The sequence below is a fragment of the Agelaius phoeniceus genome, chromosome 9, assembly GCF_051311805.1.
Source record: "Agelaius phoeniceus isolate bAgePho1 chromosome 9, bAgePho1.hap1, whole genome shotgun sequence".
NCBI classification, from domain to species: domain Eukaryota; kingdom Metazoa; phylum Chordata; class Aves; order Passeriformes; family Icteridae; genus Agelaius; species Agelaius phoeniceus.
In genome coordinates, this window is record NC_135273.1 from 946,182 (window position 1) to 1,087,916 (window position 141,735).

Genomic DNA, 141,735 nt, shown 5'->3' on the forward strand with positions numbered 1-141,735 from the left:
GATGTGGGAAAAGTCTCTGCTTCAGCCCCTGCGTCTGAAGAACGAGCTCTTCAGTTTCCAGTCTTAAAGTTGTTTATTAATTCTTATCTTTAAAATATTTTCTCCTGCCCAGCCAAGATCTGCTCAGCAGGGCAGCCACAGGCACTCTGACCACCCCTGGGGTGGTGTTGTCCTTTTATACAGCAAACTATGTATAACATATTTACACTGAATACCAATACCTATCACCCATGTTAGACAGTGCACTTCTACTCTAAATATAACATATTTACACTTAATTCCAATACCTATCACCTGTGTTAGACAGTGCACTTCTACTCTACATATAACATATTTACACTGAATTCCCAATACCTATCACCTGTGTTAGTGCACTTCTACTCTAAATATAACATATTGACACTGAATTCCAATACCTATCACCCATGTTAGTGCACTTCTACTCTACATATAACATATTGACACTTAATTCCAATACCTATCACCTGTGTTAGACTGTGCACTTCTACTCTACATATAACATATTGACACTTAATTCCAATACCTATCACCCATGTTAGACAGTGCACTTCTACTCTACATATAACATATTTACACTTAATTCCCAATACCTATCACCCGTGTTAGACAGTGCACTTCTACTCTAAACCAGTCCCAAAGTGCCAACACCACTGCAGAAAATGGAGACAAGAAGAAGAAGAAGAAGGACTGGACATGCCCAAGTTCCTCCATCTTGTCCCCAAAACCCCCATTCCAAAAATCCCAAAATCTACCTTTTCACCCAGTGATCATTTTATTATTACACTATTTAAACTTCTGTGACCTTCATGTCCTCATACAAAGCTGGTAACTCGCTCCAGGGCTCACAATCAAACCCCCAGGTGCTCTGGGCTGTGTGCCAGGGTCTCTGAGCCCCTGGTGGGGTCCCAGCAGCTCTGGACACCCAGAGGGATGCACTGAGTACCCCAGGAGCTGGCTCCAGTGGGGCTGTGCTATCAGCACTGATAAACTCCCTGCTCAGTGATGCACATCTCCTGCCCCAGCCTGGCCTGGGGAAGCAAAGGTGTGATTCCTTCCCCCAGACACCCCCTGAGCTCACTGCTGCTGGTCCTGATTGCAATCAGCCCTGGCCACAGCTCTGAGGTGAGGGCTCTGTGCTCCTGCAAACAGAGATGGGAGCACACATTTCTGCCAGCTGCCCAATGAATATTAATCTGCTCAGAATAAACTGGCTCATAAATAATTCCAGCTTCACAAAGTGAGGGAGTTTAAGATACTGCAAAGTTAAATGAACCATTAGTGATGTGTCTCTTTGAAGTTCCACCAGTGGTTGGATGTTGTTTCAGAGTTTTCCATCATGTACTTTTATTCATTTATGAACATGTGACAAAGAGCCCTTAGCTTTTGTTCCTTATCTGTCTTCTTATTGTTTCTGTTGAGAGGTGAGATGGATTTATTTGGATTACAGTGGTTGTGGCCCATTTCTAAGAATGAAAAGGCTGCAATGCTACCTTTTCAGTAGCATTGAGGAATGGCAAAGGAGGTGGCAGAGCAGCTCCATGAAACGAGGGCTAAGGATGTCAGAGCTGAGAGCTTTGAATCTGAAATTCCCTGCCTTGGCCAGGACAACACCTGCAGCCATCCTGAGTCCCCCATATGATAAACCAAGGATGCCATTCCCTATTTTGTGGGAGAAATCCTTTCTTGATGAGAATTCCTGGGCGGACCTGCCCTTTCTGCACGAGTGTGGGAGAACTCAGGGGAGGAAGCTCTGTTGGCGTGATTTTGTTAATACCAAAAAATTGGCCAAGTTTAATCCAATTCAGCTTACATAAGTAAAAAATGAAATAAAAGCTAGAATGGTTTGTGTTAGAAGGGACCCTCAGGACCATCTCATCCACCCCTGCCATGGCAGGGTCTCCTCCCTCTGTCCCAGGCTGCTCCAAGCCCCAATGTCCAACCTTGGGCACCTCCAGGGATCCAGCCCTGCCCTGGACAGCCCTTTCCATGAGGAACCTTTCCCTATTCTCCCCATGCTCCCATTGTTCTCTTATTTTGAAGTAGAACACGTTGTTTAGGTGAGCGTCGGGTGGGTGAGCTGAAGATTTGCCTTTGAAATCACAGAAATAGTCAAACCACATGAGCTTAATTATCAATCACTGAAACTGCAGAGAAAAATTTGTGGAACTGCCTCCTCCAAAATAAAAGGTCTAATAAACTGTGGAAGAAGCAATTTTAAGGGAAATGTTTATCGTAGTGAGATGATTTATTCCCTGGGAACCACTCTCAGCTTGACTTTTCTGAATCTCTCAGTACTGAACAATAAATTGCCACTTTGAGCCATGAAAAATTTGGAAGTAGACAAAGTCACAGTGACAGTGGCCAACTTTATTCTGCCATTTGGAGCTAATTAAAAGCTCCCCTGTTTGTGGGTGTGGGTTGGAATGCTGTTGGCATGTCTGGTTGTAGGAATGCCTCCAGGGAGGAGGGGATCTGGGATCTCCCCTCTGCCGTGTGGGGAAGGAAAGGCTCTGGGTTCTGTTTGCAGCTCTGCCCCTGGCGCGGGGAGAGTGAGCAGGAGCAGGGAGGTGCTGTGCCAGAGCCTGGCTCTGCTCTCTCACACCTGCAGGGCTGATGCTGTGCAGGGTTCACCCAACCAGCAGCTGAAAGCCTGCCCCGATGGGGAGGCAGCTGCACGGTGGCCATCAATCCATTCCCTCTGGGAAACCAGGTGGGACACAGAGCGCTGGGCTCCCAGACTGAGAGCGGTTAAGGAATGCAGTTATTTATAAAAACATGCAAGCTGTACCGAGGGAGATAAGCCTTGCTTATGAATAACATTAGCCTAAAGTGCTCAGCTGAGCTCTCAGCCCTTGCCTGCCACTGCTCTCCCTGCAGATTGGAGAGGGGATAAGGGCCATCTGTGGGCCATGGGGAAGGGCTGCTGTAAGCTATTCCCCCATTCCAGCTCGGCTTTTCTCTTCCCCTTGGTGTTGCTTTGGACCTGGCCTCTTCCATCACTCCTGGCGAGGTGCCCAGCTCTTGGTGCCACCTGCCCAGGAGCCTCGGGGTGCCACACCTGGGGGTGCCACACCTGGGGGTGCCACGTGTCCAGGGGTGACCCCTGGGGAGCCTGGGCAGGAGCAGCAGGGTCAGGGTCAGTCCCTGTGTCCAGAGGATTGGAACTTTATCCCCATTATTCCAACCTGGCACAGGTGCCCAGAGCAGCTGGGGCTGCCCCTGGATCCCTGGCAGTGCCCAAGGCCAGGCTGGACACTGGGGCTGGGAGCACCTGGGACAGTGGGAGGTGTCCCTGCCATGGCAGGGCTGGCACTGGGGGGGATCTGGGGTCCCTTCCCACCCAAACCATTCCAAGACTGAGCTTGGATGGTGCTGGTGCTGGGCCTGGAGAAAGAACAGGTCACAGTTCCACAAACTCTGCCCAGCCCCAGCCCCTGGAGCCCAGCCCTGGCACCTGCCCTGCCCTGGGCTGTCTGTCCATCCTCCCTGCCAGCCATGGGAATGTGGGGCAGCAGCAGCAGCAAAGATGGAGCTGGTTTCTGGAGGTGATTTTTCAGCTTTGTTCTCTCACAGAAAATTAATTAGGCCATTATCAGGGCTCAGCAGCAGCAGGTTGCCATGTGGCTCTCGGGTGTGTGGGTGGAGTCCTGGAGGTTTTCTGAGTCTTTTAATTACCAGCCATGAGTGTGGCAGAGCTGGAGGAGCCGTGTGCCCGTGGAGGGAAGCATTAACTCTGTCTGCACGGGGGGCTCTGGGAATGTCTCAGTGCCCACAGCCAAACCTGCTCCAAACAGGCCTGGGGAGAAATGAACCCAGAAAGAACAATTCCAGGGCTTTGAATCATCGGGGCAGAGGCACTGGGGATATGTACATTCTGTTTTAATTTTAACAATCCTATCAAATCTGCCTTCCACACAGGGGGTTCGCGGGGCCTTTAGCATTGCCAATATTTCTCCTCCACTAAAAGCAAACTTTTATGTGTTCCCTCCTGGAAAACAAACCCAAACCCTTCCTGTTTTCACTTGGCTCATCTGATTTCTTGTACAGATTTCTAAAGTTTATTGCTTAAAAACAGACGCCCCTCAGCCACACACAAGGTGGGTGTCATTCCTCAGCTGTCCCTGGCAAAGGAAAACCTTTTAATTCCTGTTTCCATGGGAGGATGCTGCACCCACCACCCAGGGCAGACTGGGAGACTCCTCAGCAGCTGGGAGTGAGGTCTGGGACAGGGTGAGAAATGAAGGGTCTGGTCTATAACCTAAATAACCTTTATTTATATGTTTATATATTTATATATTTATATATTTACAATTTATATATTTATATATTTATATTTTTATATATTTTATATATTTATATTTCTATATAAATATATAAATATATAAATATATGTTTATATTTATATATTAGTATTTTCTATAATTTTATATATTTATATTTATAGGGTCATATATTATTTATTTATTTATTTATTTATTCATATATTTCTTTGTACGTATAATATATACACATTTCTACGTAATATATAACTATTTAATACATACATTTATATATTTATATACTTGGTTATCTCTATATTTCTATATAAAGTAAGCCCCCACAAACCCAAGCAGATTTCATGGGTGGCTTCCTGGGGCACAGATCCATTGGATGGGCAAATGCAGCATCTCCTGGACCTTGGGACACCAAAGAACCCTGCATTAAAGGCTTGGGGCTTCTCTTTCTCTAATAACCTGGCTGTCTGAGCAGTGAGATATTGCTGCTGCCCAGGAGCCCCTCGCTGTCATTCCAGGCTGCCCAAAGCTGATTGTACACAGCACAGGGGAGGGAGAGGGGACATGGGCACTGGCAGCCTGAGGTGCTCAGCCCCTTCCCATGGGGTGAAAAAGGGGGAAAATGGGAACCCCAGTGCACAGAAATGCATGGATTTGGGACCTTTCCTTATTGGGAGAAAATTCCAGCACATAATTCTGCCCTGAGGTGGAGAAACACCAAAGCATTGAGTGTTTGGGCTGTAGCTTTGAACAACAACAACAACAACAACGTTTCTGAGGGATTGTGGATTCCCCTGGAGTGTCCCAGGCCAGGCTGGACAGGGCTGGGAGCACCTGGGACAGGGGAAGGTGTCCCTGCCATGGCAGGGGTGGCACTGGGTGGGTTTGGGGGCCCTCCCAGCCCAGACCAGGCTGGGGTTCCATGGCTGTCCCCTGTGTGCTCCCTGTGCTGCTGTGCAGCCTCTGGCAACTCTGGAATGCCACAAGGGCTGTTGAAGCTGGAGAATTTGAGCAGCATTTGCTGCCCTGCAAACCCCAGCAAGTCTTTTTGTTCCATGGCAATCTCTGGATCATCCCCGTGCAATTGTGGAGACATATTGATGCATATAATTTTCATTCTGAGGACAGGCATTAGTTAACAAAAGAACTGAAAAAACCCGTCTAATAGCCTGTAATAACTCATAATGTCAAGCCCTAAATTGTGTTTCTGTGGCATTGAGATTGGCATTGAGATTACACAAAGGTTTTCCTCCACCAGAGGCTCTGGGAGACCTTGAATATTCCATTTGTTGATGAAGACAAATCCTCGCCGTGCTCAGCTGGGGTAGGTTAATGTCTGAGCGTGTTTCCTCTGCAATATGATGATAAATTAAAGGGCTGGTGCTGCCCACACGTGTGCAGCTGATCAGGGCCAGGATCTGGGCTCACACAGGCCCCATCCAGCTGGAAATGTGTTCTGTGTTCAAGGGCTGCTGCCATCCCCTCTGCTGCCTCTCCTCTCTGAGTCCAGCTGGTCCTGGAGCTGCTCCAGAGCTGCCTTTGCCAGGAGCTGGGCTCCATCCTCTGGGTCCTTCAAACTCAGAGCTGCCTTTGCTGGGCTCCATCCATCCCTGCCTTCAAACCCAGAGCTGCCCTTGCCCAGGGCTGAGCTCCATCCATACCTGCCTTCAAACCCAGAGCTGCCTTTGCCCAGGGCTGAGCTCCATCCATCCCTGCCTTCAAACCCAGAGCTGCCTTTGCTGGGCTCCATCCTCTGGGTCCTTCAAACCCAGAGCTGCCCTTGCCCAGGGCTGGGCTCCATCCATCCCTGCCTTCAAACTCAGAGCTGCCTTTGCTGGGCTCCATCCTCTGGGTCCTTCAAACTCAGAGCTGCCTTTGCTGGGCTCCATCCATCCCTGCCTTCAAACCCAGAGCTGCCCTTGCCCAGGGCTGAGCTCCATCCATCCCTGCCTTCAAACCCAGAGCTGCCCTTGCCCAGGGCTGAGCTCCATCCATCCCTGCCTTCAAACTCAGAGCTGCCTTTGCTGGGCTCCATCCTCTGGGTCCTTCAAACTCAGAGCTGCCTTTGCTGGGCTCCATCCATCCCTGCCTTCAAACCCAGAGCTGCCCTTGCCCAGGGCTGGGCTCCATCCATCCCTGCCTTCAAACCCAGAGCTGCCCTTGCCCAGGGCTGGGCTCCATCCTCTGGGTCCCTCAAACTCAGCTCCTCTGTGACCTGGAACTCACCTCTGCTGGGTACAGCTCAGCTGATATGGGAAATTCCTCTGCTTCTGTCCAGCCTGGGTTCCTCATGTAAGGAATGTTCATCTGTCACATGGTTTAAAACATGTTTTCCTTTTAATTGAGTTTCCTCATTCTCTTTGTGTCACTCTGATTTTTTAAGTTTTTCCAAGCCTTCTGATGTTGACATTCTTGTAAGGAACTTTCTCACACACTTTCTGTAAATAACTCATTGTTTTGCATTCTTTTATGGAGGAGGAGAAATTTGATGGGCTGTTGGTTTGTGCAGTGTCATTGGAGAGGTGGCACTGTCACCCTGCAATCCAGGGTCACTTCTGGAAATCTAGAAATGTTGGAGTCAGAAAATAAACTTCCCTTTTTTCTTCACCTTGAGAGCAGCAGTGTGTGCTTGTGTTCTTTGGTGTCCTATAGTGTCCTTTGTTTCATTATTTTCCTTCCATCACCTCTTCTCACGTGTTTTATCCATTACTCTGCCTCTCCCCTGTTTTATTTACCCTTCTTGGTTTCTTCCCCCTCTTGCTGACAGGACAAGACACAGGTGATTTGCTCTAATGAAAGAGGGTGGGACAAGATTGGATTTTAGGAGGAAATCTGTCCCTGGCAGGGTGGGCAGCCCTGGCACAGGTGCCCAGAGCAGCTGGGGCTGCCCCTGGATCCCTGGCAGTGCCCAAGGCCAGGCTGGACCCTGGGGCTGGGAGCACCTGGGACAGTGGGAGGTGTCCCTGCCATGGCAGGGCTGGCACTGGGGGGGATTTGGGGTCCCTTCCACCCCAAACCATTCTGGAATCTTCCATCAGCCCCCTCTCTCTGCCTTTTCCTGTCATGGCTCTCTCTGCATCTCCTTCTGACATCCTTTCCCAGCTCTCCTCTCTGGATGCACAGCTGGAGCAGCTGGGAGTGCCAGGGCAGAGAGAAGCCCTGGGAACGAGGATTCCTCCCCTCCCTGTTCTCCATCCCAGCAAAAATCCAGTTTCAGCCTGGGAGCCAGCTGTGCCCTCCAGAGCTGTCAGAGCCAGGCAGGGTTTGGGCTCAGAGCTGAGCCCTGGTGGCAGTGGGGTCACATCCCTGCCCTCGGGCTCCTGGGGCAGGAAGGGTGGCCCTGGAGCTGCTCCTCTGCACCAGTCAGGTATTCATGGAATAATTCCCCTAATGGCACCTCCTGCTTCTGTAGTGCCATCAAAAGGAAGGAGAGAGGGAGAAGAAAGTGATTCAGAATGGGTTTGACTCAAGAGAATGCTGCTCCTGCCTCAAACACAGCCTGGCCATCTATGGAAGAATTATGATCTATTTAGTTTAATATTTCAGCCTTCTTCACTTCCAGCAAGTGCAGCAGTAATGAGTCACTGACCCTGGAAAAATATCACTGATTTGATTAATTAGCACTTAAAAAGGACTCCTCAGAAAGGCAACTTTCAAAGGTTGGCAATAATGCTGGTATTTTATTTGTCCTTTCATTAGCTGGAGCACTAAGACATTCTGACAGGAGCTTTATGTGATTACTTTCCAGTTGGTTCAGTGCAACCTCTGAAATATTCCTACACAGAGATCAGAAGGAAAATTCAAAGGGAAAAAAGGTTGAATTTCTCTTTAAACTCAACTTTTCAAAATGAGGAAATGGGATTATTCAGGGTGGGGAATGAGCACTTTTCTGCTCTGCTGTCCCACCAGAGCTGGGGGTTTGGAGTGTTATGGACAGGTTTGGGTGGGGAGGGACATTGAAGATCCCCCAGTGCCAGAGCTGCCATGGCAGGGACACCTCCCACTGTCCCAGGTGCTCCCAGCCCCAGTGCCCAGCCTGGCCTGGGCCCAGTTTCCTTTGGGGACTGGGGGCTGGGGCTGGTGAGAGGCTCCAGACAAATTCCTGGGTGGGATAAGAGCTGAGGTGCTGCAGGGGTGGCAGGGGTGGGGATGGTGGCTGTGCTGGGGAGCTGGGCACCCTTGGGACTCGGCTCAGGTGGGGCCATCCATGAGGGGAGGATGAAGCAGGGGTGGATGAAGCAGGGATGGATGAAGCAGGGGTGGATGAAGCAGGGATGGATGAAGCAGGGATGGATGAAGCAGGGGTGGATGAAGCAGGGATGGATGAAGCAGGGATGGATGAAGCAGGGATGGATGAAGCAGGGGTGGATGAAGCAGGGGTGGATGAAGCAGCATGGCCAGGCCAGAAGCAGCCCTGGGGAGGACTCTCCTGGCCAGTTCCAAGCACTGGCATCAATGATCAATGAATCAATGATTCAAGATGCCCACAGCCCTGGATTAATCAACAGCTCTGGATTTCACAGAGTCCACGGCTGCACCTGCTGAATTCTGATTGCCAGGCTGGGCTGCTCAGAGGGCAAGGGGAGAGGGGAGAGCAGCTCTGCCTCTGGTTCCATCCAGGGCTGCCTGGGCTCTGCAGTCATTGGGGCTTTTGTCACAGACACATTTCATGAAAAATCCTTTCCTTAGGAGTTTTGCTCCTGAGAAGCTGAGAGGCCTCAGGAACAAAATGTACCCAATGGTTATCTGCTGCTGTGGGATGCAACAGGTGCAGCTGGGATTGGGCTCATGGGCTTGTTTCTAATTCATGGCCAATCACAGCCCAACTATCCGGACTGTCTCAGTCAGTCACAAACCTTTATCATCATCCTTTTCTATTCCTAGCTTAGCCAGCCTTCTGATGAAATCCTTTCTTCTATTCTTTTAGTATAGTTTTATATATATATATAATATATATAAAACTATATATTATATATTATTATATAATAATATTATTATATATAATAATATTATATAATAATATATTAATATATATTATAATATATGTATTATATATATAATAAAAATTTTAAAAATATAATATAATATAATATAATATAATATAATATAATATAATATTATATTATATTATATTATATTATATTATATTATATTATATTATATTATATTATATTATATATCAAGCCTTCTGAGACATGGAGTCAACATTCTCATCTCTTCCCTCGTCCTGAGACCCCTGTGATCAGCAGCACCACAGGGTTTAATCTGGACAGGGGTTGCAGCTCCCATGGCTGATGGCAGTCATTGCCTGCTCATGAATTCACTGCAATGGCTCCCTGGTGATTAGCCAGTGGCACTGGGGCACAGGGGCTGGGGGTCACACACGTCCTGCAGAGCCCCACCTTGGGCTGCTGTGAGCAGGAGCAGCCCTGGCATTTGCTGTGCTGAACTTTAGCCGAGCCCCCCGTGCCTCTGGGGCCTCCTGTGATCCGTGCTGTTTGTGTGTGATTGGATTAAAGCTGCTTTCATAACTGCACGCAGCCCTGCCTGGATTAGGGAGAGAAATTATTGCTGCAGGAAGGAAATAATGAGGGTGATCCCACGGCTCGTGCCTCTGCTGCAGCCTTCTCACACAGACACGGGCTGGGCAGGGGGCTGGGGGGCTTGGGGGGCTCCCTCAGAGGGGCTGGAGTTGGGGGGATCCCTCAGAGGGGCTGGGGCTGGGGGGATCCCTCAGAGGGGCTGGGGGGCTTGGGGGGCTCCCTCAGAGGGGCTGGAGTTGGGGGGATCCCTCAGAGGGGCTGGGGGGATCCCTCAGAGGGGCTGGAGTTGGGGGGATCCCTCAGAGGGCCTGGGGCTGGGGGGATCCCTCAGAGGGGCTGGGGCTGGGGGGCTCCCTCAGAGGGGCTGGGGTTGGGGGGCTCCCTCAGAGGGGCTGGGGCTGCACTCAGAGCTCCTGGGAGCTGAACAGCTCCTGGATGCCGAAGCTGGGCAGGTCCCACAGGGTCCCAGCTGAAGCACAATGAGGTGTTGGGGTGCTTGGTGGGGCTCTCTGAGCCCTGTGAGTTGGTCACTTCTCCTTGGGGCACGGGGCAGGGCAGGGCCTCAGCCTGGCTGGGCAGCTGGGCCCTCACCCAGCGTGGCTCTGGGTCTGGGACAGCCCTGCCTGGAGCTCCTGGGACACCCAGGACACATCTTCCACCCTGTGTGCTGTGAGAGTGGAGTTCAGCTGCCAGGAGCAGCTCCAGGGAGAGCTCAGAGCCCCTGGCAGGGCCTGAAGGGGCTCCAGGAGAGCTGCAGAGGGACTGGGGACAAGGATGGAGGGACAGGACCGAGGGAATGGCTGCCAGTGCCAGAGGGCAGGGCTGGATGGGAGATTGGGAATTGGGAATTGTTCCCTGGCAGGGTGGGCAGCCCTGGCACAGGTGCCCAGAGCAGCTGGGGCTGCCCCTGCATCCCTGGCAGTGCCCAAGGCCAGGCTGGGCACTGGGGCTGGGAGCCCCTGGGACAGTGGGAGGTGTCCCTGCCATGGCTGGGGTGGCACAGGGGGGGTTTGGGGTCCCTCCCAGCCCACCCCATGGTTCTGAAGGTCTGCAGGATCAGAGTGAACTCTGTGAAGCCCAGGGCTGGTCTGGGATGCTCCATCCCAGCTCCATCAGGATCAGCTGCCCCAGGGACACACAGGAGCAGCCCTGGGGCTCAGGGAACTGCTGGGAGATCAATCCCCATCCCATGGGACAGGAAAAGTCCCCCATGTCCCCTGTGCTGGCCCAGCACGGCACATCTGCTGCTGCAGCAGCTGTGGGAAGTTGTTTTTTTAAAGCTTTTATTGGTATTCAACAAACAATAATAATGTAATCAGAGCCATCAAATCCTCAAGCACTGTCAAATTATTTCTGGGAGATGAAGGCAATGAAATGTTCTGTGCTCCTGGCAGTTTGTGCTGCAGAACCTGAGCAAACTGGGGAGCTTGGGAATGCAGAATGGCGCTGGTTTGGGGAGGAGCTGCCTGAAATGCCCCATTTCCCTGCCACAGGGGCACTGGGGGGGCTCTCCTGTCCTTTGATGTGTGGGGGCTGTCCCTGCTGTGTCTGACCAGCACTGCCAGCCCTGGCACACAGCCCTGCAGGGCAGCAGCACCTCCTGCCCCTGCCTGGGGCAGGCTGAGCCTCACCACACCTGGGCAGGTACAGGAACGGCCCCTCAGGGTGACACTGGGGGATATGGGTGACACTGAGGGACCTGGGTGACACTGAGGGGCCTGGGTGACAGGAACTGCCCTCAGGGTGACACTGAGGGGCCTGGGTGACACTGAGGGGCCTGGGTGACACTGAGGGACCTGAGTGACAGGAACTGCCCCACAGGGTGACACTGGGGGGCCTGGGTGACACTGAGGGGCCTGGGTGACAGGAACTGCCCCTCATGGTGACACTGAGGGGCCTGGGTGACACTGAGGGGCCTGGGTGACAGGAACTGCCCTCAGGGTGACACTGAGAGATCTGAGTGCGGAAACTGCCCCTCAGGGTGACACTGGGGGACCTGGGTGACACTGAGGGACCTGGGTGACAGGAACTGCCCCTCAGGGTGACACTGGGGGACCTGGGTGACACTGAGGGACCTGGGTGACAGGAACTGCTCCTCAGGGTGACACTGGGGGATATGGGTGACACTGGGGGTCTGGGTGACACTGAGGGGCCTGGGTGACAGGAACTGCCCTCAGGGTGACACTGGGGGACCTGGGCAGGTACAGGAACTGCCCTCAGGGTGACACTGGGAGACCTGAGTGCTGAAACTGCCCCTCAGGGTGATACTGGGGGACCTGGGTGACACTGAGGGACGTGGGTGACACTGAGGGGCCTGGGTGACAGGAACTCCCCTCAGGATGACACTGGGGGGCCTGGGTGACAGGAACTGCCCCTCATGGTGACACTGAGGGGCCTGGGTGACAGGAACTGCCCTCAGGGTGACACCTCAGAGATTTGGGGAACTAAACCCCTCTGTGGTTAAATGTTTGGGTATTTTTTACATTGAGTTTTCTCTGGAAAAAAACCCATGAAAAACCTTAAAGAAACCAAGAAACAGCCCAAGCCCAAAAGAGCCCACAAAGGCTGAGGTACCTCAGGGACCTTCCCCTCACTTTCTGCAGGGACACAGGAAGAGACCCAGAAGTTCATTACCAAGGAGAATTCCCGTGGCAGATGGAATTGTCATTGCCAGCAGGACCCTCTGGATTGATTCCCTTCTCCCTTTAGGACTTTGCTTGTCGATTGAGCTCTGCCTGCATTCAAACGCTTCCTTTTTCTTCCCATTTTCATCTGCTCAAAAATATCCTGAAAAGAAACTGAGTTGGTTTTTTTCCTCTCCAGTAGAACGGCACTACCAGCAGCTGCTCAGGGTATTTTTAAATGAAACAGAGCAGAGGAATTTCCTAATGGGAAGGGAGGATTTCAGTGGTTATTAGTCCTCCTTACAGCCCAAGCCCAGAGCAGCAGATCCCCATCCCCAGCTGTTCCCTTTGCAGAGGGAAGGAACAATTCTGTCAGCCAGGCGTGGGGCTGGATTGGGCTTTGGTTTTTGGTTGTAAGGCTTCTGTCTCAAATTTGCAGTGTTCAAGTCTAGGGAATGCAATGCTTGAGGTCAATCAGGAGTCCTTGCTGAGCAGTGATTGTGACTCTTTCAGTGGCTTTGAGGGCATTTCCTCAAAAAAAAAAATTAAAAAAAAAAGAAAAAAGCAGTGATTTTTTTTTTTTTTTTTGAAAAATCACAGAATCAGAGAATGGTTTGGGCTGGAATGGACCTTAAACATCATCACATTCCAGCCCCTTAAAATCCCCCCCAGTGTCACCCCAGCCATGGCAGGGACACCTCCCACTATCCCAGGTGCTCCCAGCCCCAGTGTCCAGCCTGGCCCTGGGCACTGCCAGGGATCCAGGGGCAGCCCCAGCTGCTCTGGGCACCTGTGCCAGGGCTGCCCACCCTGCCAGGGAACAATTCCCAATTCCCAATCTCCCATCCAGCCCTGCCCTCTGGCACTGGCAGCCATTCCCTGGCTCCTGTCCCTCCATCCTTGTCCCCAATCCCTCTGCAGCTCTCCTGGAGCCCCTTCAGGCCCTGGCAGGGGCTCTGAGCTCTCCCTGGAGCTGCTCCTGTCCAGGTGAGCACCCCCAGCTTTGTCCCAGCCCATCTCAGCTCTGGCTGTGCAGCCATTCTGTGCCTTTAGTGCTGGGGAAATGCAATGGGAAGGGCTCCAGATGGAATAATTGCTTCTTGGTAGCTCGTTCTGCATCCTGGCACTGCCACTGGCACCCTGGGCTCCTGCAGGAAGTGTGCTGGGGGATCTGGGGCTCTGTCTCCAGCCCTGAACCCGCAGTAATGCTGATGTTACTTAAGAGCAATAATCTGGGAAGGGAAATAATTAGGAAACAAAAGTGTATTAAAGTTACTGCAAAGAGGATAAAGCCCATAAAACTGTAATTGCTCGGCTGATAAAGTGAAGTTTAAAACTTGCAATCAGCTTTGACATAATTGCGTTAATGCGGGGAGGTAAAACCACCTAATTAAGGAGCCAAAGCCATGTGTTCTTCCTTGGGATAACGAATGAAATGCAGGGGTGGGGACAATTTCCCCCTGTGAGACACCAGGGCCCGGAATCCTCCCCCTGCACTCATGAATTGCACTCCTGAGGATAGGTCTGGCATCCTGGGGCAGCTCTGGAGAGCCCTGGAGGGGCTGGAGGGTGGCCAGGACAGGGAATGGAGCTGGGCAGGGGCTGCAGAATCCCTGAGGGAGCCGGGCAGGGGCTGCAGAATCCCTGAGGGAGCTGGGCAGGGGCTGAGCCTGGAGCAAAGGAGGCTCAGGGGCCCTTGTGGCTCTGCACAGCTCCTGCCAGGAGGGCACAGCCGGGGGGGTCGGGCTCTGCTCCAGGGCACAGGGACAGGAGCAGAGGGAACGGCCTCAGGCTGGGCCAGGGCAGCTCAGGGTGGGCACAGCAGGAATTTCCCCATGCAAAGGGGGCTCAGGAACTGCCCAGGGAGGGTTGCAGTGCCCATCCCTGCAGGTGGCACCTGGGGGTGGCACTCAGGGCTGGGGACAAGGTAGGGACTGGTCACTTGGTGACCCTGGAGGGCTTTTCCAGCCCCAGTGGTTCCAGAACTGTGATAACTTGAGCATCCCTCAAGGACCTGCAGTCCCTGTCCATGCTGGGAACAGCAGGATGTCTGGAGCTCCTCACACAAGTGTTCTGCTGGAACTCATGAAAGAGTTAATTTCCAGATGAGTTATTTGGAGTGGACTCATTGATCTGGCTCCACCGAGAAGCTGCAACACTCAGAATTTCTTCCTTAGCTCCCTGAGGTTCCTGGAATGCTTATGAGATGAGTGGTGGTGCAAGGACCAGCTCTCCAGGCTGGCAGGGACGGCTGAGGAATGGGAATGAGGGAAGCACCCCTGGAACCAGCCGGGGCTGAGGCAGCTGCAGAGCTTCTCCTGCAGCCCTTGGTGCCACGCCTGTGTCTTGGAGGGCTCAAAGGTGCAGCCTGAGAACGCTGTGTGTCTGCAGTGTCTCCTTGGAGACCCACAGAGCCCTCCAGCCAGCCTGCAGCCTCTGGGGAGGGCAGGAAGGAGGGAATCTGTCTGTCCTGCTGTGGTCAGCAGCGCCTGCCAGGACAGACTGCCATGGACAGGAGAAGGGCTGGCCCTGGGGCCCTTCTGGAGCAGCCCCAGGGCAGCAGATCCACGGAATGAGGGAGCCCCAGCCTGGTTTGGGGTGTGAGGGACCCCAAATCCCCCCCAGTGCCAGCCCTGCCATGGCAGGGACACCTCCCACCACCAGGTGCTCCCAGCCCCAGTGTCCAGCCTGGCCTTGGGCACTGCCAGGGATGCAGGGGCAGCCACAGCTGCTCTGGACACCTGTGCCAGCAGTGCCAGGGTTTGAGGGAGGCCCCCACCTCCCTGGCATCTCCCCCCTGGTGTATTTTGTGAATTTGGAGCTCCATTGAGGCTGGGTTGAGCCATCCTCCCCCTTTTCCTGGATGTAGAGAGGAGCTGAGTTGCCGCATCTGCCGACTGCTCAGCCCCCAGTTGAGCATGGAAAGTTCTTTGGAGGCTTTTGAATGGATGCTGGATCCAAGAGAGCCGTGTGTGCTCTCAGGAGAGCTCTGGCACAAAGGGGGGCAGAGGCAGATATCTTTATCCTGCTTTTCTTTTATCTTTCTGCTGCTGTGCAGTGGCACAGGGGCTGCCTCCCCAGAAGGGTTAAATCCCTGCACTGGAGATGGATTCCAAGGAGCTGGTACAAAGCAAACCCTCCCCATTGACTGTGCTCTTTATTCTCCAATTCACAAAGAGAATGTTTCCAGCCTCTCCTCTCATGCACACACAAAAGATGCCTTTTTCTTTTTTTTTTTTTTGTATTTCTCTTGGTTTGAATGTTTTCTGTTTCTTCTCACAGCTACCCAAAGTGATCCTTCTGTGTGCAAACCCTGCCAAGCCTTACCCTGCACCTGGGCTGGTGTTAAAGATGAAAAGTGATTCAACTTCTGCATCCAACAGGATTAGAGGAAACTGAGGATCTGAGGGAATGGACTCAGGTGTTACCCAAAGAGGCTGGGGCTGCCCCTGGATCCCTGGAATGTCCAAGGCCAGGCTGGACATTGGGGCTGGGAGCACCTGGGACAGGGCAAGGTGTTTCTGGTGGGATTTGGGGTCCCTCCACCCCAAACCAATCTGGGATTCTGTATTTGCCTGTGCCCTCCTGCCCTGCTTTCAGCTGCCCAGGAACTGAAGGGCAGTGAGCCCTCGTTTGTTTTTCCTTCCTAAATTACCCGAGTTTGAAGTTTTGGTGCCGATAATTCCGACTTTGGATAAAACCAGCTTGTGAATATTGTATAAATACCAGAAAACAAATGGATTGAGTGCAGTCGAAGGGAAGCTGCTGCTCTGCAGAGGGGATTTTGCAGGAGGAATGCTGCTGAATCCTCTTCCAGCCAGGCTGCAGAGGTCACCTCCTGCTGGAGAGCTGGGGGAGCCTCCCGAGGAGCCCGGGGCCATCGCCACCATCCCAGAGAGTGAGAAAGGCTCCTGGGGAGGCCCAGTCCTGCACACACAGGTGCTCCTGCCGGGGTTTTCATTGCTCTGGAGCTACGCCTCATTTACCTCCTCTTTATTTGATACCTCTTAATGGGGCTGTAACAAGGCTCATGGAAATCGATGGAATTCAGCAAAAATCCCATCAGAGAGCAGGGATTTCACACACCAGGAGCCAAAACAAGGGGTCATTTTCTGTCAGTCTTTGATTTGATGTGTTTGCCTGGGGCTCTGCTCAGTGGGAGCTGGACGTGTGCTCAGAGCAGCAGTGGGAGCTGCTGCAGCACCCAGCACAGGCACCCTCGGGAGCCCCGAAATGCCACGGGAACCCTGAAATGCCATGGGAGCCCCAAAATCCCATGGGAGCCCTGAAATGCCATGGGTGCCCCGAAATCCCATGGGAACCCTGAAATGCCATGGGTGCCCCGAAATCCCATGGGAACCCTGAAATGCCCTGGGAATCCCGAAATCCCATGGGAACCCCAAAATCCCACAGGAGCCTCGAGATCCCATGGGAATCCCGAAATCCCATGGCAACCCCAAAATCCCATGGGAGCCCCGAAATCCCATGGGAACCCCAAAATCCCACAGGAGCCCTGAAATGCCACGGGAGCCCCGAAATGCCATGGGAACCCTGCAATCCCATGGGAACCCTGCAATCCCATGGGTAGCTGCTGCAGTTTGGGATATGGGGGTTGATCCCCAAACCCAAAAGAGGGACTCGATCCAAGGCTCCGAGGAGCTGTGCAGGAGGGCAGGAGCAGTGCTGGGATGGAAGCCGTGGGCGCAGGGAGTTCCCGTTGTTCCCAGAGCAGTCCCGGCGGGCTGGGCTCGCTGCCCTGGCTGTCCCGCACCGCTGGAGCAGCGTGGGTCGCTTTGCTCCCTCCGGGGTCTCGCTCCTCAGCGCTGCCGGGAGCCAAGGGGCGGGCAGGGATCGGGGTTAGGCCGGGACTGGGCTGGAGCTGCCCGCGGTGATGCCCTCGGTGCCCCGCAGGGTCACTCGGGCGGCCGGGGCTGTGCCAGCGCTGCCCGGCAGGACCGGGGCTCCGCACACGGCTGGGATAATGGGATGATGGGATGGAATGGGATAAGGGGATGGGATGGATCAGGGGGAATCAGGGTGTGCTCACCCTTCCTCTGTCCCGCAGCATCAGCCGAGGACATTCCCGGCCCCTGATGCTGCCCCGGGACTCAGAGCGCACAAACAGGCAGGGATTGATTCATCAGGAATGGGCAGGGGTGTAATTTATTCACTGGGATTGGGCAGGGATTTGTTCACTGGGAATTGACAAGGATCTACACACTGGGAATGGGCAGGGGTTTATTCATTCACTGGGATCGGGCAGGGGTTTATTCACTGGGATTGGGCAGGGGTTTATTCATTCACTGGGATTGGGCAGGGATGTATTCACTGGGAATTGACAAGGATTTATTGACTGGGAATGGGCAGGGGTTTGTTCACTGGGAATGGGCAGGGATTTATTCACCGGGAATGGGCAGGGATTGATTCACCGGGAATGGGCAGGGATTTATTCACCGGGAATTGACAAGGATTTATTGACTGGGAATGGGCAGGGATTTATTGGCTGGGAATGGGCAGGGATCTGTTCACTGGGACTTGGCTGAGCGCGGATTGTGCCAGGATTCCGGGCGCTGTTGGCACCTCCAGAGGCTGAAACAGGCGCCGCAGGTGCGGCTGCACTCAGGACTCCCCGGGACGCCTCAGGCTGTGCTGCGGGACCCGGGCTGTCCGTGGCCAGCGCTCCAAATGAAAGGGATTCCCGGCGATGCTGCTGATCCACAGCGCCCCTTCCTTGAGTCATTGGTGCATCGGCACCAGAGGGTTTGGTCTTCACCCGACGCTGTCTCACCAGACAGCCCCGGCAGGAGGAGAAGTGGTGAAGAATGCCCTCAGGGAGAGAAATCCATAATGTAGATATTAACAAAAGGCATGTCTCTTTGGAGTGCTCAGACTCATTTTTCAGACTTAAAAATGAAGATGATGGGTCTAAACCTTTTATTTCAGCACTAAATTGGCTTTTTGGCTGCCTGCAGTGCTCTTTGCAGTGTTCAGGGGCCAAGGTGTGCACTGAGGTGACACTGATCAGCTATCTCAGGTGCCTTTCCCCCACTGCATCCAAGCGCAGCTCCTCGAGCACCACTGCATTTCACAGGGAACAGCCCTTTTTCTGTTTGTTGTTTTTTTTGCTGTTGATTTTGTCATTGTGTTTCCGTTCCTCTGCTCAGTCCCAATTACCGGGATGTGGTTTTGAGTTTTACAAACAGCCACACACTGAAACATTTAGCAGTGATCCTCTGTTCATCTGATTTCTGTCGTTTTGTGCATTACTCCAATCTCCATCTCCCAGTGTCTCTCAGGGTAATTAGAACCAATGCATTTCCCTGATCTCCTGCTCAGCCACAGATGATCATCATCTGATTCCAAAACTTCTAGGATATTACCTTTATTAAGGTTATTTGCTGCCATGGGAATCAAACTCCTCTGCAATGATCTTAAACCGTGAAGCTGAAACATTTGTGTGTTGTGTGAATTCAGGCTTGGCCCATTTTGCCGTTATTCATTCCTTTAATTTTTTGCTGGAGCTGCTGGAAGCTGTGATGCCGTCAGCAGAGGCTCGCTCAGCTCCTTCATTTCACAGCAGGGAGGAGATGGCAGGAGAAACAAACCCACAGGTTTGTGAGGGACAAACCCACAGGTTTGTGAGGGACAAACCCAGGGGTTGTGAGGGACAAACCCAGGGGTTGTGAGGGACAAACCCAGGGGTTGTGAGGGACAAACCCACGGGTTGTGAGGGACAAACCCACAGGTTTGTGAGGGACAAACCCAGGGGTTGTGAGGGACAAACATATAGATTTGTGAGGGACAAACCAGGGGTTGTGAGGGACAAACCCACAGGTTTGTGAGGGACAAACCCAGGGGTTGTGAGGGACAAACACACAGGTTTGTGAGGGACAAACCCAGGGGTTGTGAGGGACAAACATACAGATTTGTGAGGGACAAACATACAGATTTGTGAGGGACAGACCCAGAGGTTGTGAGGGATAAACCCAGGGGTTGTGAGGGACAAACATACAGATTTGTGAGGGACAAACCCACAGGGTTGTGAGGGACAAACCCAGAGGTTGTGAGGGATAAACCCAGGGACTGGAAGGGACAAAACCCACAGGTTGTGAGGGACAAACCCATGGGTTGTAAGGGACAAACATACAGATTTGTGAGGGACAGACCCAGAGGTTGTGAGGGACAAACACAGAGGTTTGTAAGAGAAAAACCCCTTGGCTGTAAGGGACAAACCCACAGCTTTGTAAGGGACAAACACAGGGGCTGGGTGGGAAAAAGCCCCAGGTTTATAAGGGACAAACCCACTGGTTTGTAAGGGAACGCTGATGGCCCCGGGGGGCTCAGCCTGGAATCACCTGGGCTGGGCTGGACAAGGGAGCTGCCCTCGGGCAGCAGCAGCGGCACCAGGCTCCTCTCCGCTTGTCTGCCATGAAATTCATAGGATCCCAGACTGCTCTGGGTTGGAAGGGACATTAAAGCCCATCCAGGGATCCATTCCCACCCGTGCCATGGCAGGGACACCTCCCACTATCCCAGGTGCTCCCAAACCCCAGTGTCCAGCCTGGCCTTGTGCACTGCCAGGGATGCAGGGGCAGCCCCAGCTGCTCTGGGCACCTGTGCCCCTGCTCCCAGGGAAGAATTTCCTCCCGCTATCCCACCCAAGCCCGTCCTCTGGCAGTTTCATTCCATGCTGTTTTCCCTGCCGCCGGAAGGGTCTCGGCTGAGGGGCAGCCGTGGGACACCTGAACTCGCTGATGCCGCGGCACTCGCATGGCCTGGGGAAGGGGGAGATCGGGGCTCTCGGGCAGGTTTGGGGGCTTCTGGGGATGGCCAGCAGCTTGAGGACCCCCGGAGGTCGGAGGTGTTGGGGGGTCTGGGGGGTTTTAGTGGCGAGGGGTCTCCGTGAACCTGGGGGTGCCGGCGCAGCGCAGCCTCCTCTGCCATCCCCCGCGGGCAGGGGCTCCCTCCGCACCTGCGGCCACCGGGGATCGCCCGAGAATCCCCCTTGCCCGAGAATCCCCCTTGGCCGAGAATCCCCCTTGCTCCTGCACCGAACGCGGCACGGCCGCGCTCCCAGCGGGGGCTGCACCGGGGCGGCGCCCCCTCCCTCCTTCTCCCCTTCCCTCCGTCCGTCCGTCCGTGGGTCCGTCGGTCCCTCCCGCGTCCCTGCCCCTCCCCGGGGCGGCCCCGCTCTGCCCGCCCCGCTCTCCCCGCGCCGGGCGGAGCCTGTCCGCGCTGCCGCGGGCTCGGAGTTGCGCCGGGCGGCGGAGGCGAGCGGAGCGCGGCGCTCGCAGCCCGCTCCATCCCGGGCCATGCAGGATGCTCCCGGCCGCCGCCCCGCGCCCGCCGCCGCTGCTGTGGCCGCCGCCCGCCGAGCCCCCCGCCCCGCCCTGGGCCTGGGTGCTGCCCGCGGCCGCGGGGCTGCTCCGGGTGGGCGCTGCCGCCGCCGGGGCCCCCCCTCCGCCGCCTCCTCCTCCTCCTCCTCCTCCTCCTCCTGGGCCGCCGCTGCTGCTGCCGCCCCCCGCGCTGGTGCGGCCCGGGCCGGGCTGGCGCGGCCCCGCCGAGCCCCCGCTGCTGCCGCTGCTGCCCGCGGCCGCCGAGCCGCTCCTGCACGGCCAGGTAAGGGCGGAGCCGCCGTGCGGGGACACAACTTTCCCGGAGCCGCTGCCCGGCGCCGGCACCGAGACCCCCGCCCGCGGGCTGCGGGGAGGCGGCGGGGGCTGCCCGGGCTCTGCATCCTCCGCCTCCCGAGCTCTGCATCCCCCCTTCCCCGGGCGCTGCATCCCCCTTTCCCCGGCTTCTACAGCTGCCTTCCCGGGGCTCTACACCACCCCCTTCCCTGGGCTCTGCATCCCCCTCCCTCGGGGCGCTGCATCCCCTCCTTCCCACGCTCTGCATTCCCCTTTTCCCGGGTTCCACATCCCCCCCTTCCCGATGCTCTGCACCCCCTTCCCCAGCTCTGCATTCCCCCTTCCCCAGCTCTGCATTCCCCCTTCCCCAGCTCTACATCCCCCATTCCCTGGGTTCCACATCCCTTTCCCCAGCTCTGCATTCCCCCTTTCCCCATCCCTGCACCCCTTCCCGACGCTCCGTGCCCCGTGTGTCTGTCGGACCGGCGCTTCCCGCGGCTCTGGGAGCGTGCGGCGGGCGTTTCTCCGGGGGCAGAGGGGCTGCCAGGGGCGCTGCGGGTCCCTCCGGCGGGGCTGGGCTCCCCACTGGCTGCAGGATGCGCTCTCCGCAGCTGCGGCCGCAACGGGAGCGATGCTCCCGGCGCGCTCCGGCAGCCGGGGCAGCACCGCCGCCGAGCGTTCTGTGAATATTTATAAAGACGAAAGTTTTGAGCCGTGTCACTGGAACCAGCGTGTCGCGCCAGTGCTTTCACTGATGAATATTTCAATTATTAATTGCTGCCGTGAGGCTGCTCGCGGTAGCGGAGCCCTCAGCCGCGTGTTCGCCCCTCTCCGCGGAGGGCTCGGAGCCGTGCGCGCAGTTTTGCCTCGGCTTTATGGTTTTGGGTAGACAGAAGTAAAAATAAACGCGAGCCGCGAGCGCTGTGGCGTCCGCTCGATTCCGTGTGATGATTTCCAGCCTTTTCGAGCTCGAGCGTCTCTTGTGGTTCGGGAGAAAACAGTCGGTGCTGCTCTAATGAAACGGGAACATCAATTATTCCCCAGCGGGAGACCGCTCGACGAACCTGCAGAGGTGGTTTTGCTGTGGGAACCCGTTTGCCGGGCGAATTTGAGTTGAGAAAAAAATACATTCCTGCGTTTCCTTTGGCTCTCCCGACGCATTTTCAGGCTCCTGCTGGCGCTGTACGGTTCAGTGTGAGCAGGGAAGCCCCGGCTGCCGGTGTGCCCTGCTCCAGGCTGTGCTTTGGGCTTCCCGAACCGCTCCGAGCTCTCACCCTGCCGAGCCCAGCGAAACACAAACCCTGGGCGGGCTGAAGGGACATCCCTGACATTTTCTGTCGCGTAATTAGGAGATCATGGAAAGCATCGGTTACTCGGGGTAAAATCTTTTTGTTGACCCTTCCTCTTGTGTTTGTTTGGTTTTTTTGTCCCCTCCGAAGTGGATATTTGGAGCTCATTCGCCGGTTGTGGGATTCTCCCCTTCTTCCAGCGTGGAATTCGTCCCGGTGCTCCCGCCCGTGTACAGCGCCGCGGTGCCGCCGCACGCCGGCAAGGGCTGGATGGAGAAAAGGCTGCCCAGCTGCAAAGTAAGTGCGAGCCTGGCCTTCCCGGGGGCTTTCGGGGCTGTTTTTATGGAGTACATCAAGTACATGAGCTGCAGAGTGCTGTGGGTTCAGGGGTGTGAGAGCTCGGTGTTTGTCAGGAGAGCCCTGCGGAGGAGGAATGTTGGGATGCTGGAAGGGGCAGGTGATGGAGCAGCAGTTGCAGCTTCGCTGCTCCCAAGTTTTAATAGGACTAAAATGTCGCTAATATTTATTCCTTTGGGTAGAACGTCCTCATTTTCCTGCCAGATGTGATTATGGGGGTTTTCCGTCTTCCCTTTCTCCCTGGTTTTCCCACTGTCTGTCCCAAAAGGCTGCCACACTCAGGGGCTGGCAGAGCGGTGTCACCATGGGTGCTGCCACATCCCTGGTGCCAGGGTGGCCCTCGGGGTCCCATGTCCCCATCCCACCTCTGGTCCCCACATCTGCCCCTCTGCCAGCTGAGTGCTGAACATCTGGCGTTGTGCTGCTGTCCCTCAGCTGGTTCTGTGCCCTGTCCTCCCTGTCCCTCAGATGGTTTTGTGCCTTTGTCCCTGCTGTCCCTCAGCTGGTTCTGTGTCTTTGTCCCTGCTGTCCCTCAGCTGGTTCTGTGCCCTGTTCCCCTGTCCCTCAGCTGGTTCTGTGCCCTGTCCCTGCTGTCCCTCACTGGTTCTGTGCTCTGTCCCCCTGTCCCTCACTGGTTCTGTGCCCTGTCCCCGTTGTCCCTCAGCTGGTTCTGTGCCCTGTCCCCCTGTCCCTCACTGGTTCTGTCCCCCTGTCCCTCACTGGTTCTGTGCTCTGTCCCCCTGTCCCTCACTGGTTCTGTGCCCTGTCCCCCTGTCCCTCAGCTGGTTCTGTGCCCTGTCCCCCTGTCCCTCACTGGTTCTGTGCCCTGTCCCCCTGTCCCTCAGATGGTTCTGTGCCCTGTCCCTCACTGGTTCTGTGCCCTGTCCCCCTGTCCCCTGTCCCTCACTGGTTCTGTGCCCTGTCCCCCTGTCCCTCACTGGTTCTGTGCCCTGTCCCCCTGTTCCCCTGTCCCTCGCCCCTGTGTCCCCAGGCTGGGGAGGTGGCTGCTGTCCCCGGTGCTGATGGGGTCACTCGGGGTGGCTGTGTCAGGACCAGGAGTGGCCGTGTCAGGACAGCTCTGCCTCCAGGCATCCCTGGCCTCCCATGCAGCTGCAGCAGCTGATCTGTCCTGTCAAAGCCAGTTAATTTTTTAGTGGTCACTTCACTTCAGCCTCAGCACTGAGGGACCCTGGCTTGGGCAGTTTGTCCCCAGCTGAGGCTCTGCCTGCTGAAATACCGAGTTAAAGATGCTTTGTTCTCACTTGCATTTCTGAGTTTGGGATCTCAGACTGTAACATTTTCCTTTCTTTCTGTTGGACAGATCTACCTGAACAATGCCTTTGCCCTGGATGCGGCCTGGGTGCAGCCTGAGGAGTCCAGGCTGTTCCAGGGGGCTGAGAAGCCTCTGCTGCTGAGCAATCAAGTGGCCATGGCTGTAGCCAGGCCAGCTGCTGCCTCCAGGCCACTGCCCACGCTCGTCCTGGCCCCTCAGCTGATCCCAGGTCAGGAAATGAACGCATCAATAATTGAGTGTTGCCTGTTTCTCGGTGGTTTTCCCTTAGTGCATCCCCCAGGGAGGCAGGGCTGCTCTCTAAAGCAGAGCTTCCCTTCCACTCAGCTGCAATCCCTTCCCTGAGCAGAGCCCTGATGGCCAAGTGCAGCTCAGCCTCTGGATGACTCTGAGAGGAAGAAAGGGCCCGGTGTAATTACAGCAGATTGTGCCATGCTGTTCTGGAGCTGCTTGGTGACCCCTGCCAGGAAGGGACCAGCACTCCCCACCTGCTGAGTTTATTTTTCAAACAGAAATCACTGTCAGCCTCAGTGGTTCTGTGGTTCCATGTAGGATTCTGCTGGCTGCTCATTTGCAGAGTTTGGTGGGCTCTGCACAGAGAGCCAGCAGGAGAGGAGCAGTGGATCCATCATCTCATTAAGGCTCAGTCATTTGTGAAATCAATTCCATTAATCTGCATAACTGAACAGAAGAACTAAAAGTTATAAATATTTACTGTGTAAATATTCTGTGATGCTTTAGGTAAGCGAGATTTACACCTGGTAAAAAGCATTTATCCTTGCACAAGAGCAGACCATGCATTCCAGGGCTGCATCTCTGTTTTGTGGCTGCAGGAGTAAATTAAAATAGCAGTTCTATACAGAAGGCTGAGGAGAAAAGTGCCACTGATGTTTCAGCCTCTAAATACACTCCTGAACTGGGAATTGGAATTACTGCCTTGCTGCCAGCTGTTCCTGCCTTCCTCAGAGCAAAGGTGCTGTCCCTGGTGCTGAGAGCAGAGCCCCCCTTTCTGCAGGCTCTCCCCAAAAGCAGTTTGCATTTCAGAGCTGTGCAGCACCCAGGACGTGGTGTTTGCCATCAGTGCTGAGGTTCAGAATGTGAGGAGGAGATCCTGGCTCCTGGGCTCGTTACCAGCCTCGTTAATTAGCAGGGAGTGCCCTGGCACGTGTTGGCCCCTTCACCTGGGTCTGTGTTTTGGTGTTTGAGCAGAGCTGGGGCTCAGCCTCCTCTCCTCTCCTCTGCCAGCCCTGCCCAGGGCTCAGCTGGAGGAGTCAGTGCTGTGGGGAAACCCTGGTATGAATTCATTTCTGTTTATTAGAGGATTTATTGGTATTTATTACACACAAATGCAGCTGCACACCCAGGCTGCCTGGGGAATCACAGGATGGGTGTGCTGCTGAGGGGGGGGTCTGGGCAGGGGAGCCACAGCCCCTCCTGTTCCTGCACCTTTTAGAGACTTCAATGTTTTAAAATAGTTCAGTATTTTAAACGTGCACAAGCCTATTTGATCACATGCAGAGTGGCAGATATGAGGCAGGAGCATTCCTGCCAGCAGCTGAGGGGCAGTGCCAGGCAGAGCAGGGACAGTGCCAGCCTGGTGCCACCTCATGTGCCCGTGCCCATGGCTGTCTGCTCAGGAGCCCTGCTCTGGCCCCTGCTCCTCCTGCAGCAGCTGGCTCTGTGCTGGCTGCCAGCTGAGCTCCCTCGGGTGGGAGAGGGGCAGGGAGGAGCTCAAATCCCCCAACCATCTCTGTAAATAATGAGATCACAGAATGAATCCTGGAGTGGTTTGGGTTGGGAGGGACCCCAAATCCCCCCCAGTGCCAGCCCTGCCATGGCAGGGACACCTCCCACTGTCCCAGGTGCTCCCAGCCCCAGTGTCCAGCCTGGCCTTGGCACTGCCAGGGATCCAGGGGCAGCCCCAGCTGCCAGGGCCAGTCAGGAATTCCTTCCCATCCTTGTTGAGCTGATGGTGCCAGTCCATCCCATCCCAGGCTGTTTGGGGCTCCAGAGCTCGTCAGGGACCTGTGGCCATTCCTGCAGGGTGGCCCCATCCCTGTCCTGCAGGCAGAGCAGGAGCTGCTTCCCCATGGCAGTGCTGGAAGTGCTCCCTGTGCAGTATCTGCCCTCAGTGGGAGCAGTGGTGAGGATCCTGGAGCAGGCTCTCAGTTAGGTGGGACAAGGGCAGTTAATCAGGTTTCTGTGCAGCATTCACTCCAGAGCCGTTGTGGCAGCAGCAGCTCTGCCTTCCCCAGCCATCAACAATGATATAATTGTTTTCTCAATGGAGCTGCAGCCTTCCTGAGCTCCAGGAGTGAGCACGGAGCCTGGCAAGGCTAATGTGCATAATTGAACAGCTGCAGCCCCAGCCACTCCAAGGTGCTATTTGCTGTGAGGAGCAGCAGTTATTGTTCTCTGCTGAAGTGCACACCATGAATTACGTGCTCTGTGTTGTGTGTTTCTGAGGAGCAGGGTGCCCTGTGCCCCTGGCAATGACGCCTGGCTCATGGCTTGGCAGTGGGATATCCCTGTGTCTGTTCCCTGTGCAGTGGGATATCCCTGTGTCTGTTCCATTGCAGGGATATCCCTGTGTCTGTTCCCTTTGCAGGGATATCCCTGTGTCTGTTCCCTGTGCAGTGGGATATCCCTGTGTCTGTTCCCTGTGCAGTGGGATATCCCTGTGTCTGTTCCCTGTGCAGGGATATCCCTGTGTCTGTTCCCTGTGCAGGGATATCCCTGTGTCTGTTCCATTGCAGGGATATCCCTGTGTCTGTTCCCTGTGCAGGGATATCCCTGTGTCTGTTCCATTGCAGGGATATCCCTGTGTCTGTTCCCTGTGCAGTGGGATATCCCTGTGTCTGTTCCCTGTGCAGTGGGATATCCCTGTGTCTGTTCCCTGTGCAGGGATATCCCTGTGTCTGTTCCCTGTGCAGGGATATCCCTGTGTCTGTTCCATTGCAGGGATATCCCTGTGTCTGTTCCCTGTGCAGGGATATCCCTGTGTCTGTTCCCTGTGCAGGGATATCCCTGTGTCTGTTCCCATTCCAGGGATATTCCTGTGTCTGTTCCCTGTGCAGGGATATCCCTGTGTCTGTTCCCTGTGCAGGGATATCCCTGTGTCTGTTCCATTGCAGGGATATCCCTGTGTCTGTTCCCTGTGCAGGGATATCCCTGTGTCTGTTCCCTGTGCAGGGATATCCCTGTGTCTGTTCCCTGTGCAGGGATATTCCTGTGTCTGTTCCCTGTGCAGTGGGATATCCCTGTGTCTGTTCCCTGTGCAGTGGGATATCCCTGTGTCTGTTCCCTCTGCTGGGATATCCCTGTGTCTGTTCCCTCTGCTGGGATATCCCTGTGTCTGTTCCATTGCAGGGATATCCCTGTGTCTGTTCCCTGTGCAGTGGGATATCCCTGTGTCTGTTCCCTCTGCTGGGATACCCCTGTGTCTGTTCCATTGCAGGGATATCCCTGTGTCTGTTCCATTGCAGGGATATCCCTGTGTCTGTTCCATTGCAGTGGGATATCCCTGTGTCTGTTCCATTGCAGGGATATCCCTGTGTCTGTTCCATTGCAGTGGGATATCCCTGTGTCTGTTCCCTGTGCAGTGGGATATCCCTGTGTCTGTTCCCTTTGCAGTGGGATATCCCTGTGTCTGTTCCTCCTCTGGGGAGGAAGGCACCATTTCATGTTTCTGCAGAGACAGCCCTGGTGTTTCTGGGAGGGAAGGATTCGCGTTTCTGTCTCCTGCACTGTGTGGGTGAGGCCAAGGCTGGCCAGGTGCCCTGTGCCACTGTGCCTGTGCCAGCTGGGTGTCCTGCACATCCCTGTGTGCTCAGAGGCTGCTGCATGGGGTGAGGGAGCGCTGGCAGGGCCCCGTGGTGGGATTCCAACGCCCCAGGGTGGAACCCAGGGCCCTGTGGCACAGGACATTCACCGGTGTCACTGGCAGCTGTGCTGGGGTCGTTTGGCACTCCTGGACCATGCCACCAGTGCTCCCTGCCCGAGGGGATGTTCTGATGCTGTATCTGGGGAGGTTTTATGGAATTGTGGAAAGGTTTGGGCTGGAATGGACCTTAAAGCTCATTGGGTTCCACGTGTCTCCTGCATGGAGATGAGGTTGTCGGGTGGGGCATCCCAAGGAAATTACATTTTGATCCCTCTCATTCATGTCTCTTTGTCCTGATGGCAGTACCCTTTACAGAATCAAGACAGTGTCAGCACTGACGTGCAGATACACATCCAAACATGGGCCCCGCTTGCTAGGTAATTCCATTGACAGATTATGAATGAAATAGGGCTGCTCGCTGTTGAATTTGGGTTCTGTTTTCTCATGAAATACACCACCCAGGACCTCTGACCTCCTGTATCTCCTAAGCACAGCTCTGTGTATGAAGAACATCTCCATTTATAAGCACTCGGGTTTTGGCTTCCCAAATTGGATTATCTGGTATTTAAGTGCGTGTGCTGGGGCTCCCTGTTTGGGGACAGAGAATAGCACAGCAGGACCCCATTCATGTCCCTGAAAAGCCATCAAACCTCTCTTTGTTTGTGGAGCATTCAAGCACTGCCAGCCAAGTGCTTTATTAGGTCTGGGAATGCTTGGCTTTAACCACAGCTTTCACGAAGTTTTTGTTTTGCTCATTAAGCTTATGGTTTTTTGGTGCTTTTCCCGTTATCTCCTCAAATCAAGAGAAACTTAGAGCGAAGTTTGTTTTCCCACTTCAATGACAGCAATAACCCCAGGAGCAATGTGTTTATGGGCAAGGCCGCTGTTCTGCCCTTTCCATAGCATCATCCCTCCTGACCCCGGGAGCTCCGTGTGAATAAATGCAGCTCTCGGTGCCTGCAGGGCAGGGCTGTCTGGGAACAGCCAGGGATTTCTATTTACTGCACACGAGCAGCAAAGTGAGCAGGGCTGCTTCTGGCAGTCACTGAGTGGCTTACAGTGCCAGCTGCTGATTTCCCCCTTGGAAAGCTGAGATATCAGGAAAGAAGGGAGATCAGGAAAGCAGAGAGATCAGGAAAGCAGGGACATCGCTGCCTTTGTTTGTTTCCTTTGCAGGGCTATTGGTGTGTTTGTTTGTGTTTGCAGGGCTATTGGTGTGTTTGTTTCCCTTTACAGGAATATCCCTGTTCCCTTTGCAGGGACATCCCTGCCTTTGTTTGTTTCCTTTGCAGGGATATCCCTGTGTCTGTTCCATTGGAGGGATATCCCTGTGTCTGTTCCCTGTGCAGGGATATCCCTGTGTCTGTTCCCTGTGCAGGGATATCCCTGTGTCTGTTCCCTGTGCAGGGATATCCCTGTGTCTGTTCCCTGTGCAGGGATATCCCTGTGTCTGTTCCATTGCAGGGATATCCCTGTGTCTGTTCCCTGTGCAGTGGGATATCCCTGTGTCTGTTCCCTTTGCAGGGATATCCCTGTGTCTGTTCCATTGCAGTGGGATATCCCTGTGTCTGTTCCCATTGCAGGGATATCCCTGTGTCTGTTCCCTGTGCAGTGGGATATCCCTGTGTCTGTTCCCTGTGTAGGGATATCCCTGTGTCTGTTCCCATTGCAGGGATATCCCTGTGTCTGTTCCCTGTGCAGTGGGATATCCCTGTGTCTGTTCCCTGTGCAGGGATATCCCTGTGTCTGTTCCCATTGCAGGGATATCCCTGTGTCTGTTCCCTTTGCAGTGGGATATCCCTGTGTCTGTTCCCTGTGCAGTGGGATATCCCTGTGTCTGTTCCATTGCAGTGGGATATCCCTGTGTCTGTTCCCTGTGCAGGGATATCCCTGTGTCTGTTCCCATTGCAGGGATATCCCTGTGTCTGTTCCCTTTGCAGTGGGATATCCCTGTGTCTGTTCCCTGTGCAGTGGGATATCCCTGTGTCTGTTCCATTGCAGGGATATCCCTGTGTCTGTTCCATTGCAGGGATATCCCTGTGTCTGTTCCATTGTAGGGATATCCCTGTATCTGTTCCCTGTGCAGTGGGATATCCCTGTGTCTGTTCCCTGTGCAGGGATATCCCTGTGTCTGTTCCCTGTGCAGGGCTATCCCTGTGTCTGTTCCCTTTGCAGTGGGATATCCCTGTGTCTGTTCCATTGCAGGGATATCCCTGTGTCTGTTCCCTTTGCAGTGGGATATCCCTGTGTCTGTTCCCTGTGCAGGGATATCCCTGTGTCTGTTCCCTTTGCAGTGGGATATCCCTGTGTCTGTTCCCTGTGCAGGGATATCCCTGTGTCTGTTCCATTGCAGTGGGATATCCCTGTGTCTGTTCCCTGTGCAGGGCTATCCCTGTGTCTGTTCCATTGCAGGGATATCCCTGTGTCTGTTCCCTGTGCAGTGGGATATCCCTGTGTCTGTTCCCTTTGCAGGGATATCCCTGTGTCTGTTCCCTGTGCAGGGATATCCCTGTGTCTGTTCCCTTTGCAGTGGGATATCCCTGTGTCTGTTCCATTGCAGGGATATCCCTGTGTCTGTTCCCTGTGCAGGGATATCCCTGTGTCTGTTCCCTGTGCAGGGATATCCCTGTGTCTGTTCCCATTGTAGGGATATCCCTGTGTCTGTTCCCTGTGCAGTGGGATATCCCTGTGTCTGTTCCCTTTGCAGTGGGATATCCCTGTGTCTGTTCCCTTTGCAATGGGATATCCCTGTGTCTGTTCCCTTTGCAGTGGGATATCCCTGTGTCTGTTCCATTGCAGGGCTATCCCTGTGTCTGTTCCATTGCAGGGATATCCCTGTGTCTGTTCCCATTGTAGGGATATCCCTGTGTCTGTTCCCATTGTAGGGATATCCCTGTGTCTGTTCCCTTTGCAGCACCCTAACCCTAACCCTAACCCTAACCCACACTCCTCCTGTCTCAGTCACATTTTCACATCACCTCCCTGCTGCAGAATCCATCCACCTCACCCGTGTCCCTGCGCCTGCCTGGGCCCTTTTGGGGTCTCTGGTGTCTGTGGGGAGGTGCCCCTCTCTCAGCTCAGGTTCAGCTCAGGCTGCAGAAGCCCGGCTCGGTGCCAGGAGGAGGTGCCAGGACATTGCCCTGCAGGCTGTAGTGCCCAGGAGCTTTCAGCACACTGAGCAGCACCTGTCTGACACACCTGGGAACATCTCTGCTCTCAGAGGGTGACAGTGGCACCATCGGGCTCCATCTGCAGCTGAGGTCAAAGGAAGGGACACTGAATTCTGCCCGAAGCCCTGGAGATAAAAATGCAGAGAATCCAACCTAAAAATAGTGAAAATTCTTCTTAGAGACATCGGCTGGGCTGGATGCAGGCACAGCAGGGGGAGGATGGTGATGGGAACAGGATGGTGTTGAGGATGGCTTTGGGAACAGGAACACTGCATGTGCCCAGGAAGGTTTGGAGTGCCCATCCCTGGAGGTGTCCAGGGAATTCCTGGAGGTGGCACTCAGGGCTCTGGGCTGGGGACAATGGGGCACAGCTGGGACTCTGATCCTGGAGGGCTTTTCCAGCCCCAGTGGCTCTGGGATTCAGAGGAGAAGTTGGCACCTCACTGCCAGAGTGCACCATGACCTGGGGAAAACACCATGGCTGGAAAGAGTCCTGCATGTTCCCCTCATTGCAATATCAGTGATGGCGATATCAGTGATGGTGATATCAGTGATGGCGATATCAGTGATGGTGATATCAGTGATGGTGATATCAGTGATGATATCAGTGATGGCGATATCAGTGATGATATCAGTGATGGCGATATCAGTGATGGTGATATCAGTGATGGCGATATCAGTGATGGTGATATCAGTGATGGTGATATCAGTGATGGCGATATCAGTGATGGTGATATCAGTGATGGCGATATCAGTGATGGTGATATCAGTGATGGTGATATCAGTGATGGCGATATCAATGATGATATCAGTGATGGTGATATCAGTGATGGCGATATCAGTGATGGCGATATCAGTGATGGTGATATCAATGATGATATCAGTGATGGCGATATCAGTGATGGCGATATCAGTGATGGCGATATCAGTGATGATATCAGTGATGGCGATATCAGTGATGGTGAAATCAGTGATGATATCAGTGATGGCGATATCAGTGATGGCGATATCAGTGATGGTGATATCAGTGATGATATCAGTGATGATGATATCAGTGATGGCGATATCAGTGATGATATCAGTGATGATGATATCAGTGATGGCGATATCAGTGATGGTGATATCAGTGATGGCGATATCAGTGATGGCGATATCAGTGATGGTGATATCAGTGATGATATCAGTGATGATGATATCAGTGATGATATCAGTGATGGCGATATCAGTGATGGCGATATCAGTGATGGTGATATCAGTGATGGCGATATCAGTGATGATATCAGTGATGATATCAGTGATGGTGATATCAGTGATGGTGATATCAGTGATGGCGATATCAGTGATGGCGATATCAGTGATGGTGATATCAGTGATGGTGATATCAGTGATGGCAATATCAGTGATGGTGATATCAGTGATGATATCAGTGATGATATCAGTGATGATATCAGTGATGGCGATATCAGTGATGGTGATATCAGTGATGATATCAGTGATGGCGATATCAGTGATGGTGATATCAGTGATGGTGAAATCAGTGATGATATCAGTGATGGTGATATCAGTGATGGTGATATCAGTGATGGTGATATCAGTGATGATATCAGTGATGGCGATATCAGTGATGGTGATATCAGTGATGGTGATATCAGTGATGGTCTTTGACTCCTCTTTTCATGGCGTGTGACTTTCAGAATTCCCCCTGTGGGTGCTGGGTGATTGATGGTAGCTCTGAAACCCTTTCAAGGCCTTTTTGGGCAGAACCCACAGCACGGTCGGGTTTGTTTGTGAGGGGAATCTCTCAGGTGGGTGCCCCCAGCGCTGGGGGAGCCTGGCCCAGCTGGCAGTGCCTTGGGCAGAGCTGGGCTGTGTTTGGGGATGCTGCCCGTGCTCTCCCAGCTCTGAGCCCCCAGGGATGGCCCTTCCTCCCTGGAGTTATGCACCAGCAGAGACAGAGTGAGAGCTCCATCAAAGGAGGGGAAACCACCCAAACTTCTCTTTCAGCTGAGCAATGAAACTTTGATGAGGGCATTGATGCAAGTTTAATGAGCAGCTCAGCTCAGCTCGGCGCAGGCTGTGCCTGCCCAGCTCACATCACTCTCCTGTTCTCCTGCCCTCTTTGGGGAAATCACATCCTCCTCTCCAGAAGAAAAGAATCAAATGAGAAGTAAACAACCTTCCTGCTCATGTGCCCTGCAGGAAGGCACAGCAGAGTCGTGTTTGCAGACAGCATTAGCTTTCACAGGAGGTGCTTTGTGGGTTTCTCCCAGCAGCAGACAGCTGGAATTGGGAATGAGCACAGGCTCTTGGAGGGCAGGTGTTTGACCCCACTGAAGGATTGTTCCACTCCCCAGGTGAATGAACAATGAGCTTCTGTTTAACACTTGGATTGGTTGGACACTGATGTTTTTTTTATTTTTTGTTTGTTTTTTAATTTCTGCCAGTTGGTCTGGCAGAAAAATCTGTTTTCATTTATCCATTGCTAAATGATCAAAACTTAAATATTTGTGGGGTTTGTTTGGCCTGTTACTTAGTGCATCTGCAGGTGCTCCTTGGCATGGAGGAATAATGACTGTGGAAATAATGGGCTTTTTATGGTGACACTGAAAACACTAAAACTTCTGCTTTACTAATGCAGAGTGTATTTTGTTGGGAAATAATTGTTTGTAAAGGGCTGGGACAAAGCTGGGGGGGCTCGCCTGGAGAGGAGCAGCTCCAGGGAGAGCTCAGAGCCCCTGGCAGGGCCTGAAGGGGCTCCAGGAGAGCTGCAGAGGGACTGGGGACAAGGGATAGAGGGACAGGAGCCAGGGAATGGCTGCCAGTGCCAGAGGGCAGGGCTGGATGGGAGATTGGGAATTGGGAATTGTTCCCTGGCAGGGTGGGCAGCCCTGGCACAGGTGCCCAGAGCAGCTGGGGCTGCCCCTGGATCCCTGGCAGTGCCCAAGGCCAGGCTGGACACTGGGGCTGGGAGCCCCTGGGACAGTGGGAGGTGTCCCTGCCAGGGCAGGGCTGGCACTGGGGGTTTGGGGTCCCTCCCAGCCCATCCCCGATGCTGTGATCTCAGCCCAGGTCCCTGCTGGGATTCTCCTGCCTGGAGCTGTGCAGGGGCTGCATCCCCCACCCGCTGCCTCCCTCCCCAGCACCCACTCCCTGCTTTCCTGGGGTGCACATGGAAAGGGCCCCTCGGGTGAGGGAGGGGCTGCAGTGGGATCAGCTGGGGGTTCCTGCAGCCTCAGCTGCCTCCCAGCGCCTGCAGGGTTTGCACCGGGCTGGGCTTTGCTGGATGCCACAAGAAGCTGATGATTGCTTCATTCCTGAATGCCGAGCTCGGTGGAGGGAGGAACAGCTGCTGTTTGTCAGATTTGCTCTGCTCCTCAAGAGTTTTGCACTGCTGTTCTTGTTTATTTAACTTAATTAGCCGAGATTGAGCTCTGAAGGTCTTCCCTGCCACTGTCAGGCTGGGGACAGAATGGTGCAGGGGCTGCAGGGTGTTTGAGCTTTGGTTTGGGACATTCCTGGGGCTGCCCAGGGAGGGTTGGGGTGCCCATCCCTGGAGGTGTCACCTGGGGGTGGCACCCAGAGCTCTGGGCTGGGGACAATGGGGCACAGCTGGGACTCCATGGGCTGGGAGGGCTTTTCCAGCTTCAGGGATTCCATGAAGCGTCCTGCTGTGGTTTTGGGATGAAGGAGATGAGATGTGGAGCTTGTCAAACTCAGGGATTTGTGTGCAGGACACAGCTGAGCAGCCAGGCAGGCCAGGGAGCAGTGGGTGCCTAATATAGCAAGGAATAAATTCAGATTTGCCATCAGACAGTTACACTTTGGAAAGTTGAGAATGACTGTGTTCCCTGTGTTCAAATATTTGCCTTTTTTATTAAGTTTTTTCATTTAAATGTAATAACTCTGCACAGTTTGAGTGTGAGTCACTGCTGCCTTGTCCCTGTGGGTGATGTGCTCACATCTGTGGGGTTCCATGGCAGGAAATGCTCCAGCCACCAGCTGGGCATGGAATCACCATCACCAGAGGGGCTCTGGGTCCTTTGGAGTCACCATCACCAGAGGGGCTCTGGGTCCTTTGGAGTCACCATCACCAAAGGGGCTCTGGGTCCTTTGGAATCACCATCACCAGAGGGGCTCTGGGTCCTTTGGAATCACCATCTCCAGAGGGGCTCTGGGTCCTTTGGAATCACCATCACCAGAGGGGCTCTGGGTCCCTCAGGAATGGCTCTGGCACAGCTGGGCTTGGGGCACCTCTGGGATCAGCCCAGCCCTGCCCAGGCAGGGCCACCTGCAGCAGGGACACAGGAACGCGGCCAGCAGGGTTTGTAATGGCTCTGCAGACTCAGGAAATTTTTCTGGCTGCTCTGAAGGGTTCGAGCCCCTGCCCAGTGGGCTCAGAGACTTTGGCACAGAGCTCAAAACTCTTGTGCTTTTGATTTAGCTTTTGGAAATAAACAATTACTAACTTTATGTGAAGAATTATAAGCTATGAAAGTTTAAGTAGAATGATAGTGAATTTACCACAGGATGGAAAATAGATTTTTGAGGTTTTTAGCATGGGGGTTTAGGGGGCAAGATGGAGGAATCTGGGCATGTCCAGCCTTTCTCCTTCTTCTTGGCCTCCATCTTCTGCTGTGATGTTGGCACTTTTGGATTGGTTTAGAGTAGAAGCTCACTGTCTAACATAGGTGATAGGTATTGGGAAGTTATTGTAAATATTGTACACGTAGTTTTTAGGATAAAAAATTAACACCAGCCTGGGGGCAGGCAGAGTGCCTCTGTCTGTCCTGCTGAGTGGACCTTGGCTGGACAGGAGAAAGAATTTTATAGATAAGACACAATAAACAACCTTGAGACCGAGAAATGAAGAGCTCTGACTCCTTCTTCAAACGCCGGGCTGGGAAAAGAGACTTTCTGACATATCTTGGGGTCACTGTGAGCAGCAGAGACCCCGAGATCTCACCCCTCTCTCTCTCTCTCTCCCACAGGTGGGTGCCAGAGCAGCCTTAAAGCCGTGGGTGGCACACAGAGCCTGGCGCTGGTGGCCCTGGAGCCCGAGGCCCCGCAGGCCGCGCCGGGCCTGCAGCCCTGCCAGCTCCTCACCCTGTCCCCCATCAAAGTGCCCCTGCTGGCCTCGCCCTTCCCAGGTAAGGCTCCTGTGGGGCTGGGGACAGTCTGGGCAGCTCAGGGGCTCTGGGGTGTGCTGGGTGCTGGGCACTGCCGGGGTTAAACTGGGGGCTCTGGAGCCGTGTGGAGCTGTGCTCTGGGCTGGCTGTCAGGAGTGGGTTCAGAGCTCCAGGGATGTTTGTCATGGATGTGGCCCTGGGACATTTAGGGCCAGCTGAGTTCGTTCCTGCCTCCTCTGAGGGGGTTCTGTGGGCAAACCTGTGAGCCCCCCAGCCCACCCTCAGGTTATGGTTGTGTGGTCACAGCTGAGCTGGAACGTTCATGTCCTCAGCTGGAATGTTCATGTCCTCAGCTGGAACGTTCATGTTCTCAGCTGGAACGTTCATGTTCTCAGCTGGAACGTTCACTTTCTCAGCTGGAACGTCCATGTCCTCAGCTGGAACATCCATGTCCTCAGCTGGAATGTTCCTGTCCTCAGCTGGAACGTTCATGTTCTCAGCTGGAACGTTCACTTTCTCAGCTGGAACGTCCATGTCCTCAGCTGGAACGTTCCTGTCCTCAGCTGGAACGTTCATGTCCTCAGCTGGAACGTTCATGTTCTCAACTGGAACGTGCATGTTCTCAGCTGAAATGTTCATATCCTCAACTGGAACGTGCATGTTCTCAGCTGAAATGTTCATATCCTCAGCTGGAACGTTCATGTTCTCAGGTGGAACGTTCATGTCCTCAGCTGGAATGTTCATGTCCTCAGCTGGAACGTTCGTGTCCTCAACTGGAGCGTTCATGTTCTCAACTGGAGCGTTCATGTTCTCAGCTGGAACGTTCATGTCCTCAGCTGGAATGTTCATGTTCTCAACTGGAATGTTCACGTTCTCAGCTGGAACATTCATGTCCTCAGCTGGAACGTTCTCCCTCTGAGCTGGAACGTTCATGTTCTCAACTGGAACGTTCATGTCCTCAGCTGGAATGTTCATGTCCTCAGCTGGAACATTCGTGTTCTCAGTTGGAACATCCACTTTCTCAGCTGAAAGGGCCCTCACGAGGTGCCTGCACACCGTGGTACAACACTTTATGAAGTCCCCAGCAGATTGTCTGGGTGTTTTCAGTTCCAAACGTGCTGGGAGAGCTCAGCCCGGGTCCTTTCCCAGCGCTGAGGTGTGGCTGGTGCCTGCAGAAATGGCTTTTCTCTGGGTGCTGAGTGGAACCTTTCTGAAGGTGGCAGCTGAGGGGGCATCCCTGCCTGGCTGGGCAGGCCTGGGTGGTCACAGCCTTTGGGCAATGTTTGTGACTGCACCTGGGGTGCCTGGGGCTGTTTTTAGAACAGTTGTCTGCCAATTAAGTGAAAAATGTAAATGAGTGAAAAATGTAAATGAGGGTGCATCTTCCATCCTTTTGGTAATTGAGGTGTGGCACAGCAAGGCACAGGGAGACTGAATTCTGCAGAAGGTGCAGCTCTGCTTTGGTGTTGCTGGGGAGCTCTGCTTTGGTGTTTGGTGTTTAATGAGAGCTGCATCCCAGGGATTCTCCTTTCTGCCAGAGCAGGGCTGTGGGACCAGGGCTGGGAGCAGCAAAGGAGGCTCAGGGGGCCCCTGTGGCTCTGCACAGCTCCTGCCAGGAGGGCACAGGGACAGGAGCAGAGGGAACAGCCTCAGGCTGGGCCAGGGCAGCTCAGGGTGGGCACAGCAGGAATTTCCCCATGGAAAGGGGGCTCAGGAAGTGCCCAGGGAGGGTTGCAGTGCCCATCCCTGCAGGTGGCACCTGGGGTGGCACTCAGAGCTGGGGACAGGGTGGGGATGGGGCACAGGCTGCGTTTGTCAGATCCACATCTCACCTAAAAACTGACCCTGGGGTTAATGAGCTGTGACCCTGGGGTTAATGAGCTGTGACCCTGGGGTTAATGACCTTCCCACACTGCCCTTGTCTAAAGTTTATGAAAGGCCACGGGCACACAGTAGCAATGAACTTGAATACCCCAAAATGACATGAGTTCCAGCTTCAATCTCCATGTTTATTGGTGCCTGGAAGGCTGAACACTGTGTGTTTGGTTAGCCCAATAAATTGATTATCCCCTGTTAATTGATTCTATTAGAGAGCAGTGTCCTGTTCCTGCCTTGTGTGGTCCTATGTCTCCAATCACAGGCATTTGCTCAATTTGATCAATAGTCTTAGGAGTGAATATTTATCTTTTAAGCCTTTGATTGTGGTTAGTTTTGCAGTCTTGCAGTTAACTCCTGGCAGCCTAATTAATACCTTTGGGAATAGCAGGGTGTTCACATGAGGTGGGAGGTGTGGGAAGGGCACAGGGCAGGTGGAGACCCAGGCTCTGCTGCTTTTCCATCCTCACAGAGGAAATTCCTTAGAATCCCCTCAAAGCAAAACACCAGGAATTTAGGGGAACTGTGAGTGTGCACAATGCAGCGTGGTCATTTTTAAAAATTCCCTCTTAATACAATTTATTTTACATTTTGGGAAGGAAAATCAGAAGCAAAGCTATGAGAGAGCAGAGGATATTTGGGGAATTTAAAGGCAGCCTTTTCCTGCAGGAGGCTGTGAAGGATCCCAGCTGGGTCCCTGGCACTGGGGCTGAGCACACAGGGCTGGGAGGCGCTGGCTGCTGCAGGTTGCTGTGCCTCGCCTCTGCAGCCAGTGGTGCTCTTGGGGATTGTTTTGTCACTGTGCTGAGCCTAGAAAAACTTGTAATGATGAAATAAACGTGTGGGAGAGAAGCAGCATAAAAGTCCTGGGTTTAATAGCAACATAAAATGCTGTTTTATATGGAATAAAATATTGAAGCTTGAGGAAGCTGTCCATGGAGTGATCTGTGGCTGGAGAGGCTCCAGCTCAGGCTCTGTGCAGTGAGAGGGGCCCTGGCCCCACATTGCTGTGCTCTCTGCTCCCACACCAGTGAGGTGAGCAGAGAAGGTTCCAGCAATGCAATTGCAGCCCCATTTTGGGTTAGTATTGCTTTTATTTCCCTTCTTCATTTTGCAACTACTGGTGGTGCTGCTTGTGCATCTCCCAGGCAAATGTTCCCTTAAATATTTCATGGCAGCCTGGCTGTGAGTGTGGATTTTGTGCCAGGTTTAACAGAAAGACTAAACAGGAGCTTGTGGAGATGCAGCTCCTCGCTGTGCTGCATCTTCCTGGGCCCTGCTGGGGGAGGAAACTGCATTTCCCAGCACTGCCACGCAGGGCTCTGAAATCTGCCTCAAAGAAACCCTAAATGCATTACATTTGCAAGCACCAGCACTTACCTGCAGTAATTAAAGAATGGGGTGTCTGGTAATCTCTAATACCCCTCTGCAGCTCCTGCATAAAGGAGTGGGTGTTTATTTTCCTCACATGCAGGTTTTTAATGGTAGCAGTGAAGAAGGTAAGAGATGAGCCTGTGCTTACGGACTCTGTAAATTAGCAGAGAGCACAAATATTAAAAAAGGCACCATCTGCCATAGAATCCATTTGCCACCTGTTCCCTGGCTCTCAGCATTATTTAAGGGTTTAAATGTGGTGGTTTAGGCTGCCACGGAGCAGCTGGGAAGTGACTGAGCCTTTTCCTCTCAGCACCTTAATGCTGAGTGCCAAGGGCAGCCTGGTGCCAGCTCTGTGCCCGAGCTCTGTCCGTGTCTGTCAGTCTGTCCGTGTCTGTCAGTCTGTCCGTGTCTGTCAGTCCCTCCTCGGCAGGGACTGCTCACTGAGCCAGGCTCACTCTGTGTCTGTCAGTCTGTCCGTGTCTGTCACTCTGTCCGTGTCTGTCAGTCTGTCCGTGTCTGTCAGCCCCTCCTTGGCAGGGACTGCTCACTGGGCCGGGCTCACTCTGTGTCTGTCACTCTGTCCATGTCTGTCAGTCTGTCCGTGTCTGTCAGTCCCTCCTCGGCAGGGACTGCTCACTGAGCCAGGCTCACTCTGTCTGTGTCTGTCAGTCTGTCCGTGTCTGTCACTCTGTCCATGTCTGTCACTCTGTCCGTGTCTGTCACTCTGTCCGTGTCTGTCAGTCTGTCCGTGTCTGTCAGTCTGTCCATGTCTGTCAGTCTGTCCGTGTCTGTCAGTTTGTCCATGTCTGTCAGTCTGTCCATGTCTGTCAGTCCCTCCTCGGCAGGGACTGACTGAGCCAGGCTCACTCTGTCCATGTCTGTCAGTCTGTCCATGTCTGTCAGTCTGTCCGTGTCTGTCAGTCCCTCCTCGGCAGGGACTGACTGAGCCAGGCTCACTCTGTCCATGTCTGTCAGTCTGTCCATGTCTGTCAGTCTGTCCGTGTCTGTCAGTCTGTCCGTGTCTGTCACTCTGTCCGTGTCTGTCACTCTGTGTCTGTCAGTCTGTCCATGTCTGTCAGTCTGTTCGTGTCTGTCAGTCTGTCCATGTCTGTCAGTCTGTCCGTATCTGTCACTCTGTGTCTGTCAGTCTGTCCGTGTCTGTCACTCTGTCCCTGTCTGTCAGTCTGTCCGTGTCTGTCAGCCCCTCCTCGGCAGGGGCTGCTCACTGAGCCCGGCTCAGAGCACACTCAGAGCTGGCTCATGGGCTGGAGGGGCCCTGCTGCTCGTCCCAGCAGAGGCACAGACTGTCCCAGCACGGCCTGGGAAGGGCTCAGGGCTGGGGAGGGCAATGGGGTGAGTCCCACTGAAGCCCTGAGCTCAGCCTAAGGTGCCCAGGGCATCAGCATGGACTGGTTTGGAGGGACCTCAGAGCCCTCCCAGTGCCAGCCCTGCCATGGCAGGGACACCTCCCACTTCCCAGCTGCTCCCAGCCCCAGTGTCCAGCCTGGCCATGATGTTCCAGCATTTTCCAGATGTTTCCTAGCCAACCTCCTCCCTCCCAGTTCCTTACTGGGAGGGCTGGGCTGAGCCATGTGTCCAAACCTCTGTGCACACTTTTTCCTTCCTTGTGTTACTGAGATTAATTAGCAGCTGCACTCCAGTGGGTCAGAGCCTGGGAAGCCCCTGCTGGGTCTGTGCTGGGTCTGTGCTGGGCTCACTGCCCCCCTTTGGCATCCTCCCTGTGGGAATTCTGAATTCTCAGTTCACCTCAGCCCAGCCTCCCCTGCACAGGAATTGCACAGCATCAGGTGAGCACAAATGAACGAATTTGGGGGAGCAGCCAAAGTTCCAGGCAGGAATGTGGGGCTCACTGTGATGGTGTTCACAGGGGTCCCAGGATGAGGGGAGAGACCAGGATCTGACTCCATGTTTCACAAGGCTGATTTATTATTTTATGATATATATTATATTAAAACTATACTAAAAGAATAGAAGAAAGGATTTCATCAGAAGGCTGGCTAAGAATAGAAAAAGAAAGATAACAAAGGTTTGTGACTGACTGAGACAGTCTGGACAGCTGGGCTGTGATTGGCCATGAATTAGAAACAAGCACATGAGCCCAATCCCAGCTGCACCTGTTGCATCCCACAGCAGCAGATAACCATTGGGGACATTTTGTTCCTGAGGCCTCTCAGCTTCTCAGGAGGAGAAACCCTAAGGAAAGGATTTCTCATGAAATACCATGGCCACAGCTCCTCCCCTGGGGAAGCCTCCCCTGGCCTTGCTGGGTGTGCCCCTTGCCTGGCACTGCCACTGGCACAGGCTGGCTGGGAGTGCTGGGTGGCACAGGCTGTGCTTTATGAGCTGCCTGTAAATGCTGTGCCCAGCTCTAATGCTGGCTAACGAAGCAGGCAAATGAATGTTGATAGTTATTAGAGTGATAACTTCCTGCCTGGGCTGACGTTCAGCACAAAATCACGTTTTGGTTCCCTGTCTGTGCTGGCACACCAGAGGGAAGGTGGGCTGGCACAGGGGCTCAGATAATGCCCAGAGCCCACTGAAATGGTACCAGTTCCCTCCTCCTGCCCAGTGAGCCCCTGCTGGAGCTGGAGCTGCCACTCAGGAGCCTGTGATCCTGGGGTGATGGCTTTCAGTGTGAAAATTCAGCTTGTTTGGGTTACCCAGGCAAAATGCAGGAGGAGGACGGGCAGGGTGAGGTCAGGCACAGCTCTGTGGAATTGCACATTTTTTGCACCATCCAAAGCCAATCACGGGGAGTTTCTTGCTGCAAATCCATGGTGGGTTTATGGATCACAGTGCACTCGGTACCAACAGGGGTTCCCAAGGCTTTGGGATGTCTGGGGAGCAGGAGCTTGACCTGAGGGTCAGGCTGGACATCAAGAAAAGGCCCCACCTCAGTCCTGCTTAGGCCAGGCTCATGGTTAGGCAGCTGCTCCCATGGTGTGCTCCAGGAGAGGCTCTCAGTGCCTGGGATGTAATAGCAAGGTATTGACAAAAGGAAAAATATCAATACTGCAGTGGCAGTCACAAAAGACAAACAACCCAAATCCTCTCAGTCGTGCCCAGCTTTTGGTAAATGTCATGGAAGTCAGAGTTAATTTACTGTGTCTGTAAGTGCTTGTTAAAGCACTGAGCTGGGCTGTGCTGTGGGAAGTGCAGTGCTGGGCACTGTTTCCATCAGGTTTCCCTCCCAGGAGCAGCAGCTCCTCTGCTCAGAGCCCTGCCAGGTGGGGTTTTGTCGCACACATCTTTTCATGGAAAATCCTTTCCTTAGGATTTCTCCTCCTGAGAAGCTGAGAGGCCTCAGGAACAAAATGTACCCAGTGGTTATCTGCTGCTGTGGGATGCAACAGGTGCAGCTGGGATTGGGCTCATGTGCTTGTTTCTAATTCATGGCCAATCACAGCCCAGCTGGCTTGGATACAGAGTCCAAGTCACAAACCTTTGTTATCATTCTTTGTTTTTCTATTTTTAGCCAACCTTCTGATGAAAGCTTTTCTTCTATTCTTATAATATAGTTTTAATGTAATATATATCATAAAATAATAAATCAGCCTTGTGAAACATGGAGTCAGATCCTGGTCTCTTCCCCCATCCTGGGACCCCTGTGAACACCGCCACAGGTTTTCCCCATCCAGGTGTTTTGCAGAGATAATCAAAACCCCACAACTTTTGTGGAAGTTGTAAAGCTGGTGTGTTTATTACAGTGCTGGATGCATGTGGGAATCATTCTCCTAAAATGAGGTCCCTTTTTATCCCCCTCTCAAATACACATGCACACAATTTCACAATAGGTTCATACACATTCATTTTAATTAATTTCGCCTGAGTTTGCCGCTGGTTCTTCTTTATCAGAAAGCATTCCCAGGTCAGGCTGACCTGCTCTCACAGCCTTCTCTGTCTCTCTGTGTCCCTCTGTGTCCCCCCTTATCTCTGTCCTTCACTGAAGCAGTTTCTCTGAGCCCAGGCTTTTGCAGTCAGGCTAAATAGCTCTGTTTTCTAACCACAATTCAACTCAAAAATGTACATTTCACCTAAATCAAAATGGATTTCTGCCCTGGAAAATTTCCACTCTGCTCCACAGGTCCGGCTGGGGCTCGGGGGTTACACACTGACACAGGAGTTTGTCCTTTTCCTGGTCCCTCTCAGGAGCCTGGCCTGCATGGGGCAGGCTGGGCTCTTTTTCTTTCTCTTGGAGGCTCAAATTAACTGAGATTTGTGTCATGTTAAAAGCCCTCACTAAACGGGATATATTTCTTGTAAGTGGAGCAGAAGTCTTAGAAGGAAAACCCAAACTGAGTGAAAGAAAGGAATGAGCCTTGGAAGGACAGTGGGAGCCCCTGCTTGTCCCTCTCCAGAAGAAGATGAATGGATGAGAATTCCTGTGAGAATCCCTGAGAGTTTTAAATCAGGGCTGAGGGAACACCTTGTTGTGGTGGCTGCTGCATCCTGATATTTATTTATGCAGTTAAAGCATTAGGAGCTCTGCAGGGGTGGCCAAGGCTTGGTGGAATGGTGCTGGGATGCAAAACAATCCCCAGGGGATGTTCAGGCCCAGCTTTTGTGCTTTTGGGGTGCCCAGCAGGAATACTGGGGGACCTGGAGAGGGGACCAGGGCAGCAAATCCTCTGAGGCCCCTGTAAAAGATGGGAGTGGTGTTGCTTTGTGTGCTTTTGTCTTGTTTATTAGGGAGGGGGGAAAAAAAGGCATTTTTAGACCTTATTTTTTAGGTATTCAATTTTATTATTCAGCTGTTTGGGGACTGGTTTTGATGCTGTAAAATGAAGCCACAGAGTGGATTTCAACTAATATATTCCCAATGTTTGGCCTGAATCAGGGCTGGATGTGGGGTGAACTCAGTACAAAGCTAAACCTGATGGAGGAGGAAGTTCCACAATCCCAGTGGATTAATCTCCAATTTTAGGATTTGCATCTGCAGGGCCTTGTCCCTCCGGGTGCAATTCCCAGCATGGTGTGTTGGGCAAGGGGACAACCTCAGCATTCCCTGGAACAGGAGGGGACCCTGCAATGCTCCAGACACTCTGCCCAGTGGGACTGGGAGCTGAGCAAACCCTGTGCCACAAACCATCCCGTGAATCACTCAAACTGCTGCTGTGCTTCATCTTGGAAACTCAAATTAATGTATAAATACCTGATTGGGAGTTCATTATGGGGGAACAGAAATTCCAGGGCACCATGATGTGATGTGGGGGGTCTGAGAGCTCAGGGTTTGTATTATTATTATTATTATTATTATCATCATCATCATTATTATTATTATTATTGTTGTTGTTGTTGTTGTTGTTGTTGTTGTTGTTGCTCCTCCAATCAAAAAGGCATTCCTGTTCAGCCCCCTGGATGGTGGAAGCCAAATCCTCAGGGATTTTCCTGGTGTTTGCTCCCAGCTTTGCTTTGTAGCTGTGGATGTTTCCTGGTGCCTGCCCCGTTCCTCAGTCAGGCCCCACTAAAGTGTACAGAAATGTAACGAGGTAAAACGAATCTTCCTTCTTGGCCAGAATATAAATAAGGCAACTTAATTACATTTCTCGATTTTAAGTGTGCCACAGGAGCTTCCCCAGGGCACTGAATGGAGTTTCATGGATTTTCTTGCCCTTGCAGCTCTGTTGGCACATGCAGGACGTGGGGATGGTGGAAGGGGAAAGGGACAAGGACCTGGGGACACTGGAGGGTCCCTGCCCTTGGCAGGGGTGCCATGGGATGGGCTCTAAGGTCCTTCCAGCACAAACCAGGCTGGGATTCTGTCACCTCCTGCCAGCCCCTGTTCCACACCGAGCTCCCTCTGTGGTGTCAAGAACCTGGGACCTTCAACCTGACTCAGAAACCACCAAAAAATGGAGCACAAGGGTCACAGTCCTGGTTTCTGCCTGGCTGGGCTCAAATTTCCAAATCTAATTTCTGACTCAAAGCCTCCCAGAAATGAGTGCTTGAAGATTTCACTCCAAAACACAAAGGATTGGTTCAGGCAGAAATAATTACAGTGCTGTGACAGGAGCAAGGGGAGGTTCTGGGGGTCTGATGCTGCATAATTCAGTGTTTTCTCTCACAATTACATCCTGTCCAGAGAGGAGATGGAAATTTGCTGCTGGGGTTTGCGTGAGGCTGGAAAAGAATCAGAAAAGTTTGGGAAATGGGACTGGGCAGAGCGGTGAGAGGGGCTGTGGGAGATGAAGGCTGTGGGGTGCCCATCACCATCACCATCCTCACCGCCCCCTTCTCTCCTGCTGAGGGCAGAGGCTCCTGGGCTGCAGGGTGGTCCCCCCTCCCCTCCCTGTGCTTGCAGAAGCTCTGTCCCAGCCCAGAGAGCCCCAGTCCCTGCAGCCAGGCTCAGCACAGATCCTGCTGTGCCCTCGGGCCCCTCCAGCCTTATTTCCCAATTTTCTGATTTCTCAGTCACTGGTGGCTCCATGAATAATTCAGGAGGCGCCTTTGGTCCGGGCTGGCTGCCACCTGCCCTGCTGGGAGGGCAGGGAGGTCACCGGGTCAGGAGCTGCTGCTTCACAAACTGCCCAAAAATCCAATCGAGCTTTTTCCCCCAGTTTGGAGGCTCCATGAAGGTGTGCAATGCAGCAGGAGGGCAGAAGGTGTACAAATAATACCAGCAGGCCTGGGCAGATCTCAGTGCAGTTCTACACCTTGGAACCAGGCTGGCACCATCTGCAGTCCCTGCTGGCGTGGGCTGTGCCCTGGCTGGGTGTCCTGGGAGGGAGGGGATGCCAAGGGAATGCCACAGCTGTGTCCTGGGCTAACAGGAACTGGGATCCCCTCAGTGAGCTGCCAGAAAAGTTCAGATTGTTGAGGCTTTCTTAATCATTAATAATGGTTTGTGTTGCTCTGCTCCCTGGGGCAGGGATGGGACCCAGGGAGAGGCTGGAGCTGGGCAAGGGGGTTTGGGTGGATTTTAGGGAAAGGTTCATCCCAGAGGGTGCTGGCTCTGCCCAGGGAATGGGCACAGCCCCGAGGCTGCCAGAGCTCCAGGAGAGCTTGGACAGCACTGCCAGGGATGCCCAGGTGGGATTGGGGGTGTCTGGGCAGGGACAGGGGCTGCACTGGGTGATCCCTGGGTCCCAGCCCTGGATATTGCATGATCCCACAGGATTTCAAACAAAGCCCAGGAGAGGATCAGAGCTCTGAGGCTGCAGGATGAACAATCCTGGGGTTTTTCCCTCAGTGAGCAGCAGAGCTTTGGGACCGTGGTCACAGGGGTTTTCAGGATGAAGAAGAGATGAGAATGTTGACTCTATGATCAGAAGGCTTGATTTATTATTTTATGATATACGTTACATTAAGACTATACTAAAATAAATAGAAAGGAAAAGGTTTCTTCAGAAGCTAGCTAAGCTAAGAATAGACAAGAATGAATAACAAAGATCTGTGTCTCAGACAGAGCAAGAGCCAGCTCTGCCATGAGTGGTCAGTGAATCCAAACACCCACATGAGACCAATCACGGCTCTACCTGTTGCATTCCACAGCAGCTGATAACCATTGTTTACTTTTGGTTGCTGAAACTGCAGCTTCTCACAGGGAAAAATCCTGAGAAAGGATTGTTCATGAAAGATGTCTGCGACAGAGCTTGGCTTGGCTTCACCCGGTGCTCATGGGGATGGCAAATCCAGGGCATGGTGGAATTCCATGGGCTCTGCAAGCCCCACAGCCTGGGGCACTCCCCTGGGCAGGAGGAGGCTCTCCCTGATCCCAGATACAGCTCCTGGGTGCCCATGCCTGGCAGCAGCGCTCGTTTGCAGAGATGGGGAGTGGAGAACAGCTGGTTTGGGTTCTGCTCTCTGAATTCCCCCAGGATTTGGGTTCTGCTCTCTGAATTCCCCAGGGTTTGGGTTCTGGTCTCTGAATTCCCCAGGGTTTGGGTTCTGCTCTCTGAATTCCCCCAGGGTTTGGGTTGTGGTCTCTGAATTCCCCAGGGTTTGGGTTCTGGTCTCTGAATTCCCCAGGGTTTGGGTTCTGCTCTCTGAATTCCCCAGGGTTTGGGTTGGGGTCTCTGAATTCCCCCAGGGTTTGGGTTCTGCTCTCTGAATTCCCCAGGGTTTGGGTTCTGCTCTCTGAATTCCCCAGGGTTTGGGTTGTGGTCTCTGAATTCCCCAGGGTTTGGGTTCTGCTCTCTGAATTCCCCAGGGTTTGGGTTCTGGTCTCTGAATTCCCCCAGGGTTTGGGTTCTGCTCTCTGAATTCCCCAGGGTTTGGGTTCTGGTCTCTGAATTCCCCAGGGTTTGGGTTCTGCTCTCTGAATTCCCCAGGGTTTGGGTTGTGGTCTCTGAATTCCCCCAGGGTTTGGGTTCTGGTCTCTGAATTCCCCAGGGTTTGGGTTCTGCTCTCTGAATTCCCCAGGGTTTGGGTTGTGGTCTCTGAATTCCCCCAGGGTTTGGGTTCTGGTCTCTGAATTCCCCCAGGGTTTGGGTTGTGGTCTCTGAATTCCCCAGGGTTTGGGTTCTGGTCTCTGAATTCCCCAGGGTTTGGGTTGTGGTCTCTGAATTCCCCAGGGTTTGGGTTCTGCTCTCTGAATTCCCCCAGGGTTTGGGTTGTGGTCTCTGAATTCCCCAGGGTTTGGGTTCTGCTCTCTGAATTCCCCAGGGTTTGGGTTCTGGTCTCTGAATTCCCCAGGGTTTGGGTTCTGCTCTCTGAATTCCCCCAGGATTTGGGTTCTGGTCTCTGAATTCCCCAGGGTTTGCTGTCCAGAGGAGCATTCCTGGGGCTGCTGGGCTCTGGGAGGTGCAGAGGCTTGGGAAGGACAGACTCACTGAGCTGTGGTTTGGGGGAGCCCCAGCTGTGGTGAACGTCTCCTCTGCTGGGTTCCCAGGGCATGAATGAATTGTTCAATCAGCGATTGCCTGGTGGTGATCCTGTGTGTGGAGATAACCCAGGCAGGGAGGCAGGGCCTGTGGCCTGACCCCTGTGCCAGCCTGCAGACCCAGGGCTGCCCAGGCTCTCCCCAATCCTGGTGGCACCTCGGGGATATGATGGGCCCTGTCCTCAGAGGAGGATTCTCCTTGCTGGAGACTTTTCACCATCTTCCCTCTTCCTTTCTGTCTTTTCTCTGCAGCCCAGCCCAGGCAGGGAAGGTTTCAGAGGGTTTTGTTTCACAGTGTGTAAAATGTCACTGTCATTGTCACTTGGGAACGGGATCTCTCAGGTGGAGAGAAGAGATTTGTCTCGTTTTTGGGCACAGTTCTGCCAAGATTTCTCTTTAATGAGTAAAGCCAGCTCAATGGCTCAGTCTCAGTGCAGAATTTTGAAATTCAGGGGAATGTTCACTAGAGAGGTGTTGATGCAAGAGGAGCAGCAGATCTGAGGCAGATAAATGGTGATAACTGGTTTGTCCTGGGAAGTGATGGGTCCCTTTGCAGGAGTGCCATTCCTACCTTGCCAGAGCAGCTCAGAGCACCTTGTCACAATTCCCCATACTGCCACAAGTGTCCCCAAAGGAATGGTTTGTGCTTCTCAGTAGAAATTCTGGTGCCTTTTGCTCTCCAGTTCCCCTGGCACAAAGCAAGCTCAAGGAGAAGCCACCCCTGGCTGGGGCTCTGCTTTCCCTGGGCTCCCAGGGCAGGAGGGATCTATGGAACACTTCAGTTCCATATCAGAGCAGTCAGAAATAAGAGAGAAAAGCTGAGTTTTACTCTGGATCACAGCACACCCCGAGCTGGAGGGGACCCCAAGGGCCCAGCCCAGCTCCTGGCCTGGCACAGGCACCCAGCAGTGCCCCGTGCCTGAGAGCCTTGCCCAAACACTCCCTGCCTGCCCCTATTCCAGAGCAGAAGCGGGCAGGGAGAGCCTCGAGCAGGAGCTGGATGTGCAGCCTGAGGCTGAGGAGCTGAGCCCAGCGGGGCCTGGAGCAGGGCTCAGCTCTGCAGTCACCCAGGGACACGAGCTGAGCCTGCCAGGATTTGCATCATTTGCTTTTCTAAGCAAGGCTTGAATGGGGTTTAATAATCCTGCTCTTTTTGTTATTAAATGTGTCGGGTTCAATTCCATCATGGTGAGCCCTGCTCTTACAGCTCCTCTGATGAGAAATCTCATTAAAAGTTGGGAAATGCTTTCTCTTGGCTTCTGCTGCTCACAGACTTCTTGTTTCAGTCTGAACTTCTTTTTTTCCCAGTTAAAGCCACTGTTGGGATTTGGCACAAAGGGAGAATTCCTGCCTGGGATCACAGGGGCAGCACCAGAGGATGTCAGGGTGGGCAAGGGCTTTGTTGGGATGGGCACAGGGCCTTGAGCAACCATTCCCCCCCAAAAGAGAAGAAATGGGGGTGACAGACCCTGTCTGAAATGATTCCTCTGAGGAATTTCTAAGCTGGGACTCCCCAGGTGTCCCAAGTGCTGCAGCAGGGCTCTGGAGGGTGGTCAGAGCTGTGGCTTCCTGGGATGGCAGGGAGGGCCAGGACCCTTCACAGGGCTCTGGAGGGTGGTCAGAGCTGTGGTTTCCTGGGATTGTCCCTGGCAGTATGGGCAGGACACTTCACAGGGCTCTGGAGGGTGGTCAGAGCTGTGGCTTCCTGGGATTGTCCCTGGCAGTATGGACAGGACAGTTCACAGGGCTCTGGAGGGTATTTCCTGCCCCTGAACCCAGCAGATTTGGGGTGTGGGCTCTGCTGGTGCTGCCACTCTCATGGAATCATGGAATAATTTGGTTTTGAGGGGCCCTTCAGAGGTCATCCTGTCCCCCTCCCTGAGGGAGGAGTGTTTCCCTGGCTGGTTTTTACAGGTGGCATTTCAAACACCAATAGGACAGGACTGTAAGAAATGGCTGAATGTGGCACTCCAGCCTTTGGGGGGGTTGATTTGTTTTGATTTCACTTTGCTTTTGAAGCCTCTGTGCCTTCCCTCGTTTCACTGCTCATTTGGTGGAAATTGCAAAAAACCAGGTTGTTAAAGGAGGAGAAATTGGAGAGGGAAATGTTCCCCAGCACAGCTCACTGCAGAACGTGCTCATTGCCACTTAGGCCTGACTCTGCAGATTTTCAGGAATTCTTGCTGACTTTCTTCCCTTCCCGCTCCAATAAGCAATTTACTCCAGCATTCACCAGTTCTGAAGTGGTTATGGCAATGCATATTGAAATGAAAGCTCCAAATGACCCTGCAGAAACAAAAGTGCAGCTCCTGCTCTGCTGGGGAGGGGCTGGGGGCCAGCAGGGGCTGGGATCTAATGGAGATCCAGCCTTGGAATGGTTTGGGATGCCCTAAATCCCACCCAGGGCATGGCAGGGAGCCAGCAGGAACTGGGATCTAATGGAGATCCAGCCTTGGAATGGGTTGGGATGCCCTAAATCCCACCCAGGGCATGGCAGGGAGCCAGCAGGGGTTGGGATCTGATGGAGATCCAGCCCTGGAATGGGTTGGGATGGCCTAAATCCCACCCAGGGCATGGCAGGGATCCAGCAGGAGCTGGGATCTAATGGAGATCCAGCCATGGAGTGGGTTGGGATGCCCTAAATCCCACCCAGGGCATGGCAGGGATCCAGCAGGGGCTGGGATCTGATGGAGATCCAGCCCTGGAATGGGTTGGGATGCCCTAAATCCCACCCAGGGCATGGCAGGGATCCAGCAGGGGTTGGGATCTGCTCAGGATCCAGCCCTGGAATGGGTTGGGATGGCCTAAATCCCACCCAGGGCATGGCAGGGACACGTCCCTCTGTCCCAGGCTGCTCCAGCCCTGCTCCTGGCCCTGGGCACTGCCAGGCTGGGAGGTGTCCCATGAACAGAGCAGTGATGTCTCTCCACATTTGTGTTCTGCTGCACACTGATTTGTCTGGGCATAAATCTCTCTCCAGATGTAGTTCTGTGCCTCATGCTTTTATTTTTCATTTCACCAAAGAAAGAAGACCCTTCATTCAATTTCTGACCTCCTCCCTGGGCAATTTATCCCTCTGATGGAATCCAGTGGGGTGACTTGGCTTCTACACCATCAATTTTAAACTAAAAAAAAAAACCCCAGAGCATTTCTGTGCCAAAATCCTGCTTCTCCCAGTCCCTGTGATGGCCTCGAGTCCCCAGTGCCAGGGCCAGGCTGTGCCATCGCTGCTGCTGCCACCCCTCACCTTCCAGCTCCTTGTCATTCTGCTGTGCTGCCCCCAGCCCAGGGTGGATTCTTTTTGTCCCTTTTCCAGTGCAGCAGGGAAGGAGCTCTTCAGCAGGAATTTCAGTATCCTTTTTGGATGCAGGAGCTCTCCAGCAGAAAATCCTGTATCATTTTTGGATACAGGAGCTCTCCAGCCAAAATTCCTGTAATTTCTGTATCCTTTTTGGATACAGGAGCTCTTCAGCAGAAATTCCTGTATCCTTTTTGGATATGGGAGCTCTCCAGCAGAAATTCCTGTATCCTTTTTGGATGCAGGAGCTCTCCAGCCAAAATTCCTGTATCCTTTTTGGATACAGGAGCTCTCCAGCAGAAATTCCTGTATCCTTTTTGGATACAGGAGCTCTCCAGCAGAAATTCCTGTATCCTTTTTGGATACAGGAGCTCTCCAGCAGAAATTCCTGTAATTTCTGTATCCTTTTTGGATACAGGAGCTCTTCAGCAGGAATTTCTGTATCCTTTTTGGATACAGGAGCTCTCCAGCAGAAATTCCTGCATCCTTTTTGGATACAGGAGCTCTCCAGCAGAAATTCCTGCATCCTTTTTGGATACAGGAGCTCTCCAGCAGAAATTCCTGTAATTTCTGTATCCTTTTTGGATACAGGAGCTCTTCAGCAGGAATTTCTGTATCCTTTTTGGATACAGGAGCTCTTCAGCAGAAATTCCTGTATCCTTTTTGATACAGGAGCTCTTCAGCAGAAATTCCTATGTCCTTTTTGGATGCAGGAGCTCTCCAGCAGAAATTCCTGTATCCTTTTTGGATACAGGAGCTCTTCAGCAGAAATTCCTGTATCCTTTTTGGATGCAGGAGCTCTCCAGCAGAAATTTCTGGATCCTTTTTTTCAGTTTGCAAATGGGAAAACCCAGACAAACATAAAGCACGGCACAGGTGGATGAAGGAGAGCAAAGCAGTTGGGTCATTCTGCCAGAGCCAGCAGTGCTGATTTCCAGGCTTGGCTCTGACTGGGTGGGAGAGCAGAAAATCTGATTTATAAAATTCTCCTCCTTTTTCCTCCCTGCTGATGGAAGTGGCCCCTGGGCACTCCCCAGGCCAGGTTGGACACTGGGAGTACCTGGGGCCCTGGGAGGTGGCACTGGCTGGGGTTTAGGGGATATGGATGTGGATGGGATTTAGGGGAGGGATAAACAGGGATTCCTCCCTCCAGCCCACAGCAGCCTGGCACTCTGGGGTTCTGCAGATGCTGTGCTTGCCTGGTGTGTCCCTCCCTCCCAGCCCTGTGTGCCCCTCGCTGCTGCTTTGCTGGTTCTGTTCCCAGCCGTGCCCACCCATGCCCAGTGCCCTGTGACCCCTGGGCTGCTCCTGATAGTGGAGCCCTGGAAAATGTTAAAGATAGAAAATGAAAATGTTGGGCTTTGTGTTTTCTCAGGTCATTGCTCCTGTGTAAGCAGTATGATAAATGATATAATTGTTAGATGTGGTGATTGTTTAGTAACTAAATATAATTATTGTATAAGCATCAGAAGAATCATGAGAAACCATGTTAGAAATTTAAGGGGGGAACCATGAGAAGCCATGCTTGACTGAAATCTGTGTATACAATAGAACAATATGAGTTTAATAATTAACATGAAAGTTATATAACAATAGAATATAAAACACGATCACCTCAAATGTATGGTGGGAGTCAGATTTGAGTGGAAACCACCCCAATTCCCAGAGCCCTTAAATAAAAAGCACCACATATAATGGCTGATGTGATCATGTGGTTTTGAACTCCAACAGTCCCAGCTGGCACTGAGGGGTCAGAGCTGTGCCCACCCATGCCCAGTGCCCTGTGATCCCTGGGCTGGTCTCAGCACAAAGGGCAGCAGGGATGGCCATTCCCAGCCCCATTTGGGTGGGTTTGGGCTCCCAAAGCACTGCTGGGGGCTCTCCCCGTCACCCAGGGAGCTCCATCTGCCCCTGGGGCTGAGCTGGGGGTGGCACTGGGGCAGGGCAGCTGTGCCGAGCCCGCAGCAGCTGTGCCAGCTGTGCCAGCTGTGCTGGGACGCTCCCCCCAGCCCTGTGCCTGTGCAGGCAGCCAAGGGCAGCTGCTGCTCAGGAAGCACCACACGTCCCCAGTCTGAGCACAGGGAAGGGCATAATCACATTCAGAAAGTGCTGAATGCTTTAATGAACGCGTCTGGGCCGTACAAAGGAGCAGAGGAAGGAAGGGAAGTTCCTCAGAGGTGGCTCCTGGGCAGCCTCGTGCTCACCCAGCAGGGGCTGCCCTGAGGAGGAGTGTGCTGTGTCCTTGAGGGGAAGGGGAGCAGGGCTGAGGGCTCATGGAGCTCAAGGGTGCTGCCTGCTTGGGAAAAGTCGATTTTTATTTTTTTTTTATTACTCCTTAATTCTTCCTCTTTTTCCAAGCAGAGAGTATTCTCTTGTGCTTTGCAGGTAGGCAGGACTGCCCCAAATTTCCTCATCAGGATGGACTGACTGTGCTTCCAAATGAAGCAAGTCCCTGGGCCCTGATCTCCAGCACCTCCTGGGGCCAGGAGCTGACAGCAGCACTAATAAACATGACTGGGTGCATTTCTGGGCCTGCCTGTCAGACACTGGGGCTGCAACTGCTGATTTCACTGCTCCTTCCCATTAGGAGAAGCAATGGTGATGTGCCAGGGTGTCCCAAACTCCTCCTCCCTGTGCCTGGGGACCGTGGGTTACATCAGGGTGAGTGCTCAAGGGCCAGGGCAGCCACAGCAGGGCAGTTCAGGTCAGAAATTAGGGGAGGTTTATTCATGGAAGGGTTGTAAAGCCCTGGAACAGGGAATGGTGGAGTCCCCATCTCTGGAGGGATTTCTGAGAGGATGTGGCACCTGGGGACATGGTTTAGTGGTGACCATGGTGCTGCTGGCTGGGCTTGATGGCCTTGCAGGTGCTTTGCAGCCGTAGTGACCCTGGGATTCCCTGATCCCAGCTGGTGCTGCTGGGGCAGGGAATGGCTCCCCTGTGATGGCCCAGCAGTGCCAGGACTGCGTGAGGTGTGGATTTATCCTGATTTATCCCCACTGCCCTCTCTCCTCTGCTCTCCTGTGCCTGGAACATCCCTCCCCACTGCAGGCTGGGCTCCTCTGTGGGGCTGCCCCACCTCGGGCAGGGCTCTGTGCTGGTGCCTCACCCTCATCACAGCAGCAGCTCTGAGCTCTGCCCTGCTTCTTCTCTCATTCAGTTAAAAACGCCAGCTTTGGGAGCTGCAGAGGAGGGTTTGAGTCCTTTCTTCCCAAGATAGGATGGTATAGCAAAGGTGTATAGTAGAGGTGGTTTTTGAGTTTTAGTAAAATGTATGTATTGTATTTAAATATCTGTATAGAAGCTTTGTTTTAAGAAGTTTTAGTTGTTTTTGATAAGCTGCAGCTGCAATGTCTTTAATTGAACTGCAGCTGGAACTGATAAAAATAACTAAAATAAAAGAAAGCAAATTAACCAGTCAAAGAGAGCCTTAAAAGAGCCCTGAACTGAGAGAGAACAGCATGCAGAAGAAGGAGTCTGTGCTGTGAAGATCTGCAGCCATATGAACATACCAAGGAAGTATGGACTTTAGCAATCTGATAACAGCAGTATGGGACTCTAGGGAAATGGAACAACAACAGGATGGGGGGGTAACTCTAAGAAGGGGTTTAGTCTTCAATCTTTGGCCTACCAGACCAATGTTTTTATGAACTATCGGAGTTAATTCGGGTTTGGGTGGTTTATTGCCAAGCCCAGCTCCCGCGGGGGCCCTGCAGGGGCAGCAGCAGCAGCGAGGGCACTGGGAAATGCTGGCACTGCTGGCTCTGAGGAGCTGAGCTCTGCCTGCAGCACCAGCAGGGCACGCTGGCTCCTGCAGCTGCCTCCTGGAGCTGCCCACACAGAGCTGGCAACTGCAGGCACTGCTCACATCCCACGGGCTGGGGCAGGGCCCAGCACTGAGCTCAGCCACATCACAGCTGCAGCTCAGTGCCACGAGGGGCTGGGGCAGTGTGTGATGGTGCCCACAGGGGTCCCAGGATGAGGGAAGAGACCAGGATCTGACTCCATGTTTCACAAGGCTGATTTATTGTTTTATGATATATATTACATTAAAACTATACTAAAAGAATAGAAGAAAGGATTTCATCAGAAGGCTGGCTAAGAATAGAAAAGGAAAGAATGATAACAAAGGTTTGTGACTGACCGAGACAGTCCGAGCCAGCTGGGCTGTGATTGGCCATGAATTAGAAACAAGCCCATGAGCCCAATCCCAGCTGCACCTGTTGCATCCCACAGCAGCAGATAACCATTGGGTACATTCTGTTCCTGAGGCCTCTCAGGAGCAAAAATCCTAAGGAAAGGATTTTCCATAAAATGTCATAGCTGCAGCAGTGCCCAGCACTGAATCTCTGACTCCTCACTGCTGCAGCTCAGTGCCAGCATGGCCAGGGAGGGGCTGGGGAATGGGGCAGGCACCAGAGAGACCAGGGGATAAAAATCTGTGTTGGGCATGGAGCAGCCTCCTCTCCTTCCCACCTCCTCCTGTCCCTGCTCACCTTGTCCCTGTCCCTGCTCATCTTTTCTCTGTCCCTGTCACCTCCTCCTGTCCCTGCTCACCTTGTCCCTGTCACCTCCTTGCCCTCTGCCTTGTGTGGCTGTGTTGGAAGATGCTGGAAATGGCTGAAAGGATCCCAGGAAGGTGCAGATGTTCTCCAGAGGCACCGATGGCTCATCAGCCTGGCCCTGCCAGCACCCAGAACTTCACAGGGAACAGCACTGCCCTCCTCCCTCCCTCTCCTCAGCATTGTTTTAGAGTAGAATTGGCCTGAATTTAATCACAAAGCAGCAGAGTGTGGGTTCACACTCAGGTGTAATTCCAGCCCAGGTTATGTTCAGTTCAGAGCAGAGGCTGATATTGCACCGTGACATTCAACTCCATCCAGGCTGTGTTTGTATTCCGAAGCCATCCATTGCAAAGGCTGCTCTTCATAAGCACAAAGAGCTCCAAAGCATAAATATTTATTCCTTAAAGGTTAAGATTGCCTTAAATCATTCCAGCTTATTTGGTGAGCAGCAGTTATAATTAAAATAAGCAGTTGAACCCCATCTGCATGTATGAAATGCATATATATGTGTATATAAATATATATTTATATGTACTTGACTCTGGTGCGGATGGAAGCCGTGGGATAATTGCTTCCATCGCATCAGAAGATGCACTGATATTGTTCCTGGATGGGGTAATAAATCAGCATAAAGAAGCAGCTGAAATTATAGAATGGCACGGCACGTTTGAGAGGTGGCAGAAGCCGAGGTGGGGAATGAGCAGAGCTCGTCTCCAGTGCAGGGTGCAATTGCAGGGATAATTATGCAAGTTATGGAAATCATTCCAGTTTTGGCTGCAGAGAACTCACAGAACCCAAGGACGGTGTGACCGTGTTCACAGGGGTCTGAGGATGGGGGAAGAGACCAGGATCTGACTCCATGTTTCACAAGGCTGATTTATTATTTTATGATATATATTACATTAAAACTATACTAAAAGAATAGAAGAAAGGATTTCATCAGAAGGCTGGCTAAGAATAGAATAGGAAGGAATGATAACAAAGGTTTGTGTCTCAGACCAAGAGTCCGAGCCAGCTGGGCTGTGATTGGCCATGAATTAGAAACAAGCACATGAGCCCAATCCCAGCTGCACCTGTTGCATCCCACAGCAGCAGATAACCATTGGGTACATTTTGTTCCTGAGGCCTCTCAGCCTCTCAGGAGGAAAAATCCCAAGGAAAGGATTTTCCATAAAGGATATCTGTGACAGGACAGGGCTTGGAGCACCTGGGACAGGGGAAGGTGTCCCTGCCATGGCAGGGGTGGCACTGGGTGGGATTTAAGGTCCCTTCCAGCCCACACCAGGCTGGGATTCCATGCTCTGTGTTGGAATATTGTACTGTGGCTCCTGGAAATGCAGGGACACGGAGCCATGAGAGCGTTCAGGGTGTGTGAGTGGGCTTTTGTAACACACTGAAGGTTTCAGAAGTGACCCATCCTATTCCAGGACGTGCAGAAGTCGGGATGGGAGCTGTCTGATAACCCTGCAGGAAATGCTGCAGCTTGGGCTGTGCTGGGAATTGTGGTGTTCCCAGTCTGCCTTCAAGCAGGGATGGGATGTACAGCCATGAATTTACAACAAATGGCACTAGCAGTGCTGGCTGGGAAATGGGACATGGGCACTGCTGCTGGGACACCTGGCTTTACCCTGGCAGGAGGTGGGCTTGGGTGGCTCTTGTGTGGCTCAGCTCCTGGAGAACTGCCCAGTTCATTGGGAATGAGTGCTCCAGGTTGGAGCACACCTCAGGTGTGGCAGCAGGCAGGAGTTCTGCTGCAGGACTGAGAGCCTGGATTAACTGGCCTGCTTCTAGCAGCAGCCCTGTGTTACTGCTTCCTCATGAATAATGCACATGAGCAAATCACAGCTTCTGCTTTGGGCCTTGTCCCAGCAGACTGTGAAGCCCTGGATAAAGCTGCACTTTTAAAGTATTGGCAAAATAATTTCCCGTGGATAGAGTGGGACACCAAGAAGTTGTGATGAGTAACAGTGGAAACCAGAGGAGTGTTATTTAAAATGAGAACACTGATCTTGCTGTGACCTGCTGGGAGGGCATCGATCTATCCTGGCAAATTCTTACTTTGAGGGCAGCATTTTCATTAATTTTAAATTTCTGGTGCCTTTCACTGGCTGAAGATCCGTGGGCATTGTGGCCAGGAATCGAGCTGAGCGCAAACCTTGTTTTAACCCCGCAGTGGGGGCAGGAGATGTGCTCAGCAGATGAATTCCCTGAATCACTGAGGCTGGAAAAGCTCCCTGAGATCCCCCAGCGCAGCCCCGTGCTCAGCGCTGCCATGGCCTTGAGTGCCAAGGGCTGGGCACGAATGCTGAGGGTTTGAAAGGGAATTGTTGTTTACCAGGGCAAATCCCCCCGGAGCTGGGCATCAGCCAGGGGAGGTTTTGGGCTGATCTCAAACTCTGAGATGATCTCTGATGAGCCACGAGGTAGTGGGGACAGACAGAGCCGGCCTGTGGAGATTCTGGGGCAGGATAAACCCCACAGTGTGGGGTGTGTGTAGGTAACCAATCCTTCCCTTGTGCTCTGCTCACAGGTTCTGCCTCCAGGCTGGACACTGCCCTGGGGCCCCTGGTGCCAGCACAGGTCACCCGTGTCACCGCCCTGGCCGCGCCCGCCGTCACCCTGATGGCCACCAACCTGCTGGAGCAGGCACGAGCAGGTGGGTGCTGTCCCCAGGGCTGGCAGGGCATGGATCCATGCTCTGTGTCCCTGCAGCCAGGCTGAGCCCTGTCCTGCAGGGCTGGGACCCCCAGATCCTCTGGGCTGTAGGAGCATGGGGGTAGGACAGGGGGGATGGATGGAGAGCAGAGATCTCTGCAGCCAGGTTGGGAATTTGGGGTTCATTGCAAAGGGCCTGGGTGCAGGGCCCTGCTGGCATTTGGGGTTTATTGCAAAGGGCCTGGGTGCAGGGGCCTTTTGGGATTTGGGGTTCATTGCAAAGGGCCTGGGTGCAGGGGCCTTTTGGGATTTGGGGTTCATTGCAAAGGGCCTGGGTGCAGGGGCCTTTTGGGATTTGGGGTTCATTGCAAAGGGCCTGGGTGCAGGGCCCTGCTGGGATTTGGGGTTCATTGCAAAGGGCCTGGGTGCAGGGGCCTTTTGGGATTTGGGGTTTATTGCAAAGGGCCTGGGTGCAGGGGCCTTTTGGGATTTGGGGTTCATTGCAAAGGGCCTGGGTGCAGGGCCCTGCTGGGAGCTGCCAGGCACAGCCCAGAGCAGGCCTGAGAGAAGAGAGGGGGAGAGAGGATGGGAGAGTGAGAGAGTAAGAGAGCAAGATTCCCATTACAATACCATAAATCTTCTGTGTTGAATATTCTGATTCTCACTAACCAATCTAGTGCAATATACAAATCCTATAGCATTTCCATACAGCCTATAAGAATCATTACATTACCACACTGGGTTACATTTTAAACCCTACAAACTCCTCTTTAGGCCCCTTCTGCCAAGCTGTAGGGTCTGCTCTGACCCTTGGGCCTGTCTGCAAGCAGAGGGTATTGTTCCATCAAAAGGGGATCACCTTCAGTGGCCACACCATTGTTTTCCAGTTGATCAGTAGCTGAGGTATCTCAAAGCTTGCTTTCATTTCAATCTCACTTACAGTTTCCATATTCTCAACATCTTTTGCCAGGCAATCATATTGATAAGGCTTTCCTGTTCCATCTTCCCCAACTGGGCTGCTGCTTCCCCTGCCTGACCTGGGGCCACTCAGCCAGGGAGGGGTGCCACTGTCACCTTGGGGGCACCTTCCCAGACCTGTTCTGGGGAAACAAAGGTGCTTATCAGGAATTCCTAGGGATCAGCTCAGCCATAACCCACCTGACCCTCCACCCCAGGGAAGCTGTGGCTGCCCCAGCCCTGCAAAGCTCCAGGGCCAGGTTCAGCAGGACTTGGAGCAGCCTGGCACAGTGGAAGGGTGGGACTGGATGGGCTTCAAGGCGCCTCCCAACCCAAACCAGGCCGTGGTTCTGTGATTTCCAGGACAGTGGCAAAGAGCAGCTCATGGGCAGCGTGGCTGTGTGCCTGGAAATCCAGCCATGGAACGAGTGTGTCCCTGAGCTCCACACCAGCAGTGAATTTGTCTGGGTTCTCATTTGTCCCTGAACTCCACACCAGCACTGAATTTGTCTGGGTTCTCATTTGTCCCTGAACTCCACACCAGCACTGAATTTGTCTGGGTTCTCCTCCTGTTCCCACTCCAAATGCCCTGAACAATGACAGGGAGGGTGGGCAGTGTTTGCTGCAGGAAGGAGAAAAGCTCAGCTCAAGGAGATTTGTTCTGAGAGGGGAAAGGAGCACTTGGAGGGCACAGCAGGAGTGCTCAGAGCACCAAAGAAACAGAGTTAAAGGGAAACCAGCGTGGGCAGGCAGGAGCTGTGTCCCTGGATTGGGGCAGGACCTGGCTGGTGGGATTGGGACTGGGATCCCAGTGCCTGGATTGGGGTGGGATTGGGACTGGGATCCCAGTGCCTGGACTGGGGTGGGATTTGGACTGGGATCCCAGTGCCTGGACTGGGGTGGGACCAGAACTGGGATCCCAGTGCCTGGATTGGAGTGGGATTTGGACTGGGATCCCAGTGCCTGGATTGGGGTGGGATCAGGACTGGGATCCCAGTGCCTGGACTGGGGTGGGATCGGGACTGGGATCTCAGTGCCTGGACTGGGGTGGGATCAGAACTGGGATCCCAGTGCCTGGATTGGAGTGGGATTTGGACTGGGATCCCAGTGCCTGGACTGGGGTGGGATCGGGACTGGGATCTCAGTGCCTGGACTGGGGTGGGATCAGGACTGGGATCTCAGTGCCTGGATTAGGGTGGGATCGGGACTGGGATCCCAGTGCCTGGACTGGGGTGGGATCAGGACTGGGATCTCAGTGCCTGGATTAGGGTGGGATCGGGACTGGGATCCCAGTGCCTGGATTGGGGTGGGATCGGGACTGGGATCCCAGTGCCTGGATTGGGGTGGGATCAGAACTGGGATCCCAGTGCCTGGATTGGGGTGGGATCAGGACTGGGATCCCAGTGCCTGGACTGGGGTGGGATCGGGACTGGGATCCCAGTGCCTGGATTGGGGCAGGACCTGGCTGGTGGGACCAGAACTGGGATCCCACACTTGGACTGAGTAAGAGCCAGCAGCAGAGGAGCTGGGGATCAGTCAGGGGAGGTTTTGGGCTGATCTCAAAGAGCAGAGCCATGAGGCTGTGGGGACAGACAGAGCTGGCCTGTGCAGATTCTGGGGGAGGATAAACCCCACAGTGTGGGATGTGTGTGCTCAATAAATCAGTTCTTGGGAGCACTTAAGAGTCCAACTGTTCATGTTTTTTGAGATTAATGGGGGTTTGGCCTCTTACAAAACACATTTTGACTATGCCTTGTCCACAGCTCCTCATGGCATTGGATCCATCTTCCCTCTTCCCCTCCCTCTCTAATTCTGTTGTTTGTGATCACACCCAACATCCTCTGTGCTGTACCCAAGGCAGTTTTGCTGCTTCACCTTTTCTTGCATGCTGTGAATTATTCATGTCCCTGTGCTGGTGGAGCCTGGGAGAAGGAGCCTCTTTCATCAGGAGCCTTTATCTCCATCTCCCCTCATCCTCCAGCAGCAGCAGCAGAACTCCCCAGTGCTGGCTGTGCTGCTGACTTTGGGGTGAAAAAGGAGTTGGAAATGTCTCATGCTGGCTTCCCTGTCGGGCTGCAGCTCAGTTTGAGCACTTAGGGTGGGGGACAGAGAGGGTAATTAATGAGCAGAGAGTGGAGGTGTGCCTGGTGAACACCTGGTGCTGGTGGGCACAGGAGGGGAGGCACTGATGGGGCTCCCTTGGGAAGCAGGGGCCCTGGGGCTCCTCCCTGGCACAGTCAGCCCCGCTCCAGGAGGGATCCCTGAGCCTGGGGAGGGAGGAACAACCTCTTTGTTTGATTTTCCTCTTTCCCTTGCACTGCGGGCAAACACTCAGCCTTCAACTGCAGGTGTAAAACTGAATGGCTCCTGCTGTGCACAGGCCTTCAGGGCTTCCCTTTGTTAGTTTATTTTCTTGGTTGTTTGCTTTTTCTTTTTTTCTTTTTTATTTTGTTTTATTCCCATCTTCTTTTCTGCCTGCTGGCTGCCCAGAGTGCTGAAGGCAGCAGTGTTCCACATGGGAATGCCCGAGGAGCTGCCAGCTGAGAGCTCACCAGGGCTGCAGCAAGCAGGGGAGCCCCCAGGGCCCTGGATGGGCTGGGAGGGAGCTCTCCAGGAGGGAAAGGAGAGGGAGAATTCACGGGAGGGAAAGGGGAGGGAGAACTCATGGGAGGGAAAGGAGAGGGAGAATTCACGGGAGGAAAAGAAGAGGGAGAATTCACGGGAGGGAAAGGAGAGGGAGAATTCACGGGAGGGAAAGGAGAGGGAGAATTCATGGGAGGGAAAGGAGAGGGAGAATTCACGGCAGGGAAAGGAGAGGGAGATGTGCCAGGAGGGAAAGGAGAGGGAGAATTCACGGGAGGGAAAGGAGAGGGAGATGTGCCAGGAGGGAAAGGAGAGGGAGAATTCACGGGAGGGAAAGGAGAGGGAGAATTCCCAGGAGGAAAAGGACAGGGAGATGTGCCAGGAGGAAGCAGAGGCTGCCTGGGTGCTGCAGCAGTGTCCCCTCAGGAGCAGAGGCCTTGTGCCCACAGCACCTCCCTGCTCTGAGCCTCATCCTCATCCTCACTGATCAGTGACCAAGGCACCTGCTCTGGGTTGGACTTTGCACAAACCAGAGCTCCCAGAGCTCTGTGCTTTGGGCTCTGCTGCTGTTTCAGTTTCCATCTGCAGTTGACATCTGTGTATTCCTGCCTGGCAGGGTGGGCAGCCCTGGCACAGGTGCCCAGAGCAGCTGGGGCTGCCCCTGCATCCCTGGCAGTGCCCAAGGCCAGGCTGGACACTGGGGCTGGGAGCCCCTGGGACAGTGGGAGGTGTCCCTGCCATGGCTGGGGTGGCACTGGGGGGGATTTGAGGTCCCTCCAACCCAAACCATCCCATGATTTTTATCAGAGCTTCCAAAGGCAGGGAATTTTTCCTGTCTCTCGAGCCCACGTGGCTGTGGGATGAAATTCACCCTGTATTTCACATGGATAAAATTCACCCTGTATTTCACAGGGGTGAAATTCACCCTGTACTTCAGAGGGGTGAAATGCACGGCTGCTTCCCAAATCAATGGTGAGTGCAAAAGCAGCACCATCACCCCTGGCCATTGCTTGTGCCCTCTCAGTGCCCCTGGGGCTGCCCTCTGTGCCAGGCCTTGCTCAGGGCTGTCCTTGCCCTCCCAGCAGCCAGGCAGGGGGAGGCACTGGCACCGGGTGTCACCTCCTGTGCCCAGAGTGCCTGGGAAGGCTTTGATTCCCAATTACCAGATGTCCAGGGAGGGAAGATGAATTCCCAGCCCCTTTTGATGTGTATCAGCAGCTGCCTGCTCCTGCCTCCTTTAATGTGGAAATTAATAGCTCTTGTTTGTAAATCTTCTTTTTTGCTCCCATAAAGCCATCTTCTGAGCAAAATGCCACGGGTTTAATGGTGGATTATTCTGAGATATTCCGGGGGAAGCAGACTCAAATGGGGGCCTGTTGTGTACCCGAGGAGTTTTGAAATAATTGGAGGAGCATTTTGAGGGGAATCTGCCCCATGGAACCCACAGTGGTTTGGGCTGGAATCCCATCCCATTATCCCATCATCCTCTTATCCCATCCTATCCCCTTATCCCATCCCATCCAATTCCATCCCATCCCCTTATCCCATCCCCTTACCCCATCATCCCCTTATCCCATCATCCCCTTACCCCATCATCCCCTTACCCCATTCCCCCTGCCCCTGTGTCCCCCTGCAATGGGGTGTCTGGAGAGGAGGTGCCCCCTGGGCACGGGGGCTGTGACTGAAGGGGGAGGAGTGGCAGGAGGAGGCTCAGAGCCATGGGCAGCACTCTGGGGTTTGTTCAGCAGATTGGGCTGGGTGTGAGTTTGTTTGTTGGTTCCACATGTGCTCCTCTCCACGGGCAGCACTCTGGGGTTTGTTCAGCAGTTTGGGCTGGGTGTGAGTTTGTTTGTTGGTTCCACATGTGCTCCTCTCCATGGACAGCACTCTGGGGTTTGTTCAGCAGTTTGGGCTGGGTGTGAGTTTGTTTGTTGGTTCCACATGTGCTCCTCTCCATGGACAGCACTCTGGGGTTTGTTCAGCAGATTGGGCTGGGTGTGAGTTTGTTTATTGGTTCCACGTTTGCTCCTCTCCATGGGCAGCACTCTGGGGTTTGTTCAGCAGTGTGGGCTGGGTGTGAGTTTGTTTGTTGGTTCCATGTTTGCTCCTCTCCATGGACAGCACTCTGGGGTTTGTTCAGCAGATTGGGCTGGGTGTGAGTTTGTTTGTTGGTTCCACGTTTCTCCTCTCCACGGGCAGCACTCTGGGGTTTGTTCAGCAGTGTGGGCTGGGTGTGAGTTTGTTTGTTGGTTCCACATGTGCTCCTCTCCATGGACAGCACTCTGGGGTTTGTTCAGCAGTTTGGGCTGTTTGTGAGTTTGTTTGTTGGTTCCACGTTTCTCCTCTCCCTCCCAGAGCGTGGCAAGGAGCCGAGCAGAGCCGCCTGCACCCCGGCGCTGATCCTGCACGCGGACAGGAAGAGTGTCCCCACGGGCAGGGACAGTGACAAGGTGTGTCCCCCTGCAGAGCCCCGGGAGCCCTGAGCTGCACAAACCCGGCTCAGGCCAGGGCTGGGCTGCCCAGAGCTGGGCTGGGCACTCGGGATCCTTCCCTGCTGTGGAATTTCAAGAGCCATGGATTTAACTCACCCTGGAGCTGTGCAGGAGCGCTGGCACTGCCAGGGCATCAGGGCTGGTTTGACCCCCTTGGAATTCCAGAGCACTTTAGGCTGGAAGGGACCCCAAACCCACCCATTCCACCCCTGCCATGGCAGGGACACCTCCCACTGTCCCAGGTGCTCCCAGCCCCAGGGTCCAGCCTGGCCTTGGGCACTGCCAGGGATCCAGGGGCAGCCCCAGCTGCTCTGGGCACCTGTGCCAGGGCTGCCCACCCTGCCAGGGAACAATTCCCAGTTCCCAATCTCCCATCCAGCCCTGCCCTCTGGCACTGGCAGCCATTCCCTGGCTCCTGTCCCTCCATCCTTGTCCCCAGTCCCTCTGCAGCTCTCCTGGAGCCCCTTCAGGCCCTGCCAGGGGCTCTGAGCTCTCCCTGGAGCTGCTCCTGTTCCAGGTGAGCCCCCCAGGTGTCCCAGCCTGGCTCCAGCCCTGGGATCATTTGGTGCCTCCTCTGGACTCCCTCCAGCAGCTCCAGACATGTTTTTGCCGTGTGCTGGGGACAGAGGAGCAGCTGGGGACAGTCCTGCAATGTCCCTGAGCAGTTCCAGAGGAGCTGCTGGAACGAGCAGGGCTGGCACAGGCTGCTCCCAGGCTGGTTCCTGTCCTGGTGGGTGCCACCCTCAGGGTTGCCCGTCACCCACTGTGCCACGGGAGCTGCTGGCATGGACAGAACTGCTTGGCTGCTTTTCCACCTGTGCTGCTCTACATGGGGAGGCGTTTTTGTAACCCCCATTGATCTGGGCTGCTCCAGAGGCAGCTGCCTGTCCATGAAGCCTGTCCATAAAGCCTGTCCTGCAGTTCTGGCCACAGGGGGGATTTGTACCCTGGAGCAGCTCTGTGCAGCTGCTCTGTGTGCTCACTGACCCCTGTGTGTCCCCAGGATCACTCCTTCAAGCTGCTGAGCGAGGCTGACAGCGCTCCCAGCGGGAACAAGCCCGTGGCATCGGCCCCAGTGCCAGGATCGCCGTGGTGAGGAGCTGCCAGGGCCCTTCCTGGGCTGCCACAGGGGCACAGCACTGCCAGGGCTGCAGCAGCGTGGCTGGGGGCTCCTGGCAGAGCTTTTCCATCCCCATGGCCTGAGGAGGGTGAGGGAGGGAGCAGCAGCCAAAGCCTGGGGTCTGCAGGGCAGCTGTGCCCCAGCTGGGCTGGCACTGGGCTGGGGCACAGGGAAAAGGAAAAGCAGCACTGCAAAGAGGTGGTGCTGCTTTCCAGGGCCAGCTCCTGCCTGTCCCAGCTCCTTGCTGTGCAGGGTCTGTCTGTCTGTCTGTCTGTGTGTCCGACCCAGGCTGTGCCTCATGCCCCGAGCACTGACAGCAGGAGCTGGGTCAAGCTCTTGTGGGATTTTTAAACAGACAAACCTCTCTGCACTTTGTGGCCTGAGTGGTTGATAGAAGGATTTCTATCTCCTTTACCCCTAGAATAATCAGTTTAGACCTGGTTTAGTTTCTTTAGTTTATACCCAGGGGCTGACACCCATGGGACCTGACACCCATGGGACCTTTGCTCCCAGCCCATCCAGCCTGGCCGTGGGCACATCCAGGGATCCTTGTGACCCTGCCAGCCCAGCCTGTCTCTGCCTGGATTCCTGGAGCTCCCTTTCCTTCTGCAAGAGCTGGGATGGCACAGGGATGTCATTGGGATGGCACAGGGATTGGCATGGGATGGCACAGGGATGGCACAGGGATGTCATTGGGATGGCACAGGGATTGGCACGGGGATGGCACAGGGATGGCACAGGGATTGGCATGGGCATGGCACAGGGATGTCATTGGGATGCCATGGGGATGGCACAGGGAGGTGTCCCTGCGGTGTCCCTGCAGTCTGCCCAGGGTGTGCCAGGGCTGTCCCTGGGTGTCCCCGGTCTGTCCCTCAGTGTCTCAGGGCTGTCCCAGGTCTGTCCCCAGTTGTCCCAGATCTGTCCCAGGTCTGTCCCAGGTCTGTCCCAGGTCTGTCCCAGGTCTGTCCCCAGGTGTCCCAGGGCTGTCCCCGGGTGTCCCCCATGTGCCCCAGGTGTGCCCCAGGTGTGCCCCAGGTCTGTCCCCAGGTCTGTCCCAGGTCTGTCCCAGGTGTGTCCCAGGTCTGTCCCAGGTCTGTCCCCGTGTGTCCCAGGTGTGTCCCAGGTGTGTCCCCGTGTGTCCCAGGTCTGTCCCCAGGGCTGTCCCAGGTCTGTCCCTAGGTGTCCCAGGGCTGTCCCAGGTGTGTCCCCGGGTGTCCCAGGGCTGTCCCCAGGGCTGTCCCAGGTCTGTCCCAGGTGTGTCCCCGGGTGTCCCAGGTCTGTCCCAGGTCTGTCCCTAGGTGTCCCAGGTCTGTCCCAGGTCTGTCCCAGGTCTGTCCCCAGGTCTGTCCCAGGTCTGTCCCAGGTGTGTCCCAGGTCTGTCCCAGGTGTGTCCCCATGTGTCCCAGGGCTGTCCCAGGTCTGTCCCAGGTGTGTCCCCGGGTGTCCCAGGTCTGTCCCCAGGTCTGTCCCAGGTGTCCCCCAGGTGTCCCAGGTGTGTCCCAGGTCTGTCCCAGGTCTGTCCCCGTGTGTCCCAGGTCTGTCCCCAGGGCTGTGCCAGGTCTGTCCCCAGGTCTGTCCCAGGTGTGTCCCAGGTCTGTCCCAGGTGTGTCCCCGGGTGTCCCAGGTCTGTCCCAGGTGTGTCCCCGCGTGTCCCAGGGCTGCAGTGCCCTGCTGTGGGTGTGTTGCTGTCTCTGGGCAGGCTCTGAGGCTGCTGTGTCTCCTGGAGCAGGTGTGTGGTGTGGACTGGAGATGACCGGGTGTTCTTCTTCAACCCCAGCATGCAGCTGTCGGTGTGGGAGCGGCCGCTGGACCTGCGGCACCGCGGGGACATCAAGCGCCTGCTCGAGGACCCCCCGCACAAGCGCAAGCTGGAGGCTGCACCAAGTAACCAACGGCCCAGCCTGGCCTTGTTCCCCTCTCCCTGAGCCCCTGGAGCCCCTGGAGCTGGGCTGGGTGTGCTGCTGGGGGTGTGAGACCCTGAGCCAGAGAGGGCGGCCTGGGGGCAGTCTGGATGGAGGGAAATCCACGTTGGGCACAAACTCCTTGTTTTCCCTGCAATGCTGGGCTGGGCACTGAGCCTCCCCCCTGCTGCAGAGGAGCAGGAGGCCTCCTGCAGGAGCTGGATCTCTGCTGGCTGCAGTCCCTCTCAGCTCAGGAGGCACAGTGTGCTGCACTGCCCGAGCTCAGGGTGTGCATCAGCAGAGCATCACAGCCTGCTCCTAAAGCTGGGATCACCCTGCAGGGCATCACTGCCTGCTCCTAAAGCTGGGGATGGGATCACCCTGCAGGGCATCACTGCCTGCCCCCAAAGCTGGGATCACCCAGAGAGCATCACTGCCTGCTCCCAAAGCTGGGATCACCCTGCAGAGCATCACTGCCTGCCCCCAGAGCTGGGGATGGGATCACCCAGAGAGCATCACTGCCTGCCCCCAGAGCTGGGATCACCCAGAGAGCATCACTGCCTGCTCCCAAAGCTGGGGATGGGATCACCCTGCAGGGCATCACTGCCTGCCCCCAAAGCTGGGATCACCCAGAGAGCATCACAGCCTGCTCCCAGAGCTGGGATCACCCAGAGAGCATCACAGCCTGCCCCCAGAGCTGGGATCACCCAGAGAGCATCACTGCCTGCCCCCAGAGCTGGGATCACCCAGAGAGCATCACTGCCTGCTCCTAAAGCTGGGATCACCCAGAGAGTATCACTGCCTGCCCCCAGAGCTGGGGATTGGTCACCCAGCAGGGCATCACTCCATGGCTGGGGATCACCCAGCCAAGCTGTGCAGCAGGAAATCCCAGCAGGGAGGTTTGGGGGAAAGGAAATCCCAGCAGGGAGGTTTGGGATAAAGGAAATCCCAGCAGGGAGGTTTGGGGGAAAGGAAATCCCAGCAGGGAGGTTTGGGATAAAGGAAATCCCAGCAGGGAGCTTTGGGGGAAAGGAAATCCCAGCAGGAAGGTTTGGGGGAAAGGCTCCCCCACTCCTGGGAGCTGCTGTGTCCATGCCAGAGCTCCTGAGGCTCCACCCTGGCTGTCCCTTGCTGGGGACATCAGCCATGGCCGTTCTTGGAGCTGCTCCTGGCCTTGGCTGGCTGCTCGGGGTTCTTGAATATTCTGGTTTTGGTGGTGAAGGAACAGCCACATCCTCCAGCTGCTGCTTGCTCCTTGCTGGGGAGGGGGAGGACTCGAGGGGCACAGAAGTGAGAGTTTTGTGGTTGTTTGCAGGTGCTGTGTTTTGTAACTGAATTGGGGTGGTGGCACTGCCAGGCTGCTGTGGGACCTGCCCTGTCCCCCCAGGCACCAGGGATGGGCACTGGCTTTGGTCCGGGGGGACAGCTGCCAGTGAACCCCTGCAAACCCCAAAGAACTGCTATAAACCCCAGTGAACCCCTGCAAACACCAAATAACTGCTATAAACCCCAAAGAACCCCTGCAAAACCCTAATTAACCACTGCAAACCCCAAATAACCTCTGCAAACCCCAATGAACTCCCACAAACCCCCAGATTACTGCTATAAACCCCAAATAACCCCTGCAAACCCCTAATTAGCCTCTGCAAACCCCAAATAACCACTGCAAACTCCCAAATAACCACTGCAAACTCCCAAATAACCTCTGCAAACCCCAAATAACCTCTGCAAATGCCCCAAATAACTGCTATAAACCCCAAAGAACCCCTGCATGCCCCAAATAACCTCTGCAAACCCCAAATAACTGCTATAAACCCAAACAAATGCTGCAAACCCCAAAGAACCCCTGCAAACCCCCAGATAACTGCTATAAACCCCAAAGAACCCCTGCAAACCCCAAATAACCACTGCAAACCCCAATGAACTTCTGCAAACCCCCAGATAACTGCTATAAACCCCTAATTAGCTGCTGCAAACCCCACAGAACCCCTGCAAACCCCACAGAAGCAGCAGCCCCATCCCTGCAGGGAGATAAAAGTGACCATTTTCAGCTCCTCTGTCAGCAGCAAAGCAGCTCCAAGGAGGGCTCTCTGTCAGTGTCCTCCTGTAGACACAGCCTGTAATTCCATTTTTCCCTCTGCATTTCCACAGCAGCTGCTTGTGGGTACATTTCTGTGTAATTTTTGTGTATGGCTTGAAGAGCTTTAGCTGTGGATGAAATTCCTCCAAAGCCTATCTGCTGAAATTCATCCTTCAGGAGAAACACGGAGCTTTTAACTGCAGGATCTGCTGCGAGCTCAGTGAATTCCTGCCAAGGGATGGCCAGAGACAAAGCTGAGGGTCATTGTTCATGGTCTGCATCATTGTTCCTGCTCTGTAATTAATTAACAGCAGGGTCTGAACTCAGGGCTGATAGGTGCCACTTCAAAAATCTATTTTTTGCTGTGCTCCATGCTTCCCTTTTATTATCTCTACCACAAAGATTTGATTCATGCTCCTGGTTTTCCATTGTTGTTAAATATCTTAATCCTCCCTGCTGTAATTGGGCCCTGTGGTTGCTCAGGGTTGGAGCAGTTCATAATTAGTATAGATTAGCTCTGAGGTGAGGGGGATGATTTGTTACCTCTTCTCTTAGCTTGTAATCTCCAGTAAATAAATAACACAAACGAGCTGAGTGTTCCCAACAATGCTTCCCACATTTATTTAGCTGAGTGGCTGCTGCTGAGATTTAATTAGAATTTTCAAATCAAACATCTTAAAAAATAAAAAAAAACCCCGATGTCAAGCAAAGTTATCCACGGGATGCTTGGGGCTGTCTCTGCTGAGGGATCAAGTGCTTTTAAATTTGGGCAGAAATGAGGAATTGCTCATTTCTCAATTCCTCCTCCTGCACCAAGGGTTTGTTCCAGGAGGTTGATGTGGCTCCTCCCTGGTGGCTCCCATGGGCCTGGGGCGCAGGGCAGCTCCTCCAGAGCATCTGATCTGCTCTGATCTCTTCCCCAGCTGCTCAGGGTCTGCCAGGCTGCTGGGGCTGAGCAGGGCTTCTCAGCCAATTCCCAGAAAATGGACATTATGGAGTCACCAGATCGTGGGATGGTTGGGAGGGGAAGGACCTCAAAGCCAATCCCATTGCAGCCTGGCCTTGGGCACAGTTGGCAGAACTCCTCCTGAAACCGGTGCTGATGTCATTTACTGAATTGCCCCGGTGTTTGGGGCCCTTTGGCACTCAGACAAGAGGCTGCAGCCCATCCCTGCATCCAGCACACGAGTATTTGCCAGCCCCTGTGCTGGGACCCTCCAGGGCAGGCCCTGCAGGGATCTGGCTCCTGTCCTTGGGGGCTTTGGGGAGAGCTGCAGCTGGCAGAGGAGAACAGAAAAGGGGTCAGGATTCAGGATTTGTTTTCAGAATTCAGGATTTGTTCCCATTGCCTGTGAGTGAAAATCCAAGCTCTGAGTCCCTCAAGGACTCATGTCCAGGCCTGACCGGGGCTGACCTGGCCTTGGAGCTGCTCTGCAGCCTCAGGAGTGTGGGGCTTGCTGGATCTCCCCAGGCCTGCCAGGTGCTGCTGGAATTCCTGGCAAAGCATTCTGAGACCCCAGGAGGAGAAACAGGACAGAATTACCTCCAGGGGATCCCTCAGGCTGTCAGCACAGAAATGGCTTTGCAGGAATGTCTTCGGTTGCATTTTGAAGGGAAGGGAGGAGGGAGGATCAGGTGAAACAATAATAAGATTTAAAGCAATCATGCCATGAATGAAAAATGAGGAATTTTGCTGACTGGAAACGGTCACTTTATTGCTGTTCCTTCCATTTGGATGAAGGCAATTCTGAGGATTTTATAAAATACTTGTTATTTCTAAAACCCTCTGTGGGGGTGAAAGCCAGGAAATACCTGAGCAGCAGAGACAGGGAAGAGAAGTCAATCTCAGGAATTTGTATCCCCGTTTATCTCGTTCAAATCTGATAATGACTTATTTCTTTTCAGCAGACAAGTGTGTTAACTCTTGTCCAGGGGATGAAAATGATGATCTGAGCATCAAAACCAAGAGAAATAAGTGAGTTCTAAAGTTTCCTTGTGTCTGTCTAATGGTGGGAAGGGCTGGTCCAAAGAAGGGCGAGTTAAAGCAGTTTTGGTCCTGTGTGGGTGAATGATGGAGCATTCTCCAGGTGTGCCAGGGCCAGGACTCTCTGCAGCCTCTGTTTCCCATGCACATCACCTGGGTGTGCCTGGCGGACTCTTCCTTTGTCAAATGGTTGCAGACAAGGCTGTGGGTCATTCCAAAGGCACTGGATCAAGGTGCAGCAGATTTTCCCTGCTCAGCCCCAGGAGCTGCTGTTTCTGACCTCCATTCCCAGGTGTGCCTCACACTCTGCTGAAGGCATGACTGGAAATGCAGCTCTGGGCTGTGCAGAGTGCCCAGCTCCGTGCCAGGCATCCTGAGAGGGCAGCACAGCCTTTGTGCTGTGAGGCCTTGGGAAACCTGACCTAGTTCAGCTGGACAGAGGCACAGAGTAAAGCAGGGATTCATTCAAAGCATCTCCTCCATGGATCCACCTTGGGCAGCACCAGAGCCCAGCCAGGGCTGCACCCAAGATGAACCAAAATGGCCCCAAAATGCACGGCCGGGCACGGGCTCTGTCCCTGGGATCAGTTCTGCTCCATTTGCACCTTGCAGTTCATTGTCCCATTCCAGCTTTAGCCCCTGCAGTCCCACCCTGCTTGTTTTTCTCTCTCCAGCCCACGGGGTTTGTGCTCTGGGGCTGAGATTTGGATCATTTGTCCTTGGTGCCCAGCTGCAGCAGGAATTGTTTTGTGTCCCTGCTCTGTGCACAGAGCTCAGCATCCCCTGATGTGAGCCCAGACCCACACACTAAAGCAGCACAGAATGGGAAAATGGAAAAGCCAAACCTGGGGCATCAGTGGATTATTACAGCTGTGCTGGACTGGATCCTTTATGGTGATTTTTGCCATGAAAAATGCCCCCTTTAAGGTGCCCCCTCCGTGGCAGGGCTGTATGAAGCTGCCACATTGCTGTAGTTTGACTTTGGGTGTCAGATCCCTCTGGTGGCCCCCAGTGTCCCTCCTGCCCCAGCAGGAGCTGCTCCATCCCCTCCAGCCCCTCCAGCCCAGGTTTGGTGCCCAGCTGTGGGCATGGGAGGTTCTGGGATGCTCCAGGGAGGATCAAGGATCGGAAGGATGAAGTGTCTGTACAGGGGAGCGTGGCTGACCCTGTGTGTGCCCTGTGCAATGAACAGAGCAGTGCCTGACCCTGTGTGTGTGTCCTGTCCAGAACAGAGCAGTGCCTGACCCTGTGTGTGTGCCATGACCAGAACAGAGCAGTGCCTGACCCTGTGTGTGTGCCCTGTGCAGAACAGAGCAGTGCCTGACCCTGTGTGTGTGTGCCCTGTCCAGAACAGAGCAGTGCCTGACCCTGTGTGTGTGTGTCCTGTCCAGAACAGAGCAGTGCCTGACCCTGTGTGTGTGTGTCCTGTGCAGAACAGAGCAGTGCCTGACCCTGTGTGTGTGTGCCCTGTGCAGAACAGAGCAGTGCCTGACCCTGTGTGTGTGCCCTGTTCAGAACAGAGCAGTGCCTGACCCTGTGTGTGTGTGCCCTGTTCAGAACAGAGCAGTGCCTGACCCTGTGTGTGTTTTCCTGTCCAGAACAGAGCAGTGCCTGACCCTGTGTGTGTGCCCTGTGCAGAACAGAGCAGTGCCTGACCCTGTGTGTGTGTGCCCTGTGCAGAACAGAGCAGTGCCTGACCCTGTGTGTGTTTTCCTGTGCAGAACAGAGCAGTGCCTGACCCTGTGTGTGTTTTCCTGTCCAGAACAGAGCAGTGCCTGACCCTGTGTGTGTTTTCCTGTGCAGAACAGAGCAGTGCCTGACCCTGTGTGTGTGTTTTCCTGTGCAGAACAGAGCAGTGCCTGACCCTGTGTGTGTTTTCCTGTCCAGAACAGAGCAGTGCCAGGCTGCAGGCCCAGCTGGTGCTGAGGAGGAGCAGGCAGGGGAGGAAGGCTCAGCCCCACAGATCTCACCACCCCTGGAGGAGAGGATCACCCACTTCAGGGACATGCTGCTGGAGAGGGGGGTAAGGAATGGCCCTCCCTGCATACAGCACAGCCCTGGAGCCATGGCCTGGCCCAGCAGCCACGCTGGGGTCCTGTCCCCGAGCCCTGTCCGTGTCCCCAGTGCCACCCCTGGGAACTGGGACCCTTTCCAGACAAACCCCAGGGTGTCCAGAGCCTGCAGCTCTCCCAGCAGGGGCTCAGGGGGATGTGGGGCTGTGGGCACTGCCCTGTCCTGGCCAGCTCTGGGTGCCCATCACCACAGACCCCAGCACTGGGGAGCCAATTGCACTGACTGCCCATCCAAAATCCTGGGATCATCAGTGGTTTGGGGTGGAAAGGACCCCAAATCCCCCCAGTGCCAGCCCTGCCATGGCAGGGACACCTCCCACTGTCCCCCAGTGTCCAGCCTGGCCTTGGGCACTGCCAGGGATGCAGGGGCAGCCCCAGCTGCTCTGGGCACCTGTGCCAGGGCTGCCCACCCTGCCAGGGAACAATTCCCAATGCCCAATCTCCCATCTAACCCCATCCTCCAGCAGCATAAAGCCATTAATGCTTATCCAGATCCTTGGGAAGGATGTTGTGGAGATGATTCCAGCTGTGCTGAGCTGAAGGAACAGGGAATGCTCTGGGTTTGGGCTCAGGGGGACAGGGAGGGGTAAAATGAGCAGTGGGTGCAGATCCTGTGCCTCCCCACACTGCCACGTGCATCCCATAAGGGGAATGTCACTCCTCTAGGAAATGCAGCCCAAGGTGGCTCTTGTCAGGCACTAAAGCCTATAAAATTTATCCCAGCAATCAGCAGGCTTTAAAGGGGGATAATTAGAGCTTCAGCAGCTCAGCAATGAATTATCCCCACGCCAGAGCTGCTTTATTAATCCAGCTTGTTATTTATGCTGCAGAAATGCAGAAGGGCCATGAAGGAGCCCTGGGTGAGGACTTTGCTGGCAGATTGGAACTCGGGGGGCAATAAGTCAGTATTGGGAAGGATTAGGGGTGCTCTAGAACAGGATTCTCAGGTGTTTCTATGTAAGATTTTCTCCCAAAAGAAAGAAATTTGGGAAATCCACAGTTTGAATTTGCTGATGTTTAAAAATGGGGAGAGAAGAGGTTACTTTGCTTTTACCCTGAACATTTTCCAACTGTCCAGCTCAGCAGCAGCTGCTTGGCGTGGCTGAAGCACAGGGAGACCATTAATGCCATTTAAATCTGATTATTTAATGACCACCCCCTGCCCTTTCCTCCTGAAGGAGCTGCTGGATGGAATCACAAAGAGCTCGAAGCAGATGGAGTTTGCCAGTGGAGTTCTGCAGCTTCCCACAGAAATTATGTCAAGAGAAGAATATTTATTGTAACATTTTAAAAATAGAGGGGGTTTGGGGGAGCTCCAAGACTCAGCCACTCTTTATTCTGAAGTCTGGGGTGAGTTTTCCTCTGGCAGAATGTAATCTGGATATTCTTCTGGAAGTTTCAAAGTTTCCACAAAATTCTAAGAGGGAGAGGAAAATTTAAGGTTCCTCCTGGCTCCCTCTCCCACCCAGCATCAAAATATCCAGGTTCTAAGCCAGCATTTCCAGGAAGGTCTTCTCCCTGCTGGGCTGCTCTCAAGGCTTCTGAAAGGATTCCAGGGGCTGGTTTTGCTCAAGGTTCTCCCTTCTTAGTCCCGGGGAGAGAGGGGGGTTTGTGTGTGAGGTGTACCTGGGATGAAATCAGAATTACCAGGTTATTTTAGGTGATGTTTGCCAAATGTGCAGTGTAATAATTGCTGAGCACAGAATCATCAGCTGGAATGATTATGTGATGAGCTAGTCTGAGCTTAATTAGCCTGAGCTCAGAGGGGGATTTGTGCAGGGGGCAAAGCTGATGTCCAGGAGAGTGTGAAAGGCACCAGGAAAAGGGAATTCCTGGTGCTGGAAACCCCAGAGCTCAGGACAGGGGCACAGGGAGGGGAGCTCAGGCTGTGGGAAGGGGATGCTGGGGGGACCTGGCCTCAGATCCCAAAGGCAGCCTGGGCTCTGGGGATCCCAAAGGTCTCAGATCCCAAAGGCAGCCTGGGCTCTGGGGATCCCAAAGGCCTCAGATCCCAAAGGCAGCCTGGGCTCTGGGGATCCCAAAGGCCTCAGATCCCAAAGGCAGCCTGGGCTTTGGATTTTCCAATTGCCCCAGATCCCAAAGGCAGCCTGGGCTCTGGGGATCCCAAAGGTCTCAGATCCCAAAGGCAGCCTGGGCTCTGGGGATCCCAAAGGTCTCAGATCCCAAAGGCAGCTTGAGCTTTGGGGATCCCAAAGGCCTCGGATCCCAAAGGCAGCCTGGGCTTTGGATTTTCCAATTGCCCCAGATCCCAAAGGCAGCCTGGGCTCTGGGGATCCCAAAGGTCTCAGATCCCAAAGGCAGCCTGGGCTTTGGGGATCCCAAAGGTCTCAGATCCCAAAGGCAGCTCAAGCTTTGGGGATCCCAAAGGCCTCGGATCCCAAAGGCAGCTCAAGCTTTGGGGATCCCAAAGGCAGCGTGGGCTCTGGGGATCCCAAAGGTTTTGGATCCCAAAGGCAGCTCAAGCTTTGGGGATCCCAAAGGCCTCGGATCCCAAAGGCAGCTCAAGCTTTGGGGATCCCAAAGGCAGCGTGGGCTCTGGGGATCCCAAAGGTTTTGGATCCCAAAGGCAGCTCAAGCTTTGGATTTTCCAATTGCCCCAGATCCCAAAGGCAGCCTGGGCTCTGGGGATCCCAAAGGTCTCAGATCCCAAAGGCAGCCTGAGCTTTGGATTTTCCTTGGTCCCCAAGCCAGCCTGAGCTTTGGATTTTCCACTCTCAAGCCACTCTGAGAGGAAAACGAGTCCACTTAAAGCCACTTTACTTCATCAGAGCTTTCCTGCTGGAGTGTTAATTACTGTTTAATTATACTTCACATCCTTTTTGCTTTTTTTTTTTTTTAGTGAATTCATTCTTTTGTAATTAATTGGAGTGGTTAGAATATTTTATTTCCTTCAGATTTTTCTGTCGGCAGTGAATTAGCAGGGATGTTGTAGAAGCTTCTGAGCCGGTGGGAGCTGTCCCTGCCCAGGCAGGGATGGATCTGGACGGTCTCTGAGGTCCCTTCCAGCCCAAAGTGCCCTGTGATGCCACGGCTCAGGAGGATCCTGCAGGATGGCACATTCCCATCCCTGTGCTGCTCTCAGGGCGTTCACTGCCAGCCCTCCCTGTGTGCCTCAGCTGGGTCCCAGCTCCAGCTCTGGGGTTGGAATTGTCCCTCTGGTGGGCGTTGGTGCCTGTGGTGCCCAAAGTGCAGCAGAAAATGGCATTTCCTGCCTGCTGCAGGCTCCTGGAGCATGGCTGGGGAGCATCTCCAGAGGAGCAAACCCATCCTGGCCCTGAGGGGCTGTGATGGTGCTCACAGGGGCCCAGGATGAGGGGAGAGACCAGGGTCTGACTCCATGTTTCACAAGGCTGATTTATTATTTTATGATATATATTACATTAAAACTATACTAAAAGAAGAGAAGAAAGGATTTCATCAGAAGGCTGGCTAAGAATAGAGAAAGAAAGAATGAATAACAAAGGCTTGTGTCTCAGACAGAGTCCGAGTGTTTTGTGGAGATAGCCAAAAACTCCTCAACTCTGTGGAAATTGTGTGGAGATGAGAATCTCCACGTGTGTCTGGTGCTGTAATAAACACACTGGCTTTACAACTTCCACAAATTGTGGAGTTTTTGGCTATCTCCACAAAACACGAGCCAGCTGGGCTGTGATTGGCCATGAATTAGAAACAACCACATGAGCCCAATCCCAGATGCACCTGTTGCATCCCACAGCAGCAGATAACCATTGGGTACATTTTGTTCCTGAGGCCTCTCAGCTCCTCAGGAGGAAAAACTCCTAAGGAAAGGATTTTCCATAAAAGATGTGTGTGACAAGGGCCACCAGAGCTCTGCCCGGGGTTAGAATCAGCCACGCCAAGGGTGCTGCCCAGCTCAGGAGCATTCACTCACCCCTTGCCTCACAAAACGCTGCTCTGTGTGCCCAGGTGTCGGCGTTCTCCACGTGGGAGAAGGAGCTGCACAAGATCGTGTTTGACCCGCGCTACCTCCTGCTCAACCCCGAGGAGAGGAAGCAGGTGAGTGCCCCGGGCCCCAGGTGAGTGCCCCGAGCCCCAGGTGAGTGCCCCGGGCCCCAGGTGAGTGCCCCGTGCCCCAGGTGAGTGCCCCAGGTGAGTGGCCTGTGCTCCAGGTGAGTGCTTCATGCCCCAGGTGAGTGCCCCATGCCCCAGCCTGACCAGGAGCCTGCAGCAGCTCCCCTGGGAGGGGAGAAGAATTCTGTAAAATCAGAATTTCCCTGGGGACACTCACAGGTTTGGCTCTGCCCATTGGGGGGATGCTCACCAGGCACAGGGTGGGGTTTGGGGTCTGGGAGCTGGACTCTGTGGGATTTGGGGTCTGAGAGCTGGAATCCATGGGGTTTGGGGTCTGAGAGCTGGACTCTGTGGGATTTGGGGTTTGGGGTCTGGGAGCTGGACTCTGTGGGGTTTGGGGTCTGGGAGTTGGACTCTGTGGGGTTTGGGGTCTGGGAGTTGGAATCCATGGGGTTTGGGGGTCTGGGAGCTGGACTCTGTGGGATTTGGGGTCTGGGAGTTATGAGTCCCTTCCCAATCAGGACATTCTGTGGTTCTCAGGGCTCTCTCCTTGGACAAGCAGGGGCTCCAAGGTTTGATCACAGCGACCCTTGGGGTGCAGGAACAGCTCCTGAGCCAGGGAAACCTGGGAATGGGGAACCTGGGAATGGGGATCTGGGAATGGGGAACCTGGGAATGGGGAACCTGGGAATGGGGATCTGGGAATGGGGAACCTGGGAATGGGGAACCTGGGAATGGGGATCTGGGAATGGGGAACCTGGGAATGGGGATCTGGGAATGGGGATCTGGGAATGGGGACCTGGGAATGGGGAACCTGGCTGGGTTCTCAGGGAAATGGCCCCAGAGGAATGGTTCTGCCCTGGATTCTTGGGATAGTGCAGGGACACTGCTGGATTTCCAGTGTTTAGGACCTTTCCCAGGGTCTGGCAGGGATTGGTGCTGACCCCACTGGACAGAGCACTGGGGGCTCTCTGCCAGGGTTGGGTTTTTCTGGGGAGCTCCAAAGGGATGTGGGGTTTTGCTGCCCTGGTAATTTGGGCATTAATTATCACAAAGGGTTGGTTCCAAGGTCTGCAGATGAGTCTACGGAATTCAGGAGAGATGCAGGGGTTTGCAGAGAAGGTGAACACTGCTGTTCTGTGGGTATTTCTCTCCCTTAAAAGTCTTTTGTCATCCTGCAGAAGGAATAATTTTTAATATTGAATGGTCCATTTTTTAAATAAACAGGATGAAAAATGAACTTATTCCATATTGTCCCATGGTTCTCCAGAGAGCTTCCTGTAGGTATTTACCACAGGAATGGGCACATACATCTTCATTTGCTCCCTTTCCAATATCTCCTTTCCTAAGGAAAAAAAAAGTGAAACAAAATAATAAGGAAACACAGGAATGAAAATGTATGAGGAGCTGCCAGGATGGAAAGGGCTACTCAAGAGCCTGAGCAGGGAGTTTGGGATTCGTTTCAGGGAATGGGCAAGGACAACACCTGGGCACGATGAGTCAATCAAGAGACATTCCTTGGAGCCATGCAATCATTTTATCAGCCATGGCTGGGCTTTGAGTCCTTCCTGCCCAAACCAGGCTGGGGCTCTGGGATCAGTACCAGCACTGCTACCCTTTAATTAATGCCCAATTACTGCCAGGACAGAGGGCCGAGTCCTTGGAGGTGATGGGACGGAAACTCCTGGCCACGAGGGGAGGCAGATGAGGACTGGGCTTGCCACAGCCCCCCAGGGGCTTTGCCCATGACTCCTTGTCCTGGCTCCCTTCCCTGGCCAGATTTTCGAGCAGTTTGTCAAGACCCGGGTGAGGGAGGAGTACAAAGAGAAGAAGAACAAGCTGCTGTTGGCCAAGGAAGAATTCAAGAAGCTTCTGGAAGAATCCAAGTTATCCCCAAGGTGGGTATTGCCTTAGGAAGGGTTGGGAAGCTCGGCTTTGTCATTTAGGCTGAGCTTTGCAGCCCAGAATTCTTCCTAGCAAGAGGAAGATGCCAGTTTCCAATGCTGGGGTGGCATCTCTTCCCTGGTATTCTCCAGAATTTTGTGGTATTCCTGGGAGAGGAAATGTTCCATCTGTGTCTCCCACTCTCCCTGTCCCTGTCCCTTCCCCTCTCCCTCTCTCCCTCAGAATATGCACCACTTTGCACAGCACATTTATTTTATATTCCTGTATATGCAGTGATTATAGAACACACATTACTTATGGAAAATCAGTACCACAGTGTTCAGTCTCATCCATATTACACATGCAGGTGTAATTACTCAGAAATTGCATTTAGTCTTGGGCTTTGGTGGAAGAGAAATATAATTTCTCAAAGTTCCCATTAATGCCATGCCATTAAATTCATGGAATGTGTCCCTGCCCATGGAAGGAGGTTGGAACAAGATGATCTCTGAGATTCCTCCCAACCCAAAGCCTTCTGTGACTCCACAATTCTGTGATTAAATTAAAATACAGCGTGCAAGGCACAATTTATGTTTTACTTTGTTTTTCTAGTGGTGGATCCAGACTCACACAGTGGCAGAGCTTAGGGCAGTGCTCTCTCATTTGTAAATTACATGAAAATAAAGGGGTTTGTATTGTAAATATTGTTAAATTGCTGGAACAAAGAAATGACTGTTTTCTCTGATAAAACATGCAGATAATTATTCACCATGACCTGCGTGGGCACATGGCTCCAGACAGCACGTGGGGCTGGAATAATTGTAATTACAAGAAACATTTTGCAACACAATTAGGGATATTCTGGGCTGGTGTCCCACCCAAACTCTGCTTCCAGCACTAATATTCCCAGTGCCCAGGGGAAAAGCTGTGCTGGCCCAGAGGCCAGGAGCATTTCACCCCTGAAGGGTTTTGGGAGCTGCCTGTGACAACAAAGCACTGAGGAAGCTCCTTTCCCTGCCTTGATTTAGGCACACAATGAGAGGAATAAATCCCAAATATTTCCAATAAAAAGCAAAGAGTCACCTTGGGGAAAGGAGCTGGGCATGCAGCCTGAAAGGCAATGAAGGTAGAAAACCCTGCTAGGAGGAAGCTCGCCTTGGAAATACAAAACATGCAGGAGCTGAAATAAAACCTCCTTGTCACTGCTCTGTGAGCGTGGCTTTAATGGCTCAGCAGCCTCCTGCCAGCCACCAACCCTTCTGAAATCCCATTTCAATCCTTGCTGGCTGCCCCAGTGCCTGAAGCCCTTGTGCGGGGTCACCTTCCTCCATCCCAGGAGGAGGAGGAGGAGGATTCTCCATTCTTCCAGGAGGAAGAGGAGGATTCTCCATTCTTCCAGGAGGAAGAGGAGGATTCTCCATCCCGTCCCTGTCACCCACTCCCATGCCCTGGTTCTTGGTGTGGGTGCAGGGCAGGAGCCTGGGGCTGAGGGTCTGTGATAGTGCTCACAGGGGTCTGAGGATGAGGGAAGAGACGAGGATCTGACTCCATGTTTCACAAGGCTGATTTATTATTTTATGATATATATTACATTAAAACTATACTAAAAGAAGAGAAGAAAGGATTTCATCAGAAGGCTGGCTAAGAATAGAATAGGAAAGAATGATAACAAAGGCTTGTGGCTCGGACTCTGTCTGAGCCAGCTGGGCTGTGATTGGCCATGAATTAGAAACAACCCCATGAGCCCAATCCCAGATGCACCTGTTGCATCCCACAGCAGCAGATAACCATTGGGTATATTTTGTTCCTGAGGCCTCTCAGTTTCTCAGGAGGAAAAACCCTAAGGAAAGGATTTTCCATGAAAGATGTGTGTGACAGGTGGCGGGCACAGCCCCAGCTCCCCAGTCCCCTTTTCCATACCCTGGTTGTTGGTGTGGGTGCAGGGCAGGAGCCTGGGGTGGCAGGCACTGCCCCAGCTGCCCAGGTCCCCTTTTCTTGTCCCAGTACAGGCGATAGTAAAGACACCATTGGCGCGATAGAGACTGCGTACCGTAAGGGAAAGATGAAATAATAATGAAAACTGAGCTATAAACAGCAAAGATCAACCCTTGTACCTTTTGCATCATGGTCTAGCAAGAAAGACCAAGCCAAATGAATTTAAGTTGGCCATCCCGAAACCCAAGCGAGCTCCTTAGGAGCAGCTGTTATTGAGCGAACCCGTCTCTGTGGCTAAAGAGTGGAATTCCCTTTGAACACCCTGGTTCTGGGTGTGGGTGCAGGGCAGGAGCCTGGGGGCGGCAGGCACTGCCCCAGCTGCCCAGATCCCCTTTTCCACAGGGCCACCCTTCCAACTTTCCAAAGGACTTTGCCTTTTCCACAGGACAACCTTCAAGGAGTTCGCCGAGAAGCACGGCCGGGACCAGCGCTTCCGCCTCGTCCCGAAGAAGAAGGACCAGGAGCATTTCTTCAACCAGTTCATCCTCATCCTCAAAAAGAGGGACAAGGAAAACAGGATAAGGCTGCGGAAAATGAGATAAGAGCGAGTGGAGCTGGCAATAAAGACACGTGCCTGCGGGAAGGGGTTCCAAGGAAGGAGGAGACGCTCGGGGTCCTGGGGCAGCGCCAGGAGAGGGGGGTCCCAGGGAAAGCCGCCTCTGGACGGAGTTTGGGCAGCGCCCGCTGCAGTGGGGAAGGCTGTTCTGCAGGAATGGGAAGGATATTCTGTTCTCAAAGAATTAATGTTTCATATTGAAGCTCTCTTTTGTACAACATCCAGAGTTCGATGCATTTCTAATTGCCATGATATGTCGATCCCTTAATTGTTTTAATTATGCAAATTACTTGTAATATACACAAGTTATGACTCCGATGCAGATTTATAATTAAGCAGAAGCAGATGCCATCCAGAGCAATCTCAAGGCATTTCCATCGTTTAGGGGAATTATCTCAAGCAATCTTTTGGCACCTCTGCATTTCCACCAAGCGCGTGGGGTCTGGTGGTCTGCAGGACCCATTCCCACTGCTCATCCGTCCCTGTCCAGTCCTCTGAGTAGTAGTAATCAGCTATTCATTGTAAATCTTGGTGAAGAGTGTGGAAATCTTGGCACATGTTCCATAGGAGAACTCTCCGGCCCAGAACTTGCCGTGGGCAGGGTTCCCCTCAGCCTTCCAACCCCAGTTCCGTGGTGAAGCCATCCCAGTTGGATTTGGGTTCTGTTCCTGTGTGTGAAGAGTCTGCATGAGATTTTTCTCATCATATTTGTATAAATAAATATTTAACTTTTGTAATTAAGAAGCATTTCAAGCCTGATTTCAGGGGTGGAACTTGTTGAAGAGTTTTGGGTTTTTTTGCCAGAATTCAAGTGGAAAATGCTGTCAGGGACAGGGTGGGGGTTGTTGGGGTGTCTGTGCAGGGCCAGGGGCTGGACTGGATCCTTGTGGGTCCCTTCCAGCTCAGGAGACTCTGGGATTCCAGGAAATAATGGGGAAAATGACACAGGGCTGATGATTTTCACTGGAGAGATGGAAAACCAGAGGGGGCTCCTGCCAGCCAAGACTTGTGTGCAAAATCAGTGAGATCCATTGGAAACCTGAGGATATTGGGAACAGAAGAGTCACTCTGGCTGCACAGGTACGATGTGGCTGGGGAGACATCAGCAGATCTCTGTGCTGCTCCCAAGATGCTCTGATTGTGATTTTTTTTTTTCCCCAGGACACCTAAATTTTAAGTTATTGCTCCTTAAATCCATAGACCTCTGTTTGCTTGCAGTGAGTGAGATGCTTTCTCCAACTCCCAGTAGTTTTTGTTCGGGTGTGTGCTGGATATTTTTATATTCAAGGCCATAAAGGAACTTTCTGCTGCCTCGGAAAAATGAGCTTGGAATGCTTCAGAGTGGCAGGACAAGGGGGAATGGCTTCCCAGTGCCCGAGGGCAGGGGGACACTGGGACACTGGGAAGGGGTTCCTGGCTGTGGGGTGGGCAGGGACAAGGGAAAGGGCTGTCCCAGGCCCTGCCACCTGCCCCAGGCCAGCCCAGGTGCTGCCTTCATTGCTCCCTGCTGCTGCTCCGTGGTCTCACATCCCTGAGGGATCTCCTGGAACTGCTCCTGCTCAGGTGAGTGCCCTGGGGCTTCTGGAGGGCTGCATTCTGTTCTGTGCTCAAGCTGGAAAAACACGTCAAGGAGTGGGATGGATTTGATTATTTTTAATGGTTTTTAATGGTTTTTAATGGTTTTTAGTGGTTTTCAGTCCAACCAAGAGCACTGAGAGGCATCCCTGGAAGGTCCCCAGACAGCCAGGCCAGGCCAGGCCATGGGGAGCAGCTTCATTTGGAGTTGGTTGGATCACAGGGAGGAGAATGAACCCAGGGTATCTCCAGATGGAGCTCAGGGTTTGCCTCCCCGGGGACAAGGCACTGAGAATTAGGAAATTGTCATTAAAGGCTAGATTAGGGTGGAGTGGGCTGCCAAGGGCTTGAGCTTGGCTCATGTGCCAATAAAATGCTGATAATGGCTTTGCTTGGGGACTGTGAGGAGCAGTTTGTGTGCTGGCACCCTTGGCTGGCTTGGTGTGAACCCAAGATAAACAGGAGCAAAAATCAAAGGTGATAATGTTGTGTGGCTTTTCTTCATTTCGGTGAAATCCTGGGGGAACAAACTGTGCACAATGTGGGCGATGGGAAGATGTGCAAAGGATGATTTTGGGAGGTTTTGGTCAGTTTGGAATGGTTTTTTTCTCCGTTTTTCAGCCTCCCAACAAGGCTACAGATTTTTTAGTGGTTGAGCAAGAGTTAAAACCATTTTGGTTCTCTTTTTGAAGGACTTTGTGATTGTTTGTTTGTTTGTTTTGTTTTTTGTTTGTTTTTTTTAAACTCAGTTCTTCATATTTTGATTTCTTTGCTCGGGTTTACTTTGGTAAATATTGCTTTCATGCACCCCCCTGGGAGCAGGTTTCCCTGTTGCTGTGATCGTTGCTGGGAGAGCTAATCCCGAGCAGAAATGAAGAGAAGTCAGAGAAATGAGAACAAATGATGGCAGAGCTCCCAGGAGACTCCCAATTTTCTCCCCTGGATGCACAGAGAGACGCTCTGGGTGTGCTTCTGTGAGCAATCCCAGCTGCTTTATGCCCAAGGGCCAGGGCAGTGTCCACACCTTGTGTTTCCCTGGCCCTGCTGCTGCCCCAGCTCTTCCCTAGGAATTGTCTGTTCCCAGAGCCATCCTGGGTCCAGGCACTCCCCACGGGTTCCTGAGGCTCTTGTGTTTAAAGTCTCCACTCTGGGAAGGGAAATGGGACAAAACTGGGAATGCAGAAATGATGTTTTTCCTTGAAAGGGAAAACTCTGTCCCCTTTGCAAGGAAAAATGTCATTTCTGCATTCCCAGCACTCCCAGTTTCCCTTCCCAGAGAGGGACCTGGGAGCTTTTAGGAGTTTGTGAGAAGTTCCTGCCAGCCCTGACTGGATGCTTCATATTTGTCAAAATTGCTCCACATTGAACATTTTTCCCCCTTCACCCGTGAGGGAGGGAAGAGCCTACAACTGCTTTTTGATTGTTGTATTTCCTCATCCAGCTGCTCAGCAGGGCTTGGCTTTGGGAGAGAAGCAAGGATTTATTTTTGTTCTTTTTTGAAATAATGAACAGTCAGAGAGCTGATCCTGTGCTCTCACCCTCAGTGCAGACCACAACCCCATCCCTTTCCTCCTCCTTTAATATTAGTGAATAATTTGCCAATATTTAACTCTGGGGGTAATTTTCAAGGTCAATCATTGAATGGTCTGGCTTGGAAGGGACCTTAAAGATCATCTCCTTCCCCCAGCGCCTTGTGCAGCTCATTTTGGAGTCAGCTGCTGATAAAATGAAGGGTTTGATTTCAAAAAAGGCAAAGAAATCTTTGCCAATTCACTGAACATTCTCTGGGCACTCCTTTCTCAGCTTGTTATTTATTTAGAGAGAAAAACCCCAGTCTTTGTAAATTCTCCTGCTTGCTCGAGCTGCACCTTTCAGGCAGCTTTTCAAGGACATGGGGTCTCCAGCTCTGCTGGGGCATTGCTGAGCTGGAAGGACTCACTGGAACCTCTCCAAATGAGCTTTTCCATGCTCACCTGTTGGAATCAATGCAGCCATCACTGGGTTGGAAGCAATGACACCAGGTGGGGATCAACCATCAGAATTCCCAGAGCAGCTGTGGCTGCTCCTGGGTCCCTGGCAGTGCCCAGGGCCAGGCTGGAGCACCTGGGACAGGGGAAGGTGTCCCTGCCATGGCAGGGGGGCACTGGATTGGGATTTCCAACCCAAACCAGTCAGTTCTTAGACCAGGCTTTACCCCATGAAACAAAATATCTTTTTTTTATATATATATATTTCTCCTTTTTCCCCTTTGAAGAGAAAAGCCTTTCCCTGGAATCACAGCAAAGCTGTGCTTCTGCTTGGAACAGGCACTGCCTGCAAAACAAGAATTCATTTAACTTTAAAGAGCATTTTTAATAAAGACCTTCTCCATCTGAGGGGGCTGTGAGTGTAGGCACGGTAGGCTGAGCCTTTCAAGGCCCGTGTTTTGTTTGTATTAAAAATAATTTTCCCCTCAGATGTGATGTTTTTCCTCCTAAAAGAATAAAATATTGATTTAATAATTCAGACACAGTCAGCTGGAGGTTGATGTGTCTGGATCTTCCGCACAGATCTCCTTACAAATTGCAGCTGCGTGGTTTTATGGCTTTATTGTGAAACAAACGCTGCTCCTGCATCCCCCAGAGCATCTCAATGTGCCTGGGGTGCTCCCAGGGCAGGGAAAATCCCCTTCCTGCACAGCTGATTGCCAAGGACGGGCACAGGCAGGGCCAAGCCTGCCCAGGGCTGGGGGACTCAGCTCTGGGGGCCCTGGGGAGCGCCCAGCTCTGCCCCCACCGCTGGGAATAAACGGGATTTGCTGCTGGGAATAAAGGGATTTATTGCTGGAATAAAGGGGGTTTCTGGGAATAAAGGGGATTGCTGGACAAAAAGGGGATTGCTGGGAAGAAAAGGGATTGTTGGGAATAAAGGGGATTTCTGGACATAAAGGGGGTTTCTGGGAAGAAAAGGGATTGTTGGGAATAAAGGGGATTTCTAGACATAAAGGGGGTTTCTGGGAATAAAGGGAATTTCTGGACATAAAGGAGATTTCTGGACATAAATGGGGTCTCTGGACATAAATGGGGTTTCTGGACATAAAGGCTATTTCTGGACATGAAGGGGATTTCTGGAAATAAAGGGATTTTTGGACATAAAGGGGGTTTCTGGATATGAAGGGGATTGCTGAACATAAAGGGGATTGCTGGACATAAATGGAGTCTCTGTACATAAAGGGGGTTTCTGGATATGAAGGAGATTTTTGGAAATAAAGGGGGTTTCTGTACATAAAGGGGATTTCTGGAAATAAAGGGATTTTTGGACATAAATGGGGTTTCTGTACATAGAGGGGGTTTCTGTACATAAATGGTGTTCCTGCACACAGAGGGGGTTTCTGTACATAAATTGGGTTTCTGCACACAGAGGGGGTTTCTGCACCTGAAGGGTGTTCCTGCACACAGAGGGGGTTTCTGTACATAAAGGGTGTTTCTGCACCTGAAGGGTGTTTCTGTACATAAATGGTGTTTCTGCACACAGAGGGGGTTTCTGTACATAAATGGTGTTTCTGCACACAGAGGGGTTTGTGGGCACTGCAGTCCCGGATGGGTGTGGGCTCACTCAGGGGTGAGTGGCTGTGGCTGAGGGGCCAGGAGAGGTCTCAGCACTGCAGCATTGATGGTCTCCCCTCTCTGGCACTGACAGGAGAGGAGCCCAGGTGAGGCACTGATGGGTTTTGGCTTCTCACTAATTAAAAATGAGTAAATCTTTCAAGTCACTGCCTCTGCTTTCTGTTGCTGAGGTCTCAGCAGTGAGCAGAGGGTGCTCCATGCCAGCCTCTGAAATTGCTGCACCAAAACCTCCATTGCCCAGGGATGCCCTGGGGAAAGCAGAACAGTGCACTGCTTAGAAATTAAAGTCTTTCCTTTGGGCAGTTTCTGAAAAAAAACCACAAATCCATTTTGACTTTCAATTTAAAAAACAAAACAAAGGAAACTAGAGATTCCAATGCAGAAATGGAGAGCAGGACTATCCTAGGCTCCTCCCTGGGATCCATGGGGAGCCACAGCTTCTCTGGGCACCACTTATAAATGAAATACAGAATTTGTTGTATTATATTTTATAATTTCATATTGTTTATATATTATTTTAACATTATTATGTTATATAACTATTGATTAATTGATAATTAAAAACACTCAATATAATAATTATTGTAATATATAATAATCAATATATTGATCGATTGCATATAATTTTGTATTATTTATATTTTATTTTAACATTAATCTACTATGTTATATAACTATTGATTAATTCTTAATTAATAATGCTTAATATAATAATTATCATAATATATAATAATCAATATATTGATCGATTGCATATAATTTTGAATTATTTATATTTTATTTTAACATTAATCTACTATGTTATATAACTATTGATTAATTCATAATTAATAATAGTTAATATAATAATATATAATAATTAATATATTGCTAGATTGTCTATAATTTTGTATTATTATATTTTATCGTAATATGATTTTATATAATTTTATATGGTGTTATGTTATATTACTGTAAATAAGCAAATGGGAAATAAGTTTAATGCCCCTGCCCATTTCTGAGTTAAGCAAAGTGCTTGTCTGAAGGGTCAGTGAAAATAAATAATAAACCAGATGATCTTGGAGCAGTAAAGGGGCATCAGCAGGGTCTGTGCTCCCACAGCTCAGCAGATTGTTTAATTGATCCCACAATTGATTGGTCTCAGCTAATGACAATTGTGCCTTCCTTGCCCTCCTGTCCTGGTGGACAGTGTGCTGCTGATGCCCTGTGCAGGCTGCCCTAGACAGAGGCTGGACAGAGGCACAGAATAAAGCAGGGATTCATTCAAAGCATCTCCTCCATGGATGCACCTTGGGCAGCACCAGAGCCCAGCCAGGGCTGCACCCAAGATGAACCAAAATGGCCCCAAAATGCACGGCCGGGCACGGGCTCTGTCCCTGGGATCAGTTCTGCTCCATTTGCATCTTGCAGTTCATTGTCCCATCCCAGCTTTAGCCCCTGCAGTCCCACCCTGCTTGTTTTTCTCTCTCCAGCCCACGGGGTTTGTGCTCTTGGGCCTGAGATTTGGATCATTTGTCCTTGGTGCCCAGCTGGAGCAGGAATTATTTTGTCTCCCTGCTCTGTGCACAGAGCTCAGCATCCCCTGATGTGAGCCCAGACCTGCACACTAAAGCAGCACAGAATGGGAAAAATAGAAAAGCCAAACCTGAGGCACCAAGGGAGCTGGGCAGAGCCATCCCTGGGGGTTGAACAGCCCTGCTGTGGTGGCACCTGGGGACATTGGTCAGTGTGGCCTGGGCAGTGCTGCCAGCAGCTGCACTCAGCCACCTTCAGGTCCTTTCCAAGCTGAATAATTCTGTGTTCCTGGGGCTGTCCTGTGGGCCACAGAGGTGTGCTGTGACCAAGCCCCACATGAGAGAGCAGCTCCAGGTGCTGGGCCTGGCTGGTACCTGGGCACTGCCTGGAATCCCCAGCCCTGCATTCCAGCCTCACATCCCTGGAATTGTGCTGCAATGCCTGGAATTCCCCAGAATCCTAGGAATTGTGCTGAGCCAGGTGATACCTGGAGCTGCCTGGAATCCCCAGCCCTGCATTCCAGCCTCACATCCCTGGAATTGTGCTGCAATGCCTGGAATCCCCAGCCCTGCATTCCAGCCTCAGCATCCCTGGAATTGTGCTGCAATGCCTGGAATCCCCCAGCCCTGCATTCCAGCCTCAGCATCCAGGGAATTGTGCTGCAATGCCTGGAATTCCCCAGCCCTGCATTCCAGCCTCCCATCCCTGGAGCTGTGCTGGGAGGGCCCAGGGATGCCCCTGGAGCAGCCGGGTGGGCTTGGGTTGGGCTGTGGGACCCCAAACCCAGCCTGGCTCTGGGCTGAGGCTCCTGGGGGACAATGTGCTCAAGGTGGGTGTAAACCATGAAGGAATCAAGGCCAAAGTTGATTCTGCAGGCCAGCAGCTTGAGCAGAGCAGCAGGAGAACGCTGCAGTTCTGAGCAGGGTCCGGGGCAGCTCTGGGCCTGGGCAGGGTTTATTTTCACAGGTGCTGAGTCAGGAGCCATCAAAGCCCCTCCACCCTCGTTTGTGTCTCCAGTAGCCCCAGTTCTGCTCTTCATTCACTCTTTCCATGCTGCTCCTGCACGTTGATTCACAGCTCTGCCTGCCTCTCCTTGCAATCAGTAGCATTAATTAGTTAATGAATGCCCACAGTGCAGAGTTACAGGCATTTATTCAGGAAATGGATGGTGGCTGTGATCAGGAGATTGATCCAGGCCCCCTGTGCAGGGAGCTGCTCCTGCCCCCTGATTGCAGCAATCTGTCCCCAGAGTGGGTAATCAGGAGTGGCACCAGGAGACAAATGAGCAGGGCTGGGGATGGCAGGCAGGCACGGGGCTGATTAACATAAATATCCCATCCTGCCAGGCAGGCCCAGAGTGGGGCTGCACAATGGAATCGTTCATTGCATGGCTGCAGTGGGGAGAAAAATGATATCATAAGCAAAATGGAATAAACAGCAGAATGTAATTTAATGATGGCTGGCTCATTCTGATCCCTGCACTGGCAGTCTGGGGCATGGGCACTGATCTGGATTTCACATTCTTTTGGCTGAGAGGGAATCATTTTCCAAGAAGTGGATAAAGGAGTGTGCAGGATCCTGCCAGGTGTCCTGGGGATGTTCCCCCTTCCTGAACTCAGCAGGGATTTCCCAAGGCAAGAGCTGATGCCCCAGGTTTGGCTTTTCCATTTTCCCATTCTGTGCTGCTTTAGTGGGTGGGTCTGGGCTCACATCAGGGGATGCTGAGCTCTGTGCACAGAGCAGGGACACAAAACAATTCCTGCTCCAGCTGGGCACCAAGGACAAATGATCCAAATCTCAGCCCCAGAGCACAAACCCCGTGGGCTGGAGAGAGAAAAACAAGCAGGGTGGGACTGCAGGGGCTAAAGCTGGGATGGGACAATGAACTGCAAGGTGCAAATGGAGCAGAACTGATCCCAGGGACAGAGCCCGTGCCCGGCCGTGCATTTTGGGGCCATTTTGGTTCATCTTGGGTGCAGCCCTGGCTGGGCTCTGGTGCTGCCCAAGGTGGATCCATGGAGGAGATGCTGTGAATGAATCCCTGCTTTATTCTTTAGCTCTGTCCAGCCTCTGTCTAGGGCAGCCTGAACAAGGCATCCATTTTTTGGGGGCTTTTTTGTTTTGGGGGGGGTTTTTTTGTTTGTTTGGTTGTTTTTTTTGTTGTTGTTGTTTTTTTTTGGGTTTTTTTTGTTAGTTTTGTTTCATTCTTTTTTTGTGGTTTTTGGGTTTTTCGGTTTTTAAATTTTATTTTATTTTTTGTTGCTTGGTTTTTTTTGTTGTTTTTTTTTTGTTTTTGTTTGTTTGTTTTTTGGTTTTGGGGTTTTTTGTGTTTTTTGTTGGTTTTTTGTTTGTTTTTTTGGTGGTTTTTTTATGTTTGTTTTTTTGTTGTTGTTGTTGTTTATTTTTTCTTTAAACCAGGGTGCTCAGGCCTTGGCAGGGGCTGCCCAGGGAGGTTTGGAGTGCCCATCCCTGGGGTGTCCCAGGAATGAGCTGCACTTTCCTGGCCCTTGGTGGTGGGGAAGGTGTGGCAGGTGCTGCTGACACCTCTCAGGTAAAATCTGCTCAAAGCATCAACCCTTGGTTACCCTTGCCACCCTGTGATGCTGCTGGGACTGCCCTGAACGTGGAGCTCCTAAACCTGCTGGGTTACAGCAGCCCAGTCAAACCTTCCTGGCAAAGCTCCAGTGTCCTGACGTGTGCATTACTGTGATGATCTCCTCTGATCAGCCACTCAGCTGTGCTGAGGAAAAGCCTCTTAGCTGGGATTACTCCTTCCAAAGCCAATGAGTCAATGATGGAATTAGAGCGTGCCTCGCAGTCCGTGGGTGTGTGCTCAGCCCAGCCCAGCAGGCTGGGACCTCCCCAGAGCTGCAGCAGGGGCTGCTTTCCTGGCATTTATTTGCTCCACCTTGTGCATGCCCATGCCCAGAGCGCAGCCCAGGGAGGGAGAGGCTGCAGCAGGAGCTCCATCCCTGTGGCTCCCAGCAGGACCTGCCAGCTCCTTTCCCAGGGGTATCTCCCTGCAGGATGCTGCTTCACTCCATGGAAGGCTGTGTCCTCAGAGAAACAAAGTAAGTCAGAAGGAAAATTAGTTCTGGGTTGGAAATTGGTGTTTTGTACCCAGCAAGAGATATCAAGTACCAGGTTTGATGCCTCTTGCTCTTCTCTTTGTAATTCCATCAGTCCCTACAGGATCCCCTCTGATTTATTTCCTCTTGGATAGAGCTAGCCCATTTTCTGATTTTTCATCTCCTGACTGATCATGGCAGCCTTCTGCCTGCCCAGCTCTGCTGAGGCAGTGGGGAGCTCTCAGTGCATTCTCCAAGTGAGGCCACTCTGATTTAAAAACCCAGATTTAGGCTGGGACAAAGGCTCTGCACCAGCTCGGATGCAGCCCTTGGTGCCTGCACCCAGCAGTGCCACACAGGGAGCCTGGAATGGTTCCAGGTCCTCCCTCCAGGAATCTCCCAGGATCTGTGCCCGTGTGTCCTTGGCAGGCTGGGCTCCTGCAGCTCCACCCTCCCAGCTGGCCTGGCTGCTCTGTGCCCTCTGCATGCTCTGCCTCTGCTTCTCCTGGCCTCTGCCTGCTCCAGGGAGTCCAGCCCGTCCCTCACCGGGGAATTCAGACAGCACAAGGCACAAATTTCAGCCACAGCAAATCCTGCCTGTTCCTGCCTTGCCCTGGCTCTGTGAGAGGGCTGGGCTGAAAAGCCCTGGAGCTTCTGCTGAAATCCTGGGGAATCTCCTGGGATCTCTCAGGGTCAGGGCAGAGGGATCCAGCACTGCTCCTGCTGCCCTGCAATCCCCACGGCTCTGGGGCTGTGGGGCTGCTGTGCCACCCCCAGCTCTGCCTCTGGCTCCCATCTGCTCCTTCTCCCTGGGAATCTGGGATTTTCACCCTGCTGGGAGCAGCTGAGCCCAGGAGAGCCCTGGCTGTGCCCAGGAGAGCCCTGACTGTGTCAGGACATCCCTGGCTGTGCCCAGGAGAGCCCTGGCTGCCACCTCTGTTATTTTGGACAGTTTTGATTGGGAGGTGCAGGGGCACAGACTGATCCCAGCAATTCCCCTGTCCAGGAGGCAGAACTGCTGCCCTGGGCAGTGCCAGCGCTGAGCAGAGCCCAGAGAGGGCTGGGGTCTCCTCCCAGGGACATTCCAGGGTCCCTGGAGTTCAATGGGCACGGGTGGCAGTGCCAGCCCTGAGCAGAGCCCAGGCAGGGCTGGGGTCTCATCCCAGGGACATTCCAGGGACACAGGGACACGCTGCTGTGCCCTGGGGTGGCCCTGCTGGAGCAGAGTGCCCCTGGGGTCCCTGCAGCCTGACCCAGGCTGGGCTCCTGCCTCCATCAGGAGCAGCCTGGTGGTTTTGCCTCCAAAGAGGAGCCCCCAGCATCCCCCCCTGGCTGGTGCCTGAGCCCTGCCCTCACTGGGGGCAGCTCCAGTCCCACCCCACAGCCCCCAGCCCACTCTCGGGGCAGTTCTGGTGCCCAGGGTGGAGCTGTCCCAGCACTGTGTAATTTACAGTACAGGGGGAGCAGAAAGCTCAGGCACTGAGCTCTGTGCTCTGCCAGGTTCCCAAACTCATAAACACCAGGATTCAATAATGTCTTAATTCAGGAAAACTAATTTCCCAAGCCATTAAATGGTGTTTAGCAAATTAGCTCAAATTTATTTCTCCAGACCTGGAATTAAAGTTGCAGTACATCTCGATTGTGCTCTGCTTTCCCTTCCCTCTGCAACCAAATTCCAGCTGTGCTGCTCCCTCCAGCCCAGGGCTGGATCCAGCAGTGCCCCCCATGCTCCTCCCCAGGGACTGAGGAGGCTGGAGAGCCCTGGAGTGACTCCCAGCTCAGCCTGGAGCAGAATTCCACATTTCAGAGCTGCTGCCTGTGTCAGTGCTTGTCACACACACATTTTATGGAAAATCCTTTCCTTGGGATTTTCCTCCTGAGAAGCTGAGAGGCCTCAGGAGCAAAATGTACCCAATGGTTATCTGCTGCTGTGGGATGCAACAGGTGCAGCTGGGATTGGGCTCATGTGCTTGTTTCTAACTCATGGCCAATCACAGCCCAGCTGGCTCGGACTCTCTGTCCCAGACACAAACCTTTGTTATCATTCTTTCCTATTCTATTCTTAGCCAGCCTTCTGATGAAATCCTTTCTTCTATTCTTTTAGTATAGTTTTAATGTAATATATATCATAAAATAATAAATCAGCCTTGTGAAACATGGAGTCAGATCCTGGTCCCTTCCCTCAGACCCCTGTGAGCACCACCACAAGTGCTCAGATTTCTGAGCAGGGTTTGTGATCTCTGCCTTTCCCCTGTGATGTGAGCTCAAACAGGAGCTGTGTGTGCTGCAGTGGAGGAGGGTGGTGGATGGTCAGAGCTGATCCAGCACACCCTGGCCAGGATCTCAGCTCTTTGTGGGAAACACTGAGCCTCACCAAAAGAACAGGAGTAATGATTTGAACTTTAAATTTTCCAGGATTAATCTGCACTGTTTGTAAATTTTCTGGGCTCCTCCATGCAGCAGGCAGAAGGGATAAATGCTGCATTTTCCTTTTCCATCCCTCCTGCTTCCAGGGCCCCTTTTGTGCCTGCCCAGGCTGAGTTTGAGCTCAGGGTAAATGCTGAGCTGAGCTAAGGTTTGAGCTGAGTGTAAATCCCCACATTGGTGTCTGCATTTTCCTCTCATGGTTGTTTTATCTGTTTTATCTCCACTGTGGGAGCTGGGCAGGCTCAGGCCAGCACCTCAGGGCCAGGGAAGGGTTTGTTCCTCGGAGCTGGAACCAATCTGTTCCTCCTTGCCACCAGCCCAGGGCTCTGAGGTCCCTCCCAGCCCTTGGGTGGATCCATGGTCCTGTTCTGCTTACACTGATTTCCATTAGGCTGTCACTGGGCCGCGTTAATGACTCCAAATAAAAACTCAATACAAATTCTCAGTGCCCCCAGAGCTCAGGAAATAAATCCATCACATTGAGCAGATGGAAATGCAGGCAGCTCAGCGAAGGGCTCTGTAGCAGCACGAGATATATTGGCTTATTCCAATTTCCTCCTTGTTATCAGAGGCTGTTCTGAGTGGAAAACTCCTGACCCTTGGAGCAGAAACTCCTCTCCCAGCATACCAGGGTTGTGTTATCAGCCCCTCCTGGGATGGTGAGGAGCTGTCCTAGGGTGATGTTCTGATGCTGTTTCCCCATTCCTGTGCTCTGTCCATGCTGGATATCATGTTCTGTGCCTCCCACACTGGCTCTGCAGAGCCAATGTTTTGGTTTGGTTTTGCTCTCAGCCACTCCCCCACAGCTGGAGGGACACAGAGACAGGGCAGTGCCTGGTGCTGCTTTTGCTTTTTGCTTGGCTTTTCCCTTTGCTCTTGCTCCTGCTTTGCTCCTGCTTTGCTCTTGGATTTTGCTCCTGCCCATTAGTTAGTTTAGCTAAGCAGCCCAAATTTTCCCTGGGCTGTTTCTCCTTTCCCCTTTTTGGACCAACTGGAACCTGCTCCAGACTGGGGCCTGGGAACACCGAGAGTTTGCACCTTGTGGCTGCAGCAGCTGCCCCAGCACAGGAGGGACTGAGAACAGAGCGACCACCCCAGGAGAGACTTTCTGAATTTGTCATCATTTCAGAGCGGTGACAGAGTGGTGTCACCTGGTATTGTTCATTCTGTGTGCTGGGGGTGCTGTGCCTGGAAAATAAACAGGTTCTTTCCACTTCTCTCCAAGGAATCCTTCCTGACCCAGTTGGGCAGAGGGGCTGTGTGGGTTTGCTTTCTGGAGGGGCCCCTTTGGAGGTTTTCTCCCCAATTTGCCCTAAGCCAGGACAGGTGGTGGCCGTGCCCTCTCCCAGGTGGCACGGGCAGACAGGCTGTGATCCATGCTGGGGCACAGGGGAAGGGCAGGAAGGAGCATTCCAGGATTCCTCTCCAGAGCCCTGCCCTCCAGTGCCTGCCACAGGAGAATCTCCAGCACCACGTCCTGCCTGCCTGCTGCATCCATTTTCTGGCACACTCTTGAGAGTGATGGCAGGTTTGTCTTTCCAAACCAGCTGTGGCTCTGCTGGCAGGTAAAACCAGCACTGAGAGAGGAAGGGAACAATGGGAAGGGTTCCACTGATTGATGAATGGAAAAAAAGAGATTTGCTTTTGACAAATGAACTTTAGGTTTGCTGAGAAATGAAATTAGACATTGAAAGATGAAAGAAACAATGGGGAAGAAAAACCCCTAAATTCCATAAGAATTAAAAATTGAAAGGAAGGGTTATACATTAGAGGGAAATCTCTGGTATCAGGCATTTTGGGAAGTCTGAACCTCTCAAGTACCTCAGAAATGGGGAAACAGAGAAGGGAAATGTGGCTGGGAAATTGGGATAAAAAGGGAGGCTATATCCTCTAAAAATTGGAGCGATCCCAGGGGAATGGAATTATTATTTGAATACAGCCAGAAAGGGACTCCTCTGTCCCCTTTTTGGACACAAACCTCTGGTGTTTGTGCATTAATTTTCCTAACACTCTGCAGGAAAAATCGGGCTGGGATTTGTCTCTGAGTGTTTTCCCAGTCAGACAAGGCCCAGGATGAGAAAGCCAACAGGTGCCATTTGCTCTCCATTGTGAAGGACAGCAGGTGAAATGGCCCAGCAGTGCCAGGGGAGCTTCCCCCTGTGCCTGAGGCTGTCTCTGAGCTCCGGGGGTGGTTTGGGGTTTGGGGTGTGGGGTTTGGGGTGTGGCACCAGGGAAAGGTGCCTGCAGGGCTCTGGGCTCCCACAGGGGCCCTGTGCCTTCCCTGAAGTGCTGCCATGGGAGGATTTATCCTCCAGAATCTGCAATGATTTTAGGTTTTTTTAAATTTTATTTTATTTTTTGGTTGATTGCTTTGGTTTGGGTTTTTTGGTTTTTTTTTGTTGCTGTAATCAGGGAGCACATGGAGTGTAAATCCCCACATGGAGAACATTTGGTGTCTGCTTTTGTCTCACGTGGTTGTTCTATCTGGTGATCTCTCCAGGCTCCAAACCTGCTCTTATTTCATGTGCTGTCAGCCCTAAACATTGACAGCCAAACTGCTCCAGAAAAGGTGATGTGGAGAGGTTCACACTGAGCAGGATCACCCAGCTCTCCTCCAAGGCACTGCAAACACTGACCCCGGTGCCAGGAGCCAGAGTCACAGAATCCTGGAATCCCTGAGCTGGGAAAAGCCCTCCCAGCCCTGGAGTCCCAGCTGTGCCCCATCCCCAGCCTGTCCCCAGCCCTGGGTGCCACCTGCAGGGATGGGCACCCCAACCCTCCCTGGGCAGCTCCTGAGCCCCCTTTCCATGGGGAAATTCCTGCTGCCTCAAAGCCTTCCTGGAGCTTTTCCTCATTCCTGGCTGTGGTTTCCACTCTTCCCAAAACTCCCCCAGGTTTCTGGTTATGAGCACCCCGTGCTGGACCTGGTGCTGCTGCCCCATCCCAGCACCTTTTGGAGCTTTTTTTCTCCCCGCTTCCTCCCAAAATGTCCCAGACTTGTTCCCTTGCTGGCATGGAATCACCATCCCCACTATTCCAGAGCTGCCAGTGCAGGTTATTATCCCCCAGCCAGGGATAATAAATCCAAAAATAAGGATAAAAATAAATATTAAAAAATAAATATTAAATCTTTCTGAATTAGCTGAGTCCAACGTTCCCAGCAACATCAAAGCAGGCTCTCTAAAAAAAGAAGATTGTTTCACTTTAGTCCAAGGAGATGAGAGGGAATGGGAATGGAAATGGAAAATTATCAATCAGCAGCATTTCCTTCAGAGCCCGGGAGTGAAATATTCCATGATCACGTTGCCATCAGGGAGGGGAGTCACGGCTTGAACCCGGCCAGAACCAGGCCCAGGTGGAGCTGCACTTTGATCAAGGGCTTCTTTTGAAGATCCACTGCTTGATTTGAGAATATCAGATGGAATAAATAACACGAGCAGGAGCTGAAAGGGAAACGTCGGAGGAGGCAGAGGCTGGGATTGGGAGCAGCGGGACTGGTTTGGAGCAGCAGCTGGAGAGGGACAATGGAACAGGTGACAGGAGCCACCAACCCTCTTCATCTGTCACCAGGGGGCTGCTGTGCATTGACCTGCTCCTGATGCCACTAATTACACACTAATTACCCATTAACTGTGAGCATTAACCTGCTCCTGATGCCACTAATTACAGCCCTCACATTAAGGGGAGCATTAACCTGCTCCTGCCCACCACCAGCTGCACCCCATGGAACATTTCATGGAACAGAACCTCACCAGGGTGGCCTCATGTCCTGGAGGAGGATGGAGCTTGGAGAAGGCAACTGCAGGGCAATCTGGGAATATTTTCTGGAATCTGGGAATATTTTCTTTAGAACAAGCCCCTGAAATTCCCTGTGTAGGTTCTCCTGGGCAAGGGGACCTGCAGGAGCAGAAAGACAGCCAGGAATGTGGATTTTTGCGGTCATACACTCCTCCCCTCCCCTCTTTAAGTAGATTAAAAGGCCTAATTGGTTTCCCTGGAAGAGAAAAGAACTCAAGCTGCTTACAGAGCAAACAACAATAATTTGCTTTTCCCCTTTTATTCAGGAGAGCTCGATCCCAGCGTTAGGAGAGCACTTTCAATCCCTGTTTATTCTCCTCATAAACAAGCCCTGTGCTGCTGCTTTGTCAGGCTGCAAAGCTCAACCCCTGCTAAACTGGGCCTTAATAACTGAATGGATTGGAGGGGAGGCTGGGCAGGGGATCTGCTTCAGTCCCACTGAGGAACCCACGGGGCTGGGACACAGGCTGGGAATGGGCCCAGCTCTGCCCAGCCCCCTGAGCTTGGCGAGGAGGGAGCAGGAGAGGCCTTTGGGATGGCAGAACAGCAGAATGCCAGACTGGACTGGGCTGCTCCTGCTCCAGATCCTGCTCCTGGTTCTGCTCCAACTCCTCATTCTGCTCCCAGCTCTGGTTCTGATCCTGCTTCTGCTCCTGCTTCTGGTTCTGCTCCAGCTCCTGCTCCTGGTTCTGCTCCAACTCCTCATTCTGCTCCCAGCTCTGGTTCTGATCCTGCTCCTGCTTCTGGTTCTGGTTCTGCTCCAGCTCCTGCTCCTGGTTCTGCTCCAACTCCTCATTCTGCTCCTGCTCCTGGTTCTGCTCCCAGCTCCTGGTTCTGCTCCAACTCCTCATTCTGCTCCCAGCTCTGGTTCTGCTCCCAGCTCCCAGTTCTGCTCCCGGTTCTGCTCCCAGCTCCAGGTTCTGCTCCTGGTTCTGTTCCTGGTTCTGATGCTGCTCCCAACTCCCAGTTCTGTTCCTGCTCCAGGTTCTGCTCCAGGTTCTGCTCCTGGTTCTGCTCCCAGCTCCTTCTGGAAGCTGGTGGAACCCTTGGAGAATCCCTGAGTCCCCCGTGGTGAATGCTTGGCTGTGAATTCCCATTCACATCCGTTGTAAGAGCTGTTCTGGCTGTCAGAGCTGTGCCAGGAGGAGCCATCCCCTCGGGGAGCAGGGAAAGGGGGACACAAAGCCACCGGGAGCCCTGGGAGGTGATTTTCATCTGCAGATAAATCCTCCTCTGCAGCGTGCAGGAGATCCCAGCGTGCCTGGAGCTCCAGTGCCCTTCACACAGCAGAATTTATTTCCCTTTCAAGATCCTGGCAGCTGCAGGAGGCTGCTGGAGCCCCACATCAAAGGCCAGCCCAGGAGCTGGGCATGAGCTGGGAAGGCTCAGCAGAGCAGGAACAAAGGCACCAGGGAACAGGGAACTGGAGAGGAGCAGTGGAAATGGAAATCCCTTCATTGACATTTCATTCCAGGGCTGGGCTGCAACGCTCAGCCCTTTTTGTGGTGCTGACTGACTCTTGCAGCTCCCAAAATTCACATCAGATAAACCCAGGTGTTTCTCTCCTCAGCTGCTGCTGTCCTCGGGGCTCCTCAGAACTCTGGATTTTCACCATTTTTGAGTGCAGGATTTTACAGGAATGTTGAGGCGCCTTCTCTCCTTGCAGGGTGACAAAATCTGTTCCAGGCAAACGCAGGGATTCCTCTCCTCACCCTGCACTATCCCCCAGCTGAGTGAAGGAAACCTCTTGGGTTTCTCTCCAGCCCTGACACAGGAGGGCTGCACGTGGGGCTTTTCCTTCTGAGCATTAAAACCAGCAGGTTCATCCCTCTGGGTTCCCAGGCCTGGTGAAGATCTGTGGGACCTGTGGAAGCTCCAGGGAATGCAGAGGGGGTTGTGGAGCTCCTGGGTGAGGTAGCACAGCTGGGAGGATCTTGTGAAAAACGCATGTATTTTATGATTGGCTTTTCACAAATATTCAAATGAATATTAGATGTGTTGTGTTAGAAAGTGATGCTGTATTAATTCTCTTAAGTCGTGTGTTCAATATAGTTTTAGGTTATAACAAAATGTTAAAATAGAAACTGTGCTATGTAGGATAATTTTTTAAAGAAAGGACTCACAGCGAGACAGCAGCCACAGGACACCTGAATCTTTCAGAGAAAGGGAATTTATTGCTCCATTATCAGGAGAAATGAACTTCTGCCCACCTCGAAGGCGCTGTCAGGATTCAGAGGAAGCAGCTGACACTGCCCAGACAGAATCCTGTGTTTGAATGGAATTTATGCATCATGGATGAGCTGTATGAATATGCAACAGGCTGTTGCTTTTAAGGGTTAATCCTCTGGTAACGGGCTCCTGCTGCCCAGAAAAAGGTGCCCAGACTGCCTGTAACTCTTTGTTCTTATTGTCTCATATTGTCCTAATCCAAATTGTCCAAATTATTATTACTCTAACTGTATTACTATTTTTATAACCATTTTATTACTATTAAACTTTTAAAATTTTAAAGACAAGTGATTGGCGTTTTTCACAGTGCTCGTGGGGAATCCTCAGCGAGCACAGCCAGGAGCCTTCCCCTGGCTCTGTGTTTCCTACAAAAAGGTCAGACAAACAGGATTTAAATGGGATTTTAAACAGGAAAATTACATGCAGTGTTATTGCATTATAACACCTAATGTGAAGTACCTTTTAGTGCATTATCATGCAATTTATGGTCCATGTCAGCAGCACGTGGTCAGCCTTTGCTGCAGCTGCTCTTCCTGAGGCACCCGGGGGCAGGGATGGGTGGGATTTTGGGAATTAGGGATTGTTCCCCGGGAGGGTGGGCAGGCCCTGGGTCCCTGAAGTGCCCAAGGCCAGGCTGGATGAGGCTGGGAGCACCCTGGGATAGGGGAAGGTCCCAGATTCAAAGGCACTTTGCCTGTAAGAGCTGAGAGAGTAGAAAAGGAGAATTTCCCTGAATGAATGTAGGGACTAAGCAATACATATTTTTATTTCTATCTATTTTAGTATATAGAATTGCTTTATTTATATTGAAATTGATGTATTTTTTATTTGACTCCAAGTCTCTTACAAGAGCTCATCCCACCCTTGTCTCTGGGCACATCCTTACAGTAAGAAAATGATTCATCTGACACACAGGAGAGCAGAGGAAACCAGGTAAATCATTTTGCAAAACAACATCTCACGGTTTCTGTATCTATTTTTTATATATTTCATATAAAATAACAGGTCTAAACGCCCCAGTTTGCTGTGGAGCTTATTGAATATCACTGATTCTTTTTCCTAAACGACATATTAAATAGTTCCTATCACTTCCCAAAGCTTTAACCTCAGTCTTAGTTAAGTCCTGCCCTGAAATGTCAATTAGCCTTATCAAATACGACATAATTGTCTCACAGCCTGAATTTCCCTGCGACTTCCAGGGAATCATAGCCCCATTATCCCATTGCAAAGCCTCAGAGCTGGGCTGTGAGCTGAGGGATGGATCCAGCGGGCAGAGCTGCCCTGCAATGTCATCAGAGCTGTCAGGGATGTCAAGGAGCCCTTGCTTTGCTGGGAATGGGGACATGTCCCTCATGCCCCTCTGCTGCCGTGCAGTGCTGCCAGGAAAGCCTGGATTTGTGCTGCCTCCTGCAGAGGAGGGGCCTTTATTCCATTTTCTCACTCAGGCTGGCGCCACAGGTCACTGCCCAGCACGGGTGTCCCAGCAGAACCTCCCAAAGCTCCATGGAAGAGCCTGATGAGGCAATCCTTGGGAAGAGCCTGAAGCTGGCACAGGGAACCCCCAGATGGCCTCATTAGGGCCTTTCATTCAGCCCAGTCTGGGACTTTGCTCATCGCTTGTCTCAGGCCTCATTTCCAGAATGTCTTCATCAAATCTGCTGAAGCCAGGACGGGGCAGACTGAGGAAAGCCAGGGAAGCTGCAGCCCAGGAGAGGATGCTGACCTCAGGGAGTCTCAGAGTCCCTCTGGCTGGGAAAACCCTCCAGGCCCTGGCTCCAGATGTGCCCAGGTGCCACCTCCAGTGACCCCTCCTATGGTACATCAAAGGTGACTCTGACACAGGGGACAGAGAACAATGATGAGGACTCCATGGATATCAGGAGAATAATTAATGACTTCATTACAGGAGGACAGCTCAGGGGTGCTGTTGGAGACCCAAAGCTGACTTGGTATGAGGTGCTGGGTGAAATCTGGGGAGGGAGAGGTGTGCCAGCAGCCTGGGAGGGGAAAATCAACTGTTTGGTGCTGGTTTTCCTCACAGGCTTCAGGCAGCACAGGTAAGGGGGGCTCTCCTGGGAATTCCTGCCCTGCTCTCAGCAGTGGTGCGGGCAGGAATCAGAGCTATTTCAGCCCAAGCAAATAACAGCTCCTGAGATCTTTGTAAAGCACAAAATCTCCCTCAGCAGCCACATAAACACCAGCCAGAAGCAGGGAAAGCCAAGGTGGTCGGTGCTTCCATGTTCCCACAGACCAACCCATCCATCCTGTCTAACAAGCAGGAGAAACAGCCTTGGACCTCGAAAACACTTGGATTTATTGACTGACAGCCTCCTAAGCAGCCCCAAGTTTAATCTGGAAGCTGTCAGGGAGCAGGGCTGAGTCCCTCAGCATCCATCAGACACAAGCTGGCAGCTTGGCACGAGGGACAGGTTTCTGTAGAACTTTCCTTTTTGGCTGCAGGTCACAAACTCTGCGTCCCAAATGTCCCCCCTGGGTGTGGGCAGAGCCTTCCCCTGCCCTGTGCTCACACCCAGCTCCTGTGGGAGGGGATCCCTGGCAGGCTTGGGTGGAATGGGGAACCCAAACCCAGCCCTGGGCCCCTGCTGCTGTCACAGGGGGCAGGAGGGGGCTCTGGTGGCCCCTCAAAGCCAGCACAGAGCTCTCAGCTTTCTGTGCTGGGGATGACTCCTGAACTATTAGAAAATCTCTTTATTTCCCAGCCCCATGACCAAAGAAGCTGAGATTCCTCAGCTCTGGTTCTCAAGGTTGTTCATTTTCTCTTATCTGTTCCATCCTCTCTCTGACCTGCTGAGATCTGCCCAGAGGTTGGGTTGTGGCTCAGTCCCTGCCCTTGGTGTGGTGTTGGCTTTTGACACTAAAAACTGCCTGTATTTATTTACAATAATTTCCAATACCTATCCCCTATGTCAGACAGTCTGTCTGTACTCTAAACCAATCCAGAAATGTCACCATCCCAGCAGAGGATGGAGGAGAAGGAGGACAGGACACACCCAGACTCCTCCATCTTGCCTCCTGAACCCCCATTCTAAAAACCCCCAAATTCTCCATTTTCGCCCTGTGATAAATTCACTGCCATTCTACTCAAACCCTTGTGGCTTGGAACTGCTCACACAAAGTTGGGAATTGTTTCCATGGGCTAAAATCCAAGGCACAGAGCAATGCCCTGGGTCCTTCCTTCAAAACAAGCAATCCCATTTGTATTTCAGCTTTGGCTCTTTCCCATCCCTTCTCCCGAACCTTTTGGGCTCGTTAAGGAGGCCTGGGAGGGGTTTCTGGCTTTCTTTTCTCAGGCAAGGACATTTGATAGATACCAAAAGACTCCAGCTGCAGCAGAAATCAGGAGTGTTAATGAGCAAACACTTCCAGGATCATGGAGTGCGAGGCTCACTGGGATTTTGGGAATGGCAGGAGGGACACTGGGATTTGGGAATGGCTCACTGGGATTTTGGGAATGGCTCACTGGGATTTTGGGAAAGGCACACTGGGATTTGGGAATGGCAAGAAGGGCTGTCCAAGGCTCACTGGGATTTTGGGAATGGCACACTGTGATTTGGGAATGGCAGGAGGGGCTGTCCAAGGCACACTGTGATTTGGGAATGGCAGGAAGGGCTGTCCAAGGCTCACTGGGATTTTGGGAATGGTACACTGGGATTTGGGAATGGCTCTCTGGGATTTTGGGAATGGCTCACTGGGATTTGGGAGCGCCAGGAGGGGCTGTCCAAGGCTCTCTGGGATTTGGGAATGTCAGGAAGGGCTGTCCAAGGCTCACTGGGATTTTGGGAATGGTACACTGGGATTTGGGAATGGCACACTGGGATTTGGGAATGGCAGGAGGGGCTGTCCAAGGCTCACTGGGATTTGGGAATGTCTCTCTGGGATTTTGGGAATAGCTCACTGGGATTTGAGAATGGCACACTGGGATTTGGGAGCACGAGGAGGGGCTGTCCAAGGCTCACTGGGATTTTGGGAATGGCTCTCTGGGATTTGGGAATGGCTCTCTGGGATTTTGGGAATGGCTCTCTGGGATTTGGGAATGGCACACTGGGATTTGGGAGTGCCAGGAGGGGCTGTCCAAGGCTCACTGGGATTTGGGAATGCCAGGAGGGGCTGTCCCAGCTCTGGCCCTGCCTGTTGCCCTTGGCCAGGCTCTGGAGCAGCTGACCTGAGGAAAGGAGGAGATTCCTCCTCAGAAAGCTGCAGGGAGTGCTTGCATAGAGCAGCTTTTACCTGCTACAAGCAATCCCATAAATCCTCTCCTGGAAATAATAAGACCCAGTAGGATAGCGGTGCAAGGCTTGCAGCTCCTGCCCAGGAGCTGTTTTCCATGTGAAAACACACAAAGCCCATCAAAGCCTCCGTTCCAGCTTTTATGGGAAGGTACAGTGTCGTTTAACAAAGGATAACAACAGCAAATCCATGGGGGGGTGGAGGGGGAGAGAGGCAAGTTTGCTGTGTAATATAAATTACCTGGTTGTTGAGGTAATTACCTAAATTACCTGTGCAATCTAAATTACCTGGAGTGAATGATGCCTTTTGGCCTAATGAATCCCTTGGTTTGCAGGGAATGTGGGATCTGTATTGAGCTGTGTCCCATCTCAGTCACTGTCAGGCTGGGGTGGAGCTGGGAGCTGCTCCCTGCTCAGGAAACCTCTCCTGTCCCGCTCGGGGTTTGTTCTGTCCCTCAGGGCACATTTCCCTCCTGCTGGGGGCTGGCTGAGGGAATCAAACAAGTGCTTGCATCCTGCCCCCACCCTGCCATCACCAATTAATCCAGTAGTTAAATGAGTGTAGGGATAAGGCGATGCGTATCTGTGTTTCTATCTATTTTTAGTATGTAGAATTGTTATATATTGAAATTGATTGTATGTTGGAAAATTGATTATTAATATTGAAATTGATTCTTTATATTGAAATTGTTATGTTTTTCATTCCACTCCAAGAGCTCATCCCACCTTTGTCTCTGGGCACATCCTTACAGTAAGAAAATGATTCATCTGGCACACAGGAGACCAGAAGAAAACGGGTAAATCATTTTGCAAAAAACATCTCACGTTCTCTGTATCTATTTTTTCTATATTTCACATAAAACAACAGGTCTAAACACCCCAGTTTGCTGTGGAGCTCATTGAATGTCACTGATTCCTTTTTCCAAACCACATTTTAAAGAATTGGCACCAGCAGGGGCCCCTCAGCCCCGCTGCCAGGGAGCTGGGTTCAGCTGCAGGTGCTTCCTCCATTAACCTCATTTCTCTAAAAAGGCCAGAAAAGAGGCAAAGGGAGCAGGAGGGAGCCCGGCTGGGAAGGTGAGTGGGGGGCTCCCTGCTCCTGCAGGGGTTTCTCTCTGATCTGGGGGCAGTTTGGAGCCAGGGAGTGCTGCAGGTCGGTTCATGGGCCTGGAGAAACCCTCCAAGTGCAAGCTGTGCCTGCTGCCCAGCTTGTCCCCAGCCCAGAGCCATCCCAGTTTGCCCAGTTTGGGACACAATGGGTGCTCCATGCTGCCCGTGTCTGGTGGGGCAGGGGAAGGAGCCCCAGCCCATCCTTTCCTGGGGATTGTCCCTGCTGGCTGTGCTCAGCATGGAACAAACACTGCACGCGTGTTAATATTTAAAGGTGCTGTAAAATTATGTTTGCTTTGAAGGCAGAGCATATTAGCAAAGGAAAACACCTCCTGCTCCTTAAGCAGTTTCATCTTTATTGACTTTGGTTTTTAAGTGAGCTGACAGCACGGGGAGTGACAGTGACAATTTGGGAACTGGTGGGGAGCCAGATAATGCCTGGATTTGGAACGATTTGGGTAAACCAGCTGCTTTTTTTGTTTTTCAGGAGCTGTGCCAGGTAAGGTTTGCTGCAGAGGGCTGGGGGCTGTGTCAGGGTGACACACGGTGCTGGCAGGCAGGTACAGAGCCCTTGGGCATCCTCAACATTACTCCTCTGAGGTGACAGAAACATTGCTCGATTTGGCAGAAAAAGCCTATCAGAGCTGTGGGAGGTGAAGTGATATTCCTGCAGGCAGGCTTTAAAAGCCTGAGGTACTTCCCCATTGTCCACTTGCTTCCCCTGTAAAACACCATTTATTTATTCTCATTCCACTTATTCCAAGTGCAGCTTCCCCAGCTCATGGGTGTAGGTGTCAAACTGCATCCTCCATGGGCACAGATAAATCTCTTTTACTGCCCCTTCCCTGCTGCTGGCACTCGTGCTGGGATTCCAGACACATTCCATGAGGTTTTGTGCTGCTCTGCCAGCACAGAGCAGGGGGAGTTCCAGCTCCTGCTTCCCTTCACAACGAATTCATCCTGAGCCAGGACAGCTTGGCTGGAACAGGACCCTGTAATTATCAATAATGCCCTTTCAGATAAGCCCGAAGCCACTTGGCTTTTCTGTCTCGTTGTAAGGCAGTTTTCTGGGGGAGCAGATGAAGCAGTGCCCCAAGGGAAGGGATTTCTCAGATGGGATAAGTGAGATAACTTCCTGGGCCTGATGTTTCCCTATTATTTGTGACTCCTTGGGTGATTTCTTGGAGTGTTAAAGGGAATAAAAGCTGGCATCAGTCATCAGAGTGGAAGTGAAGTGGGGCAAGGCAGCTCTGCACTCCTGTACACCCATACAGCCAGGACAGCGTGCAGACTTCAAGATTTATATTTCCAGAGAGTATCCTGCTGGAAATGTGTGTTGAAAAGACAAATCAGAGCTTTTACAGCCTCTGTTTGCTCCTAGAGCAAGCTGTCAGCTTGCAGGCAGGCAAACCTGGAGCTGCTCCTCCAAAACCTCCCAGCCCTGCAGCCTCCAGGTGCCACAGGGAGGGAAAACAGCCCAGGCAGGGAAGAAATGGGGGTTTTTACCTCCTCCCTCCTGGAAAGGTGTGGTGGTGCTCACAGGGGTCTGAGGGAAGAGACCAGGATCTGACTCTATGTTTCACAAGGCTGATTTATTATTTTATGACATATATTACATTAAAACTGTACTAAAAGGATAGAAGAAAGGATTTCATCAGAAGGCTGGCAAGGAATAGAAAGGAATGATCACAAAGGTTTGTGTCTGGGACAGAGAGTCCGAGCCAGCTGGGCTGTGATTGGCCATGAATTAGAAACAAGCCCATGAGCCCAATCCCAGATGCACCTGTTGCATCCCACAGCAGCAGATAACCACTGGGTACATTTTGTTCCTGTTGCATCCCACAGCAGCAGGTAACCATTGGGGACATTTTGTTCCTGTTGCATCCCACAGCAGCAGGTAACCATTGGGGACATTTTGTTCCTGTTGCATCCCACAGCAGCAGATAACCATTGGGTACATTTTGTTCCTGTTGCATCCCACAGCAGCAGATAACCATTGGGTACATTTTGTTCCTGTTGCATCCCACAGCAGCAGATAACCATTGGGTACATTTTGTTCCTGAGGCCTCTCAGGAGGAACAATCCCAAGGAAAGGATTTTCCATGAAAGAACACGGCTACAGAAAGGGGTCTGGAGAGCCAGCCCTGAGCTCCTGCCAGGGGCTCCAGGGCCTGGCAGGGATCACCCCCAGGGTCATGGGATGCTCTGGGTGGGAAAGGGCCTTAAATCCCACCCAGTGCCCCCTGTGCCATGGCAGGGACAGCTCCCCTGGCCCCTGTCCAGCCTGGCCCTTCCTGCTGCCCCTGGGTTTCAGTGTCCTGCAGACCAATGAGGGCCTTAAGGACACTGCCCATGGAAAACCCTTTAAACAGGGTCCTTGTTCTTCCTTCCCCACTTCTGCTGATGGGCATTAATGGGGCTGGGCCTTTCTCTGTCTCTATTTTAAAGCCCAGCTGGGACAATGAAAAGTCTGACACCCAATTGTGGCCCATGGGTCGCAGCTTCCCCTCATCATCCCCCAGTGCCTTTCATGTCCCACCTTCCTGTGCCTTCTGCAGGGCAGAGACACCTGGAAATGGATGTGGGGGAGCCCCAGGCTGGGATCCCCTGGTGGGCTGGAGGTGCTGGGCAGGGCAGGGGTCCTGGGGAGCTCAGGGGATGGAGCTGTCCCCCCCTGCTCTGCCTGAATCTGCTGCTTGCGAGCTGCCCATGGGTTATATTTAATTTTATTCATCTGTTGTATGGAATGTGTTTTATTGCCATGTATGATAATAGAATGTATTTGGTTGTATTCAATGGGAATGTTTGGCTGCGAGCTGGAGCTCTCCTGAACACTCTGTCATTGCTCTGCCCTTCCCAAGGGAATCCTAAGGATGATAAAACTTGGGAAAATGTAACCTAAAACATTATAAAGATGACAAATGTTCCCGTTGATTGTGATGAAACTTTAAGGGGTTTTTATCAGAAAATCCTGGTGGTGTAATTTTAATTTTTCATAAACTCTACCCTGGGTGCAGCTTCCTAAACCAGCATGTTCCAACCCCACTGAGGTCTCTTTGTGTTCTGCAAGCTGTTGTGGGCAACAAATAATATTAAAATTAATATTACGCTTCTTTTGTTTCCCCTCTCCTGAGGGAGAGAATACATTTCTTGTCTCCTCCTGTATCAGAAGCTGTAATGTGAAATATTTCAGTGTGTGTGTGATGAATGGATTTCAGCTCCCAGCCCAGGATCTGCCTTGGCACCATCTGTGCTTGGATTTCTTTGCAGGTTGAGGTTTCTGAGGAGCAGGATGCCAGGGAAGGGCTGGGTCTCCATCCCTGCAAGGGCTCAGGGCTGGGCTTGGTGCAGCTCCAGCCTCAGTGACCCTGGGATTCCAGAGAACAGGGACAGGAGCAGAGGGAACGGCCTCAGGCTGGGCCAGGGCAGCTCAGGGTGGGCACAGCAGGAATTTCCCCATGGAAAGGGGGCTCAGGAGCTGCCCAGGGAGGGTTGGGATGCCCATCCCTGCAGGTGGCACCCAGGGCTCTGTGCTGGGGACAGGGTGGGGCTGGGACAGTGACAGGGTGGGCTCAGGAAGGGCTTTTCCAACCCCAGGGATTCCATAAGAAAATGCAAACAATGTCCTGGGACAGAAATCCAACCTTTTCCAAGGGATGGGCAGGAATCCAGGGTCCCTGGCCTCACCCACTCCCCAGCCCTGCTGGGTGTCTGCTGCAATGTGTCTCTGGCTTTAATTGCTGGCAGTAATTAACCGTGCAGGCAGCTGTCGTTAATTATCCCCTGTAATGAGGCAGCCTGTCCTGAGGGCTCCTGCCAGCAGGATCTGCACATCTGGAGCTCCCTGCTCACCCCTGCACCCCTGCAGCAGCTGCTGGAGCCAGGCCCGGGTGAGCCAGGCCCAGGTGAGCAACCCCAGGTGATCCAGGCCCACCTGCCCCAGGTGAGCAACCCCAGGTGAGCCAGCCCCACCTGGCCCAGGTGAGCAGCCCCAGGTTAACCATCCCCACCTGGCCCAGCCCTGCAGGAACCCCCAGAGCTGCCTGGCAAGGGTGAAATGTTTGGGAATCCTTTCTGGAGCTGCACAGGAGCTTTGGGGAGCACGGGCAGAGCTCTGCCAGGGAGGGTTCAGGGCTCAAAGGGATTGAAGGAATGGCCCAGCCCTCAGTGCTGAGCGTGTGTTACTTCCTCTAAAAAGTTTTGGCGTGGTTGTTTTTAACCTTTGGAAGGTTTTGAATGATTTATTCTTCCAACACAGCTGATCTCTCCTTCTTGCAAGTTTATCCTGTGGAATTCTGTTTGGCATTTGTTGTGAAACACCAAATAACAAAGTTCTATTACCTATAAATTGCCTTTGTAGGCCCAGAGATCATTTGTTCAAAGGAATGTGATTGAGGGGGATCCATTCTCATCCCTTCCCAGAGCCATTGTGGGAGTTAATGCTCTGTATCGGCGTGGCACCCCCAATCCCCAAACCAGCAATATCTGAAAATGATGAGTGTGTGTGTGTTTAACAGGTGCATCTAAACCTGCAAAAAAGAGAGCAAAATCCATCAAACCCACCAACCCTTCTGCTTTGTGAAGATGCTAAACAGAAGTCACTTTATCAAATCAAAACAAATGGCATTTTCATAAGAGAGAGTAATAGGGAATTATTTTATTTGCTGCAGGAAATGATTGCCAGTCTCCTGCAGGAGGCTGGGAGCGATGTGCACTTGTAGAACACGGAGCAGGCAGAGATACAATCACATTATGGGGCTTGTTGGAGCATTTGTTCCAATAAAAGCAGCGTGGGGCTCCATCCATCACAGCTCCCAGCGCTGACACGGGCTCCTCTGTCACCTTTAGGCACAGCAAATAATGCTGGAAAGAGCTGCTGCTGCCTCCAGAGCTGGGCTTTGCTCTTCATTACATCAGCTCTGAATCCCCTCTGGGCTGCTCTGGGGGCTCAGGGCCATTTCTTGCCTTCAGTTCCACGCTGGGAATGGATCCTGAGCCTGCTGGGGAAAACCTGGGGTGCAGGAACGCCTCAGTCACCTTCCAGGGGCTCTGGGGGGACACCTGGGACTCCTTCCATGGTTTGGGAATTGTGCCCCTGTGCCCAGGTGAGCCCCACCCGCAGAGCCCAGCCCAGGAGGGACCTGGAGCTGCTGGGGAGTCCAGAGGAGGCAGCAAATGCTCAGAGGATGGAGCAGCTCTGCTGGGACACCTGGGGGGCTCACCTGGACAGGAGCAGCTCCAGGGAGAGCTCAGAGCCCCTGGCAGGGCCTGAAGGGGCTCCAGGAGAGCTGCAGAGGGACTGGGGACAAGGATGGAGGGACAGGAGCCAGGGAATGGCTGCCAGTGCCAGAGGGCAGGGCTGGATGGGAGATTGGGAATTGGGAATTGTTCCCTGGCAGGGTGGGCAGCCCTGGCACAGGTGCCCAGAGCAGCTGGGGCTGCCCCTGGATCCCTGGCAGTGCCCAAGGCCAGGCTGGACACTGGGGCTGGGAGCACCTGGGACAGTGGGAGGTGTCCCTGCCTGTCTCTGTGAGAGCTGGCACTGGGTGAAGTGGCACCATTGCTTGGATTCACCATTTCTGGGGGCTGGAATAGGGAAAAAACCTGAAATCCTCTCTCTTCTATTGGTAAGGTTAAGATTATTGATAAAATAATATTTTGATAAGATTGCTGTGGGAATGTTGTCTTAGAGCAGTGTGGGGTTTGTGTTGTTTGTACCAAGAGGGGGCTGTGAAATCTCATTTCACAGAATGTGCTGGGCAGGAAGGGACCCACAGGGACCACCCAGTGCTGGCCCTGCCCTGCCCAGCAATGCCCCCTGTGCCTGGGAGCAGGTGCCCAGCCTGCCTGGAGGAGTTCCAGGCTGGGCAAAGGGAGGCTCAGGTCAGTGAGGGAGCCCGGGGAGATCCCTGGGGTTGGAGGGGCTGCAGGGCCCTGGCCTTGCCCTGTGTGGCTGGGAAACGCTCCTGGAGCCAGGGCTGTGATCCCAGCCCAGCTCTAAAGGAAGCCCTGACTTTGCACAGGGCTCTCTGAGCATTTCCACAGCGGGGATTTGCACTCTCACGTTTGTCAGGGAGGTGCTGGCAGCCACACACGTGACAGACATCCCACATTAAAGCTCTTCCCAGTTCAATTTTTAATTGTGCTTTATGGGTAAAAGGAGTCTCTACATCGGTGCAGTCTAATAGCATTGATTTCAGCATGGAGTTATCAATTATTATTCAGAATTCTCTGTTATCTCGCTGCAGCTCTGCAGGTTGGGCTGATAATTCAATGTTCCATGTGATAGCCTTTAACTACCATCACTGTCAGAGCCAGCTCCTGGGTGAAATCCCAGCCTTTTCCTGGTGTGTCCCTGGGTAAACAAGGCATTTGTTGCTTTGGCAGGGAGGTGATGCACTGAGAACTCTCTCACTTGTGACGCTGCTTGCAGAATCAGCTGCTCCAGAAATAACAACTCAGAGCAGTTCTGGGCTGCAGGAGGGATGGCTGCAGTGATCCCATGGCAGGGAAATGGGAACAGCAGGAAAACTCCACCAGGCCTTGCAAGGTTACACCTGAGCAGTGGGGAAGTGCTGAACGGGCAGAACTGGGTCTGTGGAACTGGAAATGCCCTGGACCCCTGGCAGTGCCCAGGGCCAGGCTGGACACTGGGGCTGGGGGCACCTGGGACAGTGGGAGGTGTCCCTGCCATGGCTGGGGTGGCACTGGGGGGGTTTGGGGTCCTCCCAACCCAAGCCAGGCTGGGATTCTGGGGTCAATGCAGCCAGGTGACAGTGACCTGTGTGACAGCCAGGTGACCCAGTGACACACAGCCAGGTGACACAGTGACACACAGCCGGGTGACAGTGACACAGTGACACACAGCCAGGTGACAGTGACACACAGCCAGGTGACAGTGACCTGTGTGACACCAGGTGACAGTGACACACAGCCAGGTGACAGTCACATGTGTGACACCAGGTGACACAGTGACACACAGCCGGGTGACCCAGTGACACAGAGCCAGGTGACCCAGTGACACACAGCCAGGTGACACAGTGGCACACAGCCAGGTGACACAGTGACACACAGCCAGGTGACAGTGACACACAGCCAGGTGACAGTGACCTGTGTGACAGCCAGGTGACCCAGTGACACACAGCCAGGTGACAGTGACACAGCTCCTGCTGGTGACAGCAGCCCGGGGTGACCTGTGCCAGGTCCCCCAGCCCTGCAGAGCAGGAGGAGCTGGCAGCAGGGGCTGTCACAAGGAGCAGCGTTCCCTGAGCAGCCTCCAGCAGCTGATCCGTGAGCTCCCACAGCTCCTGCCCCTCTGGGGGTGAGAGAAGCCAGAATTCCTTCCTGGAGGGCCCATGGGGCTGTGCTGGGAGGGCTCAGGGCAGGCACAGCATCCCGGAATGGTTTGGGTGGGAAGGGACCCCAAATCCCCCCCATTCCCCCCCCAGCCATGGCAGGGACACCTCCCACTGTCCCAGGTGCTCCCAGCCCCAGTGTCCAGCCTGGCCTTGGGCACTGCCAGGGAAAGATGCAATTCTGTTTGTGCATAAGGAAATTCAGGAAGGCCAGTTCCCAAATGCATGAACCGTGTGCTGGGAGGGCAGGGAGTATTTCCTCTTTCCAGCATGAATTATTCCTTTCATTTCCCCCCTCCTTTCAGTCTGTTGTAACCATAACTTTATTTAAAAGCCGCTTTTCTTTCCATTGTGACTGCAATAATTTCTTAAAGAACATATTTTAATAGCTTGCCTATATGCTCAGGATTTCTGTTTGCTCCCATAATTGCTCCTTAATTATTTTCCAATTGCTGAAACAACAGTTTTCACAGTTTATTAAAAAGCCTTTTTGAAAGCGCTCCCCCAAGGCATTGTCAGGTTTTATGGCTGTCACTAACAGCCAGAGCAAGTGAATAATCAGCACCAGGCAGGGAGCATCAGCAGTGCCAGGGCAGCTCCTGCCTTTCTGGGGCTACCTAAAACCAGAGACAGACAGAATTAAGGGATCAAAAGCAGTTGTGTTTATTGCAGGGCCCTCAGGTGCATTTAGGGGAGACAAAGCCCCCCAGGGTCTACACCTAAAATGGACCACAGGTCACAGATTTTCATAGTTTTATAAGTTTGGTCCATTTGTATATTGGGGGTTAATCCTCCAATTACAGCTTCAGCTACTGAAGTCATTTAACTCAAGTTTTCTCCCCCCAAAACTCACTTTTGTTTGCCCTTCAGGGGCCTGAGGCAGTGAGGTGTCCTTGGTTCCCAGCCTAGAGGGGAATTTCTGTTTCTGCCCCAAATGGGGAAGCAGCAGCTCCCACTGTGTGTGGAGTTTAGAGTTACACACTACAGAACTGCAGGGTTCCAAACAAATGCAAATATAAAAGGTAAAATCCCAAGACATCCAAGCAGGGGTGGAACGGGGTGGGGTCCATCCAGCCTGGCCCACCCTGCCAGGGAGGAATTCCTGCCCAAAATCCCATTTATCCCTGCCCCTGGCAGTGGGAAGCCATTCCCCTGTGCTCAGATAGAACTTTGATGTCCTCTTATGACTTTGCAAAGTTCTGATACAGACAATCCTAATGAGGGTCTCTAATTAGATTAATTTCCTCCCTGCTCCAGCCCCATGCAGCTTTAAACAAATTACCTGAGAGCAGCGAAACCGAACTCCCTGTCCCCAGATCCCAGGGATTCAGCAGCACTTCCACTGCTTGCTCTTCATTTTTCACTCTTGGGAAGAGTTACGTGTCTTTTTATCAGCTGGAGATGCAGGGATGCTTCACAGCCCCTCATGCCCGCCCCTCACAGGGAAATGGCCAAATGCAGCCCCGAAAGAGGGGGTTTTAGGGAAAGAGGTGCAGGCTGGGTGTCTGGGATTGCAGCTGTTCAAGGGTCACATCCTGGCAATGTGGTCACAGGGGTTTTCAGGATGAAGAAGAGACGAGGATGTTGACTCCATGATCAGAAGGCTGATTTATTATTTTATGATATATGTTACATTAGGACTATACTAAAATAAATAGAAAGGAAAAGGTTTCTTCAGAAGCTAGCTAAGCTAAGAATAGACAAGAATGAATAACAAAGATCTGGGTCTCAGCCAGAGAGCAAGAGCCAGCTCTGCCATGAGTGCTCAGGAAATCCAAACATCCCCAGGAGCCCAATCACGGCTCTGCCTGTTGCATTCCACAGCAGCTGATAACCATTGGTTACTTTTGGTTGCTGAAACTGCAGCTTCTCACAGGGAAAAATCCTGAGAAAGGATTGTTCATGAAAGATGTCTGCGAGATGGGAATTCCATCAGCTGAGGCTGACGGGGAGCTCCAGCTCTGCCCCTCGCCCCAGGTCCCTTTTATTGCCTCTAAACACTCTGGCACTCACTGCTAGAAACCATGAACTCCTGAATTCCTCTCTCCAGGGGAACTTTGGGAACCTGGGTGCCCCTTGACCGCCTTTAGAAATTCAGAATATTCGCCTTCAAAACCATCTCACTTTCTAAAATCCACCATTTCAAGCACCTCCCTTTTCCAAAGGGGCATTTTTGAGGCTGTGCTGCTGCCTGGGGGACACTGGCCTCTGTTTGAGCATTTCAATCTGCATTAATGTCATTTTCCCCATGGTGGGGTGCAGCCACAGCCCAGGCTGGGGAGGCTGTCAGGGCTGTGGCTGGTGCTGGTTCCTGGGATGATTTCTGCCTCTCTGGGGCAATGGGCACTTTGCATGGAGCATTTGTGGGAATGCAGAGCCATCCCTCACTGTGGGCAGCTGGAAGGGCCCCAGCTCAGACTGGGTTTGGTGGGTGTTGCTCCAGCACCCACCAAGTCCTGCCCTGCCCCAGGGAAGGCAAAGGCAGAGAGAAAACTGCTCTGGTTGGCAGCAGGCACCCAAAATATTCCACTCTACAGCCCTGGTCCCGGACAGGCTGTGGCTGAGCTGCTGCCTGGGAAATGCTGATTTAGGGACAGCAGAAGGGTCTGAGGGTGCACTGGAGTCTCCTTTCTGCTTTGATGCACCACAGATAAAAGCTGTTCCCCACCCTTGGCCACCTCTGCACGAAATTCTGCCCAGGGGAGTTCATTTGTGCCGTTCCTGCTGCTGGCTCAGCACCTGGGTTACCTCTGGGGCATTCCATCCCAGCCTGTGCTCTGCTTCCCCTGCTGAATAAATTACAAATGCTAATTTCTGCTCTCTAGAAGGGAGGATTAAGGCAGCAGAGCAGACAGGGATGCCAAAACATTCACTGAATGAGCTGCAGCAGTGAAACAGAGCCTGTGGGTTTCCCATTGAGCTCAGAGCAGGATCCCAGCCCTGACTCTGAGATCAAGCCCTTCATTTACCCACAATCCAATTTAGTGCAAACACATCATAGCCAACGTCTGCATTCTGCAACCCACTGCTGAATAACCCTTGAAAATGTCATTTTCTCTCCTTCCGGTGTGTGCTTGCACACAGCTCTTGCTCAATCTCAGTAATGACCCCAATTCCACCCAGAGGACCCAAGGCAGAGCTGTCCCTGGGCTGCTCTGACTCCCTGCACAGCTGCCCCACTCATGAGGTTCTCACTCATTTCCACCCCATTTCCAGGCAGCCTCTTGTGAAGGAGCAGGGAGAAAACCACCTTCAGCCACCACACCAATATTTACAGAGAGCTGCTCGTTAACGGGGCAGGCAATAAGGGGAATTTCCCTGGCAATGCTCAGAGCTCCTGGGGGGGTTTGCTCCAGCTGAGCTCTGTGGGAAGGGCAGGAGCAGCTTCAGCATCTCCCAGCAGCCCTGGGCAGCCCGAGAGCCCTTCTGGGGAGGGAATTCCTCCAAATATTCAACCTAAACCTTGAAACACCACGGGGAACTTCAATAATATCACTTGATACCACAGTCTGTAGAACTTTCTTGTAATTCCCACCTGTTCTGAATTATGTTTCGAGTGGTTTGTGAAATCACCCGTATTTAATATACAGAAATAGAAATTCTGTATTTTATTCTACTTTTGAAAAATAACTTCTCTAGAGTCACATTCAATTCTGCAGCCATTTGCAGAGGAGATTTTACTGCCTTAAGCGATCGATTATTCTGTATTAAAGAGCAGGTATTTGCATTAGGCAGGTGGTGATCACCTGAGACGATCAGGGGACGGAGCAGCTCTGCTGGGACACCTGGGGGGCTCACCTGGAGAGGAGAAGGTTGGGGTGACCTCAGTGGGGCATCACCTGAAGGGGCCACAGGAGAGCTGGAGAGGGACTGGGGACAAGGCATGGAGGGACAGCACACAGGGAATTGCACTGGATGGGCTTGAAGGTCCCTTCCAACCAAAGTGGATTGTTCCTCAAAGGTAAAAACTGAGTTTATTCCCTTCCTGTCCTTGGTTTGTTCCCTTCCAGCTTGGATCACCTGGGACAGGGATGTGCTCCTGAGAAACCAACCCTGCCCAGTTGCAGCCCTTGGGCTGCAGGGGTAACTCCTGTAAATCTCATTTGTGTCTCCAGATGGAAATCAGCCTTCCAGGCTGCTCACTGTGACCATTTCCAGTGGTTTTCTGCTTTGGTTTCAGGTGGAAGAGTCCCTTTAACAGCCGGGCTGAGAAGGAAGGAAGGCTTCGTTCCCTGCTTTGCTGTTCCCGCAGTGCCAAGATGATGATGATGATGATGATGCTTAGTGGGCACATTTGGGGAGTGCACAAATCACAGCCCGCGCTTGGCTGGGCTTTTCTCGCGGAAAGCAAAGTTGTCATGGAAACAGAGCAGCCGGAGCTTTAATCCCGCTGAGGGACCCGCAGGGGCGGGGGCAGAGCGGCTCTGCCGGGTCACGGAGACCTGGCCCTGCTGCCTCCCCTGGCCGGAGCCTCAGGGCAGCATCCCCAGCATCCCTGCTGGGAGCAGAGGGCATCCCGGGGCAGCTGAGAGGAGCAGGCACCATCCGCTCCCAACTCCTGCATCGTCCACCAAATTCCATCATCATCCGCTCCCAACTCCTGCATCGTCCACCCAAATTCCATCATCATCATCATCATCATCTGCTCCCAACTCCTGCATCGTCCACCAAATTCCATCATCATCCGCTCCCAACTCCTGCATCGTCCACCAAATTCCATCATCATCATCATCATCTGCTCCCAACTCCTGCATCGTCCACCCAAATTCCATCATCATCATCACCATCCGCTCCCAACTCCTGCATCGTCCACCAAATTCCATCATCATCATCATCATCATCATCATCATCCGCTCCCAACTCCTGCATCGTCCACCAAATTCCATGATCATCATCACCATCCGCTCCCAGCTCCTGCAGCGTCCACCCAAATTCCATCATCATCATCATCATCATCCGCTCCCAACTCCTGCATCGTCCACCCAAATTCCATCATCATCATCCGCTCCCAATTCCTGCATCGTCCACCCAAATTCCATCATCATCATCATCATCATCATCATCATCATCCGCTCCCAACTCCTGCATTGTCCACCCAAATTCCATCATCATCATCATCATCATCCGCTCCCAACTCCTGCATCGTCCACCCAAATTCCATCATCATCATCATCCGCTCCCAACTCCTGCATCGTTCACCAAATTCCATCATCATCCACTCCCAATTCCTGCATTATCCATCCAAATTCCATCATTATCCACTCACAATTCCTGCATCATCCACTCCTGACTCCCACATTATCCACCCAAATTCCAGCATTATCTGCCAAAATTCCATCATCATCCACTCACAATTCCCACATTATCCCCCAAATTCCATCATTATCCCCCCAAATTCCATCACTATCCCCCTGCCTGGCCCCTGAAGTTGCTCAGCTGGGGTGTGTGACTGGCATGAAGAGCAGAGCCATGACATTCTCCTGACAAGTCCCATCAACATTAATTGGCTTCATTTCTCCTTCAGTGTCTGGGTCGTTAATGAGATTTGTGATCTAATTTTTCATCTCTTTGTCAGATCAGCTGGGAATAATCTTCCTAACAAACATTTATGGACATAATATTCACACATCCATCTGACGTGTCCTTTGCAACCCAGTCTTCTCCAGAAAGGACTTCTACTTTGACAGATGAGTTTAATAAAGAAAATCCTGGAGCTGAGCATTCCAGAACTCGAGAATTCAATAAAAACTTCCCCCAAAGCAGAGTGTTCCTTCTGAAGTGAGAGAGGGAGAGGGAACATCTTCATATTTAGCTGCCATCAACTCATTTCAGTCCATGGATGGGAAAGGGTCTAAATGTTATTCCCATTTTACTATGAGGCTACAAAGCTACACAGGAGCAAAGGGATTTGGCGAGTCTTGCTCTCAGTTCTCTTCCTAAATTTTCTTCCAGTTCCTTGAGAAATTTAAGAAGTGAATTTGAAGGCCAGGTTGGAGCACTCTGGGACAGGGGAAGGTGTCCCTGCCCGTGCAGGGCTGGGTGGGCTTTAAGGTCCTTCCAACCCAAACCATTCCAGGATTAAACTACAATTAATTCCAGCCCCATGCTCCATCCCTGGGCACAGAATTCACCAAGCACTGAAGAATTTCTTGTAGGCACAGAGGGAACATGAGGGGGGGTTTGTTTTGAGGTTTGCCCACTTCTCTGGGTCACAGCAAATCCCAGCTCTGGGTGCACACACTGCTCCAAGGCCGGTGTGGTTTGGTTCCAGGGAGTTCCTCACAGAAACCCCTTCCTGAGAGCACAGGAATATCCTGTGAGGGCTTTATTTCCTTCTCATTGATCTTTCTTTACGGCAAAACAAACCTTACAATTCATGAGCAATGTTTTCCCTCCCTACCCCTCCCAGCTTTCAGAGCTCAGCAGCATCCCTCGATCCAGAGCTCTGGGGGAATTAAAATCTTCTGCAAACCTTCTGGAACTCTCCAGGCCTTGCCTTTAGCTGCAGCTGGGGGACTCTCCCAGGGCATGGGCAGAGTGGGGTTTCAGGGGTGCCCTGTCCATCCCACGGGTGTTTCCCCAGCTCCCTCTGCTTCCCTGCCCATCCAGCACCTCCCAGCCATCCTTCCTTGTCGGGGTCTCTGCTGCTCACAGTGACCCCAAGAAGAGTTAGAAACTCTCTTTTCCCAGCCTGGCACTCGAAGAAGGAGTCAGGGCTCTTCATTTCTCGGTCTCAAGGTTGTTTATTGTATCTAGTCTATAAAATTCTTTCTCCTGTCCAGCCAAGGTCTGTTCAGCAGGACAGACAGAGGCACTCTGCCTGCCCCCAGGGGCAGGGTTATGTCTTTATACTAAAAACTACGTGTACAATGTTTACAATTACTTCCCAATACCCATCACCTATGTTAGACATTCTACCCCAAACCAATCTAAAAGTGCCACCATCACAGCAGAAGATGGAGGCCAAGAAGAAGAAGGAGAAAGGCTGGACACGCCCAGATCCCTCCATCTTGCCCCCTGAACCCCCTTTCTAAAAACCTCAAAAATCTATTTATTTCACCCTGTGATAAATTCACCATCAGTTTACTTAAACTGTTGTGGCTTGCAGATCTTCATATAAGGTTGGCAACTTGCTCCAGGGGTCATAATCAAATCCACAGGGGCATTCTGGGCTCTGTGCCAGGGTTTCTGAGCCCCCTGGCCGGGGTCTTGGCCATCCAGGACAGCCAGAGGGGTGTGCTGGGTTCCCACACTTCCTGAGCCCTCTGGTGCCATCCTGGCCCAGGCTTCCCTCAGTCCAGGGCTGTGTGAGGAGAGCATCAGTGAGCAGGGGAGCTGGGCTGGCTCAGGGGTAAAAATCCCTGGTTTAACGTGCGCCAGGGGTTTGTGTTTGCAGAGCAGTCAGTGCTGAGAGGGGGACTTGCTGTTTCCTTAGGGATATTTTATGGAGGGACAGAGGGGAGCGGCTCCATGTCCTGCCCTGGCCAGCCTGGCTGTGCCTGAGCCCATGAGCACAGTGTGTCACCCACCAGCACAGCCCAATGCCGCTGTCACATTTTCTGAAAAATCCCCTTGCCCAGGATTCTTCTCCTGGGAAGCTGGGAAGCCTCAGGGGAAAATGAAAACAATAATGATCTGATTTGCTTCTCCTGTGTTTTGCTGCTTTGGAATGTGGTTGGAGCTTGTTTCTCCAACAGGTGAATTGTTTTCACTCATTGGCCAATGATGGCCGAGCTGTGCCAGACTCTGAGGAGAGAGTCACAGGTTTTTCATTATTATCTTTTACCTTTCTGTCTGTATCCTTTCTCTATTCTTTAGTATAGTTCAGTATAGCATTCTTTAATATAATATAGATCATAAAATAATAAATCAGCCTTCTAAGAACATGGAGTCAGATTCATCATTCCTCCCAAAGACAGAGGACCCAGAAAATACCACAGCCCATCACCCACATCAGCCAGGAGCTGCTTCTCTCTCCGAGCCATTTACAGTAATCAAAAAGCCTCTCTGCTTCCCAAATTGCCTCTAACGAGATGGATACACGTTTCCATGGGAGAGGCAATTCCCCAAATGCACGGGGTTTAAAATAATTTCTTATTTTAGTCTGCCAAGCTACTGTTAACCTTATAATCGTTTTCTCTAGGAAATCATTCCAGGATTTACATACTCTTCTGTCTCTGCCGCTGCACCCTCTGTATAAATCACACATAATTACTTGGAGAAGGAGATCTGACCTGTCTGTTTAGTCTTTCTTCTCAATTAGCCATGCAATTACAGCAAATGGAGTGGAGCAGCACTTCCCTGAGCTGCTGTGCCAGGGGGCTGCAGCACTCCCACCTCCCCCAGAGCCCCCCAGAGCCCCTCAGAGCCCCCAGGCCCTGGGTGGGGACACTGCTCCAGCTCTGGGGGCTGTGCTGGGAGTGCCCAGGGCAGCCAGCCCACAATAATGCAGGAGGGACTTTGCTAAAGGTAATTCTGGCTTTTAACCACCCAGATTCCTCTCGGGAGGGGACACTCTGGTGGCTCTGCTCAGAGGGGACCAAGCAGAGCTGCCCTGGGGGTGGCAGGCTGAAGATGAGATGAGATGAGCCAGGACTGCAGGGCCACAGGGAGCAGTAATGGGATTTTCCAATCACAGTAGAATCCAGACTGGTTTGGTGGGAAGGGACCTGAAGCCCATCCAGGGAACCCTCCCCTGTCCCAGGGAGGTCCAAGGCCCATCCAGCCCAGCCCTGGGCACTGCCAGGGATCCAGGGCAGCCACAGCTGCTCTGGGAATTCCATCCCCACCCTCCCAGGGAACAATTCCTAATTCCCAATATCCCACCCAGCCCTTCAGCTGAAGGCCATAATTGAAGGTTTCTCTCCTGAACTTCCCACCACCGTGTGTGCTTTGGTTTCTGTGTGTCACCTGCCTGCTCTGAATTCCCTTTTCCAGCACACCCAGTTATCAGGCTGCTGATTAATTGCTGACAAGAAAATGAGAACTTTATGTCTGTTATCAAGGAAATGATGGGCATGGGTTGGGAGCTGCAGTCACATTTTCCGGAACATATTTCCAGTATATATTTCAAAGACCTATAGAATATACGTGGGAATTGTTCCTCCTTCAATCCCATTTCTAATATGAGTAAAACTGTCAAGTCTCATTAGCTGCAGGTTAATTCAGCCTTTCACAGGTGATTAAAATACAGACACTGTGGAGCAGATGTCACCTTTTCCTTGGCTTCTAATAAAAGGGGAGAAAAAGCAGCAGCACTGAAATGCACATTTCAGAGATTTCCAACACTTTCAGACCCCTCAGCAGTGGGGAAGGAGAGTTTCAGTGTTTGGAGTTTGGAGCTTTCAGATCTGGAGTTTGGGGCATTCCAGACCTGGAGTTTGGGGCATTCCAGACCTGGAGTTTGGGGCATTCCAGACCTGGAGTTTGGAGCATTTCAGATCTGGAGTTTGGGGGATCTCAGACCTTGTTTTGGAGGGATTTCAGAGCTGGTGTTGGGGGATTTCAGACCTGGTGTTAGGGGGATTTCAGACCTGGAGTTTGGGGCATTTCAGACCTTGTTTTGGGGGGATTTCAGACCTGGTATTTAGGGGATTTCAGACCTTGTTTTGGGGGATTTCAGAGCAGGTGTTGAGGCATTTGAGACCTGGCATTGGAGGCATTTCAGACCTGGTGTTGAGGGGCATTTCACACCTGATGTTGGGGGGATTTCAGACCTTGTTTTAGGGTATTTCAGAGCAGATGTTGAGGGAGATTTCAGACCTGGTGTTGGGGGATTTCAGACCTTGTTTTGGGGGATTTCAGACTTGGTGTTGAGGGGCATTTCAGACCTGATGTTGGGGGGATTTCAGACCTTTTTTTGGGGTGTTTCAGAGCAGATGTTGAGGGGGATTTCAGACCTGGTGTTGGGGGATTTCAGACCTTGTTTTGAGGGAATTTCAGACCTGGAGTTGGGGCATTTCCTGGGAGGCACCACCCCAGGACCTCCCTCCAGCTGGGCTCTGTGCTTTCCTGTGAGCTGACCTTTACTTTATGTCCTGTAGCATTCCCCAGATTCCCAGCCAAGCTGGGAGCAGGGCCAGGCTGTGTTTCCTGAGCTTTACAAGCAGCCATGCAGCCCCAGAGGCTGGCAGTAATTTGGAGTGAGATTTGTTGTGAGATCCGTGTAAAACCCTTCACGCTCCCAAGTGCTCCCCACCCTGCACTCAGATTTACAGCCAAGTGCAGCCAGGGGTGACTCTGCCCTGGGGAAAAGGTTCCCCTGCAAACAACCTGGCCTTTTAATGGGAGAAATTTGTAATCTTCTCACAGATTACTGAGTTGTGTTGATAATAATAAATTAGAGAGTACCTTAAAGCCCTTAAGGAATTTATTCTCCCGATTTCAAGTGAAATAAAGAACAATCAAGCACTTAAGTATCTCTAAACCCCATATTTATTCCCTAAGATAGGACATGGCCTAAACAAAGTAGACTACTCATGTCCCTGCAGCATTGGCTGTAGATTGCAACTAATTTAAATTAAATTTAAACTTGTATCTTATAATTAAAATTTAAATATTTTCAGTATGTTTTTCAAGGCACTGAGCTCCAGAGCAGTTATTGATGATTGGCAACGTTATAAGAGTTTCCAGTGGGGATGCTACCAAGAAAATGCTGATGTCTTCTTGTTGCACTGACTACCAAAAAAGGTTTATTTATGACTCAAAACCCAGCATTTATTTTTTGTCTCTTGCATGCCTTGCTGGAAGTGTAAATATCAGCCTTGCTTTGCTCTGGTAATAAAGACAAATTAGGTACATGCAAAGAGCAGCCACGGCAATGAGAGAACACCACAGACAGAAAATTACAGCATGAGCAATGGTGTTTGCCTGGCTTTTGTGCATTTGTTACACCACAGTGACAGAAGGTTGTGGCCAAGCACTCAGAGCCTTGCTCTGCTGGGATCACAGGCAAGGAGCTGCAGCTGTGCTGGGATTTCCCTCTGGAGGGGCTGGTCCTGTCCTGGCCTGGGAGGGAGTGGGAGACCTGGACAGGAGCAGCTCCAGGGAGAGCTCAGAGCCCCTGGCAGGGCCTGAAGGGGCTCCAGGAGAGCTGCAGAGGGACTGGGGACAAGGATGGAGGGACAGGAGCCAGGGAATGGCTGCCAGTGCCAGAGGGCAGGGCTGGATGGGAGATTGGGAATTGGGAATTGTTCCCTGGCAGGGTGGGCAGCCCTGGCACAGGTGCCCAGAGCAGCTGGGGCTGCCCCTGGATCCCTGGCAGTGCCCAAGGCCAGGCTGGACACTGGGGCTGGGAGCACCTGGGACAGTGGGAGGTGTCCCTGCCATGGCAGGGGTGATCTTTAAGCTCCTTTCCAACCCAGATCATTCCATGATTCCTTTGAAACTCTGCTTCCTCTTCCTCCCATAATCTCCCCGAGCCTTGTTGTGATGTTTTCTGTGCTCTGCATTTGTATTTTATTTCCAGCAGTGCTGGAAACGGAGCAGAGCTGTGCAGAGGAGGGCTCTGGGTGGGCTGGGAAGGGCTGCAGCCGCCCTGCCCTGCTCTGGGCTGGGTGGGAGGACATCAGCAGCTCCACCCATGCCTGAGCTCCCTTCAGATCTGTGCACAGAGACGCTGAAGAGACCAAAACAGCAGGAACAGAATGAAATGTGGCTGAGCTGGGGGCAGAGCCCTGGGCTGGAGGGGCTGAGGCCAGGCTGCTGCAGCAGGAGCGGGCTCGGGCTGGCTGCAGGCACACAGGGGAAATGCTGATCCATCAGAGCCAGCTGCTCAGGGGCTGGGCAGGATCTGGGGAGTAAAGGGTGTTCCAGTGCTGCAGCTGGAAAATCCTAAAGGTTTTCAGAGAGGAGGAACTGAGCATGGCATGTTGCCCTGATTTTTTAAGTTTTTCCGAGCCTTCTGATGCTGACATTCTTGTAAGGAACTTTCTCACACACTTTCTGTAAATAACTCATTGTTTTCCATTCCTTTATGGAGGAGGAGAAATTTGATGGGCTGTTGGTTTGTGCAGTGTCATTGGAGAGGTGGCACTGTCACCCTGCAATCCACTGTCACTATTGGAAATCTAGAAATGTTGGGGTCAGAAATTTAAAAATTCTCTTTTTGCCTTGGAAGAGCTGCGTGTCCACATTGTGTTATTCATGTCCTATAGGGACAGGGAGAGGCTGAGGGTGGAGCAGAGCTTGGAGGGCTCTGGAGCTGGTGAAGGCTGAGAGATGGTTCATAAACAGCAGCAGGAGCTCTGGAGGGAGATGGGAGATGCAAACGGAGCATAAATAATTCACAGCTCAGGAGAGACTAAAGGAGACCAGCACTGGGATCTCCCATCCAAACCCTGCTTTTGCTTTTTGCTCCTTCTCAGTGACACAGGGGTGGCTCAGCTGTTGAGGCAGATGTGTCCCAGGGCTGTGGCACAGTGAGACCCCTTTGCCCTGTCCCCAAAGAACAGCAGATCAAACCCTTGGGCTGGGACAGAGCAGGGTCCCTGCAGGATGGGCTGGGGACAGAGCAGGACCCTGCAGGGCAGGCTAGGGACAGAGCATTATAATAATAATATAAGAAGAAGAAGAAGAAGAAGAAGAAGAAGAAGTATAATGTATAATATAATATAATATAATATAATAATTATATTATATTATAATTATATTATGATATAATAATTATGAAAATATTATTATTATTATTATTATTATTATTATTATTACTATTACTATTATTATTACTATTATTATATTAAACATTAATGTATTAATTCCCTGCAGGATGGGCTGGGGACAGAGCATTATAATATAATAATAATAATAATAATAATAATAATAATAATAATAATAATAATAATAATAATAATAATAATAAATTATATTATCATATATAATGTAATATATAATTATACTATAATTATATTGTGATATAATAATAATAAAAATAATAATTAGATAATATTAAAATAAATTATTATTGTTATTATTGTTATTATTGTTATTATTGTTATTGTTATTATTATATTTAATATATTTGTTTTTAATATATTAGACATTAATGTATTAATTCCCTGCAGGGTGGGCTGGGGACAGAGCAGGGTCCCTGCAGGCTGGGCTGGATCCTCACCCTGTGGGGATGGGGCTGTGCCCTCTGTACCCCCTGACCCTCTGAGCTGATACCCTGATACCCTGCAGGGCTGCAGTGCAGCAGGCAGGACTCAGCTGCTTCAGGCCCAAAAGCCAATTCTTTACTCACAGAACTCACTTTTATACAGCTTTCACAGACTTTGTGTTTGGCTCCAGCTGGCCAGCAGGTTTCTTTCCACTCACCTCACTGGTTAGAAGGTGTTAAGACTTTTTCTGTTCACAGATATTTACATTTTTTCTTTTTGGATTCTCATGGGACAGATTTCTGTTATTACAGATGAACTAACTTTTCTCTCCAAGAACAGGCTGTTCTGCAAAGGGATTCTCATTCTCAAGATTCCTTCACGTGGGGGCTTAGCTGGCTGCTCAGCTGCACTTAGAAGGAGTAACAGGCTTAGACCAACTCTGGTTTTATAAAGCTTTTCTTTTCTGAGAGCCTTCCCTGGAGCAGCCCTGCTGGCAGAGCAGCCAGGGGATGTCTCTGACAGACATCCCAGGGCTGTATCCAGCATCCTCTGGACTTTGGGATGAGGCTCCTCTCCTCTCTGGCTCCCCTTCCTCCCCCAAAGCACACACAGGCTTTAGGAGAGCCAGGATTAAAGCTGGCAGGTGTCAAATTGCCGTGGCACTGAGAGGAGCATTTCTCAGCTCATAAATTGGTTTATGACTTTTCATGTAGCAGTCGGAGTAAAATAAATTTATGGACTCAAGAACAGCTTTTTAATGGAAGAGCAATGGAGCTGAGGCAGAAGTTCTTGGCACAGAGGGTTTGAGGATAATCAGGACCTGCTGGACAGGGCTCTAACACTGGCCAGGCAATGAGCAGGACTTGGGGCTAAACATCCAATCTGTGACTTTTTAATGGCTTTTGATTGGTTTCATTGATTTTCATCATGTTACTTGAGTAATTATCAGAACATACTGCCTGTAAGAAACGTGCCACGAGAATTCAAGTGGGAAAACCTCCCAGGTAAGTATTAAAAGGCAAGGACTGGATTATCTTGGGTCTGCAGGAGCTGCTCCACATTTAATGGAGCCTTTGCCATGGCAGGGTCAGTCCCTGGAGGTGACAGCACATGGGGAAGTGAGGGAACTGGAACCAGAATGGGACTGAAACTGGGACCAGAACAGGACTGAAACTGGAACCAGAATGGGTCTGAAACTGGGACCAGAACGGGACTGAAACTGGGACCAACATGGGACTGAAACTGGGACCAGCATGGGGCTGAAACTGGAACCAGAATGGGACTGAAACTGGGACCAGAACAGGACTGAAACTGGAACCAGAATGGGTCTGAAACTGGGACCAGAATGGGTCTGAAACTGGAACCAGCATGGGTCTGAAACTGGGACCAGAATGGGACTGAAACTGGAACCAGCATGGGTCTGAAACTGGGACCAGAACAGGACTGAAACTGGGACCGGAATGGGTCTGAAACTGGGACCAGAATGGGACTGAAACTGGGACCAGAATGGGGCTGAAACTGGGAACAGAATGGGACTGAAACTGGGACCAGAACGGGACTGAAACTGGGACCGGAATGGGTCTGAAACTGGGACCAGAACGGGACTGAAACTGGGACCAACATGGGACTGAAACTGGGACCAGCATGGGGCTGAAACTGGAACAAGAATGGGATTGAAAGTGGGGCCAGAACAGGACTGAAACTGGGAACAGAATGGGATTGAAACTGGAACCATCAGGGGTCTGAAACTGGGACCATCAGGGGGCATGGGACTGGGACCAGCATGGGACTGAAACTGGGACCAGCATGGGACTGAAACTGGAACCAGCATGGGGCTGAAACTGGGACCAGAATGGGACTGAAACTGGAACAAGCATGGGTCTGAAACTGGGACCATCAGGGGGCTGAAACTGGGACCAGAATGGGACTGAAACTGGAACCATCAGGGGGCTGAAACTGGGACCAGAATGGGACTGAAACTGGAACAAGCATGGGTCTGAAACTGGAACAAGCATGGGGCTGAAACTGGGACCAGCATGGGACTGAAACTGGGACCAGAATGGGACTGAAACTGGGACCAGCATGGGACTGAAACTGGGACCAGAATGGGACTGAAACTGGAACAAGAATGGGACTGAAACTGGAACCATCAGGGGTCTGAAACTGGGACCAGCATGGGTCTGAAACTGGGAACCCCATGGGACTGAAACTGGGCCCAGCACAGGGACTCCCTGCTCTTGAGAGCCTTCTCAGAGGAGGCTTTGGCTGCTCCAAAAGGCTTTTCCTTACCCCCTTTGCCCACCAGAGCTGGATCCCTGTATTTGAACCCAGGCCTGTGCCCGTGTCTGTGAGCAGCAGGTCCAGCACCCTGCCAAGAGGCAATGCACCAATGTTCATTGTGTTCATTGTGTTCATGGCATTAATTGTTCACCCAGAGCAGCTGTGGCTGCCCCTGGCTCCTGGCAGTGTCCCAGGCCAGGCTGGAGCAGCCTGGGAGGGTGGGAGGTGTCCCTGCCGTGGCACTGGGTGGGCTCTGAGGTCCCTTCCAGCCGAAAGCATTCCATGATTCCCGGAGAGTGAGGATCCCCAGCAGGCCTGGCTGGGACAGGGCCCTGCCTGGCACCCCAGGGGCTGGGAATGGAGGCTGCAGGGAGCAGCTCCCCAGCACAGGGCCCTGCTTGCCAAGGCAGCTCCTGCTCTCCTGCTCTGGAGCAGCTGTGCCACACCACTGCAGGTGTGAGCAGCAGTGGGATTTCTGCAGCTCCTAACCCCAAAGACATGTGCTTTGGTGATGGAGGATCTGTCCATACAAATGTGGCTCCTGATAATTAAATGTGCCCTTCCATCAAGCTGGGAAAGACACGGAGCAAAGATTTAGGGGCAGCAGAGGGAATCTAAAATTAGATCTGCACCATAAGCTGCATTACTTAGGGAAAGCAGAATTTATTTGCTCCAGTTGTGGAGTCACTAATATTCCCTGAGAGAGACTTTCTGCTGCAATACATTGAGAAGATGGATCATGTTTTAAGCCTTCCAGGGTGTTTGGTGCAAGGTGCTTTGTTAGGGAATGGCAGACGTCTCAAAATAGGGAAATCACCCCATGCTGGAGTTATTCATGGTGAATACAGAATCACAGAAGGATGGAAGCTGGAAAAGCCAAGCACCACCACTGCTTTTCTCTCTGGATATCTCTTCCCTTGCCTACACCAGGAATTTCCCCCTTCCCTGTGTCTGGGTGAGCCCCAGAGAACCCCCCTGGGTGTGAGTGCCTCGGGTGACACACAGCAGCCTGAAAAACACCAATCACTTGCTTTTAAAATTTTACACGTTTAATGGTAATAAAATGGTTGTAAAAAATAGCAATATAATTAGAGTATTAATAATTTGGACAGTTGGGATTAGGACAATATGAGACAATAGAGACAAAGAGTTATGGATGTCTGGATACCTTTTCTGGGCAAAATAAGCCCGGAAAAGGCCCCACGTTAACAGAGGATTAACCCTTAAACCAACAGTATGCATATTCATACAGCTCATCCATGATGCATAAATTCCATTCAAACACAGGATTCTGTCTGGGCAGTGTCAGCTTCTTCCTCTGAATCCTGACAGCACCTTTGAGGTGGGCAGAAGTTCATTTCTCCTGATAATGGAGCAATGAATTCCCTTTCTCTGAAAGATTCAGGTGTCCTGTGGCTGCTGTCTCACTGTGAGTCCTTTCTTTAAAAGTATCCTACATAGCACAGTTTCTATTTTAACATTGTGTTATAACCTGAAACTATATTGAACACACGACTTAAGAGAATTAATACAGCATCACTTGCTAACACAACACATGCAATATTCATTTGAATATCTGCAAAAAGCCAATCATAAAGAACATGCATTTTTCACAGAGATTTTACACCCTTTTACAGCAAACCCACCCAGCAGCAGCCTTGGCTCTCCTCAGTGCAAACAGAGATTGGAGAAGAGGGAAAATGGGCCCTGACTCCATGGCACTTTCTGGAACTCCAGTCCTGATCCACAGCTAATTAATTAAAAGTGATTAGTATTTCCTGTGCCAATCTGTGATCCTACTGACAGACCCCAGCACATGGACCTTTCCCTCCCCACAGGGCTCTCCCTTCAGGATCTCCCATTTTTCCAGGGAATTTCAAGCAGAGGATGAGGCTGAGCTTGTCTGAGCTTCACTGGAGCTGCTGACAGAGAGAATAAGGCTGTGAGAGCAAGAGAAATCTCTGGGAATTAATTGGTTTTTCCCCTAAAGTGACTTGGATCAATCCAGCTTTTCCAGCTGCTGGGGAGTTCACAGGAACAAGCAGCAAATCCCTGCTCTTCAGCTGGGGTTTAGTGCAGGTTTCCTCTCCCATCCAGGAGATTTTCCTCCTCACTCACTCCACACTCATGTTCTAACACATGTAATATATTAAAAATTAATGCATTAATTCCAATTTTCTCCCAAGCTTCCCCTGAATCAGGCAAAATTTAGCTCTTGGGGCAACAAAAAATTACTTGTAAGAAATAATAGACTTGGGGGATTCCTTTAAAAATGGTTTAGTTGTATCAGTGGATGCCATGACTTGACTAACTTAAATAGTTTCCCTATTATTTTTTTTTTAATTTAAATGTGCCTTCAAGACTTTTAAATGCACACAATCATTTCATTTAATCCCTGGAAGGTATTTCCCCCTCGGAGGATTTTGTTTCCTGGTTCAAAGCAGGAGCTAAAATCTTTGAGGAAGAGTTTGAACAAACAGAAACCTTGCACCTCATCCTGATAAAAGCTGTGCTCAGTAATCAAACAATTAATTGCCTCAGACAGAATGGAAGAAACAATTCCAATTCTCCATATTTCAACCAGCAGCAATTTTTGGAAGCATTTCCCCATGAGGGATTAAATAAAGTTAAAACCCTTTTCTGGATTACCCCCTTGGGAATTGGTGGTTCGAGCTCAGCCTTGGAGCAAACAGAGGGAATCCTGCAGGGATTAAAGCTCAGTTTAACCAGAAATCCTGAACAAGAGGGGTTTTGGCCACAGGTACAAGCCAGGCTGTGCTTTACACAATAAATTTGGTGTTCTCTGCTCAGCTGAGGCTTTGCCAGAGAGAAGGGAAGGGGGAAAGTACAGAAAGGAAGGAAATAAAAACAAGCAGGGAAAGGCACAAGGGAAATTGTTCATATTTCCCATATTTCACACTCAGCTCAGTAACTTAGATTAAAAAAAAAATCAATATGTACATGGAGAATAATTATTTTATCCACCTCCTCCCTGCTGTTATCCCTGCACAAGGCAGAAATCACCTGTTCCTGGGAAAATATGTTTTAATCTTGTCTCTTTTATTTGAATCCTCCCCCAATTCCTGCGAGCTCTGCTCTGTGCAAACATTAAACAACAATAACAGGGAGCACATTTGCAGAGCCCATGGAAAGCTGCCCGTGCAGAAATCCTGCATTTCCCATCCTGCCAGTGGATGGGGGACCAAGAGCTGCCAAATTCACACTGGCACGGAGACCACGGCCCAGCTCATTGAGGAAATCCCTGAGCTGCTTCGAGACCATTCGTGAACAAAAGAGTCAAAAGGATTTAGGAATTTCCATGACACGATGCACCCAGCTCCTGCACCACTTCAGTCTGTAGATTGTTCAGCTCCTTCAATGTAATGTTCTCATACCCGAAGATCCGCCAGTTTTCATAGGAAATTTTGTTTTCCCACGTGTTTTCCTATTTTCCCCAGTCTGTGATGTGGATTTCAAAGTGACAGTACCCCAGCACAGGGAATTCAGGGGTTGGTGCTGTTAAATTCCCTCTCACCAATGGAATCACGGCTCTCCTGTGGCTGCATTTCCTAAAAAAATACATGTAAAAATATATTTTTTCATTAAAAAAAAAATTGAAAAAGAATCCTTAAGTTTGGAAGAGACCTCCAAGACCAACATCTCCAACCTGTGACTGAATTCCTTTGTGCCCATTGAACCTTATCCCAAAGTGCCAAAATCAATGGGTCAGGGGAAAAAAATTGAAAAAACCAGATTTCATTCTAAACTCTGCAAAACTACAGGTGTGTGACCTGGGGGATGTCAATATTCATATTTCTGAAGTAATTTCTTTTTCAACATTTCATTTTAAACATCTTTCAGAAGCAAAGGCTGTTCCATAACGATGCTTCTTAGGGGGCTTTCCTTACCTTTGCAATAAATCCGTTAAAAATTGCCCCAGGAAATGCTCTAATCCAATATCAAAATTGTGTCCTAAAGATCTGAGGGGCTTCTTAGCATGGGTTGTCTGTCTGTCACTGTGACATTGGTGATGAACCATTATGATGAATGGAAAAAAAGATATTTGCTTTACAAATAAACTTTAGGTTTGCTGGTAAATGAAACTGCACATTGAAAGAGGAAAGAAACAATGGGGAAAACCCCCTAAATTCCATAAGAATTAAAAATGAAAAGGGAGGGTTATACATTAGAGGGAAATCTCTGGTATCAGGTGTTTTGGGAAGTCTGAACCTCCCAAGTACCCCAGAAATGGGGAAAAACCCCTTAATTCCACAAGAATTAAAAATGAAAAGGGAGGGTTGTACATTAGAGGGGAATCTTTGGGATCAGACGTTTTGGGAAGTCTGAACCTCTCAAGTACCTCAGCCAATGGGGAAAGAGAGAAGGGAAATGCAGCTGGAAATTGGGATAAAAAGGAGGCTGCATCCTCCAAGAATTGGAGAGATCCCAGGGGATGCCCCATGGCCTCTGCGTGTATTGGAATAAAGCCAGAAAAGGGCTCCTCCGTCTCCTTTTTGGACACAACCCTCTGGTGTTTGTGCATTGATTTTCCCGACAGGAGCATCAGGGCAGGAATTTGCTGGGCAGCCACAAAGGTGGGATGGGCTGGGAGGGCGCGGGTGAAGAGACCCCGCACCAGGGGGACAGCGGGGACAGCAGGGACAGCAGGGACAGCAGGGAGGACAAATCAGCCCCTCCTGCTCTGGGCTTGTCTCAGCAGCTGCCTGCTCTGAAGCAGACAATGGCGCTCCAGTGGCATCATGAATATGCATCTGCAGAGATTGAATGCGATTGTCCAAATTGCTGCTCAATTATCAATGCCATTATCAGCCAGACGAAACAGGGCATTGTTATTCTGGGCGATCCTCTTGGAAATGAATGGGGCGAACAAAAGGGAAGGGAAAACCGTGCTAACCTTCACAAAGGAGCTCCCATCTCCTCCGTGCAAGGTGAAGTTTGCTGTCCGCCAGCCCTCTGGGCTTTGTTTGCCTCACAAACATCTCCCTTTTCTCTGCATTTCCACACTGCAGATGCTCATGGGCTGCTGGGATCCATGGTTAACCTGTGAAACCTCGTGTGCCTCAGAACCAGGACACCTGGCCTGGAATGGTGTCCCCAAGGACACCTGGCCCTGGAATGGTGTCCCCAAGGAAACCTGACCTGGAATGGTGTCCCCAAGGACACCTGGCTCTGGAATGGTGTCCCCAAGGACACCTGGCCTGGAATGGTGTCCCCAAGGACACCTGGCCTGGAATGGTGGCTCCAAGGAGGACACCTGGCCTGGAATGGTGGCTCCAAGGAGGACACCTGGCCTGGAATGGTGCCTCCAAGGACACCTGGCCCTGGAATGGTGCCTCCAAGGACACCTGGCCTGGAATGGTGCCTCCAAGGACACCTGGCCTGGAATGGTACCTCCAAGGACACCTGGCTGGCCCTGGTGTCACCTCCAAAGTCCCCGTGCTCTGGTGAAGCAGAAATGCTTAATATTATTGTTATATTAATAAATTTAAAATTTATATTTATCGTTATAAATATATTATATTATATTATATTATATTATATTATATTATATTATATTATATTATATTATATTATATATATTTTATATTATATAATATCTACTGTATAGTAATGTATTCTTATATAATATAATATTATATAATGATATGTTTTTATAATAACAATAAATAATATATTACTATATAATAATTATATAATTATGTAGTTATATAATTATCATATATTATAGTACATTATAGCATATTATATTATAATATATATAGTATATGTAAACATATAAAACATTGCATTGAAGTCAGCTGAACAATCTACTATTATATATATAATTATATAATAATTATATAATTATATAACAATTGTTATATAATTATATAACAATTATTATATAATTATACAGCCCTGGGGGGTTTGTGCCATCCCTGGGACAGTGCAGGTGAACAGGCACAACAGCCCAAACCCTCCTCAGCTCCTGCTGAAATTCCCATTACCTCCTCTTCCCATCAGAGCAGCTGTAACTGAGTTTATTCCCACGATTTGCCTGAGGCAAGAGACCAGGCTGCCATCAGCTGCAGCAGCTTTTTAATGTATTTATTTAGTTCTTTGATATGGAAGAAACAATAACCAAAACAAAAGGGGAGATAAAGCCCTTCCAACATTAGGCATGGCAGGCTTATCAGGCAGTTCATTAACAAATTCATTTCGCTGATTAAAGCCAATAATGGGCCTTCAACAGAAACGCAGAGATAACAGGGAAAAGGAATTGGTGCCAGCACGTCCCTGGGAACAGGGAATTTATGGAAAATGAGGGGTGCAGGGCTGGATCCATGGCAGGGCTGGCATCTTCCCCTGCTGGGGCAGCTGCTGGGCCAGGGTAGGGCTAAAGGACAGCTCAGAATTCAGAATCAGCTGCAACTGCCCAGAGCAGACCCTTCCAGGAGCCCTGGAAGTGCCCAAGGCAGGCTGGGAGCAGCCTGGGATCCCTCCCAGCTCAGTTCACTCCATGATTCTCTCCAAGCACAATTTGTGTTTAACAGGGAGCAGAATCTGAGGCACTGGAGATGCTGTGGGTCCTGTCAGCTGAACCTGGGCTGTGCCAGGGGGGAAAAGCCTGCCTGGGAAGGACCTGAAGGCTCCTCCATCCCCATCCCATCCCCATCCCATCCCCATCCCATCCCCATTCCCATCCCTATCCCCATTCCCATCCCATTCCCATCCCCATTCCCATCCCCATCCCGTCCCCATCCCAATCCCCATCCCCATCCCATCCCCATCCCATTCCCATTGCCATACCAATCCCATCCCCATCCCCATCCCCATCCCAATCCCATCCCCATCCCCATCCCATCCCCATCCCATTCCCATCCCTATCCCATCCCCATCCCCATCCCATCCCCATCCCATTCCCATTGCCATACCAATCCCATCCCCATCCCCATCCCCATCCCAATCCCATCCCCATCCCCATCCCATCCCCATCTCCATCCCCATCCCTATCATTCCCATCCCCATCCCCATTCCCATCCCCATCCCCATTCCCATCCCCATCCCATCCCCATCATTCTCATCCCCATCCCATCCCCATCCCCATCATCCCCATTCCCATCATTCCCATTCCCATTCCCATCCCCATCCCCATCATTCCCATCCCCATTCCCATCCCCATCCCCATCTCATCCCCATCCCTATCACAATCCCATTCCCATCCCCATCCCATCCCCATCCCTATCACAATCCCATTCCCATCCCCATCCCATCCCCATCATTCTCATCCCCATCCCATTCCCATTCCCATTCCCATCTCCCCCTGTCCCAGGCTGCTCCAAGCCTCAGCCAGCAGGACCTGGGTGTTTCCCAGGAGGACAAGGCCCCTCTGTGCTGCAAGCTGAGGGCTCAGAGCTGGCTGGGATGTGTGGGAGCCCTGGCTCTGTGCAGGGACTGGGATCAGCCTGTCCAGGAGAGGGGATCAGGCACCACTCCTGGAACCAGAGAGCTGGGGCAGCTGAGCCCAGACACCAAATAAAGCATTTCCCTGCTTTGTTTCTCATTAAGGAATCATTCCTGCCCCCCCCTGCAGATGAGTTCTGTGAGCGGGTAGAACGCCTTATTGAATTAAAGCCAGAAAAAATTGTATTTTTAATTTAGAAGTTTTGATTCTGCTCTCTCTAAATAAAAAAAAGCCTATTTCTCAGCCCATCCAATGTTTCCTCAGGTAATCCCAGTGTACAGAACAGGCCCACAGCAGCTCCCAGGGCTTTGATGAGGAGCTGCTTTTCCATCGACAGATATCTCAGCTCACTGAGCGGAATATTGCAGTCTGTGGGGCTGTGATGGAAGGAGCAACCATAAAGCCATACCAGAAACAGATTAAGGTTCTGCAGGTAAATGACAAAGCTGTGGAAAATTAACAGTGCTGCTGTGGATTGTCACATTTCCAGCCTTCCTCTCGGCTCGTTCTCATTCATCAGGACACAAACACACTTTGGGAAGCACTGCAGTGTCTCATTTGGCTCTGAGAATGGTCATCCAAACACCTCTAAGGGTTATAGCCTGCCTGTCAGAGCTGAGCAATAGAAAATTGCTTTATTGTGCTTTATTGTTTGTTTTCTAAGCCTGGATTCTGTGATCTATAAATAATACACGTTGCTGTTATTATCTGTGTCTGTAATTTCCATCAATCCCCAGCTCCCTGCTCTGCAGAGCTGCAGGAATCCCAGGGAGAGCGATGGGAGCCGTCCCCTGGTCTGGGGGAAGCTGGGAAGGAGCAGGCACAGGAGGGATTGAGGACATTGAGGCTGATAAGGACCCCGAGGTGTCACCTGGGCTGGGACGGGGACAGGGACAGGGGACAGGAGCCCAGGCTGTGCCCCAGCCCCAGTGACCGCGCCAGCCCAACCTCAGAGCCAAACCTGCCCCAGATCCCATCCCAAATCCCCAACCCCAGAGCCAAACCTGCCCCAGATCCCATCCTGAATCCCCAACCCAGGCTGAGCCAAACCTGCCCCAGATCCCATCCCAAATCCCCAACCTCAGAGCTGAACCTGCCCCAGATCCCATCCCAAATCCCCAACCTCAGAGCTGAACCTGCCCCAGATCCCAGCCCAAATCCACAACCCCGGCTGAGCCAAACCTGCCCCAGATCCCATCCCAAATCCCCAACCCCGGCTGAGCCAAACCTGCCCCAGATCCCATCCCAAATCCCCAATCCAACCTGAGCCAAACCTGCTCCAGATCCCATCCCAAATCCCCAACCCAGGCTGAGCCAAACCTTTCCCAGATCCCAGCCCAAATCCCCAACCCAGGCTGAGCCAAACCTTTCCCAGATCCCAGCCCAAATCCCCAACCCAGGCTGAGCCAAACCTGCCCCAGATCCCATCCCAAATCCCCAACCCAGGCTGAGCCAAACCTGCCCCAGATCCCATCCCAAATCCCAGCCCAACCTTAGAGCTGAACCTGCTCCAGATCCCATCCCAAATTTCAGCCCCTGAGGGGCCCCATCCCAAATTCCCCCTCAGAGCCAAACCTTTCCCAGATCCCATCCCCAGTGACCTCCCCCAGGTCCCATCCCACCTCCCCAGCCCAGCCAGAAGCTGGCCCAGTGTCACAGCCAGGTTTGTCCCCTGTGAAAGAGCCACAGAAAGGACATTTCCTGCTGTCCCTGCAGGAAAGCAGCCCCAGAGTCAGCAGAGGCAGGAGCTGAGCTGATTCCCTGGAGAAACCTCCCCAGGAGCCCTCCACACCTCTCTGATGGGGACAGATGGGAGCAGACTCTGGAGTCACTCAGCCACTGCAGTGTCTGAGCCCCACCGCTTTATTCTTCCCTCTCCTTCTTCTTTTTTTGTCTATTTTTTTCCCCAGACCACAAATCAATGGGTTATTTATTTGTTATTTCATATTTATCCAGGAAAGAAAGAAGTATTTGGCCCCTAAAGCAAATCAGGGCTAGAATAGCAGCATGGGAAAGGTCAGCTCCCTCTGCTTTGTTAATTGAATCTGTCCCAGCATCACAATCCCAGCACTCCAAGGGCAGCAAAGGGCAGGGATATCAAAATAATGGCAGCAAATGTCTTTGGGGGAGCTGCAATTGATACCTGGTAAGGACAGGCCAAGCACGGCCTCTGCTTCCAATCTCCTCCCCAGGAACCATCAGCCCTGGGAAGTTTTATCATTTTCTCAAGGTAAATGGTTCCAGGAGGTTTTAATCCTCCAGGGTTGGCCCCAGGGGTGTAAATTCTCCTTAATGCTCCAATTATTTACAGCTCCCAACACAGAGATGCTAGGGGAGCTTCAGAGGTTTGATTAAAATGGGTTTGTGGGTAAAGCATCCCAAATTCCTGGGTGTCCTGCTCTGCCCCAGGATCCCTGAGGGGAAAAGGGGAGAGAACCCAGTCCAACATTGCTCACCCCAAATTAAAGCTCTGGGGGAATACCCAGTCCAACATTGCTCACCCCACAATTACAGCTCTGGGGTGAAACTCAGTCCAACATTGCTCACCCCACAATTACAGCTCTGGGGTGAAACCCAGTCCAACATTGCTCACCCCAAATTAAAGCTCTGGGGTGAAACCAGTCCAGCATTGCTCACCCCAAAATTAAAGCCCTGGGGTGAAACCCAGTCCAACATTGTTCACCCCAAAATTAAAGCCCTGGGGTGAAACCCAGTCCAGCATTGCTCACCCCACAATTACAGCTCTGGGAGAAAACCCAGTCCAACATTGCTCACCCCACAGTTACAGCTCTGGGGGAAACCCATTCCAACACTGCTCACCCCACAATTACAGCTCTGGGAAAACCCATTCCAACATTGCTCACCCCACAATTACAGCTCTGGGGTGAAACCCAGTCCAACATTGCTCACCCCACAATTAAAGCTCTGGGGGAAACCCAATCCAACATTGCTCACCCCAAAATTAAAACTCTGAGGGAAACACAGTCCAACATTGCTTACCCTAAAATTAAAGCTCTGGGGTAAACCCAGTCCAACATTGCTCACCCCACAATTACAGCTCTGGGATAAAACCCAGTCCAACATTGCTCACCCCACAATTACAGCTCTGGGTTATGCCCAGTGCTGCAGTTTGTGCAGCTGGAAGGGCCAGGTGAGACTCAGCAGCACTGCCAGGGTGCCAGGCAGGGTTCAGCCAGCACTCGGTGCCCAGGTCTGGCTGTCCAAAGACCCCCAGGAAAGATCTCTGCAAAAGAGAATCATCCTTTAACTGGGAAATCAACTGAACAATCAGAAATTAGCTGAAAGGTTATTTAGTTTGGGAATCAGCTGAAGAATTCTGTAACTCAGGAATTAACTGAAATGTGGTTTAATTTGGAAATCAACAGAACAAGTCTATAACTCAAAAATTAACTGAAAAGTTATTTAGTTTGGAAATCAACAGAACAATTCTATAACTCAGAAATTAACCGAAATGTTGTTTAATTTGGGAATCAACTGAAGAATTCTGTAACTCAGAAATTAACTGAAATGTTGTTTAATTTGGGAATCAACTGAATAATTCTGTAACTCGGAAATTAACTGAAAAGTTATTTAGTTTGGAAATGAACGGAACAATTCTCTAACTTGGAAATTAAGTGTCCTGCAGCCAGGAGAGCTGTGTCTCCTGCTAAACCTGCAATTCTGACAAACACAACCCAAAGGCAGTGTGAGTTATTTGGGGCTGTTGTTGACAGAAGAATTTGATGATTTGGAGGTTATCAAGGAAGTTTTCATCTTAATTTAATCGGGCACTTTATTACTGTGAGGGGCTCAGAATTGCAGCCATCTCATAAATAATCTGAGCTGGTTAAATGAAGTGCAGTGACACAAACCCTTGGCTCATTCTGATCACCTGGTGGAGGACAGCTCCCAGAGCAGGAGAACTCTTGTGCAGCAAACATTAATCCTGAAAAAGGGAAACCGAAATATTTTCCTTTGGTTTTTATTCAGGAAAGGCTGCGAATGGCTGATTTCCTGCATAACAATTGAATGTTTGTTTTAGAGAAATGAGCAGAGTTTTTAGATAAGAAACTGCACAAATACATCCTGGGTCAGAAGGCTCAGAGCACCCAATCCACCACATCCCCTGGCTCCTCCAAAGTCCCCAGTCAGCTCACCTGATCACCCAATTTAAAACAATTAAATTTGGTTCCAATTTAATTTCCATTTAATGGCAATCAGAGTATAAACGTTTTAAAAATATGAAATTATATATATATATAAATTATATATATATATAATATATATATAATATATATAATTTTATATATATATATATATATATATATATATATATATATATATATATATATATTAGCAAGAACATGGTCTATTGTAGACTTCACTTAACTCCCAATGCTCAGTGGACTGCCCATGCCCTGCTGTAAGATGGTTCTATCCATTTAATAAGAGTTAATTTCATTTATTCAATCCTGCTGCTCGGCTGTAATGGAATTGCAGCTAGAAAAGAATAACACCTTTCCTTACCTGTGTTCTGCACCTCCATGTAAAATGGCAAAGACACTTCCAGAATATTCTTATTGGAGATTCAGGAGAATCTGGGCCTGGCTCTGGAATAGACAATGATGAAAAATGAATTAAATGAGGAAAAACCCTTCTCTGGAGTTTTGATGAGGCAAAAGCAACTTTCCAATAGGTTTCCTTTCCCTGGTCATTCTCCACCAGCTGGATTCAGAAGTGTCTGGGGCCTTTTCCTGCTTTTTCTGGAACATTTCCCTCTGGGAGCAGCCCTGATGTTCTGTTCCCCATGGTTTCCCTCTCAGACACCCCCAGATGGATTGGAGGGGAGCACTCCCAGCTGGCATTGACAGGAGCTGAAGTTCTGTGAGAATCAGCCCCAAACTCTGCTCTACGAGTGGATTTTGTGCCGGGCTGGGGCTCGTGGAGGGCAGAGCTGTGGGTGAGCTCCTGCTCCCTCCCAGATCAGCCAAGCAAAGCCCAGAGCTCTCATTGCTTTATTGCATTATTGCTGCTTTATTCCGACAGCTTTATTGGGCCACATCCATAAAAGCTGGGGCTGGGAGCGAGGGGGGAAGGCAGGAAGGAGAAATGAAAATCAAACAAATGGGGAGAGCTGGGGAGTGGGAGGGCTTGGGGAGCTGTTCCTGGTGCTTGGAGATGGTGAAAAACACAGACACTCCCCTGTGAAAATGTAAAGAGTTCAATAAAGGACAATGGCAGACAAGGAGCACAGAGCAAAGGCCATTACCAGGTATTGTATTTGTGTTTCTATTACCAGGTATTGCATTTTTGGGGTGCCCCAATGAAGGAAGGAAGGAATGATGAATTTGACTTTATGTTCTCAGAAGGTTAATTTATTATTTTATGATGCTATGTTATATAAAAGAATGCTAAACTAAACTATACTAAAGAATACAGAAAGGATACTTACAGAAGGTTAAAAAGA

The 141,735-nt window shown here is 51.9% G+C and overlaps 1 protein-coding gene and 1 long non-coding RNA gene across 2 annotated transcripts; both read left to right on the top strand.

The window, feature by feature from the left end:
* Positions 1–20,653: 20,653 nt before the first annotated feature.
* Positions 20,654–83,241, top strand: TCERG1L (transcription elongation regulator 1 like). Its single transcript, XM_054637685.2, has 13 exons — positions 20,654–21,081; positions 22,532–22,678; positions 24,060–24,240; positions 36,071–36,229; positions 58,696–58,821; positions 64,716–64,810; positions 65,856–65,944; positions 67,702–67,856; positions 71,859–71,928; positions 73,825–73,960; positions 77,958–78,047; positions 79,842–79,960; positions 82,327–83,241. Exons 1-13 carry the CDS (start codon positions 20,782–20,784, stop codon positions 82,481–82,483), a joined length of 1,824 nt encoding a protein of 607 aa, XP_054493660.2. The 5' UTR covers positions 20,654–20,781; the 3' UTR covers positions 82,484–83,241.
* LOC143694752 (uncharacterized) lies at positions 67,879–69,831 on the top strand. The gene is made up of 2 exons (XR_013183405.1): positions 67,879–68,862; positions 68,923–69,831. It is a non-coding gene; the product is annotated as an uncharacterized LOC143694752 (long non-coding RNA).
* Positions 83,242–141,735: the final 58,494 nt, after the last annotated feature.

Coding starts and splice junctions, on each gene's coding strand:
- TCERG1L (XM_054637685.2), top strand. CDS start 20,782: ATGCTCCCGGCCGCCGCCCCGCGCCCGCCGCCGCTGCTGTGGCCGCCG. Junction 73,961..77,957: donor ACATGCTGCTGGAGAGGGGG/GTAAGGAATGGC, acceptor CTGTGTGCCCAG/GTGTCGGCGTTCTCCACGTG. Junction 79,961..82,326: donor GAATCCAAGTTATCCCCAAG/GTGGGTATTGCC, acceptor CCTTTTCCACAG/GACAACCTTCAAGGAGTTCG.